Genomic DNA, 115,914 nt, shown 5'->3' on the forward strand with positions numbered 1-115,914 from the left:
ATTTTGTTTCCTTATTCTTAGTGCTCACAATAACTGTGTAATTTGTACAGGGCAGGGATTATTCTATACATTTTTAATAGTTTGGATGCAGTGTCCCAGTGAGGCAGGATTTCTCATTCTTCTGATACAGTCATAGTCCTGGGAAGAGTTTGACAGTGTATTGTTCGGCTAGTTTGTGATACAATTTTCAGTGCAGGGGTTGTCTTCAGGGTTCAGTTTGTATACGTTTGCAGAAAGATCATTTCCATCTTGGTTTTGAGCTCACAGATCCAGGCTGTTTCCCTGCTTGGATGTGTGACCTTGAGTCATTTAACCTAACCTCTCTGAGTTTTAACTCTTTATTCTACAAAATGAGATCAACAATACCTAACTTGTATAACTCGTATATGAGAATTAAAGTAAATGTAAGTAATTTGTGAAGTCCCTAGCATTATAGCTACTGGAAAAAAATGATTTATTCCCTAACCTAATGCTCTTCTCCCCCAAATGTGGGTGGATAAGTGACTATTCATTAGTGAACTGATGAATAATGAATGAATGAATTACTCAGTGAATGAACATACATTTGGTACATGGAGAGGTAGATGAATCAACAGATGATTGTTGAGAGACCATGATTGGGAATACATAGAAGTGTAATGAAATTTCCTTTTCCTCAAAGAAGAAACTGTGACATCAGATATAAACATATACACACAAAACTTTAGTTCAGGATAATGTTATAAATAAAATTTTGTAAAATTCCATAGGGTTAACAGAATACAGTGGTCTCTCCAGTCAGGGGAGGGTAATGCTACACTTTAACTATGTAGACCTTTGAGGAGTATAAACAGATGTTGCAGAAGTACCATAAATAAATGGAGTTAAATAAGATTTCCTTCTGTCTCTTCCCAGAGAGAGCGATTATTTTACCCATGGCTGATTATGTCATTTTGCTTGTCTGTGCTTTTATTTTTCACATGGATAGAAACTTCAAATGAATTCAATGGCTTTGACTGGTGAGTTTCACTTTTTGTATTTTTATTTGTGTAAGGCTCTTTGGTATAATTACAACATGTATCTTACTTCAGGCTGAAAAGATCTGGTTACATAAGAGGGAGGGTGGACAAAGTTGTATTTTTTGCATCTCGTGGATGGGAGGCCTGACTCTAGGGAAGCGTAAGCATACTCAGCACCCTCAGCTACTATACTACTTCCCTTCCACCTGTGCTCACTCTCACTCTTAGACCAAATCTGGCTCAGGGGGAAGCTTTCTCTGTGCTTCCAGTGTCCCCAGTCCTTCTATTCAGATGACCCTCTGATACCTTGTTCCTCAACTTCTTGATCTGGGTTACCGATGTCTACACTAGTTGGTCTTCATGATCTCTGTCCATGAACCCTGATATCTGTCTCACCTCCAGCCTCTTACTCCTTCTCTGTCCTTACAGGGCTTCCTGAAACTCTAAAAACAGGTATGATATGTGATCTGAGCACCCTTCTGGCCAAACTCTTACTCCAAGACAACTCTCAGTTCTTCCAGCTTCTCTAGCCTTGATTGTTATATATCTTACCCATTATTTGGTGTGTGATGGGGAAAGGGGTCTGTTTAAGTATGAGGCTTTTTAAAAATGTTATTTATTGTTTTTGTTCAGTTGCTAAGTCATGTCTGATTCTTTGTGACCCCATGGACTGCAGCATGCCAGGATTCCCTGTCCTTCACTATATCTCAGAGTTTGCTCAAACTCATGTCCACTGAGTCAGTGATACCATCCAACCATCTCATCCCCTGTCACCCATTTCTCCTCCTACTCTCAACCTTTCCCAGCATCAGAGTTTTTTTCAATGAGTTGACTCTTCGCATCAGGTTGCCAAAGTATTAGAGCTTCAACATAAATCCTTCCAATGAATATTCAGGGTTGATTTCCTTTAGGATATCTGGTTTGAACTCCTTGTTTTCCAGGGGACTCTCAAGATTCTTCTCCAACACCACAGTTCAAAAGCATCAATTCTTTGGTGCTCAGCCTTATTTATTGTCCAACTCTCATATCCATACATGACTGCTGGAAAAACCCTAGCTTTCACTATATGGACCTTTGTCGGTGAAGTGATGTCTCTGCTTTTTAATATACTGTCTAGGTTTGTCATGACAATTCTTCCAAGAAGCTAGCATCTTTTAATTTCATGGTTGTAGTCACTATCCACATTGATTTTGGAACCCAAGAAAATGAAATCTGACATTAATTTCCACATTTTCTTCATCTATTTGCCAAGAAGTGATAAGACCAGATGCCATGATCTTCATTTTTTGAATGTTGAGTTTTAAGCCGGCTTTTTCACTCTCCTCTTTTGCCCTCATCAAGAGACTCTTTAGTTCCTCTTCACTTTTTGCCATTAAAATGATGTCATCTGCATATCTGAGGTTGTTGATATTTTTCCCAGCAATCTTGATTCTTGGGTCTGTTTAGGGCTGTTTTTTGCTGCTGCTGTTGTTTTTGGCATTTCTTTTGGTTAGTCTTGTTAAAGGTTTGTCATTTTGCTTATCTTTTTGAAAAACTAAATTTTAGTTTTGTTGATTTTGTTATTGTTTTCCTGTTCTTTATTTCACTTATTTACCAAGTGAATTGGCCCTTGAATGGAGCAAAGGCATTGACAAAAGATGAAAGACATTGCTGCGCAGCCAGAACTGTATCCTATCAATCTTACTCCTAGTTTTCTCCTAGAAGAACTTTTAATAATTTACCAGATTTCTTGTCATTGGGGAAGAAGAAATACTTTTATGGGATTCCTGGACACTGACTGTGAACTTTCTGAAATGTATAACTGGAGATATAAAATCCTGCTATGATTCCTTAGTAAGAGTAGGAACTTTTGAGTATTAGGTGGTCAATAGAATTCTGGTTCAGACCCATATCTTCATTGGGCATAGTGGGTCCCTAGACCACCCTGTGGTTATTTCTCTAGTTCTGCAGTGCATACTCCAATAAACATACTCAAAATCATTCATAATCCCCACAGCAATGCTCCATCATCAAATAGATGTGAATATAAGAGTGAACTCCCCCTGATCCTAAAGCCACAGTAGGTTTCATAGGTAGTTCCATGGCTGCCAGGGCAAATTACCACAAATTGAGTGACACCAAAGAATACCATTTCTTATCTCACAGTTTTGTTGGTCAGAAGTGAGGTATGACCTGAGTACTCAAGGTGCTTAGCTGGCCTGTGCTTTTAACTGGGGCTCTGAGTGAGACTCACTCCCAGGTTTATTTAAGTTGTTGGCAGAATCCAGTTTCTTCTGGTTGTTGAAATGAAGTGCTCGTTCATTAGTGATTGTCAGATGGGGGTTCTCAGCTTCTAGCTTGTGACCTTCTCTATCTTCAAATCTAACAGTGGTGTTTTAGCTCCTTCTCATGCTTCAGATTTCTCTGATTTCTCCTTTCTCATGTCTCTGACATCCTTTTCTGCCTTCTTTACTTATTTTAAGAGCTCATGTGACTGCACTGGATTCAATCTGATAATCCAGAATAATCTTCCTACTTTAAAGGCAGCTGAATAGTAACCTTAATTGAAAATGTTCCTCTTATAGTCTAACATAACATCATCACTAGTGACACCAGAGGACAAAGATATGTATTATGTATTATATATATATATATATATTTCCCAGACCCTGATGCAGGGAAAGATTGAAGGCAGAAGAAGAGGGGGACAAGAGGATGAGGTGGTTGGATGGTATTACCACTTCAATGGACATGAACTTGGGCAAACTCCAGGAGATAGTGAAGGATAGAGAGGCCAGGCATGTTGCAGTCTGTGGGGTCATAAGAGCTGGACATGACTTAGAGACTGAACAACAACATACAGATATATGTGTGTATATATATATACACATATATATGTATTCAAATGATATATATGAATAAAATGTATGTTTATAATATATATGATATGTAAGAGATATATATATATATGAATTTTTTTCTTATCCCATTTCTCTGTCATTGAAAATAAGATGTGTGACTAGTAGTTAATCTTATATACTAGTACTTAAATTAGAGGCATAAACGTCATCCAGTGATCAACTGTCAGAGCATATGTAACAACCTTCTCTAGCATTTTCTGTGATAGCATAAGGTCTAATTCCAACAGTGAGTATTTCTCTGAATCATCCCAGAACAATCCAATATTTTTTAATCATTTTGGAAATTCTTAGGCTTTATCTTGGAGAAGGAAATGGCACCCCACTCCAGTACTCTTGCCTGGAAAATCCCATGGACAGGGGAGCCTGGTGGGCTGCTGTCTATGGGGTTGCACAGAGTTGGACACGACTGAATGCCTTCACTTTCAGTTTTCACTTTCATGCATTGGAGAAGGAAATGGCAACCCACTTCAGTGTTCTTGCCTGGAGAATCCCAGGGACGAGGGAGCCTGGTAGGCTGCCGTCTATGGGGTCGCACAGAGTTGGACCCAACTGAGGCCACTTAGCAGCAGCAGCAGTAGGCTTTATCTTTCATTTTTCTTTTAAAACTATTTTTAAAGTATCTGCTTATTTATTTTTGGCTTTGTTGAGTCTTTGTTGCTGCATGTGGGCTTTTTTTCTAGTTGTGATGAGCAGGGGCTACTCACAGTAGTTTCAGTGCACAGACTTCTCATTCTGGTGCTTCTCATATTATGGAACATAGACTCTAGGATGTGTGGGTTTTAATGGTTGCAGCATGTGGGCTCACTAGTGTGGCTTATGAGCTTAGCTGCCCCATCTCCTGTGGGATCTTCCCGGATAAAGTGTTGAACCCGTGTCTTCTGCATTGGCAGGTGGATCTTTACCACTGAGCCACCAGCAAAGCCTTCATCCCATTTTTGACTGCTTCTCCTTTTGAAACGTTAGTTTCATGTGTGTTAGGCCTTTTCTCTTCTTCCCATAAGTGTCATATTCTTTCTTCTGTACTTTTCATGTTTTTTGTGTGTCTCTGTTTCCTTCTTGATATTTGTCTCCTGACTTGGTTTTTTGCTAAACAAATTATTTTGGCTGTGTTTTATCTGCTATTAAATTTGTTCACTGCATTCTTAATTTTTCTTGCTGTATTTTCCTTTGTAGAATTCTTAATTGGTTCTCTTTTTAATAGGTCTCTGTGCTTTGTCACTCAGTTCAACTCTTTGTGACCCCATGAACTCTAGCCCACCAGGCTCCTTTATCCATGGGATCCTCCAGGCAAGAATATTGAAGTGGGTTGCCATGCCCTCCTCCAGGGGATCTTCTCAACCCAGGGATCGAACCCAGGTCTCCCACATTGCAGGTCTCCCACAATTTTTCCTTTGCCAGCAGTACTCAGCGGGCAGATGGGACCTTCACCTGTTTGATGGGAGAATTTGGAAATGACCTAATATTAAATATTTACATGCAAATGAAAATAGATAAGAAGGCCATTATGTTGATGAGGGGAGAAAATAATGTGGCTAGAGAAATTATTAGAAAAGATAGAGGTACCATTGAAGGCAAAACCAAACTTTTCTTTCTCATTTGGAATATAAAGTCAATATTGCTGCTGGATAAGTCATGTAATTAATTCTTTGGCTGTCTTTAGACTGCTTTATGTCTTTCCTACATGTTTTTTTCCCCTGTATTTCATTTTTTGATTATTACTCTGCTTGTATATAAACATTCTATTCTTGTTATATGGATATGAGTCCTTTATCTCTCTGAAGATCTTGAATATATTTTTTATTGTTCTTTTCTGATTGTTATCTTAATTATATTTTTGTGCAAGTTATTGTATTAGTTGGCATTATTAGGTTAATTTGGTAACATCACTTACACATTTTCTGATTCCTGGCTGTGAGATCATGTTTTAGAGGATACTCTTCCCAGTGTCTTGATCTGGGATCAGCCTTGCTAGGTTGACTGCTTGTCTAACTTTTTCTCTTGGCATGTCTTCTCACCCCTGACCAAAGAGATTTTTTTCTTATATTTAATGTAGTAATATGTTCAATAATCAATATTTTATATCATTAAAACATAATTTCTCTAGGTCTCATAAGGAGAGGAAATAATTTCTGTTATCTTGAAATGAAGAATCTAAATTCTATGACATATAATATTTAGAGTAATTATAACATTGTTTAACTTAAATCAGTTTATTAGCAATTTTAACTTACAAACTACTTTAGTAATGAGGAGGACTACAAATCTCTTACACAAGATATAGATGTTAATATAGTGGCTTGCTATTATGTAAGAGAACATATTTATAAGGACAAGGAATCTGCCAAATTGTCATGTATTAGCTATATGAAGGCAGTGAACTTATGGATGACTTTTTCTCTTTTGATATTCCATAATTTCTGCATTTTATTTTTTTTTAAAGAGTATATATTTTTTGAGTCTTTATTCTAAATAACTTTAAAAAGCATACAAGTTGTACAGAATCCTATTAATGTACCTGATTGTAGAGCAAAATTAAAACTTCTCAACTAAATACCTGCAAAGGGTAATTATTCCCAAATTGCTCCTCTTCTTATTCCCCTGTTTTCTTATGCCTCATCTAGTCCAGTCTTATCCCCTATCCTTGGCAGAGATACTACTAACTTCTTTATTTTAGAAATTGAAACACATTTCTGCAGGGTTGTTTTCCTAGGTACAGGAGTCTGGTTCTTTTGGTCCATTGTCTTGCTGAGTTTCCTTGGGATCCTGGCTGCCTACACAACATTGCTACTGGTGAGTAATGTTTCCCATTTTTCCCATTCCCTTCCTGAGTAGTCTCATGAGGTGCTCTGTCTGTGGTATGGTTCCCAGTTGGTGCTGGGAGCCCTCAGATCACTCTTCGCAGAGTCTGGGTTTTCATCAGCCACTTAAATATTAGGCAGGAGGGATAGAGGGGTAAAAAGGGTTGTGCTGTTAGAGGGTGTGTCTTTTCATTTTGATCCTTTGAAAGGGCGGCAGAACATCCTTTTTCTCTTCCTGTGTTTCATGGCTTATTTTCTGATTCATTCAGTGTTGTCATTTTAGACACCTGCATCTTCACATGGCAATACACTTATTCATTGGACTACTCATTTCATAGCCCATTTCTTGAGGATCAGTCTTTCTGGATCTTACAAATTATCTAGTGAGTTAAACCTGTTCTGCTCTTCAAATGCTAATCCCCTAATCTGGTGCAAATTACATTTTAGCAAATGTATTTAGGTAATAGAGACCCTGCCTGTTTCCTGACATAGTAGTGTTGTGTAGTGTGAGATATATGATAGAGTGATAGAGTAGTGTCATGTAGTGTGAGAAATGTAGGCCAGGCAGCAGAGGAGTCTTCAGAACTGGAAAGCTTATGGGAGACTAACTTTTAGGTAACTAGAGTTTTTCAGTGCCCACTTACACATAGGACATGTATATCTTTCTCTGGTTTAATAATTTCTTGTCTCCTCTGATTTCCTCTCTGATACTAAAGAACCCAACCTGCACACGAGTTGACATTTGCATTAATTTTCTTTCAGCAAAATATATTATATGAGTGACAAGTACTTAGGTTACAGAGATCATTAATTTTTCTTTCAGCAAAATATATTATATGAGTGATAAGTACTTAGGTTACAGAGATCAAAAACGTTTGGTTTCTGTTTTCATACAGGGCACTTCAGAGATAAGTATGAGAAATAAAGTTACAGTTGTCCTTAATTCAATGAGTATAGAATCTAGCAGGGAACTAGGACATAGACACCACTCCAGTACTCTTGCTTGGAAAATCCCATGGGCGGAGGAGCCTGGTAGGCTGCAGTCTATGGGGTCGCTGAGGGTTGGACATGACTAAGTGACTTCACTTTCACTTTTCACTTTCATGCATTGGAGAAGGAAATGGCAACCCACTTCAGTGTTCTTGCCTGGAGAATCCCAGGGATGGTGGAGCCTGGTGGGCTACCGTCTATGGGGTCGCACAGAGTTGGACATGACTGAAGCGACTTAGCAGCAGCAGCAACAGCAGCAGCAGGACATAGACAAAAGTAAGGAACAAAGAGCATTATAATTGTCATTCAGTTCAGTTCAGCCCAGTCACTCAGTTGTGTCTGACTCTTTGCGACCCCATGAATCGCAGCACGCCAGGCCTCCCTGTCCATCACCAACTCCCAGAGTTCACTCCAACTCATGTCCATCGAGTCGGTGATGCCATCCAGCCATCTCATCCTCTGTTGTCCCCTTCTCCTCTTGCCCCCAATCCCTCCCAGCATCATTTTCCAATGAGTCAACTCTTTGCATGAGGTGGCCAAAGTATTGGAGTTTCAGCTTCAGCATCAGTCCTTCCAATGAACACCCAGGACTGATCTTTAAGATGGACTGGTTGGATCTCCTTGCAGTCCAAGGGACTCTCAAGAGTCTTCTCCTACACCACAGTTCAAAAGCATCAATTCTTTGGCGCTCAGCTTTCTTCACAGTCCAACTCTCACATCCATACATGACCACAGGAAAAACCATAGCCTTGACTAGACGGACCTTTGTTGGCAAAGTAATGTCTCTGCTTTTGAATATGCTATCTAAGTTAGTCATAACTTTCCTTCCAAGGAGTAAGCATCTTTTAATTTCATGGCTGCAATCACTATCTGCAGTGATTTTGGAGCCCAGAAAAATAAAGTCTGACACTGTTTCCACTGTTTCCCCATCTATCTGCCATGAAGTGATGGGACCAGATGCCATGATCTTCGTTTTCTGAATGTTGAGCTTTAAGCCAACTTTTTCACTCTCCGCTTTCACTTTCATCAAGAGGCTTTTGAGTTCCTCTTCACTTTCTGCCATAAGGGTGGTGTCATCTGCATATCTGAGGTTATTAATATTTCTCCCAGCAATCTTGATTCCAGCTTGTGCTTCTTCCAGCCCAGCGTTTCTCATGATGTACTCTGCGTAGAAGTTAAATAAGTAGGATGACAATATACAGCCTTGATGTACTCCTTTTCCTATTTGGAACCAGTCTGTTGTTCCATGTCCAGTTCTAACTGTTGCTTCCTGACCTGCATACAGGTTTCTCAAGAGGCAAGTCAGGTGGTCTGGTATTCCCATCTCTTTCAGAATTTTCCACAGTTTATTGTGATCCATACAGTCAAAGGCTTTGTCATTAGAGGGTCCTAAATAAAGTTCTGCCTGGGTACTGAGAAGGAAAAGTTAACTTCCAGCCAGCAAGATTAGGTGAGACTTCTTGGAAGAGGTGGCACAGGAGGGGGATCTTGAAGGGATGTTAGATTTAGACGTGTTTATGGGGATGGAGGAAAAAAGTTCCAGAACATGGGGGTATCATGACAAAGTCAGGAAGACAGACATACATACAGTTTGACTAGATAAGATGGAGGTATCAGTGAAGGTGGTGATTTAGTCGCTAAGTTGTGTTTGACTCTTGCAACCCCATGGACTGTAGCCTGCCAGGCTCCTTTGTCCATCGGGTTCTCCAGGCAAGAATACTGGAGTAGGTTGCCATTTCCTTCTCCAGAAGAATCAGTACTGTTAACATATAAGGTGTAATGAAGAATAATGTGGAATATGGCTAAAGCAATAGGATTTTCAAAGATTTTGGAAGGCCTGAAAAATAGGCCAAGACATTTAGCATTAATTAGATTTCTAGTTAGGATAATCATTCTCAAAGTCATTGTATGGAGAATGTATGTAGACAGAGATTAGTAAGAAACTTTTTAATGAGGAAGATATGGATGAATGATGTGCTTTGGTCCACCAAACTGTACTTCACTCATACACAATAAACATAAAATGGTATAGGTAACTTCTAAGATGGAATTGCAGTGTCTAGTAAGCTATATATTTTAACAAGCTTCTACTCTATCCTACCTCTTTTTGGATACAGTGGTAGCAACAGAGGAGACCAGGTTTCTATTTATCTTTCAGTTATTTGTAACCTTAATCAAGTCACATAACTCTTCTAATTCTCAGTTTTTTTTCTTTCAATTGAGAGTGATAATATTTAATAAAATGGTATTTTATAGGGCCTACAAGTGAAAGTGTTAGTTCTTTAGTCATGTTCAACTCTTGGCAACCCCATGGACTGTAGCCCTCCAGGCACCTCTGTCCATTGGGATTCTCCAGGCAAGAATACTGGAGTGTATTGCCTCACCCTCCTCCAGGGCCTCTTCCCAACCCAGGGATTGAACCCAGGTCTCCCACATTGCAGGCAGGTTCTGTACTGTCTGAGCCACTAGGGAAGCCCAAGGTCTTGTCTGGGACCTAAACTCAGGACCTCTTGTGCTGGAAGCAAGAACCATACTTCATAGACCAACCAGCTCGCCTGTATTGTACATTGGTAAAGTACAAATAAAATCATATCCATAAAATTATTTAAAAAGGTGAGTGTCTTATGCACTCAAACTCTCTTTAATATCCTTAGCATCTAAAGACTCCAGTTTTCAGTCTCCATCTGCACACTGACTTGATGATTGCATAGACTTGGATTCGAATCTAAGATTTATTGACTAATACCAATGTTAACAACTGTGGTTAACAATTGTAACAGTGGCACTGGTTCCTCAAAGAAGAGCTTTTTTTTTTTAACATTTCAGTATTATTATTATTTTATTGTTGGCACATTTATAGGAGAAACTTGATTAGATGAGAAGAGGAAGAAAAATTTAAGGAAATTCAATGAGACTATCAAAGAGCTGGCCCCTCACTCTTATTACTAGTTCTGCATAATACTAGGAATAAGCTCCATCACAGGGAAAAAAAGTTGGTAGGAACTCTGGAAGAATATCAGTGTGGTGATTGTTACAAATTTGCAGAGAAGATAAACTCTCTCTGGGTTGCTGGTGAAAGTTACAAGTAGGAGGTCACATGGAGCACTGCTTGAAGGGTTGGTGGCATGGAAAGGGAGAGCTTTTTAGGCAGAGGAATAGTGTAACAAACCCTTGATGCTGAAAGGGGCAGGTGTAGCGAGAAGTGAATGTAATGCTGGATTGAAAGGAATGTTGAGATGACAACAGTGTTTTGGGTACCACTATGGTGATTTCATTTCAAATTATTCTCCTCTTTTTTTGTTGTTGTTGTTTCAGGTACTTGGATTTTTGTTGTGTTGGGAAAAACAGCGACTGTACCTGCACTGGTATCATAAGGTAGGACATCTGAATCTTCAAATAGGAGGCCTGAGACCAGGACTGAATGTGCCTCTTTGGCACTAAGTATTTAATACAGAGCTTCCCTTTCTTTGTCTCCTTTAGAAAAAAGAAATCTGCTCACACTATTTCAACTGAAATGATTCAGTTTCTAACAGGTGGAACTGGCTTACTGACCATGATGAACTTTATTTTTTCTCACTGCTCTGTGTTAAACTTGCTATGTGTGTTTGTTATTCCCATCCCCATAAAATCTTGAGCAAGCTCCATTAATTTCCCAGTCCTTCATAGTTACAAGGGCATTCCATTTCAATTATTAAATATTTCAGTTCATTGTAATGAATTCCAACTTTATGAGACATTTCCCTTACTCTATTTCACATGACCCAGGCTTGGAAACCAACAGTGGTGAAGAGAACATGACTGTCCTTTTACTTTTCTTCCAGAGTAAGTCTCAGTGAAAGGAGAGAGAGGGTAAAGAACACAGTCCCACAGGGAGGGTTTGGTTCCATTAGGACCAAGAAATTGCAATTTTTGGCTCTTTACTGCATGGATTTTTCCATGTGTGTTTTCAGAGACCCTTCTGCTGAGATCTTGACTGCAATTCTTGGTGGATTCAATGCCTGTCTTCCTGTACCCTCTAAAATTTCTCTGCTGATGTCCTTTTTATTCTCCCTGAGTTTGGAGCCCTTTAAAAATACTCAAGAAAGTACAAAGGATCTGTTTTTGTTCTGAGGAGACAGACATTACTGACCCAGCATCTGAAGACATGCAGCTCTTTTCCATCATTGCCTCCCTTGTCTTGTTTTGCTATGGGCTTGATCATCTCCAGCAGAGCCTTTTGGTATTTATAGACTTTTTCAGGCATGGTTTTCCTTGTATTTCCTCAAATCCAGAAACATGTCAAACTCCCTGAGTGGTCCCCTTAAATTTCCTCTTACTCAAAAGGGAAGTATGAATTGAAAGTATACGTTTAAGAGTTAGAAAGAATGGAAATTGAAGTAATAAGATCATGCAGGGAAAGAGGAAATTGAAGGATAAACATGTAGGTGTTACTGAGATTCCCATAGGTTTTGGAGTTTGCATACCATGAGCAATTTGTCGCTACAAAGGGTCCCTGTGGGCTAAACCATTCTGATTACTATTCCAGAAACCATGCTTACCTTGCCTCTGGCAGTGAGCGCTGCTACTTGGCCTCTGCCACAGCAGAATCTCATCGTTGCCTTTGAACTCAGGAAGCCAGTTTCTGTGGCAGTACCTCTCACCTTTATCCAGGCATAAAGTATGGCCGCTATGGTGCTTTTCAAGGATGCTGACACTCTCCTCACCAATGTGTTTCTCAGTGTCCTCTGAGACCGCCTGTAGGGCACAATATGGAGTGGGTTAGCTGACCATAGGTGATAGCATTCCAACAACATTTTCTCTGTAAGAATTATTCTCAGTTTGTTGTAATCCACACATTCAAAGGCTGTGGCATAGTCAATGAAGTGGAAGATATGGGAATACTAGACCACCTTATCTGACCCCTGAGAAACCTGAATGCAGGTCAAGAAGCAACAGTTATAACTGGAAGTGGAACAACAGACTGGTTCAAAATTGGGAAAGGAGTACATCAAGACTGTATATTGTCGCCTTGCTTATTTAACTTATATGCAAAGTACATAATGCAAAAAGCTGGGCTGGGTGAATCAAGCTGAAATCAAGATTGCTGGGAGAAATATCAACAAACTCAGATATGCAGATGATATCACTTCAATGGTAAAAAGTGAAGAGGAACTAAAGAGCTTCTTGACGAAGGCGAAAGAGAGTGAAAAACCTGGCTTAAAACTCAACATTCAAAAAATGAAGAACATGGCTTCTGGTCCCATCACTTCATGGCAAATAGATGGGGAAACAGTGGAAACAGGCAGATTTTATATTCTTGGGTTCCAAAATCACTGTGGATGGTGACTGCAGTCATGAAATTAAAAGACGCTTGCTCCTTGGAAGGAAAGCTATGACAAACCTAGACAGCATGTTAAAAAGCAGAGGTATCACTTTGCTGACTAAGGTCCATATAGTCAAAGCTATGGAACAACAGACTGGTTCCAAATAGGAAAAGGAGTGAGTCAAGTACGTCAAAAGGTGTATATTGTCACCCCGTTTATTTAACTTATATGCAGAGTACATCATGAGAAATGCTGGACTGGAGGAAGCACAAGCTGTAATCAAGATTGCTGGGGGAAATATCAGTAACCTCAGATATGCAGATGACACCACCCTTATTGCAGAAAGTGAAGAGGAACTCAAAAGCCTCTTGATGAAAGTGAAAGAGGAGAGTGAAAAAGTTGGCTTAAAGCTCAACATTCAGAAAACAAAGATCATGGCATCCGGTCCCATCACTTCATGGGAAATAGATGGGGAAACAGTGGAAACAGTGTCAGACTTTATTTTTCTGGGCTCCAAAATCACTGCAGATGGTGACTGCAGCCATGAAATTAAAAGATGCTTACTCCTTGGAAGAAAAGTTATGACCAACATAGATAGCATATTCAAAAGCAGAGACATTACTTTGCCAACAAAGATCCGTCTAGTCAAGGCTATGGTTTTTCCTGTGGTCATGTATGGATGTGAGAGTTGGACTGTGAAGAAGGCTGAGCGCTGAAGAATTGATGCTTTTGAACTGTGGTGTAGGAGAAGACTCTTGAGAGTCCCTTGGACTGCAAGGAGACCCAACCAGTCCATTCTAAAGGAGATCAGCCCCGGGATTTCTTTGGAGGGAATGATGCTAAAGCTGAAACTCCAATACTTTGGCCACCTCATGTGAAGAGTTGACTCATTGGAAAAGACTCTGATGCTGGGAGGGATTGGGGGCAAGATGAGAAGGGGACGGCAGAGAATGAGATGGCTGGATGGCATCACCGACTCGATGGACATGAGTCTGAGTGAACTCCGGGAGTTGGTGATGGACAGGAAGGCCTGGGGTGCTGCGATTCATGGGGTTGCAAAGAGTCGGACACGACTGAGTGACTGATCTGATCTGATGGTTTTTCCAGTAGTCATATATGGATGTGAGAGTTGGACCATAAACAAGGCTGAGTTCTGAAGAATTGATGCCTTTGAATTGTGGTGTTGGAGAAGACTCTTGGGAGTCTCTTGGACAGCACAGAGAGCAAACCAGTCAATCCCAAGAAATCAACCCTGAATATTCTTTGGAAGGACTGATAGTTAACCTGAAGCTCCATATTTTGACCACCTGGTATGAAGAGCTGACTCTTTGGAAATGACCCTTATACTGAGAACTATTAAAGGCAGACAGAGAGGGTGGCAGCAGAGGATGAGATGGTTGGATGGCATCACCGACTCAATGGACGTGAGTTTGAACAAACTCCTCAAGATAGAGAAAGATAGAGACAAATCTGGTGTGCTGCATTCCATGGGGTTGCAAAGTTTTGGACATGACTTAGTGACTGAATAACATCAACAACTATTACCTTTTGTCAATAAATTATTGTTTTTTTTTCCATACTTTTTTTTAAAAGGGAACAATGTTAAAAAATTTTTTTAAATTTACACCACATTAACAAATTGAAAGATAAAAACCATATGATTATCTTACCATATGATTATCTCAGTAGATGCAGAGAAAGCCTTTGACAAAATTCAACATCCATTTATGATAAAAACCCTCCAGAAAGCAGGAATAGAAGGAACATACCCCAACATAATAAAAGCTATATATGATAAACCCACAGCAAACATTATCCTCAATGGTGAAAAATTGAAAGCATTTCCCCTAAAGTCAGGAACAAGACAAGGGTGCCCACTCTCACCACTACTATTGAACACAGTTTTGGAAGTTTTGGCCATAGCAATCAGAGCAGAAAAAGAAATACAAATAATCCAGATTGGAAAAGAAAAAGTAAAACTCTCACTGTTAGCAGATGACATGATCCTCTACATAGAAAGCCCTGAAGACTCCACCAGAAAATTACTAGAGCTAACCAATGAATATAGTAAAGTTGAAGGATATAAAATTAACACACAGAAACCCCTTGCATTCCTATACACTAACAATGAGAAAACAGAAAGAGAAATTAAGGAAACAATTCCATTCACCATTGCAACAAAAATAATAAAATACTTAGGAATATATCTACCTAAAGAAACAAAAGACCTATATATAGAAAACTATAGAACACTGGTGAGAAAAATCGAAGAGGACACAAATAGATGGAGAAATATACCATGTTCATGCACTGGAAGAATCAATATAGTGAAAATGAGTATAATACCCAAAGCAATCTATAGATTCAATGCAATCCCTATCAAGCTACCAACGGTATTTTTCAGAGAACTAGAACAAATAATTTCACAATTTGTATGGAAATACAAAAAAGCCTTGAATAGCCAAAACAATCTTGAGAAAGAAGAATGGAACTGGAGGAATCAACCTGCCTGACTTCAGGCTCTACTACAAAACCACAGTCATCAAGACAGTATGGTACTGGCACAAAGACAAATAAATTTAATTTTCTTTATTTATTCTTTTTGGCTCCACTGAGTCTTCTTTGCTGTACACTGGCTTTATCTAGTTGTGGCAAGCAGGGGCTACTCTTCATTGTTGTACACAGACTTCTCATTGAGGGTGGCTTTTGTTTTTGGGGAGCACAGACTCTAGGCACATAGGCTTAAGTAGTTGCACCACATGGACTCTGAACTTGTGGCTTATGGGCTATAGAGCATTGGTTAGTAGTTGTGGCTCACTGGCTCTAGAACACTGACTCATTAGTTGTGGCACATGAAGTTAGTTGCTCTGTGGCATGTGGAATCTTTCTGGATGAAGGGTCGAACCCATGTCCCCCTGCATTGGTAGGCAGATTCTCATCCACTGTGCTGCATGAAGTTTTCTTTCTTTCATACAATACAGAGAAATTGCTGGCATCCCAGTTTATTAAGCATGGGTTACTATTGAATGAAGTTTTCAAATAAACAATTAGAGATGAATAATACTTGGATACTTATATATTGATCTCATATATAACTATATATGTATATATATATATATAGATCAATATATATACACTTTATATATTGAACTTAGAATTGCTGGTTACTGCACAGTGAGTGGAAGTCGCTCAGTCGTGTCTGACTCTTTGCGACCCTGTGGACTGTATATGTATAGTCCATGGATTTTTCTAGGCCAGGATACTGGAGTGGGCAGCCTTTCCCTTCTCCAGGGGATCTTCCCAACCCAGGGATCGAACCCAGGTCTCCTGCATTGCAGATGGATTCTTTACCAGCTGAGCCACAAGGGAAGCCTTTTTCAACAAATTCAGCCTGATTTAATATTATGTTCCTTTCTCCTTGTATAGTGAGGACCTCAAGAATTCATTACCACACACAGGGTTTTTTGATCAATATATTTAATGAAGCCTTCATCTCTCAAGGTATTCTGTGATCTAATTCCAGTTATGAATCCATAGCCAATGAGAAGTGGTGGAGCTGGGTATTAGAAGAGTTGGAATACCCTTCGAAGATGACTAACTTGGTTGGGCCTTTAAACCCTTGGCTTTCAAATCTCCCTGGCAAGGGAATTTCTTTAGGGCTTGGAGTTTCAATGTGCAAAGAACAAACCTAGATGGAAAGAGCACCAGGTATAGTGCATTGTCTTCCACCTAGGCATGCTCAGAGAGCAATAAATGACCTCAATCAAAACTTTTTAAATAGCTAATAACCCAACCTTCTTATAAATGTACTAAAGATTTTAATTAGCCAAAAGATAATGGTGAGTCCTTATCTATGAAAATTTCTAGCAGCTTCTATCTGTATATCTAGGTTGCTTATAATAAATAAACCTGGAAGTTATAGATTTATAGGGTGAGAGACATGGCTGGCTGGAGTTGTATAGTTAATGGAATATATAAGAAAAGGATGCACATTTCAGGCAGATGCTTTAACCTCTGAGCCACCAGGGAAGCCCAAGAAAAGAATGAACCATAATGCAAAAGACTTCTTCTGTAGAAAAATGTTTTCTCATACTTTGCTCAAAACACTCCTCATACTTTAAGTCCCAGACCAGAGCATGTATCCTAATACAGGAAAGGAAAGACCTTTTCATGCATAGCTGCTTTTGACAGTCAGATTTATCCAAAAGAAACTATTTGTACCTTATAATTGTCAGTTGCCTTAAATCATAGTAAAACTTGGTGTTGAGTAAGATCACAGAATCACATGAGACTCATGTGAGTCTGATTTGTCTATTAAATGTTTGCATTATGAGGCATTTGGTCTGCCAACAATTTTTTTTTTTCAGATTTTCACATCTGTTTGTGTCTTTGTATAGAAGAGATTGGACTATAGGTTATTTTCCCTGTAATTGTCTTGTTCAGTTTGAGTATCAATGTTTTTGTTAGCTTCAAAAAACAAGTTAGAGAGAATTCCCTCTTATTTTCAGGAAGAGTTGGTTAAAATTGAAATATTTCTTTCTTTGTTGTTGTTCAGTTGCAACCCCATGGACTGCCACACACGAGGTTTCCTTGTCTTTTACTATCTCCCAGAGTTTGCTCAAACTCATCTTGATTGAGTCAGTTATGCCATCCAACAATCTCATCCTCTGTGGCCAAATTCTCCTTCTGTCATCAATCTTTCCCAGCATCAGAGTATTTTCCAATGAGTGGACTCTGTATCAGGTGACCAAAGTATCGGACCTTCAGCTTTGGCATCAGTCCTTCCAAAGAATATTCAGGGTTGATTTCCTTGAGAATTGACTGGTTTGATTTCCTTGCTGTTCAAGGGACTCTCAGGAGTCCTTTCCAGCACCACAGTTGAAAAGCATCAATACTTGGTCCTCAGCCTTGTTTATGGTCCAACTCTCATATCCATATATGACTACTGGAAAAACCATAGCTTTAGCTAGACAGACCTTTGTCAACAAAGTGATGCTTTTTATAGGTTTGTCATAGCTTTCCTTCCAAGGAGCAAGTGTCTTTTAATTTTGTGGCTGCAGTCACCATCTATAGGAATTTTAGAGCCCAAGAAAGTAAAGTCTGTCACTGTTTCCTTCCCCCCCGTCTATTTGGCATGAAGTGATGGGACCAGATGCCAAAAGGTTAGTTTTTTGAATGCTGAGTTTTAAGCCTACTTTTTCAATCTCCTCTTTCACTCTCTTCAAGAGGCTCTATAGTTTGTCTTGGCTTTCTTCTATTACAGTTGTGTCATCTGTGTATCTGAGGTTATTGATATTTCTCCCTGCAGCCTTGACTCCAGCTTGAGCTTCATCAAGCCTGGCATTTTGCATGATGTACTCTGCACATAAGTTAAATAAGCAGGGTGACAATATACAGTGTTGACATACTCCTTTCCCAGTTTGGAACCAGTCTGTTGTTCCATGTCCAGTTCTAACTGCTGCTTCTTGACCTGCATACAGGTTTCTCAGGAGACAGGTAAGGTGGTCTGATATTCCCATCTCTTTAAAAATTTTCCACAGTTAGTTGTAATCCACACAGTCAAAGGCTTTAGCATAGTCAATGAAGCAAGTGTAGATGTTTTTCTGGAATTCCCTTGCTTTTTCTATGATCCAAGAGATGTTGGCAATTTGATCTCTGCTTCCTCTGCCTTTTCTAAATCCAGCTTGTACATCTGGAAGTTCTCAGGTCACATACTGTTGAAGCCTAGCTAAAAGGATTTTGAGCTTTACCTTGCTAGCATGTGAAATAGGTGCAGTTGTGCGGTAGTTTGAATATTCATTTGCATTGCCCTTTTTTGAGATTGGAATGAAAACTGACTTTTTCCAGTCCTGTGCCACTGCTGTGTTTTCCAAATTTTCTGGCATACTGAGTGTAGCACTTTAACAACATCATCTTTCAGGATTTGAAATAGCTCAGCTGGAATTTTGAAAATTAACCATTTAAGTCAGCAAGGCCTGGAATTATTTTGTGAGGTTTGATCATGGATTCAGTTGCTTTCATAGGTACAGAAGTCTCTAGAGGGCACCACAGATGTAGGAAAACTACATTTGAAGGGGAACAAGTTAAAATTGTGTCTTCTTGGATTCAGTGTTCTTTCGATGTAAAATGAATAGTAAATTTTTAAAATCTGTCCCTGTATTCTTTTTAATGGCTGAGTAATACTCCATTGTGTATATATACCACAGCTTTCTTATCCATTCATCAGCTGATGGACATCTAGGTTGCTTCCATGTCCTGGATATTATAAACAGTGCTGCGATGAACACTGGTGTACACGTGGCTCTTTCAATTCTGGTTTCCTCGGTGTGTATGCCCAGCAGTGGGATTGCTGGGTCAGCAGTTCAGTTCAGTTCAGTCACTTAATCGTGTCCGACTCTTTGCAACCCCATGAATCGCGGCACGCCAGGCCTCCCTGTCCATCACCAACTCCCAGAGTTCACCCAGACTCACATCCATTGAGTCAGTGATGCCATCCAGCCATCTCATCCTCTGTCATCCCCTTCTCCTCCTGCCCCCAATCCCTCCCAGCATCAGAGTCTTTTCCAATGAGTCAACTCTTCGCATGAGGTGGCCAAAGTACTGGAGTTTCAGCTTTAGCATCATTCCTTCCAAAGAAATCCCACGGCTGATCTTCAGAATGGACTGGTTGGATCTCCTTGCAGCCCAAGGGACTCTCAAGAGTGTCCTCCAACACCACAGTTCAAAAGTATCAAATCTTCGGCCCTCAGCTTTCTTCACAGTCCAACTCTCACATCCATACATGACCACAGGAAAAACCATAGCCTTGACTAGACGGACCTTTGTTGGCAAAGTAATGTCTCTGCTTTTGAATATGCTGTCTAGGTTGGTCAACTTTCCTTCCAAGGAGTAAGCATCTTTTAATTTCATGGCTGCAGTCACCATCTGCAGTGATTTTGGAGCCCAGAAAAATAAAGTCTGACACTGTTTCCACTGTTTCCCCATCTATTTCCCATGAAGTGATGGGACCGGATGCCATGATCTTCGTTTTCTGAATGTTGAGCTTTAAGCCAACTTTTTCACTCTACACTTTCACCTTCATCAAGAGGCTTTTGAGTTCCTCTTCACTTTCTGCCATAAGGGTGGTGTCATCTGCATATTTGAGGTTATTAATATTTCTCCCGGCAATCTTGATTCCAGCTTGTGTTTCTTCCAGTCCAGCGTTTCTCATGATGTACTCTGCATATAAGTTAAATAAACAGGGTGACAATATACAGCCTTGACTTACTCCTTTTCCTATTTGGAGCCAGTCTGTTGTTCCATGTCCAGTTTTAACTGTTGCTTATTGACCTGCATACAAATTTCTCAAGAGACAGGGCAGGTGGTCTGGTATTCCCACCTCTTTCAGAATTTTCCAGTTTATTGTGATCCACATAGTCAAAGGGTTTGGCATAGTCAATAAAGCAGAAATAGATGTTTTTCTGGAACTCTCTTGCTTTTTCCATGATCCAGCGGATGTTGGCAATTTGATCTCTGGTTCCTCTGCCTTTTCTAAATCCAGCTTGAACATCTGGAAGTTCACGGTTCATGTATTGCTGAAGCCTGGCTTGGAGAATTTTGAGCATTACTTTACTAGCGTGTGAGATGAGTGCAATTTTGTGGTAGTTTGAGCATTCTTTGGCATTGCCTTTCTTTGGGACTGGAATGAAAACTGACCTTTTCCAGTCCTGTGGCCACTGCTGAGTTTTCCAAATTGGCTGGCGTATTGGGTGCACCACTTTCACAGCATCATCTTTCAGGATTTGAAAGAGCTCAACTAGAATTCCATCACCTCCACTAGCTGTGTTTGTAGTGATGCTTTCTAAGGCCCACTTGACTTCACATTCCAGGATGTCTGGCTCTAAAGTCCGTGATCACACCATCGTGATTATCTGGGTTGTGAAGATCTTTTTTGTACAGTTCTTCTGTGTATTCTTGCCACCTCTTCTTAATATCTTCTGCTTCTGTTAGCTCCATACCATTTCTGTCCTTTATTGAGCCCATCTTTGCATGAAATGTTCCCTTGGTATCTCTGATTTTCTTGAAGAGATCTCTAGTCTTTCCCATTCTGTTGTTTTCCTCTATTTCTTTGCATTGATCGCTGAAGAAGGCTTTCTTATCTCTTCTTGCTATTCTTTGGAACTCTGCATTCAGATGCTTATATCTTTCCTTTTCTCCTTTGCTTTTCGCTTCTTTTCTTTTCACAGCTATTTGTAAGGCTTCTTCAGACAGCCATTTTGCTTTTTTGCATTTCTTTTCCACAGAGATGGTCTTCATCCCTGTCTCCTGTACATTGTCATGAACCTCATTCCATAGTTCATCAGGCACTCTATCAGATCTAGGCCCGTAATCTATTTCTCACTTCCACTGTATAATCATAAGGGATTTGATTTAGGTCATACCTGAATAGTCTAGTGGTTTTCCCTACTTTCTTTAAGTCTGAATTTGGCAATAAGGTGTTCATGATCTGAGCCACAGTCAGCTCCTGGTCTTGTTTTTGCTGACTGTATAGAGCTTCTCCATCTTTGGCTGCAAAGAATATAATCAATCTGATTTCGATGTTGACCATCTGGTGATGTCCATGTATAGAGTCTTCTCTTGTGTTGTTGGAAGAGGGTGTTTGTTACGACCAGTGCATTTTCTTGGCAAAACTCTATTAGTCTTTGCCCTGCTTCATTCCGTATTCCAAGGCCAAATTTGCCTGTTACTCCAGGTGTTTCTTGACTTCCTACTTTTGCATTCCAGTCCCCTATAATGAAAAGGACATCTTTTTGGGGTGTTAGTTCTAAAAGGTCTTGTAGGTCTTCATAGAACTTTTCAACTTCAGCTTCTTCAGCATTACTGTTAGGGCATAGACTTGGATTACTGTGCCCCAGTATGGTTTGCCTTGGAAACGGACAGAGATCATTCTGTTGTTTTTAGAGATTGCATCCAAGTACTGCATTTCGGACTCTCTTGTTGACCATGATGGCTACTCCATTTCTTCTGAGGGATTCCTGCCCGCAGTAGTAGATATAATGGTCATCTGAGTTAAATTCACCCATTCCAGTCCATTTTAGTTCGCCGATTCCTAGAAAGTCGACATTCAGTCTTGCCATCTCTTGTTTGACCACTTCCAATTTGCCTTGATTCATGGACCTGACATTCCAGGTTCCTATGCAATATTGCTGTTTACAGCGTCGGACCTTGCTTCTATCACCAGTCACATCCACAGCTGGGTATTGTTTTTGCTTTGGTTCCATCTCTTCATTCTTTCTGGAGTTATTTTTCCACTCTTCTCCAGTAGCATATTGGGCACCTACTGACCTGGGGAGTTCCTCTTTCAGTATCGTATCATTTTGCCTTTTCATACTGTTCATGGGGTTCTCAAGGCAAGAATACTGAAGTGGCTTGCCATTCCCTTCTCCAGTGGCCAACATTCTGTCAGATCTCTATACCATGACCCGCCCATCTTGGGTTGCCCCATGAGCATGGCTTAGTTTCATTGAGTTAGACAAGGCTGTGGTCCTAGCGTGATTAGATTGACTAGTTTTCTGTGAGTATGGTTTCAATGTGTCTGCCCTCTGATGCCCTCTTGCAACAACTACCGTCGTACTTGGGTTTCTCTTACCTTGGGCATGGGGTATCTTTTCACGGCTGTTCCAGCAAAGCACAGCCGCTGCTCCTTACCTTGGACGAGGGGTATCTCCTCACTGCCACCCTTCCTGACTTTCAACGTGGGATAGCTCCTCTAGGCCCTCCTGCGATGGAGCAGCCATGGCTCCTTGGACATGGGGTTGGTCCTCCCGGCCGATGCCCCTGGCCTCGGGCGTGTGGTTGCTTCTCCCTGCTGCCTTCCCTGGCCTCAGACGTGGGGGCGTGGGGTAGCTCCTAAGGCAGTTCTATTTCCAGTATTTTAAGAAATCTCCACACTGTTCTCCATAGTGGCTGTACTAGTTTACATTCCCACCAGCAGTGTAAGAGTGTTCCCTTTTCTCCACACCCTCTCCAGCATTTATTGCTTATAGACTTTTGGATTGCAGCCATTCTGACTGGTGTGAAATGGTACCTCATTGTGGTTTTGATTTGCATTACTCTGATAATGAGTGATGTTGAGCATCTCTTCATGTGTTTGTTAGTCATCTGTATGTCTTCTTTGGAGAAATGTCTATTTAGTTCTTTGGCCCATTTTTTGATTGGGTTGTTTATTTTTCTGGAATTGAGCTGTAGGAGTTGCTTGTATATTTTTGAGATTAGTTGTTTGTCAGTTGCTTCATTTGCTATGATTTTCTCCCATTCTGAAGGCTGTCTTTTCACCTTGCTTATAGTTTCCTTTGTTGTGCAGACATTAAAAAGAATACATTTGAATCAGTTGTAATGAGGTGGATGAAACTGGAGCCTATTATACAGAGTGAAGTAAGCCAGAAAGAAAAACACCAATACAGTATACTAATGCTTATATATGGAATTTAGAAAGTTGGTAACCATAACCCTGTATGCGAGACAGCAAAAGAGACACAGATGTATAGAACAGTCTTTTGGACTCTGTGGGAGAGGGCGAGGTGGGATGATTTGGGAGAATGGCATTGAAACATGTATAATATCATATATGAAACGAGTTGCCAGTCCAGGTTCGATTCATGATACTGGATGCTTGGGGCTGGTGCACTGGGATGACCCAGAGGGATGGGATGGGGAGGGAGGAGGGAGCGGGGTTCAGGATGGGGAACACATATATACCTGTGGCGGATTCATGTTGATGTATGACAAAACCAATACAATATTGTAAAGTAATTAACCTCCAATTAAAATAAATAAATTTATATTTAAAAAATCCTGTCCAACAGATATTGGCTGAATGATTACCATGTCAGGCAGTAAGACTGCCTCTTAAAGGCAGTGAGAATATGATCTTACCCAAATATTGTCCTTGACCTCATAAGCTTATAGTCTATTAAAGAAAAACATATGTTGAAAAGGCAATTACAAATACTGTTGACTTGTGATTATACTGAGTCACTTAAAGTGGTATTGAATATGTAAAATGGCCATTGTTGAAACTTGGTGAGATATGCCAAGCAGTATTGAAGACCCAGCTGAGGTGGAAAAAATTAATTAGTAAAGACATCAGACCATATAGCTGTATAATTTTTTCCAGCCATGCTACATAACTTAGACTTGGCAGCAATAATATTAAATACAAGTAGTACTGGGGGTCTGAGGGGTGGTTAGATTAAGGAGATGAGGAATAAGGTCACTGAAACTGTGAGAACAAATATGTTTCTCAAGGACAGTTATGATCAAAGCCTACTGCATGGAAGTCAGAACATTCTTTTTGTTTCCCCAGATCCTGGTTCTGATAATGATTCCGTTTTTCTCACTTTTGTTATGGATTTTATTAACTTACTGGAAAGACAGGTGGCTCACCATTGGGCTGTCACTTCAGGTAAGCACCGTGCTTAGTTGTAGCCCTGTCTGTCCAGATGCATTCAGACTGACTTTTCAATTTCCTCACAGATCTTAGCTCCCTACGTACACCTGAGCAGCATATCTGTGATGGTTTTGCTTTCATGGCCTGTGGCCTTCTACTTGATCCATTTGGAAGGAGAAGGTATGTCCTGTGGGTGGAACCTTCCTTGATTCTTCCAGCTCTGGCTTTAACTTCTGTACTTTATTCAGCAGAACAAGCAAAGCACCACCAAATCTTTTTGGACCTCATTTATCTTGTTACTCAAGCATGCTCCTTGTGATCAAACTCACAACCCTACATGTTCTGTCATAACATCCTGTCATAGCATTTCCCAGGCTAAGCAGTCCATCTTCTAAAGAGACATTCTCCTTTTAGAAAAATTAGTATTTTCTCTCATTAACTTTGAGGGAATAGATTGGAGTAGTTTTAGGGAGAGTAGAGGGTGTTTTTTATTTGGCCAGTGGTGGTACACGTCATAGTTCTTTTAGTTTGTATTCAGATATTACTATTTTCAACTCAAGAACCAGGTGCAGATATCCCCTGGACACATCTTAGTCCTTCAAAGCAGTCCATGGTGAGTCTCTGTCATGTCTGAGGACTTCCACAGAAGCAGAAATCTGCCTCTGCCACTGTTTTCCTCTTCATTCTTTGTCCTAATATGATGGAAGCAAATAAGAATCAGAGCTGTAATAAAGCTGTTTTGAGAATGGAGTTAACTCTCAGCACCCTTACTGAGAAACCAGGAGAACCTGCTTCTGTCTATGTCTCTTTTTATTATTACTGGTTAAACAAGGAGTGCTTGCTTCCTGACGTGTCCAAGGATGCAGGAAAGAGAAAAACAGGATTGGTAGTGTTGCCATTATGTATGTGTGTATGTGTATGTGGCTGGTGAATTTTAGGAAATGTTTCTGGGGGCAGGAACTTAAAGGGGACAATAATGAACTCTTTTCTTTTTTATTTCCTGAATTTTAGCTAGAATGAGACGTTACCAGATTACAAGTAATGAAAGAAGAAGAAATACACGCTGTAGTATGCTCACGAAATTGAGAGGTTAGAGCTGGAGAGCTAGATTTGAAAGTGACATGGATGGTAATTTTAAAATGTACAAATAGGTTAGATCCTCAAAGGTATAAAATAGTAAATGTTGAGATATTGCCAGTGATAACAGGTATTGTGATTAGTCTGTGTGTTTGTGTATGTGTGTGTGTGTTTAAGAGAGGAGTGGGGGAGAGAGAGAAATACAACTATGTATTGAGGGTCTATGATGAGTCAATAGTGTCATATCAATTGCATGAGATAATACTAGTAGTAGAATAGCTCCATTTTTCATAATGAAGAAAATGAATACCCAGAGAGGTTAAACAATAAGTCTGAGTCACAAAATTAGAAAGTAGTAAAGTCTGCTTTGTATTTGGATTTCTGTCAACTAGTATCCCTTCCACTATTCCTCTCTGCCATCAATACCTGGGCATTTTAGGCTGATCTTTAAGGGCTTGAGAGCTTTCTCAGAACCAATCAAACTCCTTCTCTTTCTGAGAAGCTACTCCTTAACATTCCCTCTCCTTCCTGCCTCCTGTACAATTTATTCCCTTGTTAATTTGTATTTGTAAGCTTTTGTTGTTGTTCAGTTGCTAAGTCATGTCCAACTTTTTGTGACCTCATGGACTGTAGCACGCCAGGCCTCCCTGTCCATCACCATCTCCTCGAGTTCACCCAAGTTCATGTCCATTGAATTGGTGATGCCATCCAACCATCTCATCCTTGGTCACCCCCATCTCCTCCTGTTCTCATTCTTTCCCAGTTAACAAGGTCTTTTCCAGTGAGTCGGCTCTTTGCATCAGGTGGCCAAAGTATTGGAGCTTCAGCATAAGTCCTTCCAATCAATATTCAGGGTTTATTTCCTTTAGTATTGATTGTTTTGATCTCCTTACTGTCCAAGGTACTCTCAGGAGTCTTCTTCAGCACCACAATTCGAAAACAAGTTCTTCAGTGTTCAGCCTTCTTTATTGTCCAAGTCTCACATCTTGACTATTGGAAAGACCATATTTTTGACTATATGGACTTTTGTCAGCAAACTAATGTCTTTGCTTTTTAATATGCTGTCTAGGTTTGTTATAGCCTTCCTTCCAAGAAGCAAGTGTCTTTTAATTTCATGGTTGCAGTCAGCATCCCCAGTGATTTTGGAGCCCAAGAAGAGAAAATCTGTCACAACTTTCACTTTTCCCCATGAAGTGATATGACCAGATGCCATGATCTTAGTTCTTTTAATGTTGAGTTTTAAGCCAGCTTTTTCACTCTTCTCTTTCACCCTCACCAAGCAGCTGTTTAGTTTGTCTTCACTTTCTCCTATTAGAGTGGTATCATCTAAATATTTGAGATTGTTAATATTATTCCCAACAGTCTTGATTTCAGTTTATAACTCATCCAGCCTGGCATTTTGCATGATATACTCTGCATATAAGTTAAATAAACAAGGTGACAGTATATAGCTTTGTTGTACTCCTTTCCCAATTTGGAACCAGTCCTTGTTCAATGTAAGGTTCTAACTGTTAATGCTTCCTGACTCGCATACAGGTTTCTTGGGAGATAGGTAAGATGGTCTGGTATTTCTATCTCTTTAAGAATTTTCAAGAGTTTGTTCCAATCCATACAGTCAAAGATTTTCTTGTAGTCAATGAGGCAGCAGTGGATGTTTTTCTGGAATTCCCTTGGTTTCTCTATGATCCAACGGATGTTGGCAATTTGTTCTCTGGTTCCACTGCTTTTTCAAAACCCTGCTTGTTCATCTAGAAGTTCTTGATTCAAGTACTACTGAAACCTTGCTTGAAGGATTTTGAGCATAACCTTACTAGCATGGAAAGTGAGCATCCAGTAGTTTGAACATCCTTTAGCATGATCCTTCTTTGGAATTTGGATGAACACTTACCTTTTCTAGTCCTATGGCCATTGCTGGGTTTTCTAAATTTGCTGATATATTGAGTGCAACACTTTAACACCATCATCTTTTAGTATTTTAATTAGCTCAGCTGGAATTCCTTCACTTTCATTAGCTTTATTGGTAGTAATGCTTCCTGAAGCCCACTTGACTTCACACTCCAAGATGCATTTGCAATAATTTTAACTTAATAATCATGCTTGTATTTGGGTTTTGCTTTCAAATAATTGAAATGTGGGGGACCTGAGAGAAATAATAAATCTGTGAGTTCACAGAGTCAATGAACCCATGGATTCATTATTTACTATAACTATTTTGGGGGGATACTTATTTGCTTGGGATGGTTCTCCATTCCTCTTTTCTTTTTCGTCACTTTTTCATTCCAACTTTTTCAGCTCTACAAGTGGCTGTTGGAGTGCCCTTTTTTTTTATCCTTTTATGTCTCTATGTGGTGCCATTTGGGACTTACTCTCCCTGCCTTCAGGAGAAGGAGAAATTGGCACCTAAGCCAAACTTCTTTGGACATAGAGGTGCACCCATGGTAAGTCTGAGCTAGATGGATGTGGGTGTACATGGGTGTGGATGAGACAAAGGCACATCAGATCCTCAGAAACCCCTGGAGAAATAAAGAAGTTGGCTCGAGATGACAAGATAAGTAATAAATTGTAGAGGTTGGATTTAATTCTCCTAATTCTCAGTCCATTTCTCTTTATTATGTCCAGTGACATTGTCTTAGATGAGCAGAATTCCCAAACCAGATTCAGGAGAGGAGAATGTAGGCAGGTTCTTAGAACATAGAGCCAAGAAAACCAAACTCTGCTTCCTAAAGTCCTTTCATTACTGTGCCCCTTTCCTTGGGATTTCCCTGGTAGCTCAGACGGTAAAGCGTCTGCCTGCAATGCAGGAGACCTGGGTTTGATCCCTGGGTCAGGAAGATCCCCTGGAGAAGGAAATGGCAACCCACTCCAGTATTCTTGCCCAGAGAATTCCATGGACAGAGGAGCCTGGTAGGCTACAGTCTATGGGATCGCAAAGAGTTGGACACGACTGAGCGACTTCACTTCACTTCACTTTTTCCTATGCTAAAATGGATGTCGGCAGAAAAGACTGTGAGATTAAAGGCCTGATGTCCTTTTCTTTCACAGCTGGGGCCTGAGAATACCATAATGTCCTTTGAGAAAGCTGTTGAATATGGGGCCCATGGACTGGAGAGTGATGTACAAATAAGGTAGGAAAGAAGGGACCAGAGTGGGAGGAGAAAAGACCGTGGATGACTCCAGCCTGGCCCAAGCTGTAGAGAGGGCAAGCCCTGGGAGTTTCTCCCTTATTCTCCTGGCACATCTGCACATAACACAATACATGAATCACTTCTCCTTTACAAACCACGTCTCTGCATCTCTACATTCTCAATCACAGGTTTATAAATCACACACTCTATATAGTCGCCACACATAGCTCAAATTTGTCCTCCCTGCAAACATGCTTGCAGCTTGCCTCTGTGCCCTACCTTAGCAATCTAACTAACATTTCCTAGGCATCGCCTGCATTCCTACTATATCCTTCTTCTGAGTGCTAGTGAGAGGCAGATGAGTGAGACAGAGTCGTGCCTAAGAGCTGTTTGCAACTGGTGAAGGAGACATGGCATGTTTACAAATAAACACAGTATAGGACCATTTATGGTGAGTGCCTTCTCGGGGGTGGGGGTGGGGTGGGGTGGGAATGAAGTCGCTCAGTCATGTCTGACTGACCAGGCTCCTCTGTCCATGGGATTTTCCAGGCAAGAGTACTGGAGTGGGTTGCCATTTCCTTCTCCAGAGAATCTTCCCGACTCAGGGATTGAACCCAGGTCTCCCTCATTGTAAGCAGACACTTTAACCATCTGAGCCACCAGGGAGTCTCTGGAAGCCTTCCAGAGAAGAGTAAGGCAAATGCAATGGAACCTCAGTGGAGGAGGAAGAGGCCACCTCTTTTGTGAAAAATGATCTGTGTGCTCAGAACAGTGTTTGGGTTGAGCCTTGAAGGCAAAATAGTATTTTCCCAAGCAGAGATGGAGAATGAGAATATTTTGGGCAGAGACAACAGCTTAGTCAAAGACATCCAAAGGAGGAATAGCAAGTTTGTAGATCCGTGAGCTGATCTGTATGGATGCCAAGAGTAGTCCACTTTGGGGACGTGAGGGGCCTATGTGAGGGGGAAGGTATGGCTGTAAGGCTGGCTGAGACTGGATCACAGAGATCCCTAAATGTGTACTGGACAGCCATGGTAGGTTTTAGAGAACAGATTAGCTTATTGTTTAGAAGGACTTATCTGAGAATCTGTGAGGGAGAATCATCATGGCTTTGGGCAGTAGGCTCTAGCAATGTCCAAGGGACAACAAAGGAAGACTTGGATCCTAGCAGGGACGAGGACAAATCCCATGCTTTTCTGTAGAATGTATGTCCTTGGGCAGCCGAAAGTAGAGACGAACCATCGGTTGGTTATATTAGAGAATGTGGCATGTACTACTCCCTTCCCAGCCTTCTGTGAGGCAAACAGGAAAGAAATGAACATCCTATTTCACAGTGAAGAACTGTGGTTTGAGCCTGAATTCAAAGAAGATAAATGTATTGCTGAGGACATAAGGCTAGAATGTACATGATAAAGCCAGAATTCGAACTAGATTTCTTGACCCCAGACTAGGGTTCTTATCAATGGTGACAACTATTCCATGCAGAATATTTGAATCAAGATTGAAACTGAATGCTCTTTCAGAGCTTCCCTTTCATTGTGCAAGTTCCTCATGGTCATGGCTTAATGTGGTAATGGTGCTGAGGCAGTGAGCTCCTGGCACACTGTCCTTTTCTCTTCTGTGACTTTAACTTCATTGTAGATGATCTTCCCAGCTGCTCAGTTTCTCTGTTGACATCTTCATTTCCCATGACCACCATCCACATATCTCCACCATCCACATTGATGGCTACAGTCTATACTCATCATTAATAAATATTGCTTATCAGTCATAGTCTAGTCAGGACATGAATACCACAAAAGTATCTAGAACAGGAAAAATCATATTATAATTACTAAGTAGTAAAAATGGCTACTGAAAAGTGGGACATAGGACTCTGGGGAGTGTGCAAATTGCAACTACTACTGTGTATTCCACCATATTCTCTCCATTAATTACCAAAAAAGTTTAAAAAAATTAGATACTGGACAAAATCCACAAAGTAACTAACAGAAGACTGAATGGTGAAGAATAGAATGTGGACTGGGTTGGTTCATAAGACCAAAGGAACTTCATAATAGGGAGCAAGTCTCCACTTGCTAATTTTTGTTTCTCCTCATGTATCCTGACATGAGCTCTGAAGAAAGCTGACCTGGAAACACCTATAGCTGCAGACAGAAAAAAGCTCCACAAAAATCTATTATATCTAGCCCAATAACTGGTAGAAGGATCATCCAATATGATATAAATGATTTGCTCATACCAGTCCTACTCAGGGGAACACCACACAGAAACCACTCCTCACCCTGTCGCAGCTTGTGGCTGTGGCTCTGGAGACTATGAGCAGATCCCTGTAACTATTTCTGTCCTGATGTAAGCGGTGGTACCCATTTCCTTTCTTCTTCAGCTAGAGAGTGAGCAGAGAATTACTGAGAAAAGTTTTCCAGAAAAAAAGATTTTTTTTTATTGTAAAATATTCTTAACATAAAATTTACCACTTAAACCATTTTTAGGGTACAGTTTAATGGCATTAAGTACCTCCACCTTCTTTTAACCATCACCACATAGATCTCTAGCACTTTTCATCTTCTCAGACTAAAACTATTTGTTAGATGTTAATAATAACTCCACCCAAGCCTTTGCAACTATCATTCTTTTTTCTCTCTCTATGTGTTTGACTGTTCGGTGAAATCGTGCAGTATTTTTTATTTTGTGTTAAGCTCATTTCACATTAGCATGATGTCAGTATAGCTCATTTCACTTAAGCATGTCAAGACTCATCTATATTGTAGCATGTCAGAATTTCCTTCCTTTTAAAAGTTCTCTTAAAAAGCACATAACAAAATTTGCTATCATAGCTATCTTTTAAGTGTACAATTTAGTAGTATCAAATATATTTACATTGTTTTGAAACAAATCTATAAAACTTGTTCATCTTGCAAATCTGAAACTTGATCCCTGTTAAATAACAATTCCACCTTTCCTTCTGCCCTCAGCCCCTGCTTACCACCATTCTACTTTTCGCTCCTATGAATCTGACTACTTAAATAACACCCATAAGTGGAATTATACAGTATTTGTCTTTTCGTGACTATCTTGTTTGATTTAGCATAATGTCCTCAGATTTCATCTATGCTGTGGCATGTGACAGGATTTCCTTCCCTTTTTAGATTGAGTGATATCCCACTATGTATAGATATCACATTTTGCTTCTTCATTTATCCTCTAATAGACATTTGGCTTGCTTCTGCCTCTTGACTGTTTTGAAAAATGCTGCTATGAACGTTAGAGTACAAGCATATTTTCAAGAACTTGTTTTCAGTGCTTTTAAGTGTGTGCCCCAAAGTGGAATTACTGTATCACGTGGTAAATCTATGTTTAGTTTTCTGAGGAATTGCCATGCTAGAGAAAGGGATAAAAACCTGTTCATAACATTCTGGGGAGACCTTTGTATAACCTATGCATGAAACCACACAGACACAACACAGCAGAAGGCTTGAGAATCAATTGGAACACTATCTGTGTTGTAGATTGACTTCTGCAGAGCCTTTGAAAACTAACTTGGCGTTAAAACTGTATCTTACAAATGTGGTCCAGGACATGTTTTCTGAACCTAGACATCTTGAATCTCTGTTAAAATAGATTTTAATGAAATTTCAAATCTCCAAATATTAAAAATGCTCAGGATACAATCCAGAGTTTTCCATACCAGGATCCAGAAAAAACTCAGCTTCAGTGAGGAAAGGTAATCAATCAATAGATGTCAATAGCAGGAGAAACAGATGTTGGAATTATTCCTAAGAATTTTAAAGCAGCTATCATAAAATGTCTCCAGCAAACAATTATGAACACTTGTTAATTTAAAAAGTAGAAGGTGTTAGCAGAGAAAGAGAAGTAAAGAAGAATCAAATGGAAATGAAATATTCTTTAGACAAAAGATAATGATGTTAAAATTTACTCCTATGCATATATCAAATCATGCTGTACACCTAAAAATAATACAATGCTATATGTCAGTTATAGCTCAATAAAACAAGGGTAAGGAAAACAATTTGGAACATAAGGAATAAAATAAAGCAAAGGAAAGGGTAAAAAATACATAGGTGGGGACTGCTCTGGTGGTCTAGTGGTTAAGGAGCCACTTGCCACTGCAGGGGACACAGTTTGATCCCTGGTCTGAGAAGACCACAGAAACTGTGGAAAACTAAGCCTGTGCACCAGAACTGTTGAGTCTACATGCTACAACTAATGAACTATACATGCCTAGAGCTTGTGCTCTGGAACAACAGAATCTGCCACAATGAGAAGCATGCCCACCACAAAGAAAAGTAAGCCCACTCCTGAAACTAGAGAAAGCCCGTGTGCAGCAACTGAGACCCAGCCCGGCCAAAAATAATAAATGTATTTTTAAAAAGATCTTTTTTGAAAGTTTTATTTGTAATATACATTTTGTATGAGAGAAGTGATTAGTACAGGGTGCATATTTTAGTCAAGGATCAAAATGATGTGTGTTAATTTGCAGGACTATTTTTACCCCAAAATTTATAGTTAGGATTCATTTTGGAAATCACATTTTAAACTTTGGAATCAAAATTGTTTCCTATTTGGGAGGATAATGTATATACATTGGTATGTTAAATAATAAAACTGTTCTAATTTGGTGCCATAAAAAAAAAAAAAAGATAAATATTAATAGGTGATTCTTCTATTCCAGAATTTAAAAATTGTGTTCAGTGGTTAAAGACAAAAGTGATAATATTGTTTCATGTATGGGTCTCAATATATTTTGAGATATATAAGACATGTATATTGTAATGGGAAGAGGTTGGGTAAAGGGACCTAAAAAGTATTCAGTTTTCTACACAATACTTGAAGTGGTAGACTAGTAGAATGTGATCTATGGGATGTATTTGGAATCTTTGGGGCAACCACAAAATTATGCAGAGATACACAGTTGACCCTTTAACAACAGGAGATTGAAGTGCTCTTCAACTCATTACATTCACTCAGTCATGTCCGACTCTTTGGAATCCATGGACTGCGGCACGCCAGGCTTCCCTGTCCATCACCAACTCCAGGAGCTTGCTCAAACTCATGTCCATCAAATCCATCTTATCCTCTGTTGTCCCCTTCTCCTCCTACCTTCAGTCTTTCTCAGCATCAGGATCTTTTCCAGTGAGTCAGTTCTTCCCATCAGGTGACCAAAGTATTGGAGTTTCAGCTTCAGCATCAGTCCTTCCAATGAATATTCAGGACTGATTTCCTTTAGGATTTACAGGTTTGATCTCCTTGCAGTCCAAGGGACTCAAGAGTCTTCTATAACACTGCAGTTCAAAAACATAGGTTCCTTGGTGGTCAACTTTCTTTATGGTCCAACTCTCACATCCATAGATGACTACTGGAAAAACCATAGCTTTGATGGACCTTTGTCAGCAAAGTGATGTCTCTGCTTTTTAATATGCTGTCTAGGTTTGTCACAGATTTTCTTCCAAGGAGCAAGTAAAGCTCCTTGGAAAAGCTCCACAGCTTTTAATTTCCTGGCTTCAGTCACATTCCACAGTGATTTTGAGCCCAAGATCTTCTTTAATATGCTGTCTAGGTTTGGCACAGCTTTTCTTCCAAGGAGCAAGAAAAGCTCCTTAGAAAATCTCCACAGCTTTTAATTTCCTGGCTCCAGTCACATTCCACAGTGATTTTGAGCCCAAGAAAATAAAGTCTCTCACTGTTTCCATTGTTTCCCCATCTATTTGCCATGGAGTGATGGGACCAGATGCCATGATCTTTGTTTTTTGAGTTTTAAGCCAACTTTTTCACTCTCCTCTTCCACTTTCATCAAGAGGCTCTTTAGTTCTTTGCTTTCTGCCATAAGGGTGCTGTCATATGCATATCTGAGATTATTGATATTTCTCCTGGCAATCATGATTCCAGCTTGTGTTTCATCCAGCTTGGCATTTCACATGATGTACTCTGCATATAAGTTAAATAATCAGGGTGATAATATACAGCCTTCACATAGTCCTTCATCAACTTGTAACCAGTTTGTTGTTCCATGTCTGGCTTTAACTTTCTTCTTGACCTGCTTACAGATTTCTCAGCAGGCAGGTAAGGTGGTACAGAATGAAGCAGGGCAAAGGCTAATAGAGCTTTGCCAAGAGAATGCACTGGTCATAGCAAACACCCTCTTCCAACACACAGGAGACGACTCCCCACATGGATATCACCAGATGGTCAATATTGAAGTCAGATTGATTATATTCTTTGCAGCCAAAGATGGAGAAGCTCTATACAGTCAGCAAAAACAAGACTTGGAGCTGACTGTGGCTCAGATCATGAACTCTTTATTGTGAAATTCAGACTTAAATTGAAGAAAGTAGGGAAACCCAGTAGACCATTCAGGGATGACCTAAATCAAATCACTTATGATTATACAGTGGAATTGACAAATAGATTCAAGGTATTAGATCTGATAGAGTGCCTGAAGAACTATGGACAGAGGTTCGTGACATTGCATAGGAAGGACTGATCAAGATCATCCCCAAGAAAAAGAAATGGAAGAAGGGAAAATGGTTGTCTGAGGAAGCCTTACAAATACAAAAAGAAGAGAAGCTAAAGGCAAAGAAGAAAAGGAAAGATATATCCATTTGAATGCAGAGTTCCAAAGAATAGCAAGGAAAGATAAGAAAGCCTTCCTTAGTGATCAATGCAAAGAAATAGAGGAAAACAACAGAATGGGAAAGACGAGAGACCTCTTCAGGAAAATTCGAGATAAAAAGGGAACATTTCATGCAAAGATGGGCACAATAAAGAACAGAAATGGTATGGACCTATCAGAAGCAGAAGATATTAAGAAAAGATGGCAAGAATACACAGAAGAACTATACAGAAAACATCTTTATGACCCAGATAACCATGATGGTATGGTCACTCACCTAGAGCCAGACATCCTGGAATGCAAAGTCAAGTGGGCCTTAGGAAATGTCACTATGAACAAAGCTAGTGGAGGTGATGGAATTCCAGTTGAGCTCTTTCAAATCCTGAAAGATGATGCTGTGAAAGTGTTGCACCCAATATACCAGCCAATTTGGAAAACTCAGCAGTGGCCATATGACTGGTAAGGGTCAGTTTTCATTACAATCCCAAAGAAAGGCAATGACAAAGAATGTTCAAACTAATGCACAGTTGCACTCATCTCATGCACTAGCAAAGTAATGCTCAAAATTCTCCAAGCGAGGCTTCAACAGTACCTGAACCAAGAACTTCCAGATGAACAAGCTGGATTTAGAAAAGTCAGAGGAACCAGAGATCAAATTGCTAACATCTGTTGGTTCATTGAAAAAGCAAGGGAATTCCAGAAAAACATCTACTTCTGCTTTATTGACTATGCCAAAGCCTTTGCCTGTGTGGATCATAACAAACTGTGGAAAATTGTTAAAGAGATGGGAATACCAGGCCACCTTACCTGCCTCCTGAGAAATCTGTATGCAAGTAAAGAAGCAGCAGTTAGAACTGGACATGGAACAGCAGACTGGTTCCAAATCGGGAAAGGAGTAAATCAAGGCTGTATATTCTCACCGCGCTTATTTAAATTATATGCAGAGTACATCATGCAAAATGCTGAGCTGGATGAGGCACAAACTGGAATCAAGATTGCCAGTAAAGATAACAATAACCTCAGCTACACAGATGACACCACCCTTATGGCAGAAAGCAAAGAAGAACTAAAGAGCCTCTTGATGAAAGTGAAAGAGGACAGTGAAAAAGTTGGCTTTAAACTCAACACTCGTATTTTGATTTCTTTTGTGATTTGTTGGTTATTCAGCAGTGTGTTGTTCAGCCTCCATATGTTTGAATTTTTAATAGTTTTTCTCCTGTAGTTGAGATCTAATCTTACTGCACTGTGATATGAGAAGCTGCTTGGAATGATTTCAATTTTTTTTGAATTTACCAAAGCTAGATTTATGGCCCAGGATGTGATCTATCCTGGAGAAAGTTCCGAGTGCACTTGAGAAAAAGGTGAAATTTATTGTTTTGGGGTGAAATGTCCTATAGATATCAGAAACGAATGAAAATGAAAACACAACAACCCAAAACCTGTGGGACACCATAAAAGCAGTGCTAAGGGGAAGGTTCATAGCAATACAGGCATATCTCAAGAAACATGAAAAAGTTCAAATAAATAACCTAACTCTATACCTAGAGCAACTAGAAGAGGAAGAAATGAAGTACCTCAGGGTTAGTAGGAGGAAAGAAATCTTAAAAATTAGGGCAGAAATAAATGCAAAGGAAACAAAAGAGACCATAGCAAAAATCAACAAAGCCAAAAGCTGGTTCTTTGAGAGGATAAATAAAATTAACAAACCATTAGCCAGACTCATCAAGAAACAAAGGGAGAAAAATCAAATCAATAAAATTAGAAATGAAAATGGAGAGATCACAACAGACAACACAGAAATACAAAGGATCATAAGAGACTGCTATCAGCAATTATATGCCAATAAAATGGACAACGTGGAAGAAATGGACAAATTCTTAGAAAAGTACAACTTTCCAAAACTGGACCAGGAAGAAATAGACAATCTTAACAGACCCATCACAAGCACGGAAATTGAAACTGTAATCAGAAATCTTCCAGCAAACAAAAGCCTAGGACCAGCAGCTTCACAGCTGAATTCTACCAAAAATTTAGAGAAGAGCTAACACCTATCCTGCTCAAACTCTTCCAGAAAATTGCAGAGGAAGGTAAACTTCCAAACACATTTTATGAGGCCACCATCACCCTAATACCAAAACCTGACAAAGATGTCACAAAAAAAGAAAACTAGAGGCCAATATCACTGATGAACACAGATGCAAAAATCCATAACAAAATTCTAGCAAACAGAATCCAACAACACATTAAAAAGATCATACATCTTGACTAAGTGGGCTTTATCCCAGAGATGCAAGGATTCTTTGATATCCACAAATCAATCAATGTAATACACCACATTAACAAATTGAAAAACAAAAGCCATATGATTATCTCAATAGGTGCAGAGAAAGCCTTTGACAAAATTCAACATCTTTTAATGATAAAAACCGTCCAGAAAGCAGGAATAGAAGGAACATACCCCAACATAATAAAAGCTATATATGACAAACCCACAGCAAACATTATCCTCAATGGTGAAAAATTGAAAGCATTTCCCCTAACATCAGGAACAAGACAAGGGTGCCCACTCTCACCACTACTATTGAACATAGTTTTGGAAGTTTTGGCCACAGAAATCAGAGCAGAAAAAGAAATAAAAGGAACCCACATTGGAAAAGAAGAAGTAAAACACTCACTGTTTGCAGATGGCATGATCTTCTACATAGAAAACCCTGAAGACTCCAACAGAAAATTACTAGAGCTAATCAATGATTATAGTAAAGTTTCAGGATATAAAATCAACACACAGAAACCCCTTGCATTCCTATACACTAACAATGATAAAACAGAAAGAGAAATTAAGGAAACAATTCCATTCACCATTGCAACGAAAAGAATAAAGTACTTAGGAATATATTTACCTAAAGAAACAAAAGACCTATATATAGAAAACTATAAAACACTGGTGAAAGAAATCAAAGAGGACACAAATAGATGAAGAAATATACCATGTTCATGGATCAGAAGAATCAAAGTAGTGAAAATGAGTATACTACCCAAAGCAATCTATAGATTCAATACAATCCCTATCAAGCTACCAACAGTATTTTTCACAAAGCTAGAACAAATAAATTCACATCACAGCAGGATCCTCTATGACCCACCTCCCAGAATATTGGAAATAAAAGCAAAAATAAACCAAATGGGACCTAATTAAACTTAAAAGCTTCTGCACAACAAAGGAAACTCTAAGCAAGGTTTAAAGACAGCCTTCAGAATGGGAGAAAATAATAGCAAATGAAGCAACTGACAAACAACTAATCTCAAAAATATACAAGCAACTCCTACAGCTCAATTTTAGAAAAATAAATGACCCAGTCAAAAAATGGGCCAAAGAACTAAATAGACATTTCTCCAAAGAAGACATACAGATGACTAACAAACACATGAAGAGATGCTCAACATCACTCATTATCAGAGAAATGTAAATCACAACCACAATGAGGTACCACTTCATGCCAGTCAGAATGGCTGCGATACAAAAGTCTGTAAGTAATAAATGCTGGAGAGGGTGTGGAGAAAAGGGAACCATCCTACACTGTTGGAGGAAATGCAAACTAGTACAGCCACTATGGAGAACAGTGTGGAGATTCCTTAAAAAACTGGAAATAGAACTGCCATACCACCCAGCAGTCCCACTGCTGGGCATACACACCAAGGAAAGCAGATTTGAAAAAGACACATGTACCCCAGTGTTCATCGCAATACTGTTTATAATAGCCAGGACATGGAAGAAACCTAGATGTCCATCAGCAGACAAATGGATAAGAAAGCGGTGGTACATATACACAATGGAGTATTACTCAGACATTAAAAAGAGTACATTTGTGTTTATTTTATTTTTTAAAATTTTATTTTATTTTTAAAATTTACAATATTGTATTGGTTTTGCCAAATATCGAAATGAATCCGCCACAGGTTTACATGTGTTCCCCATCCTGAACCCTCCTCCCTCCTCCCTCCCCATACCATCCCTCTGGGTCGTCCCAGTGCACCAGCCCCAAGCATCCAGTATCGTGCATCGAACCTGGACTGGCGACTCATTCCATATATGATATTATACGTATTTCAATGCCATTCTCCCAAATCATCCCACCTTCTCCCTCTCCCACAGAGTCCAAAAGACTGTTCTAGATATCAGTGTCTCATTTGATGTCTCATACACAGGGTTATTGTTACCATCTTTTTAAATTCCATATATATGTGTTAGTATACTGTATTGGTGTTTTTCTTTCTGGCTTACTTCACTCTGTATAATAGGCCCCAGTTTCATCCACCTCATTAGAACTAATTCAAATGTATTCTTTTTAATGGCTGAGTAATACTCCATTGTGTATATGTACCACTGCTTTCTTATCCATTCATCTGCTGATGGGCATCTAGGTTGCTTCCATGTCCTGGCTATTATAAATAGTGCTGCGATGAACATTGGGGTACACGTGTCTCTTTCAATTCTGGTTTCCTTGGTGTGTATGCCCAGCAGTGGGATTGCTGGATCATAAGGCAGTTCTATTTACAGTTTTTTAAGGAATCTCCACACTGTTCTCCATAGTGGCTGTACTAGTTTGCATTCCCACCAACAGTGTAAGAGGGTTCCCTTTTCTCCACACCCTCTCCAGCATTTATTATTTGTAGACTTTTGGATTGCAGCCATTCTGACTGGCGTGAAATGGTTCCTCATAGTGGTTTTGATTTGCATTTCTCTGATAATGAGTGATGTTGAGCATCTTTTCATGTGTTTGTTAGCCATCTGTATGTCTTCTTTGGAGAAATGTCTATTTAGTTTTTTGGCCTATTTTTTGATTTGGTCATTTATTTTTCTGGAATTGAGCTGTGGGCGTTGCTCATATATTTTTGAGATTAGTTGTTTGTCAGTTGCTTCATTTGCTATGATTTTCTCCTATTTTGAAGGCTGTCTTTTCACCTTGCTTATAGTTTCCTTTGTTGTCCAGAAGCTTTTAAGTTTAATTAGGTCCCGTTTGTTTATTTTTGCTTTTATTTCCAATATTCTGGGAGGTGGGTCATAAAGGATCCTGCTGTGATGTATGTCGGAGAGTGTTTTGCCTATGTTCTCCTCTAGGAGTTTTATAGTTTCTGGTCTTACGTTGAGATCTTTAATCCATTTTGAGTTTATTTTTGTGTATGGTGTTAGAAAGTGTTCTAGTTTCATTCTTTTACAAATGGTTGACTAGTTTTCCCAGCACCACTTGTTCAAGAGATTGTCTTTAATCCATTGTATATTCTTGCCTCCTTTGTCAAAGATAAGGTGTCCATATGTGTGTGGATTTATCCCTGGGCTTTCTATTTTGTTCCATTGATCTATATTTCTGTCTTTGTGCCAGTACCATACTGTCTTGATGACTGTGGCTTTGTAGTAGAGCCTGAAGTCAGGTAGGTTGATTCCTCCAGTTCCATTCTTCTTTCTCATGATAGCTTTGGCTATTCGAGGTTTTTTGTATTTCCATACAAATTGTGAAATTATTTATTCTAGCTCTGTGAAGAATACTGTTGGTAGCTTGATAAGGATTGCATTGAATCTATAAATTGCTTTGGGTAGTATACTCATTTTCACTATATTGATTCTTCCAATCCATGAACATGGTATATTTCTCCATCTATTAGTGTCCTCTTTGATTTCTTTCACCAGTGTTTTATAGTTGCCTATATAGAGGTCTTTGTTTCTTTGGGTAGATATATTCCTAAGTATTTTATTCTTTCCATTGCTATGGTGAATGGAATTGTTTCCTTAATTTCTCTTTCTGTTTTCTCATTATTAGTGTATAGGAATGCAAGGGATTTCTGTGTGTTGATTTATATCCTGCAACTTTACTATAATCATTGATTAGTTCTAGTAATTTTCTGGTGGAGTCTTTAGGGTTTTCTATGTAGAGGATCATGTCATCTGCAAACAGTGAGAGTTTTACTTCTTCTTTTCCAATGTGGATTCCTTTTACTTCTTTTTCTTCTCTGATTGCTGTGGCCAAAACTTCCAAAAGTATGTTGAATAGTAATGGTGAAAGTGGGCACCCTTGTCTTGTTCCTGACTTTAGAGGAAATGCTTTCAATTTTTCACCATTTAGGGTTTGTCATATATAGCTTTTATTATGTTGAGGTATGTTCCTTCTATTCCTGCTTTCTGGAGAGTTCTTATCACAAATGGATGTTGGATTTTGTCAAAGGCTTTCTCTACATCTATTGAGATAATCATATGGTTTTTATTTTTCAATTTGTTAATGTGGTGTATTACATTGATTGATTTGCGGATATGAAGAATCCTTGCGTCCCTGGGATAAAGCCTACTTGGTCATGGTGTATGATCTTTTTAATGTGTTGTTGGATTCTGATTGCTAGAATTTTGTTAAGGATTTTTGCATCTATGTTCATCAGTGATATCGGCCTGTAGTTTTCTTTTTTTGTGGGATCTTTGTCAGGTTTTGGTATTAGGGTGATGGTGGCCTCATAGAATGAGTTTGGAAGTTTACCTTCCTCTGCAATTTTCTGGAAGAGTTTGAGTAGGATAGGTGTTAGCTCTTCTCTAAATTTTTGGTAGAATTCAGCTGTGAAGCCGTCTGGACCTGGGCTTTTGTTTGCTGGAAGATTTCTGATTACAGTTTCAATTTCCGTGCTTGTGATGGGTCTGTTAAGCTTTTCTATTTCTTCCTGGTCCAGTTTTGGAAAGTTGTACTTTTCTAAGAATTTGTCCATTTCTTCCATTGTCCATTTTATTGGCATATAATTGTTGATAGCAGTCTCTTATGATCCTTTGTATTTCTGTGTTGTCTGTTGTGATCTCTCCATTTTCATTTCTAATTTTATTGATTTGATTTTTCTCCCTTTGTTTCTTGATGAGTCTGGCTAATGGTTTGTCAATTTTATTTATCCTTTCAAAGAACCAGCTTTTGGCTTTGTTGATTTTTGCTGGTTGATGGTCTCTTTTGTTTCTTTTGCATTTATTTCTGCCCTAATTTTTAAGATTTCTTTCCTTCTACTAACCCTGGGGTTCTTCATTTCTTCCTTTTCTAGTTGCTTTAGGTGTAGAGTTAGGTTATTTATTTGACTTTTTTCTTGTTTCCTGAGATATGCCTGTATTGCTATGAACTTTCCCCTTAGGACTGCTTTTACAGTGTCCAACAGGTTTTGGCTTGTTGTGTTTTCATTTTCATTCGTTTCTATGCAAATTTTGATTTCTTTTTTGATTTCTTCTGCGATTTGTTGGTCATTCAGCAGCGTGTTGTTCAGCCTCCATATGTTGGAATTTTTAATAGTTTTTCTCCTGTAATTGAGATCTAATCTTACTGCATTGTGGTCAGAAAAGATGCTTGGAATGATTTCAATCTTTTTGAATTTACCAAGGCTAGATTTATGGCCCAGGATGTGATCTATCCTGGAGAAGGTTCCATGTGCACTTGAGAAAAAGGTGAAATTCATTGTTTTGGGATGAAATGTCCTATAGATATCAATTAGGTCTAACTGGTCTATTGTATCATTTAAAGTTTGTGTTTCCTTGTTAATTTTCTGTTTAGTTGATCTATCCATAGGTGTGAGTGGGGTATTAGAGTCTCCCACTATTATTGTGTTATTGTTAATTTCTCCTTTCATACTTGTTAGCATTTGTCTTACATATTGTGGTGCTCCCGTGTTGGGTGCATATATATTTATAGTTGTTATATCTTCTTCTTGGATTGATCCTTTGATCATTGTGTAGTGTCCATCTTTGTCTCTTTTCACAGCCTTTGTTTTAAAGTCTATTTTATCTGATATGAGTATTGCTACTCCTGCTTTCTTTTGGTCCCTATTTGCATGGAAAATCTTTTTCCAGGCCTTCACTTTCAGTCTGTATGTGTCCCCTGTTTTGAGGTGGGTCTCTTGTAGACAGCATATGTAGGCATCTTGGTTTTTTATCCATTCAGCCAGTCTTTGTCTTTTGGTTGGGGCATTCAACCCATTTACATTTAAGGTAATTACTGATAAGTATGATCCCATTGCCATTTACTTTATTGTTTGGGGTTTGAATTTATGCACCATTTTTTGTGTTTCCTGTCTAGAGAATATCCTTTAGTATTTGTTGGAGAGCTGGTTTGGTGGTGCTGAATTCTCTCAGCTTTTGCTTGTCTGTAAAGCTTTTGATTTCTCCTTCATATTTGAATGAGATCCTTGCTGGGTACAATAATCTGGGCTGTAGGTTATTTTCTTTCATCACTTTAAGTATGTCTTGCCATTCCCTCCTGGCTTGGAGAGTTTCTATTGAAAGATCAGCTGTTATCCTTATGGGAATTCCCTTGTGTGTTATTTGTTGTTTTTCCCTTGCTGCTTTTAATATTTGTTCTTTGTGTTTGATCTTTGTTAATTTGATTAATATGTGTCTTGGAGTGTTTTGCCTTGGGTTTATCCTGTTTGGGACTCTCTGGGTTTCTTGGACTTGGGTGATTATTTCCTTCCCCATTTTAGGGAAGTTTTCAACTATTATCTCCTCAAGTATTTTCTCATGGTCTTTCTTTTTGTCTTCTTCTTCTGGGACCCCTATGATTCGAATGTTGTAGTGTTTAATATTGTCCTTGAGGTCTCTGAGATTGTCCTCATTTCTTTTAATTCGTTTTTCTTTTTTCCTGTCTGATTCATTTATTTCTACAATTCTATCTTGTAATTCACTAATCCTATCTTCTGCCTCTGTTATTGTACTATTTGTTGCCTCCAGAGTGTTTTTGATTTCATTTATTGCATTATTCATTATATATTGACTCTTTTTTATTTCTTCTAGGTCCTTGTTAAACCTTTCTTGCATCTTCTCAATCCTTGTCTCCAGGCTATTTACCTGTGATTCCATTTTGATTTCAAGATTTTGGATCAATTTCATTATCATTATTCGGAATTCTTTATCAGGTAGATTCCCTATCTCTTCCTCTTTTGTTTGGTTTTATGGGCATTTATCCTATTCCTTTATCTGCTGGGTATTCCTCTGTCTCTTCATCTTGTTTAAATTGCTGACTTTGGAGTGTCCTTTCTGTATTCTGGCAGTTTGTGGAGTTCTCTTTATTGTGGCATTTCCTCACTGTGTATGGGTTTGTACAGGTGGCTTGTCAGGGATTCTTGGTTAGGGAAGCTTGTGTTTGTGTTCTGGTGGGTGGAGCTGGATTTCTTCTCTCTGGAGTGCAATGAAGTGTCCAGTAATGAGGCATGAGATGTCTATGGTTTTGGAGTGACTTTGGGCAGCCTGTATCTTGGAGCTCAGGGCTGTGTTCCTGTGTTGCTGGAGAATTTGCTTGGTATGTCTTGCCCTGGAACTTGTTCCCTCTTGTGTGGTGCTTGGTTTCAGTGTATGTATGGAGGTGTTTGATGAGCTCCTGTCAGTTATGATCCCTGAATTCAGGAGTTCCCTGGAGTCAGGGTTTGTACTTAAGCCTCTTGCTTCCAGTTATCGGTCTTATTTTTACAGTAGTTTCAAAACTTCTCCTTCTATACAGCACCATTGATGAAACATCTACATTAAAGATGAAAAGTTTCTCCACCATGAGGGTCACCCAGAGAGGTTCATAGCATTACATGGACAGAGAAGAGGGAGGAGGGAGTTAGAGGTGACCCGAATGAGATGAGGTGGAATCAATAGAGGAGAGAGTGGGCTAGCCAGTAATCGCTTCCTTATGTGCACTCCATAACTGGACCGCTCAGAGATGTTCACGGAGTTATACAGAGAAGAGAAGAAGGAGGAAGGAGACAGAGGTGGCCAGGAGGATAAAAGGGGGAAATGAAAAGGAGGGAGACAGATCCAGCCAGTAATCAGTTCCCTAAGTGTTCTCCACCGTCTGGAACACACAGAAATTCACAGAGTTGGGTAGAGTAGAGAGGGGTTAAGGAGGAGAAACAGGCAACCCGGTGGAGAAAAAGGAGAGTCCAAAGGGAGAGAGAGCAGCCAAGCCGGTAATCTCGCTCCCTAGTGAAAAATGGGTACTGAAGATTGGGTTCTTAAAGGTACAAAATTGGTAACAAATACAAAAAAGCAAAAATTAAAAATCTAGAGTAGAGTTTGGAATTTCAAAAATACAATGTTAAAGAAAAGAAGAAGGAAAAGAAAGATAGAAAAACAAGCAAACAAACAAAAACAAACAAAGTGGCAAAAATTATAAAGGAAATACAGGTACAAAATTGATAACAAATACCAAAAAGCATAAATTAAAAATCTAGAATAGAGTTTGGAATTTCAGATATACAATGTTATATAAAAGAAGAAGAGAAAGAAAGAGAGGGAAAAAAAGTCACAAAAATTATAAAAAAAAATATAGGTACAAAATTGATAACAGATACCAAAAAGCTAAAATTAAAAATCTAGAGTAGAGATTGGAATTTCAAAAATACAATGTTAAAGAAAAGAAGAAAAAAAAACCAAAACCAAAACAAAAAAAAACAAGGTCACAAAAAATTATAAAAATATATATATGAAGTTTGCTTAAAAAAAATAAGGGTCCTTTTTTTGTGTGCAAAGTAATAGTAGGTTATAAAAGTGAAAATTAAAGGAATAATAGAGGACTTAAAATTTTTTTAAAAATTAAAAAAAAAGAAAAGAATGATTGTAAAAATAGTAAAAATATATCTAGGACTTTCTCTGGTTTTGTTGTGAGTATTGTGGGGTCAGTTCATTTTTGGCTAGTTCTTTGGTCCGACTTATATTTCTCAAGATCTATAGGCCCCTTCCTATATAGTTGGTACTAACCACAGTGTTTAATCTATTGCCTGTAGCCTCCAAGGCAGTTCCCTCTGTTATTGCTTCTTCTGTTTTGGTCTCTTCAGTGTCTGGTTTCCGCCCTGACACAAAGGGGACGGCGGTGGACCCTTTTTTTTTTCTTTAGGCTCACTTGTTCAGTTGCACTGTGGGGAGGGAGGGACGCTGCAAACAAATAACACTGGCGTGTGCTCGCAGTGCCTCAGCCACACTGGGTCTGCCCCCGTTCACGGTGCATGTAGCCTCCCTGCCCACACTGCTCAGGCTCTAGGCTGCTCCGCCGGGAACCATCTGTGTCCCGCCCTGGGCTGCTTGCACCTCCCAGGTCCAAGCCGCTCAGGTTCAGGCACTCGGGTAGTCCTCAGAGGCGCAGACTTGGTTGGGCCTGAGTTTTGTGCCCTTCCTATGTCCGAGCAGCTCAGGTGATGAGGTGTTTGGTGAGCGCAATTGCTGCCACTTATCGCCTCCCTGCCACTCGGTTATCTAGGTGTACAACCAGTGCACCTTCTTAGGCGGATGTTGACCGTCCAGACCCTCAAGAAGTTTTAGTTAGCAAAAAAGCCTGCTTACAGTTTTATGGATAATGTCTCTCTGGGGCTGCAATTTCCCGCTTCTGGCTCTGGCTGCCTGTCACTGGAGGGGGATGGTCTGCAGCCGGCTATCTCTGTTCAGTCCTTTGTTCCGTGCGCAGGCCTGGCGGTGTCTTAGGTTAGGGCTAGCTTTTGGTGTGGTAGATATCCCACAGTCTGGTTTGCTAGCCCAAATTATTTCGCTCAGGTAGCGCTTGGGGTATTCAGGCCAGATCCTTACTCTAAGTGATGCAGCCCACACCGCGCCTCCCTGCCCAGCCCCCGCTTGCTAGTGGCGTGCCCAGGCGTCTGCGCTGCTTCTCCACTGGGGGAGTTACTGTAGGGCTCGCAATCTGCAGGTTTTAATTGTTTATTTATTTTTCCTCCCTGTTATGTTGCCCTCTGTGCTTCCAAGGCTCAGCACAGATTCGGCAGTGAGAAGGTTTCCTGGTGTTTGGAAACTTCTCTCTTTTTAAGACTCCCTTCCTGGGACGGAACTCCGTCCCTCCCTCTTTTGTCTCCTTTTTTGTCTTTTATATTTTTTCCTACCTCCTTTCGAAGACTTGGGTTGCTTTTCTGGGTGCCTGATGTCCTCTGCCGGCATTCAGAAGTTGTTTTGTGGAATTTACTCAGCGTTTAAATGTTCTTTTGATGAATTTGTGGGGGAGAAAGTGTTCTCCCCATCCTACTCCTCTGCCATCTTAGCTCCTCCCAGAAAGAGTACATTTTGAATCAGTTCTAATGAGGATGAAACTGGAGCCTATTATACAGAGAGAAGTAAGCCAGAAAAAAAAAACACCAATACAGTATAATAACACTTATATATAAAATTTAAAAAGATGGTAATGATAACCCTGCATGCAAGACAGCAAAATAGACACAGATGTATAGAACAGTCTTTTGGACTCTATGGGAGAGAGTGAGGGTGGGATGATTTGGGAGAATGGCATTGAAACATGTGTATTATCATATGTGAAACGAATCGCCAGTCCAGGTTCAATGCATGATACAGGATATTCAGGGCTGGTGCACTGGGATGATCCAGAGGGATGGGATGGGGAGGGAAGTGGGAGGGATGTTCAGGATGGGGAACACATGTACACCTGTGGCGAATTCATGTCAATGTATGGCAAAATCAATATAATATTGTAAAGTAATAGCTACCAATTGTAATAAATAAATTTATATTAAAAAAGAAAATACTGAAAAATTCAACATTCAGAAGAGTAGGGTCACAGCATCCGGTCCCATCACTTCATGGAAAATAGATGGGGAAATAATGGAAACTGTGACAGACTTTATTTTTTTGGGCTCCAAAATCACTGGAGATGGTGACTGCAGCCATGAAATTAAAAGATGCTTGCTCCTTGGAAGAAAAGCTATGACTATCCTAGAGAGCATATTAAAAAGCAGAGATATTATTTTGCCAACAAAGGTCCATCTAGTCAAATCTATGGTTTTTCCATTAGTCATCTATGGATGTGAGAGTTGGACTATAAAGAAAACTGAGTACCAAAGAATTGACGCTTTTGAACTGTGGTGTTGGAGAAGACTCTTAGAGTCCCTTGGACTGCAAGGAGATCCAACCAGTCCATCCTAAAGAAAATCAGTCCTGAATATTCATTGGAAGGACTGATGCTGAAGCTGAAACTCTAATACTTTGGTCACCTGATGTGAAGAACTGACTCACTGAAAAAGACCCCGATGCTGGGAAAGATTGAAGGCGGGAGGAGAAGGGGACGACAGAGGATGAGATGGTTGGATGGCATCACCGACTGGATGGACATGAGTTTGAGTTAATTCCAGGAGTTTGTGATGGACAGGGAGACCTGGAATGCTGCAGTCCATGGGGTTGCTAGAGTCGGACAGGACTGAGCAACTGAACTGAACTGGTCTGTGGCCCCATGGAGCACAGGGCCTTAACTCATCACTATCCTAGTCACCTTACTGTCAGGTCATTACTTTTTTCTTCATTCTAAAAATCCCTGGATAGGGAAGCTACACTTTCACCGTAAATAATATGGTATTTACAAACCCCCCAAAGAGATCCCTAGGGCAGAAAAATACTGATATCATGTAAATTATTGGCACTTCATCCTTTGTTGTGATATGGGAGGGAGTAAGGAACCTTAGTTAGACTTCTTACCTTGATGGGCTTTCTGAGAACCCTGTCTGCCAAGTTGACTGTATTCTGTCAATTCTCCCATTTTCCTTTTCTCCCCATGCCTACAGTTTTGATGGGGTGCCTTTTCTCATGCATGACTATGACTTGAGAAGAACAACCAATATAAAGGAAGTCCTGCCAGATGCTGCCCGTAGACACCCTTCCTTGTTTCGATGGAGTTTCCTGACGACCCTGAATGCAGGCAAATGGTTTTCAGATGCATGGGTAAGATGCATTTCCCAGGTCAAAAAACTGAATCCTTTGCTATACATGGTCACACACTGTCCTAGAAATAAATACACTATGTACAGTATAATTTTGATGCCCTTGTGAGGTGGTACTACCTGATAGAATTGGAGAAGTTCATGCAAAGGTATCATTTGATCTGAAAGATTATTATTGCTGAGGGGAACCATGGGCAATAATGGTGGTTTGTTTCATATATTACAGTAGACTGGAGCAAGAAGATATGTAGTGTGTGTGTGTGTGTGTGTGTGTTCATGAAAGTACGAGGAAAGGAAGGGTGAAGGCAAGGAGAGAGAGACAAAAGGAGAGGTACAGAGTAGATGGGATATACACTGGGAAAAAAATCAGAAAAACGTGATGACGAGAATATAGCAGTGTGTAAATAAGACAGTTTAGAATTATCCTGAATATTTTAAAGTGGGTAAAAAAATCAAGCCTGTCTTTTCAAGATAGTTTAAGAAAAAACAACTGACATTTTCCAGGTTATCATATGTTTACAGGGAATCCATGCAACCTAGGTTTTACCAATCAGATATACTCATTTTGAGTCTTTGATTTTGACAACAAATATCTGAGCAGGACAGACAGCAGACATTCATATTGCTAGCACCTATGAAAACAGAGCTACAATACTTGGGGGTCAGCTGTGGTAATAGCTCTCTTATTACATAATTGTATAATTAGGAAAATAAATCTTCATATAATTTTGTTTATGTTTTAGGTGGAATGGAATTTTATTTATGTTACATGTTAATCCTGAAGATTGATTTGATCCTTTTTCATGTTAAAAAAGTGACAAGTTAAGACTTAGGTAAAGAGAGAATTATCCACCTCAAATTTGTTCTGTTAACAAGTATTACTATAAGGGACAGCTAAATGTTGGTTTATAATGACTGTATCACCTCAGAATACTTATTCTCATATGAGTATATAGCCTACAAATGCTGTTTGCATGTGTAAAATAGTGGTATCCATCTGATATTCCAGGTTTCTGTGTGTGTGTAGGCTCTGTATATAAATCTCATCATACATGAATAAATAGAACATACAGACTCAAGAGGCTTCTTTAGTATGTATAATGTATATAGGCTTAGTTTGCCATATAGCAAACTCTTGTCTTGTAACTCAGCTGGTAAAGAATCTACCCACAATGTGGGAGACCTGGGTTCAATCCCTGGGTTAGGAAGATTTCCTGGAGAAGGGAAAGCCTACCCCTGGAGAATTCCATGGACTGTATAGACCATGGTTCGCAAAGAGTCGGACATGACTGAGCGACTTTCACTTTCACTAGTTTGCCGTAGGTAATATTTTAACAAACATGTATTCCAAATGAAAAGGCCATTATTAATCTGATGTGTAATGTATGTTTTGTGAAAGTCTTATTGTAACTGATGAAATTGGATATGTTGTTATAAAGTTTTGTTTATTTTATAGGATTAATAGTTTTATTTTAGCTTGTTTAGATGGCAAGTTTACAGTGTTTAGTTTTTTGATTATTCTGGTTACTGAAAGGTATCTGAAAGCTTGACTTCAAATCTAATTATCTAGGAGGCTTTAATTTTAGGTTTCATAGTAGATCTTTCTTTGATTCCATGTTGTGCAGGCAGGAAATCAAAGTGGCGTTGGCACATGATTTAAAAGATTTGGATGTTTGGATAATTTTTCGTAGTAAAGAAATTGGTTTTGTTTGTGAAGGTTTTTCTGGGTGCTCTTTTTGGTTGGGTATAGTTATGGATTGATGGTAGTGGTGAGTTGATTATTATTTGTCAGTATAATTACTATTCTTGAGATTACTTGTGAAAATTAAATACCTAATCTGATCTATAATGAAATAAAAATAGATACTGAAGTTCTGGAAGATGTCCCTGGAAGCTCAGCTGAGTTCCTATTTTTTAGTAAAACCAACCTTTGTGTGGAACATTTTCATATCCTTTTGTGAAAGTATAAATCTCAAGATTACAGAGGAATTACTTGAGAAATTTATCTCATGCATAAAGATAATGAACCAGGTACAAGTTTTATTTAGCACATTAATATGGGAACAAACAGGATGACAAAACTCAGTCAATAGAAAAGCGAGAAACCAACATGCAAAATTCTCAGTGCAACAAAGAAATGCTAAGAATTGCATTGCTAAGTTGGATACAAGCCTAGTGTATTATTTCAGTTAATACACTCTGACAATAAAACTTAATTTTAGAGTTGTCTTCTCTATGAAAACTCATTTGCATCTCTACCAGACAAAAATCCTGTCCTCTTCTATCAGTTTTCTAGAAGTCAACATCTAACTTTACATTGTACATCAGTTCAGTTCAGTTCAGTTGCTCAGTCATGTCCGACTCTTCGCAACCCCATGAACTGCAGCATGCCAGGCCTGCCTGTCCATCACCAACTCCCAGAGTTTACTCAGAGTCATGTCCATTGAGTTGGTGATGCCATTCAACCATCTCATCCTCTGTCGTCCTCTTCTCCTCCTGCCTTCAATCTTTCCCAGCATCAGGGTCTTTTCCAGTGAGTCAGTTCTTTGCATCAGGTGGCCAAAGTATTGGACACAGCAATTCAAAGAAAGGTACATTCCCATAAGAGTCAGATGATCTTTAGGTGTGCTTGTTAAACAGTGTGCAACAATGATACTGGAGGATTCAACGATGAACTTATGCTTGTTCTGAGTTTTGAATAATTTAGGTTCCCTCTGTGCTCATAAATAACCTCTGTAGATTATTTAGAGGAGGGTCTTATTGTGATTTTTTGTTATTTAACCTTATTAACTTGCATCCAGTGCAGTTTAAAGGATCAGTTAATACACATAAGGTTTATTGTTGTATAATCAGCAAATCTTGATTTAGATTGTGTTAAATAACTATTAAGCTTAATAAATTAGGTTCTGTCTAGAGCATGTATAGGGAATCTAGAATTTCATTTTAAATAGTCCCTACTGTTCCAGATTCTTATTTTTACTACGACTTGAGAAGTTCACTTGAATCAGGTTTCACACATATACCTACAAATGTGGGCAAATGTCTCTCTCCTGTTCCTGGTAATCAGTGATCTTTCTTCCTACTGTAATGCTGGGATAGAGTGCAACAAGGGATACCAAACTGTTTGCCTAGGAAAGCTGTAGGCTTTGATTCCAAATACCAATTATGCATGTGTCCTTAGTAGGGACTGGTGGCTTGTTCTTTTGGATTGAATGACATGTATTCTCAAATATGATCCTTCAGTTATGACCTTGATGACACAATCAATTTTTCCAATGTGTCCAACTGGGAATTTCCAACTCCCAGTGTAAAGGAGTACATATTTTCAGCTTTGCAAAAGACTGCATTGCCATGAAACATAGTGGCTCAGTAAAAACAAATTTTACCTGGATTCAGAGGGGTGGTGAGAACAAGTTACTAAATAAAAGAATGTTTGGCACAAGTGTAATAGGAAAAGGCAAAAGAGAATGGGTTTTCTCATACACTCATGAGGAAGTAGAATGTTTAAAAGAGTACTAACAGGGAATCCCCACCTGGTGGTACAGTAGTTAGGACTCAGCACTTTCACTGCTGAGGGCCTGGGTTCAATCCCTAGTCAGGGAACAAAGATCCCACAAGTCACACGATGTGGCCAAATAAGAAGAAATAAGTACCAACAATTTCCAAAAAGAAAAGATGAATATGCACGATTAGATTGCCCTCATCAGTTTGTTCAATCTGGTGTAGGTAATGTCCTACTATGTCTAGGGTTATCAATGTACTTCTGCAGAGTTATCTGCTCCTTTCTAAAATTTAATCTTGGAAATTCTGACTCAGTCCACTGATCAGTTGGATTGGTGTCTAATTGAGATGGCAGTGTCAGCTTACACTAGGAAAGCTGTTTCCACGAGTTTCTTCCTTGCATATCAGTGGACAAGAGAGGGTCCTCTCAAACATGATTCTGAGGTTAACTTTTCCTATTTCTGTTCTGTATCATGTAGGAAAAACCTTCAGATGAACATGGGGATAAAGCAGAAATCACATGATAATTAAAATTAATTTGATTATTATATGATAGTAAATAGCAGTGTCAGAGCATAACTGTTTTCAAAAGATTTGGTCTGTTTCTCTTTCCCTTAAGTGTAAGAACATGCTGTAACTTATGTCTTGGTTCAGTGGTTAAGACTTCATGCTTCCAATACTGGGGACACAGGTTCAGTCACTGGTCAAGGAACTAAGATCCTGCATTCCTCTCAGCACCCCCACCCACCCAAAAAGGGAGATCATATTATGGGCATTGAAAAGTTCTCCTGGTACTTCCAATCCATTCTTTATTACATTAAAAAAATTATCCATCTTTGAAATGTATTTCTATTATCATTTTACCTGCACAGTATTAACTAGGAATTTAAAATTTCCCTTTTTAACAACTCCTCCCATATTGAGGGCTTAATGCACAACGTTGAGCTATATATGAAGCATGGACATTTCTACTAGCCATGACTATTTGCAGGTGCTGGTTGTATTCTCTTGCCTTAAACAACTAGAAAACTAAACCAAAGAGCTTAAATAGTCATTCTCAGATACTGGACAGCAATCAGTGCAGAACTGTGATCCATGAGAGAAGGGAATACTAGGAGAGCCTTATAATTGCCCTCGTGTTTCGCCTGGATACTTCCCAGGTCTTACAGCAGGAGGACCCTAAGCAAAGCATAGCTGTCTTGTGGATTTGAGGAGAAAGAGATTCGATTTTTGGGAGATCAGAGTGTCTGGAATTTTGAGGGATGAAGTTCAAAAGTGAGAAAGCTTTCCAGAGAAAGGCCTCTAGAAATCTGCATGAGACTGGCTTGAGTATGTTGTTATCTATGAGACACAGAAATAGGGTGAAGTTCTACAAGGCTGGGCAAAGTACTAATAGGGAGCTTTTATTTGAACCATTCTAAGAACATATGGTTTTGAGAGCTGGACTGTAAAGAAGGCAGAACACCAAAGAATTGATGCCTTTGAACTATGGTGCTGGAGAAGACTCCAGCAAGGAGATCAAACCAGTCGATCTTAAGGGAGATCTACCCTGAATGTTCACTGGAATGACTGATGCTGAAGCTGAAGCTCCAGTATATTGGTCATCTGATGTGAATAGATGACTCATTGGAAAATCCCTGATATTGGAAAAGATCGAGGGCAGAAGGAGAAGAGGACGACAGAGGACGAGATGGCTGATGGCATCACCGATGCAATGAACATGAACTTGGGCAAACTCTGGGAGACAGTGAGGGATAGGGAGTCCTAATGTGCCACAGTCCATGAGGTTGCAAAGAATCAGACACAACTAGGCGATTGAACGACAACAACAACAACATCATCAAGAGCTCACATCCATTGCCAACATTGATTGGATCATAGAAGAAGCTAGAGAATTCCAGAAAAGCATCTAATTCTGCCTCATTAACTATGCTAAAGCCTTTGTGTGAAATAAAACAAACTGTGGAAAATTCTTAAAGAAATAGGAATATCAGACCACTTTACCTGCCTCCTGAGAAACCTGTATTCAGGTCAAAAAGCAACCGTTAGAACCGGCCATGGAACAATGGGCTGGTTCCAAATTGGGAAGAGAGTACATCAAGGCTGTATATTGTCACCCTGCTTATTTAACTTACATGCAACATCATGTGAAATGCCGGGCTGGATGAATCACAAGCTGGAATCAAGGGTGCAGGGAGAAGTATCAATAACCTCAGATAGCAGATGATACCACCCTTATGACAGAAAGCGAAGAGGAACTGAAGAGCCTCTTGATGAAAGTGAAAGAGGAAAGTGAAAAAGCTGGCTTAAAACTCAACATTCAAAAAACAAAGATGGTGGTATCTGGTTCCATCACTTCATGGCAAACAGATGGGGAAACAATGGAAAGAGTGCAAGCATCTTTTAATTTCATGGCTGTAGTCACCGTCCACAGTGGTTTTGAAGCCCAAGAAAATAAAGCCAGGCGTGCTTCAGTCTACAGGGTGACAAAGAGTTGGACACGACTGAGTGACTGAACAAGAGCTCACATGTGTCTGGAAGATACTCAAGTTCTAACTAGCCATATTAGAAGATAGACTTTTTTGGACATATGGGAACTTCAGTAAAAACCCCAGAAAGGTCACACCATAATAACAAGCCTAAACCAGCTCTAAATTAAAGGCTATTTTAGACCCACTTAAAGAAAGTCCAATTGATTTGTTCATAATATAACCCCCCCAGCCAAAGAAAAATAAAAAGCACTTCCCTTGTAGCTCAGTTGGTAAAGAATCTGCCTGCACTGCAGGAGACCCATGTTCAACCTCTGGGTTGGGAAGATCCCTAGTAGAAGGAAATACCAACCCACTCCAGTATTCTTGCCTGGAGAATCCCATGGACAAAGGAACCTGGCAGGATACAGTTCATGGGGTCCCAAGAGTCAGATACAACTTAGTGACTAAATCACCACCACCAAAAAAAAAAAAAAACTGGAAGAGACAACAATACTCAGACATCTAACAGTGTAACAGTTACAGTGTACAAGATCCAGTAATAAAATTACTGTGCATACAAAGAAGGTTGAAAATGTGGCTTAAAGCCAGGGAAAAACTACACATAAAGATCCAGAAAAAAAAGAAAAAAAAAAAAAGCTGATAGAATTAAGAGAAAGGGAGTTTTCAAAAGCTATTCCAAGCAAGTCTATCAAGGATTTAAAGAAAAATAACATAATGAGAGAGATGTAAGATATAAAAATAACTGAATAGAATTTCTAGAACTGAAAGCCTATGCCATCCGAAATTCTTCAGTATTTGTTGATAGTTTGTGTATTTTGAATAATGGCTCTATATCACTAAGGTGGTTGAATGAATGGATATAGAGTTATTCATAAGATTTTTTATTATCCTTGTAGTGACTTTGGGATCAATGGTTATATTTCCATTTTTTCGTTCCTGATTTTCATAATTTGTAGTTGTCTCTCCTCCCCTGCCCTAGAGATCTATGGATTGTATTGATCTTATTAGAGATACAGTATGAGGTTTTGTTGATTTCTGCTCAGAACTTTTTGTTTTCTTTCTTTTGTTTGCTTTGGGTTTGCTTTTACGTTTTATGTAGTTTGCAAAAGGGTCAATTTTAGGTTACTTTAGTTATTTTTTCTTTCCATTATAAGCATTTAATACTATACATTTATCTCTAATACCACCTTAACTGTATCATGGATTTTGATGTGTTGTATTTTAATTTTTATTTTGAAATATTTTAAAATTTCCCTTAAGTTTTCTTTCTTGTTATTGTTCAGTTGCTAAGTCCTGTCTGCTCTTTGGGACCCATGGACAGTAGCCTGCCAGGCTCCTCTGTCCATGGAATTTCCCAGGCAAGAATACTGAAGTGAATTGCCATTTCCTTCTCCAGGAGTCTTCCCAACCCAGGGATTGAATTTACATCTCCTGCATTGGCAGGTGAATCCTTTACTGCTGAACCACCAGGGAAGCCTGACCCATGGTTTATTTAGAAATTTTCTTTTCAAATTTCCAGATGCTTTCAGATTTTCTAGTTATCTCACTATTGATTTCTAGTTTAATGCTGTTCTGGTCTGATTACATACTTTGTATGTTTTCATATTTATTGAAGTTCATTTATTTTATGGTTCAGAATATGACCTGTTATATTGTTATAAATGCACATGAAAGGACTATGTATTCTGCCATTAAATGAGTTGTAAAATAGCAAATAAAATGTGTCAACCCATCTTCCAATTTATTCACCCCAGCCCATAACCATAAGTTTATTTTCCACATATGTAACTCCACTTCAGTTTTGTAGATAAATTCATTTTCAGGCTTTTTTTTTTTTAACACATATAAGGAAATCCAAAAAGTCCATCCTAAAGGAGATCAGTCCTGAGTGTTTATTGGTAGGACTAATTTTGAAGCTGAAACTCCAATACTTTGGCCACCTGATGCAAAGACTGGTCTCATTTGAAAAGACCCTGATGCTGAGAAAGATTGAGAGCAGGAGGAGAAGGGGACGACAGAGGATGAGATGTTTGGATGGCATCATTGACTCAATGGACATGGATTTGGGTGGACTCTGGGAGTTGGTAATGGACAGGGAGGCCTGGTGTGCTGTGGTTCATGGGGTCACAAAGAGTTGGACACAACTGAGTGACAACTGAACTGAAGTGAAGCAATATCATATATTTATCTTTCTCTGTCTGACTTACTTCCCCCAGTAGGACAGTCTCTGGGTCTGTCTATGCTGCTGCACCTGGCATTATTTTGTTCTATTTTGTAGCTGAGTAGGAGTCCATTGTATATATGTACCACATCTTCTTTATCTGTTCCTGTTTGGGGACATTTAGGTTGCTTCTGTGTGCTGAATATTGTACACAGAGCTGCAATGAACACTGGGGTGAGTGTGTCCTTTCAGGCCATATTTTTCCCTATATATATGCCCAGGAGTGGGATTGCTGGATCATATGGTAGCTCTGTTTTCATTTTTTAAGGAACCTCCATTCCGTTGTCCATAGTGGCTGTACCAGTTTACATTCCCACCAACAGTCTAGGAGGGTGCCCTTTTCTCTACATGCTCTCCAGCATTTTTTGTTTTGTGCATTTTTTGATGATGGCCATTCTGACCAGTGTGAAGTGATACCTCATTCAAGTTTTGGTTTGCATTTCTCCATTAATTAGTGATGTCGAGCATCTTTTCATGTGCTTTTCAACAATCCATATGTCTTTGGAGAGATGTCTGTTTAGATCTGCTACCCATTTTCTGATTGGGTTGTTTGTTCTTTTGATATGGAACTGCATGAGCTGTTTGTATATTTTGGAGATAAATACCATGTTGGTTGCTTCATTTGTAAATATTTTCTTTTTCAGAGGGTTTTCTTTTCATTTTGTTTGTGCTTTTGTTTTCTGTGCAAAACATTTAAGTTTAATTAGGTCCCTTTTGTTTATTTTTGTGTTTACTTTCGTTATTCTAGGAGGTGGATCAGAAAAGATCTTGCTGGGACTTCTCTGGCAGTCCAGTGGTTAAGACTGTGCAAGCCATTTACTTACCCTTGTGGCTCAGCTGGTAAAGAATCTGCCTGCAATGTGAGAGACCTGGGTTTGATCCCTGGGTTGGGAAGATCCCCTGGAGAAGGGAAAGGCTACCCTCCACTATTCTAGCCTGGAGAATCCCATGGACTGTGTAGTCCATGGGGTCACAAAGAGTCAAACATGACCCAGCGACTTTCACTTAACTTCTTCACTTCATGTTTAATAATACATGTAAATTTCTTTTTAATGATATCTTTAGAGCTGGCATAAATCATCTTGCTTTTTAAAGGTGCACTTTCAGGAGGCTTTCACATCATTAAAAACTTTGGTGACTTCATCATTCACTGTTACTCCAGAAGCCATAGTGCCTGTGGCTGAGGCTGTGGTGGAGGCTCCCAGAAATCATCTTAATTTTCTTTAGTTGTTTGGTTTTTGATAACTTTTCATGATTCATAATCTCTCATTACATTATGTCTCTTCCTTAGCGAACATCGGCCCAAAAGTTGGTTTGGGTTTTTCCATAAGCTGCTGCTGCTGCTGAATCACTTCAGTCATGTCCGACTCTGTGTGACCCATAGACGGCAGCCCACCAGGCTCCCCCATCCCTGGGATTCTCCAGGCAAGAACACTAGAGTGGGTTGCCATTTCCTTCTCCAATGCATGAAAGTGAAAAGTGAAAGTGAAGTCGCTCAGTTGTGTCTGACCCTCAGCAACCCCATGGGCTGCAGCCTACCAGGCTCCTCAGTCTATGGGATTCTCCAGGCAAGAGTACTGGAGTGGGGTGCCATTGCCTTCTATGAAGTTTTTACCCAACCTTATACCATGGCCTAGATCAGGAGCTGACAAACTGCAGCCTACTGTCTAAATTCAGCCCAGTGTCTGTTCTGCATGGCCTGAGGGCTGTGTATGGTCTTTGAATTTTTAAATCACTGGAAAAAATCAGAAGAATAATGTTTCATGATGTGTACAGCTCACATAAAACTCAAGTTTTTAGTGTCAGTAAATAAATTTTTGTTGAAACACAGCCATGCTTATTCACTTATGAATTGTCTAAGGCTGTTTCTGCACTGTAATAGTTCAGTAGTTGAGACAAAGCTGTGTCTCACACAAAGGAAAATAATATTTGACACTTGTCTCTTGACACATAAGTTTGCTGAACCCTTGATAAGGAACTGTTTGTGTTTTATAGAACTAAATTTCTCCTTAGAAGATTTGTGAATAGAATTATAAATTCAGTCTTAGAATTTCAATGTGGATTACTGCATAGACTTAAGATCTTGGTTTAAGACTTAAGAAACGGTAGGATGACCCTTCATTAAAACCTGTAACATAACTTTTTTGTTGATTTTGGTCTGATCAGGGCAGTCAGTGTTGATGATCTTCATAAGCTAGGATAAGGACACAAAGAAAGTAAATATAGAACCAGAGAGAGTACATTTGGAAAAAACTGGTTAATAGCTCACAGAAATTGAATAAATTTATTATCCTCCAACTGTCTGAGTTTGGGAAATTTTTTGAAAAATAAATGAAATAGATATATTGGTTGGACTGATATGGGGTATAATTAATCCTTGTTGTATTAAGTCTGGCATTATAGTTGGGTTAGATCTTCCTTAAATTCATCACTAGGAAGATTTTAGGCAAAAGTTATCAACACAGATAATGTGAACTCTTACAGGTTTGACTCTAATTATTCCTGCTCTTTTCCCCTCAGGAATTCTGCTGCCATGACCATTTATTTACTTTTTGAATCAATATACTAGTGTCCAAATAATATTCAGTAGAATTTTCTGTAACTCCTGATACTAATTTTTCTGTGGTGCTTTTATTCTGGCTATTCTTTTGCAAAGAAGATTCCTAGCATAAAAATTTTAGGAAAGGGCTGCAGAGAACAAAGAGGTGTTATGACAGTGGTCTCAAAGTAAAAGTTATAGGTTGGTTCATGGAAAAGGACTTAATATTGTTAAAAATTCCCACCATTTGAGCAGTTTTAAGCACTAAGCAATCTGATTTTTTACCATAGTGGGGTGAATAGTAAAGGTAGTGGCCCTTGTTTCAATAAAAAATGATATTGCTGTTTATATTTTTGGCTAGTTCTCCTCAGGATTCCCTGATGGCTCTGTAAAGCATCTGTCTACAATGCGGGAGACCCAGGTTTGAGCCCTGGGTTGGGAATATCCCCTGGAGAAGGAAATGGCAACCCACTCCAGTACTATTGCCTGGAAAATCCCATGGACAGAGGAGCCTGGTAGGCTATAGTCTATGGGGTCGCAAAGAGTTGGACACAACTGAGTGACTTCACTTCACTTTCTCAGGATTACCTGTTGAGTGGTAGTATTTCCTTCTAAATGGAGTCATTGAGAAGATTTTGCATAATTGTCCTTTTTAAAAAAAATGAAGTATAGTTGACTTGGAATATTATATTAGCTTCAGATGGAGGACATAGTAATTTGATATTTTTATGCTTTACAAAATGATCACAATAAGTCTGTTTACCCTCTCACCATAAAAATTATTACAATATTATTGACTATATTCCCTATGCTTTATAACCTCCTTATTATTTTTATTTTATAACTGCAAGTTTGTACCTTTGAATCTCACCTATTTTATTCATCCTCCCTTCCCTCTGGCAAGTTTATTCTCTGCGTCTGTGATGCTGTTTGATTTTGTTATGTTTGCATGTTTTGGTTTTTCGATTCCATATAAAAATGAAACTTCAAGCTTGTAGAATAGCTTGAGAAGGACAGGTGTTAACTCTTGTCTAAAAATTAGGTATAATCCACCTGTTAAACTGGCTGGCTGGAGCTGGAGTATTGTTGTTGGGAATTTTAGGTTATCAGTTTTGTTACTAGTAACTGTTTTGTTCATGCTTTCTATTTCTTCCATATTCAGTCTTGAGAGATTGTAACTTCCTAAGAATTTATCTATTTCTTATAGGTTGTCCATTTTTTTTGCATATGTTTATTTGCAGTTATTTCTTACAATCCTTTGTATTTCTGTGGTGTCAGTTGTAGCTCCTCTTTCATTTCTTATTTTATTTATTTGGGCCCTTCATCACTTTTCTTGATTATTCTGGCTAAAGTTTTATGAATTTTGTTTATCTTTGCAAAGAACCAGCTCTTAGGCTCATTGATCTATTCTTTAGTTGTTTTAGTCTTCATTTTGCATATTTCTGCTTTGATCTTCATTGTATCTTTTGTTGACTAACACTGGATTTTGTTTTTTCACTTTGTACTTTCCTTTAGGTGCATATTTTCAGATTTTCTTTTTTCACCTGAGGTAGACTTGTATCACTGTAGACATCCCTCTTAGAATTACCTTTTCTGCATCCAATAGATTTTTGGATCTCGGGGTTTCCATTTGTCTCCAGCTACTTTAAAAATTTTGTTTTTCTGACCTGTTGATCACTCATTGACTGTTCAATAGCATATTGTTTAGCTTCCATGTGTTTGTGTTTTTATAATTAATTTTTATCAGAGTATAGTTGCTTTGCCTTATTGTTTCTACTGTATAGCAAAGTTAATCAGCTATACATATACATATATTCCCTCTTATTTGGATTTCCTTCCCATTTGTCACCATAGAGCACTGAATGGGGTTCCCTTAGCTATACAGTAGGTTCTCCTTAGTTATATATTTTATACATAGTACCAATAGTGTGTATATGTCAATCCCAACTTTCCAATTCATCCCATACATCCCCTTTTCCCCCTTGGTGTTCAAACATTTGTTCTCTGTATCTGTATCTCTATTTCTGTTTTGCAAATAAAATAATTATACCATTTTTATATTCCACATATATACTAATGTTCATATATGATATTTGTTTTTCTCTTTCTGACTGACTTTACTCTCTGTGACCATCTAGATACATCCACATCTCTACAAATGATCCAATTTTGTTCCTTTTTACAGCCGAGTAATATTCCATTGTATATATGTATCCTATCTTTATCCATTCTTCTGTTGAGCGATAGTAGAGGACCCTTGGACTGGAGAGTCTTATGTGGGGCCCAGACCCCATGATTCTGGGGAGAATATTCTGCAGTTGTGATTATCCTTCCTTTTGTGGATTGCCTCCCTGACATATGGGTCTTAACTGTATAACGTCTCTAGATTCCTTTTTTATATCTGTAATTGTGGAAATGTTCTCTGCTAGTTTTTTTTTAAATGTATTTATTTTTGGCTGTGCTGGATCCTCCTTGTTGTGCTCTGGCTTTCTCTAGTTGCAGTGAGTGGGAGCTACTTTACATTGTGGTATATATATATGCTTCCCCTTGTCGTGGCTTCCTTTGTTGCTGAGCACAGGCTCTAGTTGCACAAGCTTCTGTAGTTGCAGCACTCAGGCTTCAGTAGTTGTGGCACAGGGGTTCCTTAGCTGTGGCTTGTGGGCCCTAGAGCGTGGGCTCCAGTAGCTGTGACACACGGTCTTAGTTGCTCCATGGCATGTGGAGGCTCTCTGGACTAGGGATCGAACCCATATCTCCTGCATTGGCAGGTGGATTTCTATCCACTGTACCACCACAAGTCTTTAGGTTGATCTCATAGATGCTTGTTCTGCCAGTGGTTGAGGTCCTGGTGTGTCCGTGGGAGAAGGAGAGTGGAGGGTTTTTCTACTCTGCCATACTGGCCACAACTCTAATCGTCCTGTTCCTTAACAAATTGATAAGTTGGATCATCCAGCAGCCCTTCTACTTTTAATTTCTCTACGCACAGATATAGAGAACTGAGAACCATTTAATACTGTTTTTAACTTCAGAAACAAGGTGTTTTGTGGAGAATTTGTCTTTATTTCTAGCTTGTTACTTACTAGAGCCTTTAAAATGTTCAGTCATAGGCTAGAGATAGTCTAAATTGGCTTTGTCCCATTCCAGTGTATTTTTCTGAGTATTTTAAGGTTAGGCCTGATTTACCTAAGCTATTAGATTACCCATATTACTACTTAAAACTACTGGAATCTAGTTTTAAACCCTCCTGTTAATCTTGATAGTTTTTGCTATTTAAATTTTTTTTTTGTTCAAGTTGTCCTTAAGGGAAAGGCTTCATGAATATCCTTGTATAATGGATTTCCTATTCCCTTTGCCATTTGGGGGCATTTTAGAAATTAAGCACAAATGAGTTACTTAAATCTGTTTTTGATTTTTCCTGTCCAGTTTTTTCCACTGTTTTCCCCACATGAAGGCCTAGCAGTTAAGTGAATCATTTAGTCTAGAACTGGTAGAGTCTAAGGAAATCTTGAGTTATGAAGCAAATTCCTATATTTATGAGGATTAAGAAAAGAATTATTGACTCAGCTCAGATATTGACCATGGTTTAATTCAATACTGATGATATGCCTTGTTGGTATTATGAAATATGATTCTTTTTTGAGAAAAAAGTGAGAAAAGGCAGCTTTCTTAGGGTGTTATGGGAACGAGAAGAAATACAGAGGGTAGAGTAAGAATGATGGAGAAGGCTATGGCACCCCACTCCAGTACTTTTGCCTAGAAAATCCCATGGACAGAGGAGCCTGGTAGGCTGCAGTCCATGGGGTCGCTAGAATCGGACACGACTGAGCGACTTCACTTTCACTTTTCACTTTTATGTGTTGGAGAAGGAAATGACAACCCACTCCAGTGTTCTTGCCTGGAGAATCCCAGGGACGGGGGAGCCTGGTGGGCTGCCGTCTATGGGGTCGCACAGAGTCGGACATGACTGAAGCAACTTAGCAGCAGCAGCAGGAGAATAAGAATGAAGATTAAGTTGTGTTGAGACAAAGGAAGAATACTTTAGTCTTGAGAAAATGTGAGGTAGCTAATGCTTCCTTCTGAAAAATAGCCATCTATCACCAACTTTACCAACAAGTGATCTAAAATTGGCAAATAATGGTAAAAGTAGCCATGTACTAAGTTTAATATAGACTATATATATATATATATATATATATGGACTGAGGTGTAAGATAAAATGCTGTGTCTTAAAAAAGCGAGGGGACTGTTGTGAATTGTACAGTACATTCTCCTAGACCCAGAAAATATTTTACTATATTTAATCATCAAAATAATCATAATAAATACATAGATTATTCCTCCCCTTTCCCATTTTATAGTTTGAACAATAAAGACTTTGAGAATATAAATGGTTTTACCAAGGTTAGAAAGCAAGAAGCATATGAAGCCAAGATTTGAATTTGGTTTAAGACATACACAAATAAGTAAGTATAGAGAACAGAATTAAAGAGGCATAAAATTAGTCATTGGAGTTTAATGCCATCAAAGTCTCTTTAGTTCAGAAATATTTCAGGATGTCTTCATGAGGAGGTAGCATTTGAACTAAGCTGTGCAAGTAGAGGACAGGTTTGTAACAGGTGAATGTGGCAAGGGAGGCAGATGTATGATAGAGGTGGGTGTGAATCCAATTCAGTCTGAAGCTAAAGCGTATTTTTTTTTTTTTTTCATTGCCCATAACTAGAACAGTGAGAGAGAATGTGGGAGACCATTGAAACTAAAAATGAATTGTATTACCTTGAGTTTTAAAAAAGTTTGAAAAGGGAGCTCTAGAAAAGAATAGGAAGAACCTTTAGTGCAAATACAACAGGTTCTATGGTATGGAATAAATCATTGCAAATACCATTACTTCCAATGGAAATTACATTAATTTATCTTCTTGGCAACTCTTATCTCAGGACCAGTATTTCAGAAGTCCTGGTGGGTTGAATGGTAATGGATCAACATGGAGGTAGGGCTGGGTGTGGGGCTAAATGCAGGAGAATTGGAAAATGCTTTTGATAGGAGCCAATGTTTTCTCTGATATACTTATTTTTAGGTCAAACCATTTTTTCGTATGAAACCCTTATCAGAGGATGATAAGGAAAGAGCAAGAAATCAGAGGATTGCTAAACTAACTGATTTATTGGCAATTGCACAGAAGGAAAAAAAATTGGTGATATTTGATCTTAATGCTCCTCCTTCAAAACATCCTTCCAGATTATCGTATATCCACCTTGTAGTAAGAGTGATCCTTGACTCTAAGATTGAGCAACATCTGGTATGTATATCTCAGTATTTATGATAGAGTTTGGGAGGTGGATTGCTTGTCTCAAGAGCATAGCATTTGAACCTGGCCTACCTTGTAGATCTTTCCTGGGATCCTTAAATAATTCTGCTGTCTATAGAAATGGGAGTTGGTTGCTTATACAATTACATGTGGCAATCTAAGAATGACCCAGTTAAATTTACATCATTGGGGAAAACATTGAGGCTGTTTACTGTTCCAAACCAAATGAAATGTCACCAGTATGTTAAAAGGGAAAGTGTATGATTACTACACAATGTGACCTTCACCATCACCAACATACATCAATTAGAAAGGGCCTGGGCATGGAACACTAACTAAGGCTTTGAGGATTTGGTTTTCATTAGTAATATAGAAAGGACATCTGGTTCTTATTTGAGCAGAGATTTGTTCATCATGTTTCTCAGAACTGCTGCATTTTGGCAGCTGATCATTCCAAATGTCTTAAAATTTCAAAATATGGAACAATGCTATGAGTGAAACAAGTATGTATCTTTGCAAACAGAACTATTTCTACAGATGAGTCATAATAGCATCCTCTGTTAGCAGGATATGACTCCGCTCAAAGGTGATTTTTAGCATCATCAGCCAGAGGAGATGTTTATAAGTCTGACTTTTCATCCACACCTACCAGCTCCTCATCCACTTTGGCTAGTATGATATCACCGTGGACCCTTGGTCCCATGATGTTAACTGGGAAAACTCAGCTCCAGAACATCCTTGGTGAAAGCCTCATTATAGGAGTTCATTAAATGTTGTATGGCAGAAACCAACACAACAATCTAAAGCAACTATCTTCCAATTTAAAGTAAATTGTAAAAAAGTTCATTAGACAATATTAAGTCAGGTTGACTCTTTCACCAAAGGCTGGAATCTCTCTGCTCCCTGTAAAATGTACCCATGCTGGAATGGGTCTCCTCCCATTCTACCTGGGACTATTTGTGTCTAGACTGCTGATTATCCACTGAAAGACATCCTATTTCTCCTTATAGATTGCTTGGTTACCAGGTTCTGAGAGAAGGTATATCAAGAGCAAAGCTCCTGGTTTTCAGCATGTGGGCACATTTTATACCCTTCAGGAACTTGCGGATGAAAATATAACTAGAATAAATGTTGACTATAAGAGGTTGTACTACAATGGATTGAGGTAACTGATCATACCTCTTTTTGCATGTATTGCCTTACTTGCACAAAATCTGCATCCCAGCCAAGGTACTTAGGTTCCTCCTCAGGGTATCTGTGTGTGGTTATCTGTTTGGAATCCCCTATTTTCCTCCTCCTGCCCCTCCCATCCTCTGCCAACAAACATTTATCAATGATAGGCTCTCTTCCTGGGACAATCTTCAGCCCCTTATCCTTGTGCTCCAGTCTCTTATCATTGTTGCTCTTTTTCTTTTTGTATAATGTTATCAATGAAAGTCAGAGCTCAAAAAATTGATGATTTCCTCTGCCATTACTAGATAGATTACAGTACCTTATAAATGGCTTTGTGATGCAGATATCTAGATCTCTTATAGGAATAACCCAGGGCATAATTAAATCATTATTTCAAAAAACATAAAATTGGCAGATGAATGGATAAGAAAGCTGTGGTACATATACACAATGGAATATCACTCAACTATTAAAAAGTGCATTTGAATCAGTTCTAATGAGGTGGATGAGACCAGAGCCTATTATACAGAGTGAAGTAAGTCAGAAAGAAAAACACCAATACAGTATATTAACACCTACATATGTAATTAGAAAGATGGTAATGATGACCCTATATGTGAGACAGCAAGAGAGACACGATGTAAAGAACAGACTTTTGGACTCTGTGGGAGAAGGCAAGGGTGGGATGATTTGAGAGAATAGCATTGAAACATGTATATTATCATATGTGAAATAGATTGCCAGTCCAGGTTCGATGCATGAGACAGGGCTGGTGCACTGGGATGACCCTGAGGGATGGGATGGGGAGGGAGATGGGAGGGGTTCAGAATAAGGAACGCATGTTCACCCTTGGTAGATTCATCTCAATGTATGGCAAAAACCGTTACAATATTGTAAAGTAATTAGCCTCCAATTAAAATAAATAAATTTTAAAAAATAAATAAAAGGGAAAAAACAACTTCAAACATCCTAGTACGAGAATAAAGTAAAATCATTTATATACCATATTTATAAATATATAATTAGGGACAGATTTTCTGAATTAAAAGCACCTGGGAATGAAATGGTAACTTTTTCAAACTCAACTGTTATTAGTCACTGCTCATGTTAATCCCTATACCCTTTCTATTAGATTTTAAAATAATTTTTCAGATAATTCTAAATGCTTCCAAGACACAGCTTCCTTGGAGATACAGATGTATGTGTACATAGGCATCAGTTAAGAGATGTAGATATCACCAATGCTGTGGTTATAGATGTATATCCAAAATCTCTTGGGGTTAGTAGGAGTTCCCATAGGTGCCTTTTTGTATTTGAAGCCATGAACTTGGCTGCTAGATGCACTTGTGTTACTTTTCCTGGCTCTTTGACCATAGGGGAATTGATCAAAAATATGTCATTTTTTTCTTTCAACATTAGAAAATTATATATGTATATGTATTTCTGTCTCCTTTTACTTATTTTCATATAGGAAATGTTTCTAGTTAAATTTTTTCTCATAATTATTATTTAGATTACTAGTAGTTGAAATTAATTATAATAGCTTCCATTTATTGAGCTTTTATTATGTGTCAAATGGTTGGTAGACCACAGACTCGTTTTCAAATCCTGGCCTACCCATCAGACAAGTGATGACCACACTTACGACTTAGACAAGTTTCTGCAAAGTGTTATCCCCATAACAAAAATTTTATAATCAAACAGGGTATTTTCTAGAGTTTCTCTCTGAAGGATCTCACCCCTTATTCCTGTCTTGACTAATTAGTTCATTCCTGTGAATGGTTCTGATAAGCAGCGTGTCCTTGGAGAAGTTTCTCTTTTTGTTTAGTTGTGGTTGAAGGTGGGTTGGACCAATAGGAAACACTACTAACTTTGGAGAGTGTTCAGTTCTGTGTTGCTCAGGACTCTTCCTCCACATTGTAGGATATTTAGCATCCAGTGATGTTACTGCATCATTGTGACAATCTCAAATGCCCTAGATATTTCCACATGTCATCTGAGAAAATGATTATTGCTCCCATTGAGAACCATAGGCTAGATGAATGTGTCCAGGTGCATGTTCAACTTCAGCCCAGGATTTTGTGATTATTTAAGGAGATGCAAATGCTGTCCCAACACTCAGGCATATCTTCACTCTTAGGAACTGGTAAGCAGGAGCTGTCCACGTGGCATGCCAGTCGGGCAGTCAGAAATGGTGTACCCTCAGCACAAAGACATATCACAAAAATGGCATCAAAAAACTCAAGTTTCTATATGTGACTTCTTGCATAGCCAGCAAAATGATAGAGTATTAGTCCAATTTGAGAACACACTTAGATTGAAAATAAAAGCCATATCTTATTTGAACTAACCTGTATCTCACTATTGAAAGATTTTGAGACCTGTGACTTGTTTGTTGCTGCTGTAGGGCAAGCTTGCCAACCTCAAGGCTAGGTACTTGAAGTCAGCACCCATAAGCAGTAGAAATACTGAAACTGAATAGTGCTATTTCTGATGACTCAGTGACTTATTTCACTATCTAAACTTTACATGGTTTAATATGACTCTTTGGAAGTTACTTGTTTTGAAAAATTGTCTATAATGAATCTTGTTTTTGAACATCAAAAAAGAAAAGCAATTTAGCTCAGCAGATATTTCCCAAATAGTAATATGTATATAGACCAGTTAACTAGTTTTAGTGAAAAGTCAACACAAGCAAGATATGATTCTTTTTGTAAGGAAACCCTTATATTCTAGTAGAGGAGTATAAGGGTTTTTTAAATATAACTATACTACAGGGTTGGAGAAGGCAATGGCACCCCACTCCAGTACTCTTGCCTGGAAAATCCATGGACAGAGGAGCCTGGTAGGCTGCAGTCCATGGGGTCGCTAGGAGTCGGACACGACTGAGCGACTTCACTTTCACTTTTCACTTTCATGCATTGGAGAAAGAAATAGCAACCCACTCCAGTATTCTTGCCAGGAGAATCCCAGGGACGGGGAAGCCTGGTGGGCTGCCCTCTATGGGGTCGCACAGAGTCGGACATGACTGAAGCGACTTAGCAGCAGCAGCATACTACAGGGTGGATCATGATTATTCATGAACCAGACTATTCCGAGCACTTCTCCTCAAGAAACTGAATTTTAAGAAATTCAGCAGTTGTACCTTGTTAGTCGTATACTGTTTAAATCAGAATATTTATTCCAATCACATTTCCAGTGCAGTCTCTGTGTTCATTTTGATCAGACCACTAGTGCAAGACATTGTGACCTTGCCATTTTGACTGAGAATGCTTTAAATACATTGTTTTAACCAAAACTATATGCCTACAAAGATGTCCTCTGACTTATTTCTGATGTGGGAATTTTAAATGTTTTTAACATTTTTAATTTTGAAAACTAATTTGTTGAGATGAAATTCCCATAAAATTAACCAATTTAAAGTAACAATTCAGTAGGATTTAGTACATTCAGAATGTTGTTCAGCTGTCACCTGTAGGTCCAGTACATTTTAGTATTAGACATTTTTATTTTCCCATTTTTGGTCAGTCTTGCTAGAGGTTTATGAATTGTACTAACCATTTGAAAAAAACAAATTTTAGCTTCATTAGCTATATTCTGTTGCAAATTTTCTTTCCTATTTCATTGACTGCTGTTATCTTTATTTTCTTTTTTTATATTTCCTTTAGGTTTACTTTGCTCTTCTTGTATTAGTTTCTTTAGGTAGAAAATTAGGCGTTTGATTCTAAATTTTCTCTTCTAGAATAAACGTTTAAAGCTATAAATTACCGTACAAGCATTACTTACATTCCACAACATCCAATTTAAAATATTTAAAAAGTGTTTTATTTCCCACTTGACTAATAGATTACTTAGAAATGAATTGCTGGCCTTTTAGAAATGTATTAATGCATCTATCCTTAGTGTTATTTGCTTTTGACTTAAATTCATTGTGTGTGTGTGTGTGTGTGTGTGTGTGTGTGTATGTGTGTGTTAGTCATGCAGTCATGTCTGACTCTTTGTGACCCATGGACTGTAGCCCGCCAGGCTCCTCTGTCCATGGGATTTTCCAGGCAGGAATACTGGAGTGGGTTGCCATTTCCTTCTCCAAATTCATTGTGACCAAAGAACAAGTCTCTATGACTTCAATACTTTAACTGGTCTCCTTGCCTACTAAATCATTTGTCTTGATGAATTTCCCATGTCCACCTAAAAATGATGAGCTCTGTTCATTTCTTGGGTGTGGTATTCTGTAAATATTGGTCAGTTTAATTCGGTTGACAGTCTTTTTAAACATTTTATACTGTATTTTCCCCTTCTTTTTCTAATGCTTTGTTTGTTGCAGATCAAACTCCCACACAGCATAGAACTTACCTACTATGAAGCTTTATTATTAATTTCAAAGGTGCAATAATCAAGAGGTTTAGAGAAAGCAAGGAAAGGTCAGTCATTGATTTCAGCTTTGCAGGCTTTTTCCTTTATTGGATTCATACTCTATGGCCTACAGTAATAGATAAGAGCTCCAAGTGAGTTTTTGCAGAGCTGTTTCACTTATAGGGAAGCATTTGCATTACAGAACATCTGCATTTAATATTCCCAAAGAGATATGTAGTTTATGTGACCTTCTCCAGGGAACCATGCCTCATAAATCCACATTCTATAATTACTTACAAAATATATAATAAACATTCAACTAGGAAATCCTTTTTAAAAAATATTCTATGCATAAGGCCTCTCTCACAGTAAATATTATTCTATTTAGAAAAGAAGTAGCTATCATATCGACAAGATTAGACCATTGTCACCTGCCTTCTTACTTCTGTGAGCAGTCTGCCTCACCAGAGAATTAAGGGCTCCAAATGCCTTGTCTGTCAATTATGGAGAGAGGGGTATTGATATCTCTCACTCTGGTTGCTGATTTGTGTTATTTCTCACTTTAGCTCTGTTTATTGTTATGGTTATTATAGTGGTTGTTGGCTTCTTATATTTTAAACATTTAAAAAATACATTTAAATGTAGAATTATTAGATCTTCTTGGTGAATTCACCCTTTCATTATGAAATATCCATGGTCTCTGGTTATAATTCTTGTCTAAATATTGCTTTTATTAATATTGCTACATTTTCTTAGAGTTAGTGTTTGTGTGTTGTTTTTTTTTTTTTGTCCTTTGTCTTTCAACTGCTTTGCATATTTATGTTTAAAGTGCATCTTTTATAAACAGAATATTGGTTCTTGCTTTTATATTTATGAGGATAATGTCTATTTTTTAATGAGAATATTTGGTCCATTAATATTTAGTTTACCTGGCATACTTGGGTTTATATTATAATTAGGACCATTTTTTCCTATATATCCTCTCTATTCTTGGTGAGTTGGTTGTTCTTTCCTATGTTTTAATTTTTTAGTTAATTTCTAATTCTTTAGTGTTCTTTTCTGTCTCTCCTATAGGCTTTTACATTTTTGAATTATTTTTTAGTGGTTGCTCTAGGGATTATAATTATCATTATAATCTACTTTAAATTAATATTATTCTATAATATAAAATCAGATCAGATCAGATCAGTCACTCAGTCGTGTCCGACTCCTTGCGACCCCATGAATCGCAGGACGCCAGGCCTCTCTGTCCATCACCAACTCCCGGAGTTCACTGAGACTCACGTCCATCGAGTCAGTGATGCCATCCAGCCATCTCATCCTCTGTCGTCCCCTTCTACTCCTGCCCCCAATCCCTCCCAGCATCAGAGTCTTTTTTAGTGAGTCAACTCTTCGCATGAGGTGGCCAAAGTACTGGAGTTTCAGCTTTAGCATCATTCCTTCCAAAGAAATCCCAGGGCTGATCTCCTTTAGGATGGACTGGTTGGATCTCCTTGCAGTCCAAGGGACTGTCCAGAGTCTTTTCCAACACCACAGTTCAAAAGCATCAATTCTTCGGTGCTCAGCCTTCTTCATAGTCCAACTCTCACATCCATACACGACCACAGGAAAAACCATAGCCTTGACTAGACAGACCTTTGTTGGCAAAGTAATGTCTCTGCTTTTGAATATGCTATCTAGGTTGGTCATAACTTTCCTTCCAAGGAGCAAGCATCTTTTATTAAAGCCTTAGGACAACACAGTTCTATTTACTACCTTCTGCCCTTTGTGCTCTTCTGGTTATAATACTTTTGATATAAAACCCAGAGTTGTTATTGTTTAGTCACGCAGTCACGTCCAACTCTTTTTGACTCCATGGACTGCAACATGCCAGGCTTCCCTGTCCTTCGCCATTTCTTGGTGCTTGCTCAAACTCATGTTCATTGAGTTGGTGATGCCATCCAACCATCTTGTCCTCTGTTGTTCCCGTCTCCTCTTGCCTTCAGTCTTTCCCAGCATCAGGGTCTTTTATAATGAATCAGCTCTTCATATCAGGTGGCCAAAGCGCTGGAGTAACAGCTTCAGCATCAATCCTTACAATGAATATTCAGGGTTGATTTCCTTTAAGACTGACTGGTTTGATCTCCTTGCAGTCCAAGGGACCCTCAAGAGTCTTCTCCAGCACTACCAGTTCGAAAGTGTCAATTCTTTGGTGCTCTAGCCTTCTGTATGGTCCAACTTTCACATCCATACGTGACTGCTAGAAAAACCAAACCCAGAGTACATTTGTATTGTATTTAAAAAAATAGTCTATAGTGTTTTTTAAACTTTTTATTTTGAAATGATTGCATGTTCAGTTCAGTCGCTCAGCTGTGTCCGACTCTTTGCGACCCCATGAATCGCAGCACGCCAGGCCTCCCTGTCCATCACCAACTCCCGGAGTTCACTCAAACTCTCGTCCATCCAGTCAGTGATGCCATCCAGCCTTCTCATCCTCTGTCGTCCCCTTCTTCTCCTGTCCTCAATCCCGCCCAGCATCAGAGTCTTTTCCAATGAGTCAACTCTTCACATGAGGTGGCCAAAGTACTGGAGTTTCAGCTTTAGCATCATTCCTTCCAAAGAAACCCCAGGGCTGATCTCCTTCAGAATGGACTGGTTGGATCTCCTTGATTGCATGTTAACATGTAGGAAATAATACAAAATGATGATGTGATGATGTGTTACTCCATTGGTAAAACTTGTAATGGTATGATATCGAAACCAAGCTATTGATATTGATAAAACCCACCAATCTTACTCAAATTTTCCAAGTTTTACTTACATTCATTTTATGTGTGTTTTGTATATATAGTTCAGTGCAGTTTTATCATATATATGTTTGCTGATCTTAACAGCATAACCAAGATAGACTGGTTTAATCATCAGAAGTATTACTTTTTCCCTAGCACAATCAATTTAATTAGCATTGCTCATTATGAGAAATGATAAAGTATCAGTCATTATAATTGCGACTGTTGACAATTATTCAAAGTCATTAACATCTCAAGACCTAAGATAATACTGACTTACTGAATTTTAAAGATGTGGAGGTAAGGTAGGGAAAAGTTGCTAGGAATACCTTCAGTTTTGCATAAGCTCAGTAAACATACCCCATGAATGATCATTTCTAGTATTTTGGAGAGGTGAAGAAGGATTCTTAAGATACCACTAGCCTGGCCTCCTTATTAGCCACAGTGCTACAGGAAGTTGCTTCTAAACATGTAAATGTCTGTGTTTCACTCAAACACCCTGAGGATTCCCCCGATGCCTATAGGAAAGAGTTCAATCTCCTTAGCCTTGGATTCAAAGCTCTTAATTTCCAGCTCCAGTTTTTCTTTTTTTTTTTTTACAAATGTGTGTATGTGTTTTATTTATTTTAATTGGAGGTTAATTACTTTACAATATTGTAGTGGTTTTTGCCATACCTTGACATGAATCAGCCATGGGTGAACATGTGTTCCCCATCCTGAACCCCTCTCCCACCTCCTTCCCCATCCCGTCCCTCAGGGTCATCCCAGTGCACCAGCCCTGAGCACTCTGTCTCATACATCGAACCTCAACTGGAATCACCAGAAGTATTACTACTTTTGTTGCCCTTTGATAACCACACTCCCCTTCCTTCCATCTGCATCTACTCACCTCAAACCCTAACGTCTCTCAATGACTAATCTCTTCTGCACTTCTATAATCCTGTCATTTTAAGAAAGTTATATAGAAGAATCACACAGTATGCAGCCTGTTGTGATTGGCCTTTTTTCCACTCAGTATAATTCCCTTTGACATTCATCCAGATTGTTGCATGCATCTACAGTTTTTTCAGTTTCATTGATGGATAGTGTTCCATTGTATGAATGTACTATTTCTATAATTATTCATCAACTGAAAGATACCTGATTGTTTCTATTTATTATAGATAAATGTTATGAACATTTGAGTATAGGTTTTCACAAGAACATGATTTTTTAACTAAGAGTCTATAACTCACTCAGATTCCCCATTCTTTAAAAAGTGTCTTCATTGTGTTAAAATACATACAAAACTTACTTTTGCAATGATTTTTAATATAAAATGCTGTGGTTTTAATGTACATTCACTGTGTTATACAACAATCACCACCATCTACCTACCTAACACTTTTCATCTTGTAAACTCAAATTCTTATTAAACAATGAACTTTCATCAATCCCTCATCAGTGTTTCTGTTTGTGATTTTGATTCATGTAAGTGGAATCACATATTTATCTAAGACTAACTTATTTCACTTAGGATGAAGTTCTCAAGGTTCATCCATGTTGAATTCATTCATTACAGAATTTCATTCCTTTTTAAGGCTGAATAATAGTCTATTATGGGGAAACAGTGGAAACAGTATCAGACTTTATTTTTTTGGGCTCCAAAATCACTGCAGATGGTGACTGCAGCCATGAAATTAAAAGATGCTTACTCCTTGGAAGAAAAGTTATGACCAACCTAGATAGCATATTCAAAAGCAGAGACATTACTTTGCCAACAAAGGTCTGTCTAGTCAAGGCTATGGTTTTTCCTGTGGTCATGTATGGATGTGACAGTTGGATTGTAAAGAAGGCTGAGCACCGAAGAATTGATGCTTTTGAACTGTGGTATTGGAGAAGACTCTTGAGAGTCCCTTAGACTGCAAGGAGATCCAGCCAGTCCATTCTGAAGGAGATCAGCCCTGGGATTTCTTTGGAGGGAATGATGCTAAAGCTGAAACTCCAGTACTTTGGCCACCTCATGCGAAGAGTTGACTCATTGGAAAAGACTCTGATGCTGGGAGGGATTGGGGGCAGGAGGAGAAGGGGACGACAGAGGATGAGATGGCTGGATGGCATCTCTGACTCGATGGACGTGAGTCTGAGTGAACTCCGGGAGTTGGTGATGGACAGGGAGGCCTGGCGTGCTGCGATTCATGGGGTCGCAAAGAGTCGGACATGACTGAGCGACTGAACTGAACTGAACTGAATAGTCTATTATATGTATGTACCACAGTTTTCTCATCCATTCATTAGCTGATGGACATTTGGGTTGCTTGAACATCTTAGCTCTTGTGAATGACGCAGCTTGGACATGGGTATATGAATAGCCCTTCAAGACTCTGCTTTCAATTCTTTCGGGTATTTACCAGAAGGTAGAATTGCTGGATTGTATGCATTATTTTTTTAATTTTTTGAGTAAACACCATACTGTTTTCCACAGTGGCTATAAAAACAAGACACAAATGTTCCAAGTTTTCTATGTTAACACATCCTTATTAATTTCTGTTTTTTTGATGTAGCCATCCTAATGGTTTGGTATTTGTTATTCTTGGAATGTTTGATGAAATTCACCAGTGTAGTTATTGGGTCCAGGAATTTTCTTTGTTTGGAGAGTTTTGGTTAATGATTCAATTTCTTTACCCATTGTAGGTCTATTTGCGTTTTCTTATTCTTTACTGATTTCTTTTCTGATTCAGTCTTGGTAGGTTTTATGTTTCTAGGAATTTGTCCATTTCATTGAGTTTATCTAGTTTGTTGGGATATGATTCCTTATAGTACTGTCTTATAACCCTCATATTTCTGTTAAATTGGTGGTAATTTTCCCACTTTAATTTCTGACTTCAGTAATTTGAGTCTTTTCTCTTTTTCATGTTTGTATATCATGTTAAAAGCTTATCAGTTTTGTTGATATATTCAGAGAATTACCTTGGGTTTCATTGATTTTTCTCTGTTGATTTTCTGTTCTTCATTTTGTTTATTTCTGTTTTGATCTTTATTATTTTATTCCTTTTGCTTTTTCCATTTTCTTAAGTTTTAAAGTTAGGTTGTTGATTTGAGATCTTTCTTTTTTTTTTTAAATGTTCACATTTAGATATACATTTCCCCCCATGCACTACTTTTGCTACATCCCAAGGATTTTGTTTTTATTTTAATCACATATCCAAATATTTTATAGTTTGCCTAGTGATTACTTTTTTGATCCACTGGTTGCTTGAAAGTGTATTAAGTTCCACAAATATGTAAATTTTCATTTTTGTTTTGTTATTGACTTCTAACTTTGTCCTGTTACCTATCTTTTAAAGCCTATTGAGATTTTGTGGCCAAATATCTGGTCTGTCCTGAAAATGTCCCATGTGTACTTGAGAAGTTTGTGCATCCTATTGTTGGGTGGAGCATTTTGCATATGTCTGTTAGGTACAGTTAGTTTCTTGTATTGATTGAGTCCTCTGTTTCCCTATTTATATTCTGTCTGGTTGTTCTGTCTGTTAATAAGAGTGGGGTATTAAAATCTCCAACTATTATAATACAGTTTCAATTCTGTCAGTGTTTGCTTTATAAATTTTGCTTGTCTGTATTATGTACATAAATGTTTATAATTATTATGTTTTCTTGCTGTATTGAAACTTTTATTAATGTTCAAAAAATACAAAAAAAGAAAAAATGGTAAATCTGTACAATGTAACATTACTCAGCCATAAAAAGGTACAAAATTGGGTTGTTTGTAGATATGTGGATGGTCCTAGAGTCTGTCATACAGAGTGAAATAAGTCAGAAAGAGAAAAACAAATATCACATATCAATGCATATATATGGAATCCAGAAAAAAGGCAGAGATGAACCTATTTACAAGGCAGGAATAGAGATGCAGACATAGAAAACAGACATGTGGACACTAAGCGGGGGAAAAGATGGGAATGCGAGGGTGGGATGAACTGGAAGGTTAGGATTGACATATATATATATATATATATATATATATATACTACCATGGAAAAAATAGGTAGTGGGAACCTGCTGCATAGAACAGGGAGCTCATGTGTATGCTCAGTGATGACCTAGATGGGTGGGTGTGTGGGGTAAGAGGAAGGTCTAAGAGAGAGGAAATATATGTATGCCAGTAGTTGATTCACTTTGTTGTACAGCAGATCTAAAATTGAATCTCTTGTAAACACCATGAAATGTGGTTTTATGCATTCTGCCAATCTCTGTTTGATTGGAGAGTTTAATCCATTTCCATTTAAAGTAATTACTGATAAGAGGGGCTGTTGTCATGTTACTTCTGTCATGTCTGTAAATATTTATTTTCTTTCTGTCATCTGTTTGTTATTTTTATATACTTTATAATCTTTTACCCCCTATTTCCTGCCTCACTGTTTTCTTTTGTGTTTAGTTATTTTTGTAGTGAAATATTTAAATCCTTTTCTCATTTCATTTTTTATATAAGAAAATGAAGTTGCTCAGTCATGTCTGACTCTTTGCGACCCCATGGACTGTAGCCTACCAGGTTCCTCCTGGTATGGAATTTTCCAGGCAAGAGTACTGGAGTGGGTTTCCATTTTCTTCCCCAGGGGATCTTCCTGACTCAGGGATCAAACCTGGGTCTCCAGCATTGCAGGCAGACGCTTTACCCTCTGAGCCACCAGGAAAGCCCTCAGTCTTTTTTTATATCTTCAGTTCAGTTCAGTTCAGTCGCTCAGTCATGTCCGACTCTTTGCGACCCCATGAATCGCAACATGCCAGGCCTCCCTGTCCATCACCAACTCCCGGAGTTCACTCAAACTCATGTCCATCGAGTCGGTGATGCCATCCAGCCATCTCATCCTCTGTCGTCCCCTTCTCCTCCTGCCCCCAATCCCTCCCAGAATCAGAGTCTTTTCCAGTGAGTCAACTCTTCGCATGAGGTGGCCAAAGTACTGGAGCTTCAGCTTCAGCATCATTCCTTCCAAAGAAATCCCAAGGCTGATCTCCTTCAGAATGGACTGGCTGGATCTCCTTGCAGTCCAAGGGACTGTCCAGAGTCTTTTCCAACACCACAGTTCCAAAGCATCAATTCTTCGGTGCTCAGCCTTCTTTACAATCCAACTGTCACATCCATACATGACCACAGGAAAAACCATAGCCTTGACTAGACAGACCTTTGTTGGCAAAGTAATGTCTCAGCTTTTGAATATGCTGTCTAGGTTGGTCATAACTTTCCTTCCAAGGAGTAAGCGTCTTTTAATTTCATGGCTGCAGTCACCATCTGCAATCATTTTGGAGCCCCCCAAAAATAAAGTCTGACACTGTTTCCACTGTTTTCCCATCTATTTCCCATGAAGTGATGGGACCAGATGCCATGATCTTTGTTTTCTGAATGTTGAGCTTTAAGCCAACTTTTTCACTCTCCTGTTTCACTTTCATCAAGAGGCTCTTTAGTTCCTCTTCACTTTCTGCCATAAGGGTGGTGTCATCTGCGTATCTGAGGTTATTGATATTTCTCCAGGCAATCTTGATTCCAACTTGTGTTTCTTCCAGTCCAGCGTTTCTCATGATGTACTCTTCATATAAGTTAAATAAGCAGGGTGACAATATACAGCCTTGACGTACTCCTTTTCCTATTTGGAGCCAGTCTGTTGTTCCATGTCCAGTTCTAACTGTTGCTTCCTGACCTGTATACAGATTTCTCAAGAGGCAGGTCAGGTGGTCTGGTATTCCCATCTCTTTCAGAATTTTCCACAGTTTATTGTGATGCACATAGTCAAAGGCTTTGGCATAGTCAATAAAGCAGAAATAGATGTTTTTTTGGAACTCTCTTGCTTTTTCCATTATCCAGCAGATGTTGGCAATTTCCATACCTAATCTTCCTATGTTTTCCATGGGAATTGCAGTTACTATGTAACATTATGATACTGTGATTGAATTTATACCATCTAAAATTCAATGATATGCAATAGCTCTTCTCCTTCACAGGTCCAGTCCTACCCCTTTTGCTTGTTGATGTCAGAAAACTTCATCTTTTTTCATTGTGTGCCCCTAAATATAAATAATAATACTTCTAAATGTAGTAGTTTCTCAAATGATATTGAAAACAACATGTGGAGTGATAACCAGAGTTACAAAAATACTAGCTTTTAGACTAATGATTGTGTTTTTTTCCCTTTAAATGTTTCAGTCTTAAATTGTGTGAAAAATAAAGACATATTTAAGTCGTATTTACAGACCATTTTTACAGTAATGCTAGATTTTAAGTTTGCCCATGTATTTACTTTTACTGAAATCCTTATGTTACCATACAGCATTGATTTACTATCTAATGACTTTATTTTACCTTGGCGGACTCCCTTGAATTTTTCTTACAGGGTCAGTCTAGTGGCCATGAATTCCCTCAGCTTTCATTTGGGAATGTCTAAATTTCCACCTCTTACTGAGTCCAAGCTCATACTTCTCGCTCAAGAACAAGCCAGTAAATTGAGATGGTTTGTTGGGGCAAATATTAACAACTTTGTTCAGAAAACTGGCAGACTGAGAAGATGTCTAGTATCTCACAGAAACATCTCACCAACTTAGAAATTAGACTTCATTTACACTACAAGTGGAGGGGTTCTGGTTGGTTGGTGCAAACTTCTTGGTGTATGAATCCTCTGTTCTTGCAGGTGTCCATGCAGTTCAGATCATGATTTCCTTGTGGGTGGGGTAAAGAGCTCTGTCTCTTTTTTGGAGGGGGCATTTCATGAATGCCATCTATAATCTTAAAGCATGTTCTGGTAGGATTCTGATCTCAAGCTGTTCTGGCAAAAAAGTTATTTGAGCATTTCATATACAAAGGAAATCTCAACTCAAAAGGATTGGTTACTCTGACATATATAAGAAGCTGTGTTTCAGGATGAGGTCCCTTAGTTGGCATTCTGGAGTTTGTAAAGAAGGAATGATTTTGTACTTTTTTAGAGACTTTTGTGACTGAGATGGATCGAGATGCTTTCTGTGCCACCCTGGTGTTTACCATAAAGTATGTTGCACCCTTGTCCATCAGAAAGTCAATCAGATCATTCCCCACTGTCATTTTTACCTTGGGCTCCTGTGGGGAAATTGTAATTGGGTGCCTCAAGTCCAAGAGAGAATCTGAGCCTCTTCATTCATCATCATCTCTTTCTGCCACATGAAAGGTTCTTTTTTTTGTTTTTTATTTTTTTTTTTTTTATTATTTTTTTTTATTTTTAAACTTTACAAAATTGTATTAGTTTTGCCAAATATCAAAATGAATCTGCCACATGAAAGGTTCTTATATTTCTTTGTTTTGTTTTTAGTGCTTTAGCCCAGGGCAATCATTTTTTGCACTGTCCTTCCTCCTTACAGTAAGTGTATTGTTCTTCCCTCAGTGGTGGCTTACCTCTATTCAGGTTACTTGTCTTCTGGGAATCAAATGCTGCTGCCAGAAAAGTGGCATTCTGTTTGCATCTTCTTATTTCTGTTATTGTTTCCTGTTGTTGAATACTTTAAAAGCAGCATCTACCAACTGAGAAGGGTTCATTCCAAATGCATCATCTCATGTCTGCAGTTTTCTCATATTTTACATTTCTAGCACTTTTAGAGACCCCAGGACCTGCCGTGGGCTTGATAAATTCATTGAAAAAATTCAAAGGAGTCTTTGTTTGTTTTTTACTGAATTAAAAATAATTTATTAAAACCAGCCTGCTGGCTGTTTGCATTTAGGCCCTCACAGGATAATGCAAAGGGGAAATTGGCTTGAGCAGGGAGTGGCTCCTGGTCCAAACTTGCTGTCCTAACAGGTCTAAGATGGTAATACCAGACTAGGTCTCTGTGCTCCGGGACCTAATACAGGATTTTCTAATTGATCCCTATAAGATGTGGGAGCCAATTCGAACATTTCCTGCCCAGCGTTGGGAACTGGCTCTGGTTGTATAGGAAAGTAATGAAATAATAAGACAGATATATTCACATAGCAGCCAGAGTGGCTGGCACAGGTGGCTCAGGCAGGGGTGAAGGTTTTAAACAACATATCCTCACTCTAGTTCCCTTTCTTCTTTAATTTTCCCTGATGTAATAGCACAAATATTTGCACATAGGGCATTTCATCATTCTTCTCCATAGTCTTTAGAGAATAGCTCTAATTGCAGAGTTGTATAGTCTTTTTGAGTGTTTTACTATAAAATAAAAAATAGCAATTGATCTTCTCTTAACCATTTTGCTTTGGCATAAACCTATCAGCTGAATTCTGGGCTGAGACTTTCAGTTTTAAGAACAAAGTGGGAATTTTCTCTTCTCCATGGGAATGTCCCACTCTCAGACACAAACAGACAATTTTTGTGTGTGTGTGTGTGTGTTCCTTTCTTCCATTTGACAGCAGTAAAAGTTTTAAATATCACAGACTGATTTGACTGTAAGTGAAGAAATGGTTCCAAAACAAAGTGAAACAAAAACTCAAAGACAAACAGAGAATTCTAAATAAACCCTTAAGTTTAGTCCTGGGGTTTTACATATACCAGTGACACAGGCTGGAGAAGTGAAAGGCAACCCACTCCAGCATTCTTGCCTGGAGAATTCATGGACACAGGAGCCTGGTGGGCTACAGTTCATGGTGTTGCAAAGAGTTGGATAAAACTGAATGACTTTGACTTTCAATGACACAGGAGACCACAGATGATGCAATTAACAAGCAAATGTGGCAGTACATGGTACACAGGGTCTCAAGATAACCAGATAAATCCCATTGGAGTTCCAGACAGGTACTGTGAGCACACATTGTTACAATAGAATATTCTTTTTTTCTTAGTCATGGGTTTGTAGCTGTAATCAGACCACTCCCCAGAGGACTTTCTTTAGCAATAGTGGTTTTAAAGACAGAAATATAAGACAAACAAACAAATGGCACATATAGATGCTTTCATTCAAAGAAACAGATAAACCAGTTCAAAAATTGGATAAAAATCAGCAACTGTTTCCTCTCTCCAACAGGGTACCCTACTCAAATTAAAAAAATGGACTTATTCCTGAGAATAAAAGCCCCAAACAGAGAGGAATAAAGTTTTTGGTTTATACACAGCAATGACTTACCTGTTGACTTCCAGATACCAAGTGCTTATTCCAACTGCCAAGTGCTGTGATAGCTGGGGCCACTTTGGGGGAATTTTATAGGAAGATCTTCATCATATGTGGTCCCACCAATTGCTAGGGCCTTATCCAATAATTTCTAAGTTGGGGATAGCTGGCCATGAGCAGCAGGGACCCTCTATAAATTCACCAAAATTTGTTACCTAAATCCAAGCTCATACTGCTTGCTACATGATAGTTGCTGGGTCAAGGAGTAGCAATTTTATTTGGAAAGCCAGCAGACTGAGAATATGGTGAATGAGCATCCCAAAGCACCATCTTATCCAAGTTAGAATTTGGTCTTTTTATGTTCTAAAAGGAGAGAAGATGTGGTTGGTTGTTGGAACTTCTTGGTATCCTTTGTTGTTGCACCTGTCCATGTAGGTCACATCACAATGTTCCTGAAGACCTCCAACAAGATAAGTGCTATTCTGTGTTCCACAATCTCCATGTAAATGGAAAAGTGTTACACTTGAATAAGTCATAGCCTTGAAAATGAACTGTGCTATATATATATATATCAGGTCATAGGCAACATTCTTACCTTGTCACCAGAGCAATAGAGCATGCAATTTAACTTGCATATTAGAATAAACAGATCTAATATGGAGTCAGATTTGTTTTTTCCTATAACACTCCTTATTTTTAAAAGACAGGCTTTGCTGGATATAAGCATCTTGGTTGACAGGTTTTTCTTTTAACACTTAGACTATGTGGATCCACTACCTTCTGTCTTCCAAAATTTCTGATGAGAAATCTGCTCAGGATGTTATTGAGGATCCTTGTATGTAACAAGGTGATTTCAAGAGTCTTTTCTTTGCCTTTGGCTTTTGAAAGTTTGATTATAATATGCCATAGGGCAGATCTCTTTGAGTTCATCTTAGAGTACCCTAGATACACCTAGATTGAAATGTTTCATCAGAGCACAGATCTCCAATAATTGGAAGATAGTTACCTTTTGGCCCATCTTGGCTTCCGTAAGCTGTGTGCAGGCTGCTCCAGGAACATGGGCACAGCTGCCTGTGATAGGGCTGAGAATGCAGAGTGGATAATTGAGACTGTGCTAATTACTGAAATTGACCAAAGTTAACCATAACTTATAAAACTTCCCTGGAAGTTGCAAGACTTCAATAAACTCCATAGAGCCAAACCAGTTACATTTGGTAGATTTTGCCAGTGCAATTATTGTTTAGATGGGGGCAAGTTCCTGGTGTTTCTTTTTCTGCCATCTTCCCAGAATTGCCTGCTGTGAATATAAGTTGTTACCTCTGTGGGATAAATGCCCAAGAATGCAACTCCTTGGGTATGATAGTTTGACAAGTTTTATAAGGAACTTTATAAGTTTTATATAGTTTATGAGAAACTGCCAAACATGTTCAGAGGGCCTATACCATTTTATGTTCCCACCAGCAATGTATGATGATCCAGAGGTTCTCCATCCTTGCTAGTTTAGGGCATTGTGATTTATTTTTAAACGTAGTCATTCTGTTATGTGTGTAGTGGTATCTCATTGTGGTTTTAATTTTCATTCCCTGGTGAGTAATGATATTGAACATCTTCTCATGTGCTAAGTTGCCATGGTCTATCCTCTTCAGAGAAATGTCTTATCATACCATTTTTAACTGAACTGCTTGATTTTTTATTGTTAAATTTTGAGAGGTCTTTGTGTGAGTATAGTTCTTTGTTGGATATTTGGTTTGCAAATATTTTGTCCCAATCTGTTTCAGGAGTGTACCATCTCCTTAACAGTCTTCCACAAAGCAAAAGTTTTAACATTTTGATTAGGCTTACCTTTTCAATTTTCTCTTTTATGGATGGTTTGAGTCATGCTTTTAATGTCAAGTCTAAGAGCTCTTTGTCTAACCCTTAGATCTCAAAGATTTCTGTTTTTTTTTCCCCAAAAGTTTTATGGTTTTACATTGTGTACTTAACTCTGTGATCCATCTTTAGTCAATTTTTATATGAATTATGTGGTGTGGGTCAAAGTTTTTTGTTTGTTTGTTTGTTTTGCCTTTGCCTATACAATTGCTCTAGTACCATTTGTTGAAAAAAAAACCTTTTATTTCATTGATTTAATTTTGCGCCTTTAACAATGATCATTTTGACATGTTTGTGTGGGTCTGTTTATGACTTTTAAATTGTTGTTCAGTTGCTCAGTTGTGTCCAACTCTTTGTGATTTTAAATTATGTTCCATTAATCTCTATTTCTTTTCTAAGGCCACAGTATTTTGATTACTGTAGCTAAATAGCCTTAATATTGGGTAGAGTGATTCTTTCTCACTTTATTCTTTTTTAGTATCATTTTAGTTACTTTTGGGCTGTGCCTTACTATATGCATTTCAGAATCAGCTGGGCTAATTGTCCAAAAATCCTTTCTGGTATTTTCATAGGAATTGCATTAAGCTTGCAGATCACTGTGAGAATTGACATCTTTACAATGTTGAGTCTTCTGATTTATAAACACATATGTCTCTTCACTTTTTAAATCGTCTTTGATGATTTTCATCAGTTCTTTGTAGTTTATGGCTTACAGGTTTTGCTAAGTTAGTACCTAAGTATTTACTTTTCTTTGGAGTAATTGTTTATTGTATTGTTTCAATTTCTATATAGAAATGGAATGGTTTTTTGTATTGGTTTCAAAAAGTTTTGAAAAGTGGGTTTTTATTACTATTTCCTTATTTCTATTAAAAAGTCTTTTAGGTGATCTGTAGAATTGTCTTAGATATAATTCTAACATACTAGGTAACTAATTGCAAGCACTCCTGCAAATGTAGTAGTATGATTTTTTATCTTACAATTTATACACTGAGCCTAAGAACCTGCCAAGCTAGTATATGACAAAACTGCACTCACACCAGGCTTCTACAGAGCTGTTTCCAATATACTGTGCCATCTCAGGGTTAAAACAAAAAGTTTTGAAGGGATTTATATGGTATATTTTGTGAGAAGTTTTCTCTGAAGATGACAACTTAATTAGAATTACTAGATGGTCTTCTACTTATTTTCTTTCCATATCTATAGATACTGTGTGCATATCTGACATTTAGTGCACAGGGAAATTTGGGTTCCATTTCTCTCAGTGCTTTTGAAAATTCTTTAAAAAATTCCCAGAGGGATGGTATGGGGAGGGACGTGGGAGGGGGGGTTCAGGATTGGGAACATGTGTACACCCATGGTGGATTCATGTTGATGTATGGCAAAACCAATACAATATTGTAAAGTAATTAGCCTCTAATTAAAATAAATAAATTTAAATAAAAAAAATTGAAATGTAAGTATTTACCAGATAGGTATTCATTTATTTATTCATTCAGTTAACTATTTATGAAGCAGGTACTGAATATATGGAAATGAATAAGACAGAATCTCTGCTTTAATATGCTTACAGTCAAGTAAAGAAGACTGGATAGGAAAGCAGGTAGAGTAGAGAGTGGTAGATTCTCTGAAGGAAGTAAATATATTTGCTTCACAGTAGTATGTGGAGCTCACTCATCCCAGCTCACTGGAGCCAAAGAGGTTTGCAAACCTGTTTTAACAGTGGTGGTTGAAATTGGGCTAAGGCTTCCCAGCTGGTACTAGTGGTAAAAATCCAGCCTACCAGTGCAGGGGACGTAAGAGGCGCGGGTTCAATCCCTGGGTTGGGAAGATCTCTTGGAGGAGGGCATGGAAACTTCATTATTCTTGCCTGGAGAATCCCATGGACAGAGGAGCCTGGTGGGCTCCAGTCCGTAGGGTTGCAAAGAGTCAGACACAACTGAAGTGACTTAGCACGCACTCATACATAGGAATATTTATACCATGGAAATTGGCTAATTCTAGTAGGGCTTTCCTTCCTCCCATTTTTTCCTCCATCTTTTCTTCACTCTGTAGCCCACTTCCTTCCTTCCTTCCTCTTTTCTTCCTTTCTTTCTTTTCCCCTTAGGACATGCATACTACCGTTGATTGAGGAGGAAAGGTATTAAATGCAGTTCTGTGTCTCACTGTAACATGAGCTCATTCTACGTGTCATGTCATAAGTTGTCCCATGCCCAACTAATTCTGGTGATTTAAGCTGCAGTCTTTCACAAATATTGTGGCTGTTTACCTTTTAGATGATAGAAATAAGACTAAATCTAAATCTCCCATGGGTTCCTTTTCTTCCCAGAGAATATAAAGCAGCTAACATCAGCATCAACTTATACATCGTCAATGAACCTTGGCTGTTCTCATTGGTCTGGTGCCACAGTATTCACTCCGTGACCACAGACAACATTGAAGTCCTGAATGAGATGAATCACCCTTACTACTTCATGGTGAGCTGGTTGTTCAGATTATTCTTCCTAGATTGATACAATAGGAGTCTCTCTCCCCCACCTTACCCCTACATTGCCCACTGTGCAGTCCCCAGGGCAGCTACTTAAGAGCAGAAACAATATGTGACATTGGAGATATGGCATTGTTCCTTCTCTCACCCAGATCCTTCTGTTATTCTCAGGGAGAAATCACTGTTGGTATAAATAATTGGCTGTTTATTGAATCCCCACAATGTGCCTTTCTTGGATTCTGTAATTCAACCCTCTGAGCTAGCCACTAGGAGTAATGCACGGGAATCTGAAGTTTGAAGCTTCACATGATGCAGGATTCACAATGTCTGACTCCAGTGTGTTGATACTGCATCCCCACCTGCAGGCAGAGCAACAGTGACAGTGGCCTGAGGTGTGGGAATTCAAGTGTACTTGAATTCCAAAGTGAGAACTCTGGGTCCTGACCAAAATGCTTTTGAGAAGTGTGAGTGTCCATCACCTAGCTTGATTTCCCCTTCTGTCCTGCTTCTGCTTATGATCAGAGGCATGGGGACCCAAACACCTGAGTTACACTTCTAGCTGAATCCCATCACTTATTATCTATGAAGGGAACCTCAGCTAACCAATTACTGCTAACCTCAGCTAACCAATACTGCTACAGAGCCCATTTTTCTTATCAGTGTGTAAATAGGATGACTGCATCAGACACAATAGGCAACAACCGAAAACAGTTTAATTTCTCTTTTCTGACTGTTTAAACTGCTCTATGAGCTAGGCTTTTCCTTACCCTGAATGAGATTTCTCTCAGATCCCATAGTTTTTCTAGTTATTCTTAGATAATCTTTCAACTGTTTAGTCACCAAAAAGCCTCAATTCAGGATCAAAATGTGTAGTTCAGAATAATAACTCAAACTCTAAACTGCCTTGAAAATTAAAGCTTTAGGTAGAGAAACCTAAATGAGAAGACTGAATATTTTTGGTTGCCTTCTCCATACTTCCTGCCTTACTGGCCCCCTTATTTTTCTGACTTGTTCAGGGTCAGGAGCAGGTGCAAGGTAGTTAGGGCAAAGGGCAGTCTTGTAGGGCTGGTATTTCATTGAGGCCCCCTGGTGGCAGTGTAAAATTGCCTGCCCCTTCTTTATTGGCAGCTTGGGGAGGTTTCTACAGATGATCCTCAAGGAAACCTAGGATGGCAGGTCCTTTGCACAAGTGAAGCCTCTTCACTTGTCTTTCCGCATATTATCCCTCTTCTTGTATGTACTGTATACTTTTCTAATGTTTTTGATTTTTAAAACTTCAGTGTAAACTTGTTCATTATATAAAATTCAGTTATTACAAAAATGTAAATTAGAAAGCAGTGCACCCTTCATAATCCTATCCCCTGAATCAGTAATGGCTCAAAATTGTCCCTTCAGATATATTAAATAAAACTTTTTACTTCAATACTTGGATTGATAATATTTAAATTTATAATAAATTCATGTGTTTCAAAATCAAAGAGTGTAAAAGGATGTAAGTAAATAACTTCTTTCTGAAAGAAGGACGTTTAAAGGACTGAAGGTAACTTTGGTCAAGGATGTGGGACCAGCACCCCAAAAGCTTTCCTAAGCAGCCCATACTCTGGGGCAGAATACGCAGATTCAGATCTCGGCTCTACCACTTATTGTGTTAACTCTTGGAAATGTTATCTAATGTGCTGGGCCTCAGATTGTTTATTTGTAAATTGAAGATAAAACTAGTACAATAGAAGCAGTTTTATCCAACACACATGGGTCTGCTTAATGGTCTGTTTGTTGAAAAAGTTAGAACAGGACATCATGAAATAAGTTATATATAGTCTATTACATTTTATTATGTTTAAAAAGCATACCTAATATTTAGTGGCTTAAAATTAACAAATATTTGTCTGTCACATTCCATATGATGGCTGAGTTGTTTCTCCAGCCTGAGACAGCTTGACTGGACTAGGTGTTCTAGGATGGCCTCATCTACATGTCTAGGTTCTTACCTGGGATGACCGTGGTTTCTTCATTTGGTCACTCATCCTCAAGGAGGCCAGCTTGTGCATGTTCACCTGCTGGCACTGGATTTCCAGCAGCAAGAGAGGTCAAGCACCAGTGCACATGCTTTCTTAAGGATGTCCCAGTGTGATGTTTGTAAATGTACCATTGGCCAAAGAAAATCACATGGTTAAGTTCAGATCCAAGGTGGGTCAGGGGGAAAAACAGACTTTACCTCTTAATGGAAAGTGACAGTGCAGTCATGTTTCATATAGGCCTGCATTTTGAATCAAATAATGTGGCCATTTTTATAAACAATCTACCACAAAAACAAACTCAGAATGGATTAAAGACGTAAGACCAGATACTTTAAAACTCTTAGAGGAAAGCATGCAACACTCTACCCTGTAGGACTCTCATCCAGATTCATTGGAGAAAAAAGCTTTATAGAAAAGCAAAAGCTAAGAGAATTCAGCACCAGCAGACCAGAATTGCAACAAGTACTAAAGGAACTTCTCTAAGCAGAAATGAAAAAGCAAAAATAGAGACAGAAGAAATTACAAATGGAGAGACTCACTGGTAAAGCCAAACATAAAGTAAAGATAGGAAATCATCTGTGCACCAAAATAGGACATAAAAACCATCAATTGTGTGGAAAGCACAAATGGAGGATATTGGAAATGTGTGTGAAATTAAAAGACCTTAAAACAATCTTGTTTATATATAGACTGCTATGTCAAAACCCCATGGTTACCACAAGCCAAAAATCTACAGTACATACACACACACAAAAGAGAAAAAGAATCCAAACACAATACTAAAGTTAGTCATTAAATCACAGGAGAAAGAAAGAAGTAAAAAGACCTGTAAAAACAAACCCAAAACGATTAAGAAAATTGTAATAGGAAAATACATATCCATAATCACCTTAAATGTAAATGGATTAAATACTCCTATCAAAAGACACACACTGGCTGAATGGATACTAAAATAAGACCCATATGTATGATGTTTATATGAAACCCACTTCAGACCCAGGGATATATATAAACTGAAAGTGAAGGGATGAAAAAGATATTCCATGTAAATGGAACTCAAAAGAAAATTGGAGTAGCAACACTCATATCAGACACAATAGACTTTATAAAATAGAGACTGTTATAAGGGACAAAGAATGACACTACATAACATTCAAAGAACAATCCAAGAAGAAGGTATAACAATTTTAAATATATATGCACCCAAATATAAGCACCTTAATACATAGGGCAAATGATAACAATCATAAAGTGAGAAATTGACAGGAACACAATAATAGTGGGGGGAGACTTTAATATTTCACTTACACCAGTGGGCTGATCTTCCAGACAGAAAAATTGATAAGGAAACACAAGCCTTAAATTACACATTAGACCAGATATTAACTAATATTTATAGAGCATTCCATCCCACTGTAACACATTGCACATTGTCCTTAAGTGCACATGGAACATTCTCCAGGATTGACTGTATGCTGGGCCACAAAGTGAGTCTTGGTAAATTTAAGAATATTGAAGTTATGGGATGAAATGTCCTATAGATATCAATTAGGTCTAACTGGTCTATTGTATCGTTTAAAGTTTGTGTTTCCTTGTTAATTTTCTGTTTAGTTGATCTATCCATAGGTGTGAGTGGGGTATTAAAGTCTCCCACTATTATTGTGTTGTTGTTAATTTCTCCTTTCATACTTGTTAGCATTTGTCTTACATACTGTGGTGCTCCCGTGTTGGGTGCATATATATTTATAATTGTTATATCTTCTTCTTGGATTGATCCTTTGATCATTATGTAGTGACCTTCTTTGTCTCTTTTCACAGCCTTTGTTTTAAAGTCTATTTTATCTGATATGAGTATTGCTACTCCTGCTTTCTTTTGGTCCCTATTTGCATGGAAAATCTTTTTCCAGGCCTTCACTTTCAGTCTGTATGTGTCCCCTGTTTTGAGGTGGGTCTCCTGTAGACAACATATGTAGGGGTCTTGTTTTTGTATCCATTCAGCCAGTCTTTGTCTTTTGGTTGGGGCATTCAACCCATTTACGTTTAAGGTAATTACTGATAAGTATGATCCCATTGCCATTTACTTTATTGTTTGCGGTTCGAATTTATACACCATTTTTGTGTTTCCTGTCTAGAGAATATCCTTTAGTATTTGTTGGAGAGCTGGTTTGGTGGTGCAGAATTCTCTCAGCTTTTGCTTGTCTGAGAAGCTTTTGATTTCTCCTTCATACTTGAATGAGATCCTTGCTGGGTACAATAATCTGGGCTGTAGGTTATTTTCTTTCATCATTTTAAGTATGTCTTGCCATTCCCTCCTGGCTTGGAGAGTTTTTATTGAAAGATAAGCTGTTATCCTTATGGGAATTCCCTTGTGTGTTATTTGTTGTTTTTCCCTTGCTGCTTTTAATATTTGTTCTTTGTGTTTGATCTTTGTTAATTTGATTAATATGTGTCTTGGGGTGTTTCGTCTTGGGTTTATCCTGTTTGGGATTCTCTGGGTTTCTTGGACTTGGGTGATTATTTCCTTCCCCAGTTTAGGGAAGTTTTCAACTATTATCTCCTCAAGTATTTTCTCATGGTCTTTCTTTTTGTCTTCTTCTTCTGGAACCCCTATGATTCGAATGTTGTAGCGTTTAATATTGTCCTGGAGGACATTTCATCCCAAAACAATGAATTTCACCTTTTTCTCAAGTGCACATGGAACCTTCTCCAGGATAGATCACATCCTGGGCCATAAAGCTAGCCTTGGTAAATTCAAAAAAATAGAAATCATTCCAAGCATCTTTTCTGACCACAATGCAGTAAGATTAGATCTCAATTACAGGAGAAAAACTATTAAAAATTCCAACATATGGAGGATGAACAACACCCTGCTGAATAACCAACAAATCACAGAAGAAATCAAAAAAGAAATCAAAATTTGCATAGAAACGAATGAAAATGAAAAACACAACAACCCAAAACCTGTGGGACACAGTAAAAGCAGTCCTAAGGGGAAAGTTCATAGCAATACAGGCACACCTCAAGAAACAAGAAAAAGTCAAATAAATAACCTAACTCTACACCTAAAGGAACTAGAAAAGGAAGAAATGAAGAACCCCAGGGTTAGTAGAAGGAAAGAAATCTTAAAAATTAGAGCAGAAATAAATGCAAAAGAAACAAAAGAGACCATAGCAAAAATCAACAAAGCCAAAAGCTGGTTCTTTGAAAGGATAAATAAAATTGATAAACTATTAGCCAGACTCATCAAGAAACAAAGGGAGAAAAATCAAATCAATAAAATTAGAAACGAAAATGGAGAGATCACAACAGACAACACAGAAATACAAAGGATCATAAGAGACTACTATCAACAATTATATGCCAATAAAATGGACAACGTTGAAAAAATGGACAAATTCTTAGAAAAGTACAACTTTCCAAAACTCGACCAGGAAGAAATAGAAAACCTTAACAGACCCATCACAAGCACGGAAATTGAAACTGTAATCAGAAATCTTCCAGCAAACAAAAGCCCAGGTCCAGACGGCTTCACAGCTGAATTCTACCAAAAATTTAGAGAAGAGCTGACACCTATCCTGCTCAAACTCTTCCAGAAAATTGCAGAGGAAGGTAAACTTCCAAACTCATTCTATGAGGCCACCATCACCCTAATACCAAAACCTGGCAAAGATCCCACAAAAAAAGAAAACTACAGACCAATATCACTGATGAATATAGATGCAAAAATCCTAAACAAAATTCTAGCAATCAGAATCCAACAATACATTAAAAAGATCATACACCATGACCAAGTGGGCTTTATCCCAGGGATGCAAGGATTCTTTAATATCCGCAAATCAATGTAATACACCACATTAACAAATTGAAAAACAAAAATCATATGATTATCTCAATAGATGCAGAGAAAGCCTTTGACAAAATTCAACACCCATTTATGATAAAAACTCTCCAGAAAGCAGGAATAGAAGGAACATACCTCAACATAATAAAAGCTATATATGACAAACCCACAGCAAACATTATCCTCAATGGTGAAAAATTGAAAGCATTTCCTCTAAAGTCAGGAACAAGACAAGGGTGCCCACTTTCACCATTACTATTCAACATAGTTTTGGAAGTTTTGGCCACAGCAATCAGAGCAGAAATAGAAATAAAAGGAATGCAAATTGGAAAAGAAGAAGTAAAACTCTCACTGTTTGCAGATGACATGATCCTCTACATAGAAAACCCTAAAGACTCCACCAGAAAATTACTAGAACTAATCAATGATTATAGTAAAGTTGCAGGATATAAAATCAACACACAGAAATCCCTTGCATTCCTATACACTAATAATGAGAAAACAGAAAGAGAAATTAAGGAAACAATTCCATTCACCATAGCAACGAAAAGAATAAAATACTTAGGAATATATCTACCTAAAGAAACTAAAGACCTATATATATAAAACTATAAAACACTGGTGAAAGAAATCAAAGAGGACACTAATAGATGGAGAAATATACCATGTTCATGGATTGGAAGAATCAATATAGTGAAAATGAGTATACTACCCAAAGCAATTTATAGATTCAATGCAATCCCTATCAAGCTACCAACAGTATTCTTCACAGAGCTAGAACAAATAATTTCACAATTTGTATGGAAATACAAAAAACCTCGAATAGCCAAAGCGATCTTGAGAAAGAAAAATGGAACTGGAGGAATCAACCTACCTGACTTCAGGCTCTACTACAAAGCCACAGTTATCAAGACAGTATGGTACTGGCACAAAGACAGAAATATAGATCAATGGAACAAAATAGAAAGCCCAGAGATAAATCCACGCACATATGGACACCTTAACTTTGACAAAGGAGGCAAGAATATACAATGGATTAAAGACAATCTCTTTAACAAGTGGTGCTGGGAAATCTGGTCAACCACTTGTAAAAGAATGAAACTAGAACACTTTCTAACACCATATACAAAAATAAACTCAAAATGGATTAAAGATCTCAACGTAAGACCAGAAACTATAAAACTCCTAGAGGAGAACATAGGCAAAACACTCTCTGACATACATCACAGCAGGATCCTCTATGACCCACCTCCCAGAATATTGGAAATAAAAGCAAAAATAAACAAATGGGACCTAATTAAACTTAAAAGCTTCTGGACAACAAAGGAAACTATAAGCAAGGTGAAAAGACAGCCTTCAAAATAGGAGAAAATCATAGCAAATGAAGCAACTGACAAACAACTAATCTCAAAAATATACAAGCAACTCCTACAGCTCAACTCCAGAAAAATAAATGACCCAATCAAAAAATGGGCCAAAGATCTAAATAGACATTTCTCCAAAGAAGACATACAGATGGCTAACAAACACATGAAAAGATGCTCAAGAATATTGAAGTTATATCAACTATCTTTTCTGATCACAATACTATGATACTAGAAATCAACTACAAGGGGAAAAAATGTAAAAAACCAAAAACACGTGGAGGCTAAACAATATGTTACTAAACAACCAATAGATCACTGAAGAAGTGAAAGAGGTAAAAAGATACCTAGAGACAAATGAAAATGAAAATACAATGATCCAAAACCTATGTGACATAGCAAAAGCAGTTCTAAGAGGCAAGTTCATAGCAATACAAACTTACCTCAGGAAACAAGAAAACTGACAAATAAATTAACATTACATCTAAAGCAAGTAGAGAAAGAGGAACAAAGAAAACCCGGAGTTAGCTGAAGGAAACAAATCATAAGATCAGAGCAGAAATAAATGATAAAGAGATGAAGAAAATGATAGGAGCAATCAATGAAAAATACAAGCTGTTTTTCTTTTTAAAAGATAAAAATTGGTAAACCTTTACCCAGATTCATCAAGCAAAAGGGGAGGGGGCACAATCAATAAAATTAGAAATGAAAACGTAGAAGTTACAACTAACACCAAAGAAATACAAAGGATCATAAGAGACTAACATAGGCAACTGCGTGCCAATAAATTGGACAACCTGAAAGAAATGGACAGATTCTTAGCAAGGTATGATCTCTCAAGACTGAACCAGGAAGAAGTAGAAAATATGAACATACCAATCACAAAGAAAGGCAATGCCAAAGAATGGTTAAACTACTGCACAATTGCACTCATCTCACACTCTAAAGTAATGCTCAAAATTCTCCAAGCCAGACTTCAGTAATACATGAACCGTGAACTTCCAGATGTTCAAGCTGGATTTAGAAAAGGCAGAGGAACCAGAGATCAAATTGCCAACATCTGCTGGATCATGGAAAAAGCAAGAGAGTTCCAGAAAAACATCTGTTTCTGCTTTATTGACTATGCCAAAGCCTTTGACTGTGTGGATCACAATAAACTGTGGAAAATTCTGAAAGAGATGGGAATACCAGACCACCTGCCCTGCCTCTTGAGAAACCTATATGCAAATCAGGAAGCAACAGTTATAACTGGACATGGAACAACAGACTGATTCCAAATAGGAAAAGGAGTACATCAAGGCTGTATATTGTCACCCTGCTTATTTAACTTATATGAAGAGTACATCATGAGAAAAGCTAGGTTGTATGAAGCACAAGCTGGAATCAAGATTGCCGGGAGAAATATCAATAACCTCAGATATGCAGATGACACCATACTAATGGCAGAAAGTGAAGAGGAACTAAAAAGCCTCTTGATGAACGTGAAAGAGGAGAGTGAAAAAGTTGGCTTAAAGCTCAACGTTGAGAAAATGAAGATCATGGCATCCGGTCCCATCACTTCATGGGAAATAGATGGGGAAATAGTGGAAATGGTGTCAGACTTTATTTTTTGGGGCTCCAAAATCACTGCAGATGGTGACTGCAGCCATGAAGTTAAAAGATACTTACTCCTTGGAAGGAAAGTTATGACCAACCTAGATAGCATATTCAAAAGCAGAGACATTACTTTGCCAACAAAGGTCCGTCTAGTCAAGCTATGGTTTTTCCTGTGGTCATGTATGGATGTGAGAGTTGGACTGTGAAGAAAGCTGAACGCTGAAGAATTGATGCTTTTGAACTGTGGTGTTGGAGAAGACTCTTGAGAGTCCCTTGGACTGCAAGGAGATCCAGCCAGTCCATTCTGAAGGAGATCAGTCCTGGGTGTTCTTTGGAAGGAATGATACTAAAGCTGAAACCCCAATACTTTGGCCACCTCATGTGAAGAATTGACTCATTAGAAAAGACTCTGATGCTGGGAGGGATTGGGGGCAGGAGGAGAAGGGGCCGACAGAGGATGAGATGGTGGATAGCATCACCGACTCGATGGACATGAGTTTGGGTGAACTCCGGGAGTTGGTGATGGACAGGGAGGCCTGGCATACTGCAATTCATGGGGTCGCAAAGAGTCGGACATGACTGAGCGACTGAACTGATCTGAACCAATCACAAGCACTGAAACTGAAACTGTGATTAAATGCTCCTAACAGGCGAATTCTACTAAGCATTTAGAGAAGATTTACCACATGTTCTGAAACTATTCCAAAAAAAAATTGGCAAAAGAACGAAAACTCCCTAACTCATTCTATGAGGCCACCATCACCCTCATACTAAAACCAAAGATACCACAAAAGAAGAAAATTACAGGCCAGTATCACTGATGAACATAGACACAAAAGTCCTCAACATAATACTACCAAACTGAATCCAACAACACATTAAAAGGATCATACACCATTATCCAGTGGGATTTATCCCAGGGATGTAGGAATTTATCAATACCTACAAATCAATCAGGGTAATATACCACATCAACAAATTGAAAAATAAAAACCATATGATAATCTCAATAGATACAGAAAAACTTTGGACCAAATTCAGCACCTATTTATGATAAAAACTTTCCAGAAAATGGGCATAGAGAGAACATACTTCAACAAAATAAGGGCAATATTTGACAAACCTACAAATAACATCATAAATCAACAGTGAGAAACTGAAAACATTTCCTTTAAGGTTAGGAACAAGACAAGGATATCCATTCTCATCACTTTTATTCAGCATAGTTTTTGGAAGTCCTACCTATGGCAATCAGAGAAGAAAAAGAAATAAAGGGAATCCAGACTTGAAGAACCTAAACTGTCATTGTTTGTGACTGACATGATATATACATAGAAAATCCTAAAGATGCTTCCAGAAAACCACTAGAGCTCATCAATGAATCTGGTAAAGTTGCAGGTTACAAAATTGAAGACACAAATGGTTAGAAAGATATGCCATGTTCATGGATTGAAAGAATCGATATCGCTGCAACAGCTATACTACCTAAGGCAATCTACAGATTGAGTGCAATCCCTATCAAATTATCAATGACATTTTTCACAGAACTAGAACAGAAAATCTTAAAATTTTTATGGATACAAAAAGTATCTTGAATAGCCAAGCAATATTGAGAAAGAAAAATGGAGCTGGAAGGATCAGGATCCCTGACTTTGGCCTATATTAAAAAGCTACAGTCATCAAAACAGTATGGTAGTGGCACAAGGATAGAATTATAGATAGATGGGACAGGATATAAAGCCCAGAAATAAATCCATGCACCTGTGGCCAATTAATTGATGACAAAGGAGGTAAGACTATACAATGGAGAAAAGACAATTTCTTCAATAAATGAGGCTTGGAAAACTGGACACCATCATGTTAAAAAGAAATGAAACTAGATCATTCACCTTTTGACATAGCCTCAAAGTCTTTCTTTTGAGAGCATTCAGCTGACTGAATTTTGTATTTTGTCACTTGTATGTGCTTCCCAGTGCACCAGCTGTGACTTCTAAGTTTAGTTTCCTTGATGTACAAGAACTTCAGTTCATTTGGAGAATGAGGAATCTTCAGATTTTTATAATCCTCGCACCCCTCAGTTTATTTTTTAAAAACCTCTTCTGTCATCATCGAGTTTTTCAAAGCATTGACTTTTTTATTTTTTGGAAAATGTTGTACTTTTTAAACTCTGATCATACAGATTTCATATAACATTAATTAAACTCCTTCCCAGGTGGTTCAGTGGTAAAGAATCTGCCTGCCAATGCAGAAGACACAAGTTGAATCCCTGGATTGGGAAGATTTCCTGGAGAAGGAAATGGCAACTCCAGTTCCAGTACTGGAAAAGGCAACTCCAGTATTGTTTCCTGGGAAATCCCAAGGATGGAGGAGCCTGGGGGGCTGCACTACATGGGGTTACAAAAGAATCAGACATGACGTAGCAACTAAAACAACAACAATAATTACACTGTACATTTATAACAAGTACAGGTGTTCTAAGTCATATGGATTGTAAGAACAACTGATTCTTAGTGACTGTACAGCTGATCTGGTGGGCAGCATGCAGCAGGCCAAGGCCTCAGTCAGTCAGTTGCCTACTGGGGGTTAGGAGCCTTGGCTTAGTAGAAGTTGGTTAAGAGATTTTATTATGCCTGCCTAGTAGATCCGTTGTGAGAATTAGCTGTGAAAATATACCTCACATGCATAGAATACTACCTTAGCTCCTGTAAATGCTCATTAATATTAATTGTTGTTCTCATCATTAACTTGATCATTCGTATTATTGTTGTTGTTCTTGTACCATTATTAATCAGACCAAGCAAAGACCTTGAATTAGGATGGAATTGACATAAGAAAGATAAAAATGCCAGACCTAGTACCATCAAGTAGTATTGGAGGTGGAAAAATGAAGGTAGAAAGGAAGGATCAAGCCAGGGAATTAAAAAATTTATTCACTAGAACCTAGATAATGGAGCTGTGAAATGGGTGATGTAGGCAAGAAGCCTAGAGAAGTGGGCATGCTAGTTAAGAATGATAATTTCAACATTTTTATTTGAAGCATGATTTAGAAGAATGATTCCTAAATGCTGGTTCACAGACTGGTAGCTTGTTTCTGGGAGCTTGTTAAAGATGCAGAAATTCTGATTCCTGAGTCGCTAATGAGGCCCAGGAAGCTGTCTTACAAAAGGCTGCGGCTCAGGTAGATTTGGATGCACGGCCAGGTTTGGGAAGCTGTGCCGTGAACACATAGAGCACTGGAAGCCAAGGAACTTGGGCTGTAGTCCTGGGTCCAGAGAAGACTTGCTCTGTGACATCTCTGCGACTCCCTCAGACCTCTGTTGAGGGTCCAGGGAAATGAGGTGTGTGAAGTGTTTTAGCCCTTGTAGAGCCCTCAACACATGTAAAGCGGGGATTACATGTTAGGTTAGCAGCAGGTATTCTCTGTGTTTGACTTCAATCCCGGCAATCAAGGTTCCTCTCCCTGCTCTGCCCCCTCTCCATTCCTGCTCAAACAAGGGACTTGATCCACATGATCTACAATGTTCTCCAACTGCAAATGCCTAAAACTGTTTTCTGTTTTGCAGACACCAAATTTCTACCTGTTCTTGTGGATTTTCATGGATATTCTTTCTGCAGTTTTCATTGTTTCCATATTTCGTTTTCATTGGTAAGTATACATTTGTAATTTTGTATAATTTTTTCCCAAAATAAGACATAAATGGTTTTGTACCTTGTGAAATTTATGAAAAAAGTTACACTCTTCCCATAATCCCATGTGACAAATCCTCAGGGAGACAGGGTTTTAAAGGTTTTATCTTCCAAACCTCCTGTTTCTTCTCATACTGCCTGCAGCTCCACACACCCCTTCTACCTCCTCAATGTGAGACCATATTCTAAGGATAAGGACTTTCACTAAAGCTTAATCAAAGCTTTTTTTTTTTTTTTTTTGACTATATATCCCTTGTGGATCAGTTGGAAGAGGACAAGAGTTGAAGGTTGTTCAGAAGAAGTGTCCCACCTTCCACAGAATGGGACAAAGCAGGGTGCTGTGTAAAGAGCAAGCTCACACTCCAGGAAGCCAGGGTTTTAGCCCTGGCTTTTTCTGTGGTTGCTGGGTGACCCTGGGAAAATCATTGCCCCTTTCCAGACCATAGTCTTTTTTATCTGCCCAATCAAATGACATTTGAGAATTCTTGAAGGGAAAAATGCATCAAGATCGTAAGGTTCAGGATGGGAGAGGGAACATTTGGTCGAAGAATTTTAGCTAGAAGAAAGCGTGGTCTTTAGATCTCATCATGCCCATTGTTTCCTCATTTGAGTTATCCTTTAAAAGAGGAAACTTCATACCCTCTGCCCAAGGTACCATTTTACTGGTAATGTTCTTTTCTGGCCACTACCTGTGTTACTGTTGCTTTGGAAGAGGTCTGCAAGGCTCATGGACACTCTGCTTCCTTCTAGGTGGAGAGAGAGCCAGAGTGAAAAAATTCGCCAGGGTATCACCAGTTACACAGGTAAAGTCAGAGGCCTAGCCCCCTCTAATCTCTTCATTCCTCCCCATTGCCTCCATGAGGCAGGGCTTGCCCTTAATATTTCTGACAAGAGTTGAAGGAGTCTAAAGTTACAGGGTGGGAACCACTGAGAAGCTGGGCAAAAAACAGGCTGTGCACAGACTCTGTGAGGCCCTCGACATCACAATATATTGTGGACTTTATCCTCTAAGCAATGAGACTCCTTGGAAGATTTTGAACATGGTTGTATATTTGCTTGCTTTGTCATATATTCATTCATCACACAGTTATAGAATACTGACTTTGTGCCAGGCAGTGTGAGACTGAAGTACCTGAAAGCTTTATATATGGAGGGTGTCTCTAGAACAGAGGCTCTGGTCCAGAGAGCAGTGAGGAAGCAGGAAAAGGTATAGCAGCAGTTAACATCTTTGGTTCAGCCATCTAGTTCCAGGACAGAGAAGCTGACATGCTCCTCAGGGCTGAATGTGCTTTATGTGGCTTCAGTTGTGATGTATGTTGGAAGGTGGAAGGAGAAAATTGCCAAGATCCTGGAATGCTGGACTAGAGTCTGCTGCTGCTGCTGCTAAGTCGCTTCAGTCGTGTCTGACTCTGTGCGACCCCAGAGACGGCAGCCCACCAGGCTCCCCCGTCCCTGGGATTCTCCAGGCAAGAACATTGAAGTGGGTTGCCATTTCCTCCTCCAATGCATCAAAGTGAAAAGTGAAAGTGAAGTCGCTCAGTCATGTCCAACTCTTAGTGACCCCATGGACTGCAGCCTACCAGGCTCCCCCATCCCTGGGATTTTCCAGGCAAGAGTACTGGAGTGGGGTGCCATTGCCTTCTCCGGGACTAGTCTAGACTCTGCATATAAACATCAGGAAATGGCAAGTGAGTTTCAGACAAGGGAGCAGTATGCTTAGTCACTTGTGTAAAGGGATAGAATAGCAAAATAACTTATTAATCAGCAGAATAACTCAGGACTGAGTAAGTGGGATAGGTCCAGTAAGGGAAGGGAAGCTAGTTTATCATTCAGGAGGTTGTGGGGATAATCACACAGTGAGTTACTGGCTTGGGAAGCCAGTGCAATGTTAAAGGGAAAACCAGTGAGGAGGCAGAAGACTGTGCAGTACATGATGCAGTTTCCTCCCATTGCTCTTGGAGTCTTTAGTAAAGTTGATACAATCAAAAATGATTGATTAATTTCTTGTGAACAGTTGTGAAGATGATGAGATACTTTGTATCAGCTATCAGTCTTCAACACATACATAACTTAGACTTTCAGGAATGTATCCACAGTTCAGTTCAGTTGCTCAGTCCTGTCGGACTCTTTGTGACCCCATGAACCGCAGCACGCCAGGCCTCCCTGTACATCACCAACTCCCGGAGTCCACCCAAACTCATGTCCATCTAGTCGGTGATGCCATCCAGCCATCTCATCCTCTGTAGTCCTCTTCTTCTCCTGCCTTCAATCTTTCCCAGCATGAGGGACTATAAAAAAAATAAGAAATTTGAAGAGTAATGATATTTTGTATAGTAAAGCTGAAGGTTTAAATCAAGTCACCCAAATTTATTAAGATATAGAGTAATTTCCAGTGACTCTGAGTATTATGAATTTTAAGAAGGTCACTCTGCAGGCTGTTAAGGAGACTGAAGGCTGTGTTCCAGCTGCCTTATGATATTCAGAAGTTATATCAGTAAAGTAGGGCTTCCAAAACAAAATACCATAGACTGGGTGGCTTAAGCAACAGAAGTTGATTTTTCTCACATTTCTGGAGGCTGGAGGTGCAGGATCAATGTGTCAGCAGGTTTGGTTTCTTCTGAGGCCTCTCTAATTGACTTGCTGGTAGACTCTTTGTTGCTGTGTCATCACACAGCCCTTCCTCTGTGCACACACAAACCCCCAATGTCCTCTGTGTCTCCAAGTTTTCTCTCTGATCAGACTGGATCAGGACTCACCATAATGGCCCCATCTTAATCATGCCTTTAAAGGCTTTATCTCCTAAATTAGTCCTATATTGAAGTTCTGTGGTTAGGGCTTCAACATATGAGTTTGTGTGGTACACAGTTCAGCCCATAATAGTAATCTAATCAAGAAATAAAGAGAATATGGAATTGGTGTGGAAAGCATGGATGGGATAGAAGTTCTGAAGGAAAGTTCAAAGAACCATTTAAATTTGAATGAAGAAAGGTGGGTATCATGCCTTAGAAAATAAATTAACTTGACAACAACTTCCCACCATATTTAAATGAGAATAAGAAAATAAGGTGAGTAGATAATAAACTAAGAATCTTTCATGTTTTTAATTTTTAGTTGCTTATTTACAGAAACCAGTTTTGCCTGATCTAAATAAATATATAGAAAGACCATTTGAGTACCTAAAAGAGACAACTAGAAGGCAAGGGATGAAGTTTAGTATCAGGGAATGAACAAGGATGACTGGAAAGAAGCCAAAACCACAACCTAGAGCTATCAGTTCAGGTCAATTACTCAGTTGTGTCCGACACTTTGTGACCCCATTGGACTGAAGCACACCAGGCTTCCCTGTCCATCATCAACTCCCAAAGCTTGCTCAAACTCAGGTCCATTGAGTCGGTGATGCCATCCAACCATCTCATCCTCTGTCATCCCCTTCTCCTCCGGCCTTCAATCTTTCCCAGCATCAAGGTCTTTTCCAATGAGTCAGTTCTTCACATCAGGTGGCCAATGTATTGAAGTTTCAGCTTTAGCATCAGTTCTTCCAAAGACAGCCTGGAGCCATGCAGGGCGAGAAGACTAGGCCTTGCATACTAAGCCTAGTGTCACATCTTGCACCATGACTACCTTTAGATAGACATGTACTGCTGCACCTGCTGCTGCTACCTTTAGTATACACACACACACACACACACACACACACACACATCTTTAGGATATATTTTTCAGCCCTTCAAAGAAGTTGATCCTTTATCTTTTGTCTCATATAGTTTCTTACAAAAAGTCATTCAAAAAAGAAATCTTCCATTGTTTTAATCATTGTTCCTCTACTTATAATATTTTATCTTGTCTCATACAGTTTCTTATGAAAAGTCATCCAAAAAAGAAATCTTCCTTTATTTTAATCATTGTTCCTTTGCTTGTAATATGTCCTTTTTAAGGCTGTTTCTTTCTTTTTTTTTTTTTTGTGCTAATTTTATTTTATTTTATTTTTTTAAAATTTTATTTTATTTTTAAACTTTACAATATTGTATTGGTTTTGCCAAACATTGAAATGAATCTGCCACAGGTATACATGTGTTCCCCATCCTGAACCCCCCTCCCTCCTCCCTCCCCATACCATCCCTCTGGGTCGTCCCAGTGCACCAGCCCCAAGCATCCAGCATCGTGCATCGAACCTGGACTGGTGACTCGTTTCATACATGATAGTATACATTTTTCAATGCCATTCTCCCAAATCTTCTCACCCTCTCCCTTTCCCACAGAGTCCATAAGACTGTTCTATACATCAATGTCTCTTTTGCTGTCTCATATATAGGGTTATTGTTACCATCTTTCTAAATTCCATATATATGTGTTAGTATACTGTATTGGTGTTTTTCTTTCTGGCTTACTTCACTCTGTATAATAGGCTCCAGTTTCATCCATCTCATTAGAACTGATTCAAATGTATTCTTTTTAGTGGCTGAGTAATACTCCATTGTGTATATGTACCATAGCTTTCTTATCCATTCATCTGCTGATGGACATCTAGGTTGCTTCCGTGTCCTGGCTATTATGAACAGTACTGTGATGAACATTGGGGTACACGTGTCTCTTTCCCTTCTGGTTTCCTCAGTGTGTATGCCCAGCAGTGGGATTGCTGGATCATAAGGCAGTTCTATTTCCAGTTTTTTAAGGGATCTCCACACTGTTCTCCATAGTGGCTGTACTAGTTTGCATTCCCACCAACAGTGTAAGAGGGTTCCTTTTTCTCCACACCCTCTCCAGCATTTATTGCTTGTAGACTTTTGGATTGCAGCCATTCTGACTGGAGTGAAATGGTACCTCATAGTGGTTTTGATTTGCATTTCTCTGATAATGAGTGATGTTGAGCATCTTTTCATGTGTTTGTTCACCATCTGTATGTCTTCTTTGGAGAAATGTCTATTTAGTTCTTTGGCCCATTTTTTGATTGGGTCATTTATTTTTCTGGAGTTGAGCTGTAGGAGTTGCTTGTATATTTTTGAGATTAGTTGTTTGTCAGTTGCTTCATTTGCTATGATTTTCTCCCATTCTGAAGGCTGTCTTTTCACCTTGCTAATAGTTTCCTTTGTTGTGCAGAAGCTTTTAAGTTTAATTAGGTCCCATTTGTTTATTTTTGCTTTTATTTCCAATATTCTGGTGAGGTGGGTCATAGAGGATCCTGCTGTGATATATGTCGGAGAGTGTTTTGCCTATGTTCTCCTCTAGAAGTTTTATAGTTTCTGGTCTTACATTTAGATCTTTGATTCATTTTGAGTTTATTTTTGTGTATGGTGTTAGAAAGTGTTCTAGTTTCATTCTTTTACAAGTGGTTGACCATTTTTCCCAGCACCACTTGTTAAAGAGATTGTCTTTAATCCATTGTATATTAAGGCTGTTTCTTTTATTACATTTTTCAGTAATTTGATTATGATTTACCTCAGTGTATATTAGTGTGTCTACCTGCTTAGGGTTTGCTGAACTTCTTAGATCAGTAAGAGTATAAATTTTCAGCCTGTATTTTTCAGATATCTTTCTGCTATTACCTTCTTTTTGGGTTTCCAATTACATAGATATTAGATGGTGTCATATTATCTCATAAGTTACCAAGACTGTTTATTTTTATTTTTAGCCTATTAATTTCTATGCTTCATTTTGGGTATATTCTATCAAAGTTTGGGTTGTTTTTGATCACTGGGTAACAAATTACCACAAATATATCAGTGTAAAGCAACACAAATTTATTATCTCCCAGTTTGTGGGCCAGGGGTCCCGGCATGGGTTTTCTAGGTCTACTGCATATCTCACCAGGCTTTCATGAAGATCTTGGCTTGGGCTGCAGTCTCATCTGAGACTTAAGAGTCCTCTTCCAAGCTCATTGATTGTTGGCAGAATGTAGTTCCTTACAGTTGCAAGAACTGAAGTCAGTCGTGTTTTCTTAATCACTCTTGAATGAGCTTTTCTCTGAGATCTAGATATTCCATTCAGGTCTTAGTCATAAGGCTTTCTCACATCATAACATCTTCTTTACACCCAGTATAAGAATATCTCTTGTAGCAGATGGATTCAGGAGAAAGAGAACAAAGGGAAAAAATAATACACAAAATAAATAGAAAACAAATTGAAATATGGTAGTCATAAATTCAACCATTTTATTAAGTTCAGTTAATATAAGTGTACCAAATACTCAAAGTAGTAGTGGAGATTTTAATATTGGATAGAATTAAGCAAGACCCAACCATATGCAATTCATAAAAGAAATGCTTCAAATATAAAAACACAGATTAATAGTGAAAGGACAGAAAATTAAAATCAGAAGGGAGAAAAATGAAAAAAGATAGGATGGAAAATAATATGCCATACAAACAGCAAGCATGAAAATAATATCTGAAAGATAAACTTTAAAACATGGAGCCTTACTTGAAATGAAGATTTCTTAAGAAAGAAAAGGTCAGTGTATCAAGAAGGCCCTATAATTATATAGTTAGTAACAGAGCTTCAAAACACATTAAACAAAAATAGAAAGAAATAGAAAAATCATAGTTAAAGATTTTGACATCCCTCTCTTAGTACCTGAAAGAACAACTAAATTCATCAAAAAGTAAAATCAGAAAGGATATAGAAGTCTGAACACTTCCAGCTAACCTGACCTAGTTGACAGAAAATATTATATTCAACAACTGCACAATGTACAATATTTTGAAATGTAAATGGTGTGGTTGCAAAATAGACCATATGGCAAGCCATAAAGCAGATCTGGAAGATAGAGCTGATTTGCCCAACACACAGATGCAAACATACTGAATTAAGTAAAATGAGACAGAGGAATATGTTCCAATCAAAAGAACAAGACAAAGCCCCAGAAAAATAACTAAATGAAACAGAGATGAGCAATCTACCTGATAGAGTTAAAAATAATGGTCATAAACATATGCTTATTGAACTTTGGAGAAAAATTGATGGACATAGTGCAAACTTCAACATAAAATACAAGAAAGTACCAAACAGAAGTAATAACTGAATCAAAAAATACATTAGAAGGGCTCAGCAGCAGAACAGATGAGGTAGTAGAATGAATCAGTGAACTGGAAGACAAAACAATGGAACTCACCCAGACAGAGCAGCAAAATGAAAAAAGAACTTTGAAAAGGAAAGATGCATTATGGGACTGTTGGGACAGCATCCAGTGTAATAACATTCACATTATAGGGCTCTCAGAAGGAAAAGAGAAAGAGAAAATGCCCCCAAAATTAACTGAAGAAACAGTGGCTGAAAATGTCCCTAATGTGGGGAAGGAAAAAGACATCCAGATCTAGAAAGCCACAGAGTTCCAAATAAGATGATCTCAAAAAGACACATACCAAGACACATTGAAGTTAAAATTGTAAATTTAAGGAGAAAGAGAGAATCCTAAAAGGAGAACACAAAAACCAACTTATAATCAAGGGAAACAGCATAAGGTCATCAGATTTTTTAGCAGAAAATTTACAAGCCAGATAGGAAAGATGTGATATATTAAAAGTGTTGAAAGAAAAAACTTCCAAACAAGAACTCTTTACCCAGCAAGGTTACCATTCAGAATTGAAGGAGATATCAAAAGTTTCCCAGATAAACAAAAGCTAGAAGAGTTTATCACTACTAGACCAGTTCTACAAGAAATTATAAGGGAGTTCTTTAAGTTGGAAGCACACAAAAGTAAAAATATCACTGGAATATGTTTATGTATAATAAAGGTAGTAGAGGAAATTGATGTATTTCTAAACTTTTTATTGATCAAGAGATTAATCACAAGGGAAATTGGAAGCTATTTTAAAGTGTAATGCATATACAAAAGCAAAACTTGTGTGGTACAACTTAAGCCATAACTTAGAGGGAAATTAGTAACTTTTAGAAGGAAGCCTGGCTTAATAGTGATTAAGAGTCTACTGTAGCAATCTAGAAAATGGAGTTATTTTCACCAAGTAAAAGAAATGAAATGGTAAAGATAGCAGAAACAGTAAAATAGAAATGATCAAACTACAGAGAATATTCAAAAAGTGAAAAGTTAGTTCTTAGAAAAGATTAATAAAATTGATAAACGCTTAGTAAGGGGAAAGAGGAAGAGACAGACTGATTGCCAGTATAGTGAATGATTAATGAGAGATTGTCTCTCCAGATCCTAGACATAAAAAGGAAAATCATGGAACATTTTTAAGCCATTAAATTTAAATGAGGTAAACAAATTCCTTCAAATGATTTAATTTTCCAGAACTGAAAAAGAAGTAGAAATTTTATAACCTATCAGAATCTTTCAGAATCAAATCCATGTATCAAAAGCCTCACAACAAAGGAAGGTCCAGGCCCGATAAGCTTCACTGGTTAAGTGAATATTTAAGAAATAATACCAATTTTATGCTGACTCACTAAAAAAAAACAAGTGCATTTCTTAGCTGACTTTTTATGGTCAGAAATAATCTCATATAAAAAATATCTGACAAAGACAGTGCAACATCTAAATGTATAGATCAATATCATTCACCAACTTAGCCATAAAACAATATATTAGCAGATTGAATCCATCAGTATAAAAAAAGGATAAAACATCTGGAGCAAGTGAGATTTATTGCAGTGGTACAAGTTGGATATATAATTTGCAGGTTAATCAATCTATCATCTAATCAAAATAGACTAGAAATAAAGTATATTTGACAAAAATCCACATCTATTTATGATCAAGATCTGAGTAGCCTAGTTATCGAATGAAACTTCCTCAATCTGATGAAAGATACTTAAAACCTCAGCCAGTATGATTGTTAATGGTGAAATAGGATTTTCTATATAAGATCAGTAATAAGGCGAGGCTGTCTGCTCTCACTGCTTTTACTTGGCATTGTACTGAAGATCCTAGCTAGTTTCAATTAGTTCAGTCACTCAGTCGTGTCTGACTATTTGTGACCCCATTGACTGCAGCACGCCAGGCTTCCCTGTCCATCACCAACTCCTGGAGCTTGCTCAAACTCACGTCCATTTAGTAAGACAGCCAGTTTAGTATATATAAATTATACACTAAATATATATATATATAAAGATAAATAACAGGCATAAATGAAGAAATAAAACTCCTAATCTGCATATATGGTTATATACAGTAAAAAATTAGAAGGAATCAAATGACAAACCTACTACAACTGGTGACTTAAGCAATAGCTCAGGAATGTTGTTGTTCAGGCTCTAAGTCATGTCTGACTCTTTGCAACCCCGTGGATTGCAGCATGCCAGGCTTCCCTGTCCTTCACTATCTCCCAAAGTTTGCTCAAACTCATGTCCACTGAGTCAGTGATGCCATTCAGCCATCTCATCCTCTTTCATCCCCTTTTCCTCTTGCCCTCAGTCTTTCCCAGCATCAGGGTCTTTTCCAATGTGTTGGCTCTTCACATCAGGTAGCCACAATTTTGGAGCTTCAGCTTCAGCATCAGTCCTTCCAATAAATCAGTTCAGTTCAGTTCAGTCACTCAGTCATATCTGACTCTTTGCAACCCCATGGACTGCAGCACGCCAGGCCTCCCTGTCCATCACCAACTCCTGGAGCTTGTTCAAACTCATGTCCATCGAGTCAGTGATGCCATCTAACCATCTCATCCTCTGTCATCCCCTTCTCCTCCTACTTTGAATCTTTCCCAGCATCAGGGTCTTTTCCAATGAGTCAGTTCTTTGCATCAAGTAGCCAAAGTATTGGAGCTTCTGCTTCACCATCAGTCCTTCCAATGAGTATTCAGGACTGATTTCTTTTAGTATTGACTAGTTTGATGTCCTTGCAGTCCAAGGGACTCTCAATAGTCTTCTCCAGTATCACAGTTCAAAAGCATCAATTCTTCAGCACTAAGCTTTCTTTACAGTCCAACTTTCACATCCATATATGACTACTGGAAAAACCATGAATATTCAGAATTAATTTTCATCAGGATTGAATTTGGTTTGATCTTGCTGCCCAAAGGACTGTCTATAGAACCTTCTCCAGCACCACAACTTGAAAGCATCAGATCTTTGGCACTCAGCCTTCTTTATGGTCCCACTCTCATATCCATACATGACTACTGGAAAAACCAAGCTTTTTTTTTTTTTTTTTTTTGATCTTTGTCGACAAAGTGATGTCCTGCTTTTTAATATACTGTCTAGGTTCTTTCCCAAAGTAGCAAGCATCTTTTAATTTCATGGCTGCAGTCACTGTCCGCCGTGATTTTTGAGCCCAAGAAAATAAAATCTGTCACTGTATCCACTTTTTCCCCACGTGTTTGCCTTGAAGTGATGGGACCAGATGCCATTAGTTTTTTAAATATTGATACAAGGTCAATATAGAAAAATCAACTGTATGTTGATATGTCATCAGTGACTACTTTAAAAATTGAAATAGCATCATCTACAACAGTATAAAAGCATAAACAGGAATTTTAGGAAAATATTGTAAGCCCTTGCAAAGAAGATAGATGATTGGTCACTGAAAACTACAAAAGTCTAGTGAGAAAAAGAAGACCCAGATACATGGAGCAACATAACACATTCATGAATATGAAAACCTAATATCATAGATATTAGATGTCATGGAATTGAAGTACAAATTCAATTCAGGTGCATTAAAAATCCCCTTCAGCCTGTGAAGCTAAAATTAAGCTCATGTATGCAACAAGAGTGAAATTACACACAGGGGAAAAATAACTGGATTCTCTTCTTTGGATTCTCACTATCTTCTAGATTTAGTGTCCACAGTTCCTCCTTATATTGTAAATTCTTAGATAATTTTAAGATATTTTCATTTTATACATGATCCAGTTTTTAATTTGTCTTTGATGAGAGTCCATTTCCTAACTGCATTATGAGAAAAAGTCTCCATCATTTATTTTTTCTATCATTCGGTTAGGAAAAAACCTGAAACTATTTTCTGAGCAATTACTGTGTGATAGACACTCCTGAGCACTATACCTGGGGTGGCAAGCAAGGCAAAGTTTCTATTCGTAAAAAGCTCCCATTCTAATAGAGGATGGCAATGGCACCCCACTCCAGTGCTCTTGCCTGGAAAATCCCATGGACGGAGGAGCCTGATAGGCTGCAGTCCATGGGGTCGCTAAGAGTCAGGCACGACAGATCGACTTCACTTTCACTTTTCACTTTCATGCATTGGAGAAAGAAATGGCAACCCACTCCAGTGTTCTTGCCTGGAGAATCCCAGGGACGGGGGAGCCTGGTGGGCTGCCGTCTATGAGGTCTCACAGAGTCAAACATGACTGAAGCGACTTAGCAGCAGCAGCAGCAGCATTCAGTTTTTTGTTTACACTGCTTCGGAGTTAGTGGTTGGGAAATACATGAACCTTAAACAAATGTTGATTTCACCCTTCTTCTGTGCTCCTGTGGTGAGTTAGAACCTCACCCAATAGACTCTTAAACTTAAGCACCTTGTTGTACAGATGTAGTGAAGTCTGCCCAAAGGCTGGGTAGGGAGAAAACTAAGGGGCAAGATTCTAAAATGGTAAGTGAGGAGCTGACATTTTAAAGATGACTAGGATTTTACCACATTACTAGCAAAGATTGGAGAATCGACTTTGGAGGAATCTATGTTGTTTTCTTTTCTATCCCACAGAAGCTTCAAGTGCAAGCCTCCAAAATGAAGTAGTAGAAATTATGGGTATCCCTGCACCTTTTCCAGAGAGGGAAAGGGAACCTCCAAGTTCTAAAGCTGTTGTACCAGAGGTTGTCAATGAAACCACTATACCAACTGTGCATCCCACAGATGACGTTGGACAACCAGTGCCCACTGAGCCAGCCTTTGAACCCATCCAAGCATCCACTTCGGAAGCCAACAGAGAGGCCACCCTCCAAACTGTATTGCCTACCTTGGAGGCAAATGAACCAACGGTTCCCTCTGTGGAGAAGCCTCCTCCTGAAACGTAACCTGAAAAGCCCCCCAGCATTGACTCCCCCCAATAAGCCTCTTTTATGATGGTTTCCACCACACCCAGCATGTCCTTCTCCTGCTTTTGGGCTGTCTTCAAAGAATAATGAGCCACACCTTGCCTCCTTCTCCTTTTTCTCCCTCTCTGTGCCCAGGGCGACCTGATGGTAGAGAGATAGGAAAGGGGTGCGGAAGAGCCAGGGAGGATCTCAGGAAAACCACTCTGGCCTTGCCTTTCCTCTCCAGGGGATGAGCAGAGGGGAAAGAGTGTGGTCCTGGAGTTGGAGTTGGTTGTTCTCTGGGTGTCAGATGATCTGTCTCATCCTAACCCTTCATGATATTCCCATAGCTAAAGGAGTGGCTGTGGTGAACATCAGCCTATAAATAAAGGCAGCCTCTGAGGAACTAAGAAGGTAATTGATACAATCTTTGGGGCCCTCTGTGGTCACTCAGGCTGACAAAGTCAAGGGAGGAATGCCAGAGTGATGCCGTCCAGAGTCAGAGAAGGAGAGGTGGCATGTGCATGAGTGGGGGCAAAGATATCACCCCACTCACACATCCTGTCATACAGTGTGCATGGGGTGCTTCCTCATAGCTTGTCACTGGCTGATTCTCCAGTGGGGTGGTGGGCATAATCCCATGCCCACCCAGTGGCTTTTGACCTTGAAGCTGACTTTTTTTTTTTTTGCTTTTTCTATGATCCAACAGATGTTCACAATTTGATCTCTGTTTCCTTTGTCTTTTCTAAATCCAGCTTGTACATCTGGAAGTACTCTTGAAGTCTAGCATGGAGAATTTTGAGCATTACCTTGCTAGCATGTGAAATGAGTGTAATTGTGTATTAGTTTGAATATTTTTTGGCATTACTCTTCTTTTGGATTAGAATGAAAACTGACCTTTTCTTTTCTTTTTTTGGTCACAAAATCCTGGTTATTTTTATTTCATAATATCCTGAAATCCCTGAAGCTGACTTTTGATTTGAGCTGAGAACCCTGCATTAGAAGCAGGAAGTTGTGTTCTATTGTGTGACCATCATCTACTCACCCTCCTTGTCCAGGGCTCATGTTCCCGTGTATATGGTGATGGGCAGGGGCAGACACCACAGCACCTTCCCTGGGTTGACTGTGGAGTCCTGTAAACATTGGTGGGTCAGGGCTGCCTCAGATGGCCGCATTGTCATCCCAGAAAACAGGGCTGTGTGGTTTGGGGACTTTATTTCAGCACCAACCCGTCCCCCTCCCACACAGGCATCTGGAGACCAGGCATAGCACTCCCTGTGGAGTGGTTTGTCACCTACATGCAGGTGACCCCAGATGCTTGTGCATATGAGGACAAGTGAGCTAGGCTGGCTGTGCTGAAGTATCAGGGGCCTTAAGGACAAATCCCTTACATGCCAGAGGCAAGAGGATTCTCCCCTGTCATCTCTCCAGGCACTCAGCCTAGCCAAAGCCCAGAGGGATGCCCCACCCCCATATCACACCTTCCCTGTCTGAAGACCCCACCCCAGAACTGCCCAGAACTGAAGTTGCTCAGTCATGTGTGACTCTTTGCAATCCTATGGACTGTAGCTTACCAGACTCCTCCATCCATGCAATGTTCTAGGCAAGAGTACTGGAGTGGGTTGCCATTTCCTTCTCCAGTTCAGTCACTCAGTCGTGTCCGACTCTTTGTGACCCCATGAACCGCAGCACGCCAGGCCTCCCTGTCCATCACCAGCTCCTGGAGTCCACCCAAACCCATGTCCATTGAGTCTGTGATGCCATCCAACCATCTCATCCTCTGTTGTCCCCTTCTCCTCCTGCCCTCAATCTTTCCCAGCATCAGGGTCTTTTCCAGTGAGTCAGCTCTTCCCATCAAGTGGCCAAAGTATTGGAGTTACAGCTTCAACATCAGTCCTTCCAATGAACACCCGGGACCTATCCCCTTTAAGATGGACTGATCTCCTTTAGGATGGACTGGTTGGATCTCCTTGCAGTCCAACGGACTGTCAAGAGTGTTCTCCAATACCACAGTTCAAAAGCATCAGTTCTTAAGTGCTCAGCCTTCTTTATAGTCCAACTCTCACACCCATACATGACCACTGGAAAAACCATAGCCCTGACTAAACGGGCCTTTGTTGACACAGTAATGCCTCTGCTTTTTAATATGCTGTCTAAGTTGGTCATAACTTTCCTTCCAAGGAGCAAGCGTCTTTTACTTTCATGGCTGCAATCACCATCTGCAGTGACTTTTGGAGCCGAGAAAAAGTCAGCCACTGTTCCACTGTTTCCCCATCTATTTCCCATGAAGTGATGGGACTGGATGCCATGATCTTAGTTTTCTGAATGTTGAGCTTTAAGCCAACTTTTTCACTCTGCTCTTTCACTTTCATCAAGAGGCTCTTTAGTTCTTCTTCACTTTTTGCCATAAAGATAGTGTCATCTGCATATCTGAGGTTATTGATATCCTCATATCCTGGCAATCTTGATTCCAGCTTGTGCTTCCTCCAGCCCAGCGTTTCTCATGATGTACTCTGCATATAAGTTAAATAAGCAGGGTAACAATATACAGCCTTGACGTACTCCTTTTCCTATTTGGAACCAGTCTGTTGTTCCATGTTCAGTTCTAACTGTTGCTTCCTGACCTGCATACAAGTTTCTCAAGCTGCAGGGCAGGTGGTCTGGTATTCCCATCTCTTTCAGAATTTTCCACAGTTTATTGAGATCCACACAGTCAAAGGCTTTGGCATAGTCAATAAAGCAGAAATAGATGTTTTTCTAGAACTCTCTTGCTTTTTCCATGATCCAGCAGATGTTGGCAACTTGATCTCTGGTTCCTCTGCCTTTTCTAAAACCAGCTTGAACATCTGGAAATTCATGGTTCACATATTGCTGAAGCCTGGCTTGGAGAATTTTGAGCATCACTTTACTAGCATGTGAGATGAGTGCAATTGTGCAGTAGTTTGGGAATCTTCGAAATTTGCTTGTTCCATCCTGGTCACAAAGTAATATTTTACAGGCACCCACTGGACATAAGGATTTAGTCCAAGGCAGCCTGGTTCCTGGGGTTCTTGGTGGCTTTTTGATTGACCAAGGAGACATTTCTGGCAGGATGTAAGGGCCATTCTGGATCTACTGGCCCTACAGGTAAGGCACAGAAGCTGGTTCCCCTTCTGGATCTCCAGCCACACATATGTAGGTCTCCACCTCCCAGGCTGACACCCAGCATTGCCCTGCCCATCCTGCCCTGGTCCCAACCCATCCCTTTAAGCACCTTTGTCCCTGAAACAAGCACATTGTGGGCTTAGGCACCCCAATCTCAAATCCCAGACAAGCTTGATCCTGTATCCACAGACCATGGATAGAGTTATACGAGCCACTCCCCCATAGGGCCTTGTCCTGGTGCCACACACTGCTCCCTCTCCCTTCCCCCTCAAAAGAGACCTGGAGCCAGAAGATAAAGCACATGGTATATACCTGAGGTCATCAGGGGAGATCTGAACAGGGGTCATCACTCACACTGTAATATATAAAAGCAGTCTGTCTCCCTACCCTAGCCGAGGCTCCAGGACTTTGGTCAATTAAGCCAGTCCCTTAGGTTTCAGGATAATCTTGGTTTGAGTGTTCCCAGCATGGAGAACTAGGTTGTCCTCTTGGTTACATTTCCAGGCCATGTACACAAAGTGAAAGGAGGTCACATGGTAGGACTAGACTGAGTTACGAATGACATCCGAGGAGCACAGGCTCTTACAGTGGTGAGGTCACAGCAAGCCAGGAGTAGAACCAACCAGGTGTTTCAGGGTGAATGGAGGGAGTTCTGCCTCCTGGCAAGGCCACCTCACTGGAAGAAGGATCAGAGGCCACAGTGATACTGTCATGGTCGCCAGCCAGCCCAGCCTCCCTGCCTGGGTAGTTAAAGTCTTCCTCGCTGATGGTCCTGAGCCAGCTGCTGCCTAGAGAGCAGGCACGGGGCCAGAGCCACCTTCCCACTGTTCCCTTGCCACTCCTAGGGCCCCACTGTTTGCTCATGGCTGTGAGCATCTGGCTAATATAGGGAGTTGGGAGGTCATCCATCTTGTAGCCCTGAAAACAACAGCAAGAAGATAAACAGAGCACTGAGAGGGACACGGCCGTCCACTCAGACCCAGAACACAGACAACTCCCAGGAAACTGCAGTGGACAGAAGTCTGGACAAAGACAAATCCTGCCCCCCACCCCCCGGGCTCAGCCTCCCCAGCCAGACAGCTGAAGGTATGGATTCATCCGTCCAGACATCTAGGGTTCTAAGTTATCGTGACCCCAGTTCAAGGTGCTAGTTTGTGGGTCCCTCAAATTCTGGGTGCCTATCTCCGGGAATGATTGTAAAGGCTGTACCAGTTGAGCTCAGTTCAGGAGACCTCATTGCTAATGTCTCTGCTGTTGACCTCAGTGGCCAGGAAGGTTGGCCCATGTAGCCAAGGGGAAGATGGTAGTCATTTTCCCTTCACCAACAGCCCCAGTTGTGCCCTCCTGTGTCAATGGTAGGACCCTGCCTCCTGGCCCCCTTTGTAGGAATTGCTCAGGCTCTCACATATGAGCATCTGTTACCCAATCACAGCCTGCTACCCTGACCAGTGTTGGCAGTGAGTGATCTGGAAGGAGGAAGTGGATGGTAGTGTCTGATGATGCTGAAAGACCAAGAACTAAAGAGTTAATTTGATTTAGTAGCAAGGGCTTTATTAGTAACTCAGAGAGTGGTTTGGATGGAGAGATGAGAGGGAAGGAATAAGACAAAGCAAATATGG

General features: G+C 39.0%; 1 protein-coding gene across 1 annotated transcript; it reads left to right on the forward strand.

Annotated features, from left to right (window-relative positions):
• The first annotated feature begins 924 nt into the window (after window positions 1–924).
• LOC102276646 (glycerophosphodiester phosphodiesterase domain-containing protein 4) lies at window positions 925–111,151 on the forward strand. Its single transcript, XM_070365018.1, has 15 exons — window positions 925–998; window positions 6,595–6,688; window positions 11,002–11,061; window positions 24,334–24,432; window positions 24,504–24,597; window positions 25,429–25,506; window positions 27,787–27,932; window positions 28,537–28,619; window positions 48,805–48,961; window positions 64,788–65,009; window positions 66,029–66,183; window positions 86,568–86,715; window positions 99,109–99,191; window positions 99,983–100,035; window positions 110,841–111,151. Exons 1-15 carry the CDS (start codon window positions 925–927, stop codon window positions 111,149–111,151), a joined length of 1,857 nt encoding a protein of 618 aa, XP_070221119.1.
• Window positions 111,152–115,914: the final 4,763 nt, after the last annotated feature.

The sequence above is a fragment of the Bos mutus genome, chromosome 29, assembly GCF_027580195.1.
Source record: "Bos mutus isolate GX-2022 chromosome 29, NWIPB_WYAK_1.1, whole genome shotgun sequence".
Lineage (NCBI taxonomy): Eukaryota > Metazoa > Chordata > Mammalia > Artiodactyla > Bovidae > Bos > Bos mutus.

Excerpts from the sequence above, each read along its gene's own strand:
- LOC102276646 (XM_070365018.1), top strand. The coding sequence starts at position 925 with ATGTCATTTTGCTTGTCTGTGCTTTTATTTTTCACATGGATAGAAACT. Across the intron at positions 24,433-24,503 it reads CCATTGGGCTGTCACTTCAG|ATCTTAGCTCCCTACGTACA; the intron begins GTAAGCACCGTG and ends ATTTCCTCACAG. Across the intron at positions 66,184-86,567 it reads TTGTACTACAATGGATTGAG|AGAATATAAAGCAGCTAACA; the intron begins GTAACTGATCAT and ends TTTTCTTCCCAG.